Source organism: Vipera ursinii (assembly GCF_947247035.1).
Source record: "Vipera ursinii genome assembly, chromosome: 2".
Lineage (NCBI taxonomy): Eukaryota > Metazoa > Chordata > Lepidosauria > Squamata > Viperidae > Vipera > Vipera ursinii.
The window spans coordinates 2,955,328-3,098,908 of NC_139513.1; the positions used below are offsets into that span (position 1 = coordinate 2,955,328).

The 143,581-nt window shown below is 42.7% G+C and overlaps 6 protein-coding genes across 8 annotated transcripts; 3 read left to right on the forward strand and 3 right to left on the reverse strand.

Moving 5' to 3' along the window:
* Positions 1 to 1,331: 1,331 nt before the first annotated feature.
* Positions 1,332 to 12,840, reverse strand: LOC310633227 (uncharacterized protein; the record flags this gene model as incomplete). Its single annotated transcript, XM_083350914.1, has 5 exons — positions 1,332 to 4,317; positions 8,169 to 8,298; positions 9,764 to 9,831; positions 9,936 to 10,050; positions 12,433 to 12,840. 5 exons carry the CDS (start codon positions 12,838 to 12,840, stop codon positions 2,693 to 2,695), a joined length of 2,346 nt encoding a protein of 781 aa, XP_083207040.1. The 3' UTR covers positions 1,332 to 2,692.
* A 2,415-nt stretch (positions 12,841 to 15,255) lies between these two features.
* LOC310635878 (uncharacterized protein) lies at positions 15,256 to 32,089 on the forward strand. Of its 3 annotated transcripts, XM_083355227.1 has the most exons (6): positions 15,256 to 15,595; positions 18,017 to 18,182; positions 20,634 to 20,744; positions 24,687 to 24,760; positions 26,006 to 26,132; positions 29,105 to 32,089. In XM_083355227.1, the coding sequence occupies exons 4-6, from the start codon at positions 24,704 to 24,706 to the stop codon at positions 31,438 to 31,440; spliced, it is 2,520 nt and encodes an 839-aa protein (XP_083211353.1). In that variant the 5' UTR covers positions 15,256 to 15,595; positions 18,017 to 18,182; positions 20,634 to 20,744; positions 24,687 to 24,703; the 3' UTR covers positions 31,441 to 32,089. The 3 variants fall into 3 exon arrangements, with proteins under 3 accessions (XP_083211353.1, XP_083211351.1, XP_083211352.1); XM_083355225.1 differs by lacking the exons at positions 15,256 to 15,595; positions 18,017 to 18,182; positions 20,634 to 20,744 and having other exon boundaries at positions 24,169 to 24,760; positions 25,985 to 26,132; XM_083355226.1 differs by lacking the exons at positions 15,256 to 15,595; positions 18,017 to 18,182; positions 20,634 to 20,744 and having other exon boundaries at positions 24,169 to 24,760; positions 25,985 to 26,132; positions 29,108 to 32,089.
* A 4,421-nt stretch (positions 32,090 to 36,510) lies between these two features.
* Positions 36,511 to 46,942, reverse strand: LOC310633228 (vomeronasal type-2 receptor 26-like; the record flags this gene model as incomplete). The annotated part of the gene is made up of 4 exons (XM_083350915.1): positions 36,511 to 37,436; positions 41,265 to 41,391; positions 41,991 to 42,221; positions 46,748 to 46,942. The coding sequence occupies 4 exons, from the start codon at positions 46,940 to 46,942 to the stop codon at positions 36,511 to 36,513; spliced, it is 1,479 nt and encodes a 492-aa protein (XP_083207041.1).
* A 10,487-nt stretch (positions 46,943 to 57,429) lies between these two features.
* Positions 57,430 to 67,314, forward strand: LOC310633231 (vomeronasal type-2 receptor 26-like; the record flags this gene model as incomplete). The annotated part of the gene is made up of 6 exons (XM_083350921.1): positions 57,430 to 57,591; positions 59,079 to 59,346; positions 59,686 to 59,885; positions 60,657 to 60,887; positions 61,641 to 61,767; positions 66,383 to 67,314. The coding sequence occupies 6 exons, from the start codon at positions 57,430 to 57,432 to the stop codon at positions 67,312 to 67,314; spliced, it is 1,920 nt and encodes a 639-aa protein (XP_083207047.1).
* A 5,990-nt stretch (positions 67,315 to 73,304) lies between these two features.
* LOC310633234 (vomeronasal type-2 receptor 26-like) lies at positions 73,305 to 112,646 on the reverse strand (the record flags this gene model as incomplete). The annotated part of the gene is made up of 8 exons (XM_083350923.1): positions 73,305 to 74,230; positions 75,853 to 75,979; positions 79,887 to 80,111; positions 83,792 to 84,514; positions 93,314 to 93,553; positions 99,754 to 99,951; positions 103,854 to 104,078; positions 112,485 to 112,646. 8 exons carry the CDS (start codon positions 112,644 to 112,646, stop codon positions 73,305 to 73,307), a joined length of 2,826 nt encoding a protein of 941 aa, XP_083207049.1.
* An 18,068-nt stretch (positions 112,647 to 130,714) lies between these two features.
* On the forward strand, positions 130,715 to 141,224 carry LOC310635912 (uncharacterized protein). The gene is made up of 4 exons (XM_083355290.1): positions 130,715 to 130,973; positions 131,509 to 131,637; positions 134,192 to 134,318; positions 139,209 to 141,224. Exons 2-4 carry the CDS (start codon positions 131,521 to 131,523, stop codon positions 140,360 to 140,362), a joined length of 1,398 nt encoding a protein of 465 aa, XP_083211416.1. The 5' UTR covers positions 130,715 to 130,973; positions 131,509 to 131,520; the 3' UTR covers positions 140,363 to 141,224.
* The last annotated feature ends 2,357 nt before the right edge of the window (positions 141,225 to 143,581 follow it).

Sequence of the window (143,581 nt, forward strand, 5' to 3'; positions counted from 1 at the left end):
CAAAGAAAACCTAAGCTCATCCTAGGAATACAGGTCATCTGATTAGTTTGGCGTTTCCCGTTGGATCTTAATTCTTGAGTTCAAGCCATTCTAATTGTGATTCTTTTGCCCTGATAGAGTGCCAAAACTGTATAGCAGGACATTTCTTTCAAAAGGCATTTGAGTTAAATTTCAGCAGATAAGCAGAGTATCTAGGATAAGTCACTCCACCCACTGACACCCCACCCCCAAAATCCAGAGCTGACTTTAGGATGAAGGAATGACAAACATTTGGTCGGTTGATTTGAGTAGATGGAATTTTGTGATTAATTTCTTTTTCTAGTTCAGATTTTGTCCCTAGGGGAAGAGCTTGTTGTAAGAATGTTATAAGCCACCCAGAGTTACCTTTAGGTAAGGTGGGCAGCCTATATATTTTATGAATGAATGAATAACAAATGATCATGTGGTTTGGGTGCTGGATTAGGAACTGGCAGACCATGAGATCTAGTTTCCCTTAGGTAAGGGGCCTAACCTGTGGGCCGTGGACCAGTGCTGGGCTGCAGCCCAAAGACCACCAGGGCACTTGAGTGGCTAGATGGTGTGTGCATCTTCCTGCTCTTGCACAGGCCGTTGCGTGACGGTTGCTGTGTCATGGGTATTCATGGCCCCACTTGTATGAGCCTTGCCATGGGCATTTGTAGCCCCACTCATCTGAGCATCATCCTGGGCATTTGTGGCTGTATTTGTGTGAGACCATTGCTGCAAACATTGCAGGTGTTCATGCACAAACATAAAGCTAACCCCTCCCACAAAACTATCCCTTTTTTCTCCCCTCATTCCTGGCCAATGCCAAAAAGCTGGGAAACTCTGCCCTTAGGCATGGAAGCCAACTGGGTGACTTTTGGCCTGTCATTCTCTTTTGGTAAACCACTCACAGGCTGTTTGTTGTAGGAAAAATAGGATGTGTTATTCACCTCAAGTTCTGATGTCTTTTTAAAGACAGGGTTTCCCTTGGCACCCATGGCCAGCTTAGTCAAGTAATTAGCCAAAAGCCAGAAGGGGTTCAAACTCCCTTCTAAATCAGAGAATCTCTGCTTCGGATGGAATTCCTAAAGATCTATGGGGCTGGCTTTCAACCCAAACCACCAATTCAACCATAGTTTGGTCATCAGATGGGGAAAATTACTGGGGATCTAAAGAAGAAAACCTTTGATCTTGGACATTGTAACTCTGGAATATTGTCCAGATTCCTGTCCTGCGCTGTGTGAGTAAAAAGTGCATTTAAAAAAGGAAGAATGAAGCTACGATACTGAAACTTTATATAAAAACAATTCTGGAGATTAGTCCTTAAAAGAATGAAAACCAAGAGACCTTTATTCAAGAAATTGCATGATGACAGCAAAGCTGAGATTGCCCATCCTTGGCTTAAAGTTGGCATGGTGTTTTTTTTTTATCATCCCAAGAGTTGAGGAAGCCAGAAGACTAAATAAAAGAGAACTGAAAGTGAGGGTGAAGGCGAAGGTTGTTCTCTGAGCTTGTGGGTTAGTTTCCGAACATTTCATTACCAGGCTAGGTAACATCTTCAGCAGAGTTTAGAGGATGTCAGTGTTAAGTGTCCTTGTTTATAAGGGCTTCAAGTGTGGGTGTGTCAAGAGAGGGTCTTGTGACAGGTTTTGAGATGGGGAGGCTACATCAGGTCAGGGTCACTGGGAGTTGAACTTCTGGGGGACTTACATGGGTTGGTTGAGGGTCGGTGCTCTCTTTGGTTGGCTTTGTGGTTTATTTGGATTCTGAGTTCATAGGCTGGTTTTAGGTCAATGTGCCTGTTGATGGAACTGCTCCCCATCACAAGCCTCTCAATTCTGACTCACACCTGATCCATCACAAGAATAGAGTAGATTTTTCAAGATTGCTTCTCTCTTTGATCAGTTTCCAACTATTGTTTCTTGTCCTGTCCTCTGGTGCTTTGCAGAATAATTTGACCCTCTCTTTGTGGCAACCTCTGAAATATTGTTATCATGTCACTCCTATTTCTTCTTTAGACTAGCCAAAGCCTGCAGCTGTTCTTCATGTTTTAGTCTCCAGGCCTTTGATCATCTTAGTTGCTCTTCTCTGATCCTCTCTTGACACACCTACCCCTGAAGCCCTTATAAACACTTAACCCCGACATCCCGTAAACTCTGCTGAAGATGTTACCTAGCCTGGTAACAATACGTTCAGAAACCAATCCACAAGCTCGGAGAACCTTCACCCTCATCCTACACCCAAGCTATAGATAGTCGCCACTATTGCAGAAATGAAAGTGTTGACAGCCCTTGTGATTAATATTTAATGATGGTGATGTAAATTAAGCGGCCAGAAGAGCAAAATCAAAGGCCTGAGTCATTGTTATGTAATTATGTTAGATGATTCTAGTGGCCAATAAATTGAAAGATGGAAAAAGTGAAGGGTGCAAAGTGGGTCTTCCAAGAAAGATTATATTCGGGGCTCTGTATGGACAAATGCTCAATATTATTTTAAAAAAAACCATTGTAGTTATTTTTCTCCACTCTCTTCAGATTCATTGTCCTTCTTATCTTCCCTACATTCCCTAACATTTCATTTCTCCACAGTAATAAATAGCTCAAGAGTCACAAATTTCTGATAATTTGTTTATACGATTCTTTTCTGTGCTCATAAAGGGACTGATGTTGAGTACGCCGCTTTCCACACATCAGACAAATGTATGATTTTTCCCAGTGTGGCTCCTTTGATGGGAAGTGAGGGAACTTGACGTAGTGAAACATCTTCCACACTCTGAGCATTTATACGGTTTCTCCCCAGTGTGGATTCTGTTATGTACAACATATTGATATTTTCGTCTGAAGCTTTTTGCACAGTTCTTGCATTTGTAGGGTTTCTCCCCAGTATGGATCATTTTGTGAGCAGTAAGAGAACTTGAAACTGTGAAGCCCTTTCCACACTCTGGGCATTTATATGGTTTTTCCCCAGTGTGGATTCTTTTGTGAGAACTGAGGTGACTTGAATTAGTGAAGTGTTTTCCACACTTCGTACATTTATACGGTTTCTCTCCAGTGTGGATTCTGTTATGTACAATATATTGACATTTTTGTCTGAAGCTTTTTGCACAGTTCTTGCATTTGTAGGGTTTCTCCCCAGTGTGGATCCTTTTGTGAATAGTAAGATAATTTGAAGTTGTGAAGCTCTTTCCACACTCTGGGCATTTATATGGTTTCCCCCTAGTGTGGATTCTTTTATGGGAACTGAGGTAACTTGAATTAGTGAAGTGTTTTCCACACTTCATACATTTACACGGTTTCTCTTCAGTGTGGATTCTGTTATGTACAATATAGTCACCTTTTAGTCTGAAGCTTTTTGCACAGTTCTTGCATTTGTAGAATTTTCCCCTGGTATGGATCATTTTGTGAGCAGTAAGAATATTTGAAGCTCTGAAGCTCTTTCCACACTCCAGGCATTTATATGGTTTTTCCCCAGTGTGGATTCTTTTATGGACAGTGATGTAACTTGAACTAGTGAAGCATTTTCCACACTCCGTACATTTATATGGTTTCTTGCCTGTGTGACTCCTATTATGGGAAGCGAGGTTTTGTGGAAAACGGAAGTTCTTTCCGCATTCCTTGCATTCATATGGTTTTTCTCCTGTGTGGATCCTTTTATGGGAAGTAAGAGAACTTAAGAGTCTGAAGCTCTTTCCACACTCGGTACATTTAAATGTTTTCTCTCCAGTGTGTTTTTGGTTATGTACATTATACTGATATTTTTGACTGAAGGTCTTTCCACACTTGGGACATTCATATGGCTTCTCCCCTGTGTGAATCCTATTATGGGAAGTGAGGCTTTGTGGAAAACGGAAGCTCTTTCCGCATTGCTTGCATTTGTACATTTTTTCTCCTGTGTGGATCCTTTTATGGGAAGTAAGATAATTTGAGTCTCTAAAGCTTTTTCCGCAATCCAGATATTTATATGGTTTCTCTCTTTGTATTCTCTGAGGTAAAGTAACCGAGAAGGTCCTTTGGAAACGTTTTCCACGTTTGTTTGGTTTCTCTATCATGTGGCTTCCGCAACAGTCGGATAATCCTGATTCATCTCTGGTTATTTTTCCACACTCCGGCCAAGCCTCTTTTTCTGGCTGATCCTCTTTGCCCGAGAAGTCACTGACAGCTACGTGTGGTAAAGCAGAGTATTTCTCTAGCTCCCCCTTTAATTGTTTTTCCTCAGAACTTTGCTTTCTAAAAAATGTCTCTGCCTCTTTCATTCTGCCTTTTGGCAATGGTGCTGCTGCTTCTTGGCCAGAAACAATCATCTCCCATTCATCACCTGATTGGAGCAGAAAAAAAGAAAAAGAAAAGTTGATATAAAGTGAAGTGCAAACAGGATCAAGCCCCCCCACCATTGTTGCATCTCTTATTTGAACATTAACCAAAATTAAGTCTCCACCATCCCAAGTCATCTTCCTTTTAGCTCTTTGACTTTTCCCCCCTGTGTCTACCAGGGTATTTCAAAACATAGGGCTATGCCTGGTATCGGGTTGATATAAGATCTGACATTGGGGTCTCTTGTTTTTCATGCTGCAGAATGAAAAACCTGAGGCTTTTGTATAAGATCATTTAGAGGGGTTCTGCTCTCTGAGCTTGTTTACTTGCAGACATTTCATTACCCAAACTAGATAACATCATCAGTGCTAGTAAGGAACAGGGTTTGTTCTCAGTCCTTACTGGCACTGATGATGTTACCCAGATTGGGTAATAAAATGTCTGCAAGAAAACAACCAAGCTCAGAAAGCACCAAGGATCCCTCATTTCAACCATGATCTACAAATATTCTCCCTTATTAAGATCATTTAGGCTTCCGGTTTGCACACGCGATGCTGGCGGACGTTGCGGGAGAACCTCTCCCCCTGCTGTCCGGTCTTTCTTCCTCGGACGACTCTGCAAAGGAGGACCTAGTGGAAGTGGACATTTATTGACTTTTATTAAAATTGAGTTTTCTTTTCTTTTCTTCCCTCCATCCAGTGCACTCCCACAGAGAGGGCCTCCTCAGGGTGCCACCGGTCTCATCCCAAAATCACATGGTTGCAGAGAGAGGGGGGGAAGCACCATTGATAGATAGATAGATATTCATTATTTTTATGCACTGAAACGCTTGCTTAGTGCTTTACTTATTTATTAAATTTATATGCCTAACCCCATCTTCCCAATAGCGTGATTCTGGATGGCTTAAAAGAATGCTGAGGGAGATGGATGGCCGAGAAACATGAAAGATAAATGGATGGATGGATGGATGGATAGATAGATAGATAGACAGACAGACAGACAGACAGACAGACAGACAGATAGGATTACTCTAGGTCAGGAGTAGGCAACCTTGGCTCTTTTGTGACTCGTGAACTTCAACTCCCAGAATTCCTGAGCTGGGCATGCTGGCTCAGGAATTCTGGGAGTTGAAGTCCACGAGTCACAAAAGAGCCAAGGTTGCCTACCTCTGCTCTAGGTGATTTAAAGAATGCTGAGGGAGATTGGGAGCTTAGAAACATAAAAGATAAATAGATAGATAAATGGATGGATGGATAAGACAGATAAGATGGATATGATAGATAGATAGACAGACAGACAGACAAGACAAACTTCCTTCCTTGGAATAGAAAAAGGCTAGATCTCTTCCTGCTTCTTCCCAAGAGATGACATCTGTTTGAAGATCTTTTAATGAACTTCCGGTTGCGACGCGACGTCGAAAGACAGCCGTTTTCGGGCTGCCCGCTCCGCAGCTGTGTTTTTCCATCGTAAACAGCGCCAATCAGCTGTTTAGATGGATTTGAAGCCCCCTCCTCAGGAGAAGAGGAGGGGGTGAGGCCCCAGGTAGGGGTTGAGCTCTCTGGGGCCGCCTGAGCTGAGAGCTAGGGCGGCTGAAAGATGAGCCCCCCCGGAGCCTGGGTTGCTCCGAGCTGCGCAGCGCCTCTGCTCTGGGATTCTTGGAGCAGAGCCAGGCGTTAGCAACCACCCCTGCCAAAAGGAAATACTTTTGATTATCAAGATGCAGGCAGAGCGGTACAGGAGGTCAAGGTGAAGTGGACTCTTTATCTTTACTCTCTAGCTCAATGGATCTTATAGCTTTAAAGTGAAAGTGCGTAATAAGTGAAAGTGGGGGAAGATGGCGGCTAAAACTTCTAAAGCTTTTCGGAATGCGGGGTCTTCCCTGGTGCAAGAGACCTCACTGCAAGCTTTGCTTCCTCCTGCATCTCTCCCGGTATTGACGCTTAAGGATTTACAAGATGCTCTTGGAAAGCACGCACAATTGATGTCTGATATGATGGATGAAAAGTTGAAAAAGCTGGAGGAGAAAATGGAGAAGAAAATGGAGGAGAAAATGGAGAAATTGGAGAAGAAGATGGAAGAGAAGCTGAAAGCAATGAGGGTGGACATTTTGTCTATGGTTGAATCCGTAGCTGAATGTGTGCTACAGCTGGATATAAAAGTGGAGGATCTCAGTCAAAAGAACTTTATATTAGAAGCAAAGGTATTAGAAAATGAAAATATAAGGGATAAAATGGACGAAGAATTGAGCCTTGTTCAGTATAATCAGATGCAGAATGCTATTAGAATTAAGGGTTTAAAGGAGAATGGTAAAGAAGATCTAAAGCAGCTGATTTCTGAGGCTCTGGAAGGGGTACTGGGCCAGTCAGCATCTGAAATTGAGGGAAATATGGACAAAGTTTTTCGTGTAAATTCATGGATTGCAAGACAGAGGAAGTTACCCAGAGATGTGGTGGTCTATTTTACAAAGAGAGTAATTAGAGATGAAGTCATTCAAGCTGCTTATGATACTAATTTGGTAGTGGCTGAGCAAGAAGTTTTGGTTTTAAAAGAGATTCCTCCGAAGATCTTAAGGAGAAGGAAAGATTTCGCATTTCTAGTACAGGAACTTAAGACACGTGATATTAAGTTCAGATGGGAGATTCCAGTTGGGTTGGTGACAACGTACGAAGGTAAAAGACATCGTTTGGTTACTGTGGCTCAGGCACGTGATTTTTATAGTAATGTGTTAAAAGCAACCCCCCTATCATTTTTGGAAGCTGCAAAAGGATACGGTGTGGGAAAGTTTCAAGATGTTGCAGATAGACAGACAGTGGACAATGGTGTTGGAGGGGATCAAGCTACAGTCTCATCGGTTGCTGCAGGAGGCCAGAAGATGACGCGTGCCGCCCTAAGAAGAGCGAGACGAGAGCAAGAGCAAGACCAGCGGAAAGTTATGGAATCTTCAAAGTGTGCTTACAATGAAGATGTAGGAGGAGAGCGGTCTAAAGAAGTTTTGGGGGTCATGACAGAGGTGCTCCAAAGGTTTTGGGGCGTTAAGATTGCTGATTAAATTTTTAGATTAGAATGTCAATGGAGTAAAATTATTATAGAGGAGAAAGAAAGGTTTTTTTTTCTTTTTTCTTTTTTAATATTTTATACAATTTAAGATTGATGTTATTTGCTTGCTAGAAAAGTATATTAGGGTTATGGACTTAAAGTATGTGTTGAACTAAGAGTGGGTATGTAAACTCCTAATTAACAACAAGTTGTCTTAGAGATTGACTACTTTTTTTTTATATATACTCTTTTTATTTGAACTTTTATTTGAACTTAAGGATGATTTGGAACGGTGAGACATTTGGCGTGATATATGCAAGAACTATTTTTGACTATAGTTTAGTTTGGTTGGAGATTATTAAGATTAATAGAGATAAGCGCTTTTGGTGCGTAACTGAGAATTTGTTTGGAAATTAGAAAAAGGGAGAATGCAAATAGCAGGTGAAAGTTTTTTTTTTCTTTTCTCAATTTATTTTGAGTAAAGATCTTTTTCTGTTTTCCTCTTTTTCTTTTCTACTTTATTTGTAATATTAATATTGTTTGTACTCATTTTATATGAGCTAGAGAGAGATAGAATTTATAGTTTATTGTTGATAATATAGGGGTGTTAATGTTTGTTTTTTGATTTTATGCCCTGTATTTAGCTCTGGGAAGTCGGGGGGGGGAGTGGGGGAGAGGGATAGGGGTGGGGGAGGGGGGGATTAAAGTCAAAATGTATTGTAAAACTCTTTAAATAAAAAAAAAAGATCTTTTAATAAGAAACAGCGGATGGGATTTAATTACTAAACTCTCTGACGGGCGAGTAGCAAACCTGCTTACCCAGAGAGGCCACATTCCTATAATTTTCCAGCATGACTTCCCAATGGAGCGCTTTTTGGTCACAATCCAGCTGAGACCACTCCTCCTTGGAGAAATATACAGCCACCTCCTCGAAGGACACAAGACCCTCCTGAACAGGGAAACAAAGTACCGAACAGGGTCAAGGAGGATTTGTAAGGTCTATCCCATTATGTACAGATTCCCAAACCAAAGATATGCACTAAGTTGAATGGCTGTGCTTGGTATGATTACAAGGTTTAGGTGAAAAAAATAGTTCAGGCAAGTTTAATCGCTGATTGATGTGGCAAGACTTTCAGTGCCATTCAGTGAAAGTAATCCTAGTTTCCTTATGGATCTACCATCTCTCTCTCTCTTTATATCTATATCTATCCATCTTTCTATTTATCTACTCATATATCTTTATCTAGCTATTATTTATCATCTCTCTATATATAACATCTATGTCTTTATATCTATATCTATCATCCTCTATCTATCATCTATCATGTCTCACTCTAACATCTCTCTATCATCTATAACTATCATCTCTCTCTCTCTCTCTGTATGTCTCTGTCTCTCAGTCATTGGCTGAAGTGAGGATGAGAAAGGAGAAAAATTCCTGGGATTGAAGGAAATTTTACAAAGCAGGATAGTTTGGCCTCCAAATCCAGACATGAATCAGAGGATTAGAAATTATTTTGCAAGCCAAAAGTTCTTTGATTACATGCATGACAATTTTTACTTAGAGATTTTTTCTATTTGGTACCTTCATTGGATTTTAACCTTCTGCCTTATCTTTTTATCTTTTCACCGGTCACCCCAGTCCTCTTCTTTGCTAGACTAGACGTATCTAGTTTCCACAACCATCCATTGTACAGTGTAGCCTCCAAACCTCTAATCATCTTTGTCGCTCTTCTGTGCACTCTTTCTAGAGAATGCTCTGTATACCATTGTGACTTCCTGAAGGAAAGGGAGAATTTGAATCTAATAAGTAAGCCTTTAGTAAGACCACACCTCGAATACTGCATCCAGTATAGTATCCATACTATAAAAAAGATGTTGAGACTCTAGAAAAAGTGCAGAGAAGAGCAACAAAGATGATTAGGGGACTGGAGGCTCAAATGTATGAAGAATGGTTACAGGAACTGGGCATGGCTAGTCCAGTGAAGAGAAGAACCAGGGGTGACATGATAGCAGTGTTCCAATATTTGAGGGGCTGCCACAGAGAGGAGGGGGTCAACCTTTTTTCCAAAGCACTTGAGGGCCAGACAAGGAATAACGGATGGAAATTGATCAAGGAGAGATTCAACCTAGAAATAAGGAGAAATTTTCTGACAGTGAGAACAAACAACCAGGTTTGCCTTCAGAGGTTCTGGGAGCTTCATCACTGGAGGCTTTGAAGAAGAGACTGGACTGCCATCTGTCAGAAATTGTATAGGGTCTCTTACTTGGGCAGGGAGTTGGCCTAGACCAGGAGTAGGGAATCTTGGGTCTTTTATAACTTGTGGACCTTAATACCCAGAATTCCTGAACCAGCCATGCTGGTTCATTCCAACTCTGTTATTCTGTTTTATTTGTGAATTTTCTCCTCTTACTTGAGTTGCAGTTTCAACCACTGTCTCAGCTACACCATACAGAGTAGACAACTCCACTGGAATCTTCCCTGTGAGGAAAAACAGAATTTTAAAAAGCATAATTAATAACATAGGAAGAGACATTTTACAGAAGAGTTTGGGACTTTCTGGAGAATTGAGGACCTCTGATTACCTCCCAAGGTGTCCAGACTTGGATCTTCCAGAGAAATGTTCCTCAAAAACAACTGCTGAGGAGAATTTGATGGATTCCTTTTTTGCTCAGAATCTCTGATGTTGTTTGTGAAGGACTTGAAATAGGAGACAGGAGAAAAGAAGAATTAGTGGACATCACACAACACAAAGTGGATTCTTGAAAGTCTCCAATGTTCACCAGTGAGGCTGGAAAATAAGAAAGGAATGTCTGTCATCATTTTTTTATAACAGGTAATGAAACAATATCCTACAAGAATTAGTGAAACATCTAAACATATTATGAATTCCAGAAATCTGGTAGGGAGATGTCTATGGAGATTCTCAGTCATTCAGGTCATGGTTGTTCCAAAGATGCTTTTTCAAGAGGTAACTGGACTTTCTATTTTTTCTCTTTGAAGACATTTTGCTTCTCATCCAAGAAATGTCTTCAGCTGTGAGTGGATGGTGCAGAATGGAAGGATTTATATTCTTTACAGCAGCTGGTCATTTTCATTGTTTTAGAAATGTTGAGGCCACTTGGAAGTTTATCTGTGTTTCAGGGCCAGCTGAGTAGTTCAAATGAGTGTAGGAGAGATTAAACCTAGAAATAAGGAGAAATTTTCTGACAGTGAGAACAAACAACCAGGTTTGCCTTCAGAGGTTCTGGGAGCTTCATCACTGGAGGCTTTGAAGAAGAGACTGGACTGCCATCTGTCAGAAATTGTATAGGGTCTCCTACTTGGGCAGGGAGTTGGCCTAGACCAGGAGTAGGGAATCTTGGGTGTTTTATAACTTGTGGACTTTAATACCCAGAATTCCTTGGAACTGCTGAAAGGACTGTGTTGTAGACTGGAGATAAATGATGTTGTATCCCTCCTCCTCTATTTTTTTTATTGAAAAGTTTTACAATACATTTTTAACAAGAAAAACTCCCTCCCTCCCCCTAACCCTCCCCCCCGACTTCCCAGAGCTGAATACAGGGTATAAACTTTACAAACTTAAGCTAAAATATGCTAACAAGCAAAAATAAAACATTAAATTCTATCGCACTTTAACTCCCCTTAAACATAAATAACAAATAACTAATAATACATCATATAAAACCTATACTTATTCAAATACTAAATGAAACCTTTTAGTCCCATATTTATTCTGAATATATTCGATCCATCTTCTCCATTCCACAATATATCTCTGTTGCGATTGTTCTTTCAAATATGCTGAAATCTTTGCGATTTCTGCCAAGTTAGAAACTTTCAAAGTCCACTCTTCTTATCGTAGGCAGTTCCTCCTTCTTCCAATATTGCGCTACTAAAAGTCTTGCTGCCGTAATTAAATTCAACATCAATTTAGTATCTATAACAGTAAAATCTGTAATAATACCCAACAAAAACAACTGTGGAGAAAACCTTATCTTTTTCTTAAATATCTTCTGCATGTTCCAGCAAATTTTAATCCAAAAAGCTTTGACTTTTTTACAAGTCCACCATATATGATAGTACGTTGCATCGTCACAACCGCACCTCCAACATTTAGGTTGACAGTTCGGATACATACTTGCTAATTTTTTAGGGTCTAAATGCCACCTATAAAACATTTTATAAAAATTCTCTCTTAAATTTTGAGCCTGTGTAAATTTTAGGTTTCTGACCCAAATCTTTTCCCAAGTATCCATTGTTATAACCTCCTGAAAATTTTGGGCCCATTTTATAATACAATCTTTAACAAGTTCTGTTTCTGAATCAATTTCTATCAATGCATTATATATTCTTCTTATATGTGCTTGACCTTGATCTCTAATTTGTTTTACCAAATTTCCATCAGTTATCGAAAATACCAAGTTTCTGATCTTCTTTCCATCTTGCTTGTAACTGCCCATACTGAAACCAAGTTTGTACAATCTTTTCTTCTTTTAAAATATTATATGGCTTTAATTGCCATACATTCCTTTCTATCCTTAAAATTTCTTTGTATGTAATCTCATCATGTTTAAATCCAACATTTATATTTTCTATTGCATGTTTAGGTATTGCCCAAATTGGTATTTTGTAATTTAACTTATGTCTATATTTTTTTCATACTCACAACAGAGTATACCTTAATATATGTATCTTACCTTCCCCCTATGGAGAGAGGGCTATTCAACATCATCTATCTCCAGTCTACAACACAGAACTTTCAGCAGTTCCAAGAAGGCTTCACAACTATATGTCCTGTTCAAGTGACCCTGAGAACACAGATAAACCTCCAAGTGGCCTGAACAACTCTCTAGAAGAATGCAAATGACCAGCTGTCTGCAAGAAGTATAAATCCTTCCATTCCCCACCATCCCATTAGAGCTGAAAAAGCTTTTTGGATAAGAAGAGAAACATCTTCAGTGAAAAACAACAAAATCCAGTTGCCTCCTGAAAAAAGCACCTTTCGGACTCTGATAGGGAGTGGTGAAGAATTTTATTCCAGTCAACCTCTTCTGGGCTCCCAGAGTGAAGGTCACTCACCTGCTCCTTCTGCTCCCCTGCCTGGCTCAAGAGGAGGCCTTCCACCAGGGCCACCGCCTGGGAGCTGGTCTCTGCTCCACACTCTCGCACCCAGTTCTCCATCTTAATGGGCAGAAGGGCCAGAAACTGCTCCAGAACAACCAGGTCCAGCATCTGGGCTTTGGTGTGCTTTTCTGCTTTGAGCCATTGATTACAAAAGTCATGGAGTCGGCTGCAAAGTCCTCGGGGATCCTCAGAAGCCTGATATCGGACGCTCCTGAAGTTCCAGGACTGAACTTCTGAAGGGACGATGGTGTCTTCTTCCAGCATCTTCTGCCCACTTCTTGCCCAGGTCTCCTCACAGCGCCCAGGCCGAACAGCTGAAAGGCCTTTTCCAGTTCCCTCACTTGCTAAAGGTTGGGTCTCCATTCTTTCTCTGTCCTGTCACGCAACTCCAAATGGGTCCAGGGCCTCTTATGTGAATCTCCAAGCAACTTTTCATTCAAAGGACTGTTTCTCTTGCTGCAGCTGTGGTGAGAGTTAGACGGTCAGCCCTCTTTTTAGCTGAGAGATATTTATATCTATAAAATTATATGATGAGTACAAATGGCTTCCAGTTTGTGTCTCTAAGATAGAAAATAGAATAAATTCAGAACAAAACTAATAGAGGTAGAAGGGATCTTGGAGGCCTTCTAATCTAACCCAAATCAAGGAGAGAAGCAACGCAGAACTAAGGAGAAATTTCCTCACAGTTAAACATTTAATCAATCGAACAACTTGCCTCCAGAAGTTGTGAATGCTCAAACAATGGAAGTTTTTAAGAAGACCCTGGACAATTGTTTGAAATGGTATAGGGTTTCCTGCCTGAGCAGGGGGTTGGACTAGAAAACCTCCAAGGTCCCTTCCAACTATTCCATTCCACTCCACTCTACTCTATCCTCCCCCTCACTCAATCAGGAGATCATACCTGTTCAGTCTCTTCTTAAAATCCTCCATCGATGGAGCATCTACAACTTCTGAAGGCAAGCCGTTTCACTGGTTAATTGTTCTAATTGTCAGGAAATTTCTTAGTTCTAGGTTGGTTTTCTCCTTGATTAGTTTCCATCCACTGTTTCTTGTTCTGCCTTCTCATGCTTTGGAGAATAGGTTGATCCTCTTACTGTAATACTGGTAACATGTCACCCTTAGTCCTTCTTTTCATTAAACTAGACATACCCAATTCCTGCAACCGTTCTTCATATGTTTTAACCTCGTCTCCTTAATCATCTTTCTTCTCTTCTCTGCACTCTTTCTAGTGTCTCAACATCTGTTTTATATCATGGTGACCAAAACCTGATGCAATATTCCAAGTGTGGTCTTAGCAAGGCATTATAAACTGTTACTAAGACTTCATGTGATCTTGACTATCCCGAGATTTAGAAAGTGGTGGATTTAACCACGGAGCAATACTAATCCCCACAGAAGGAAATATTTTTCTGACCTGATTATAGAATTGCAAATGGCCTTGAGCAGATACATCATGTGTTTGCAATGTGTGATTGAAAAAATATGAGACTGACTTTCAACAAGGATTTGGAACTCTGAATAAATATATTCGGAGCATTTTCTATTTCTTTCCGCAAGAAAAAAAACCCTAAACCTACATTCACCTCCAAGCAGCGTTCACACAACATGTCAAACCCCAAACAGATTAGCAAACCATGAAACTTCAGTTCACATCTAATGAAAGGGAAAAAAACATGAGCTTGGCTTAGGATGCTCCATTACCCCTTTTTCAAGGTTGACCTTTGGAGACCCAAGCCAGACTCTTACAGGCAGGCATGTCCACACAACCTGCCCTCAGCCCAAACGGGCCTGTCAACAGTAGGAGCCAGGTTCACCCCCAAACAGGGTCGGGAGATACCGTCCTGCTTCACTCAGCCTCCCAAGACAGGTTTCATTGTGAAGGATTTGGCTCTTTTGAGCCTCATCCAGCAGCTAGTGCGAATTCGGACCCGATCTGGGGCGTCTCCTGTCTGGCAAGACTTTTCTTATCTCTTGCTTGAGATTTGCAAGGCAAATCCTCCTTCTTCTCCCCCCACTTCCCTCCCCCCAGCTGTTCCCAGAAAATCAGGTGGGAAGGACTTCCCCAGTCCCCACCTCTTTCCTGGGAATCCTGAGATTCGTCGGGGAGGGGGTAACAGGGCTGGTCTGGTCCTCTGCTTCCTCCTCCCCACCCCCGCATGTTGGGTGCATGGAAAGGGGCAGCTGGGGAGCATGGGATTTGGGCTCTCCCACTCTTGGGACTCAGAAGACTGGATGAGGACTTGGCATGTGTCCCTCCCTCCTCCAGGGCGAGGACCCTCCGCCTCCCTTTGCACGGGAAGAGAGACACCCCCCCACTCCTCCTCCCTTAGGGCCACATCTGGCTGTCTACCCTGCAAGACATCCCCGCCGCCTTTTTTTTTCCTTTTCACCTGCAGCAAAGCGCAAAGGGTGTTGGAGAGAGAGAAAGAGAGTGCAGCGTCCTAGGGAGGCCAAACTCTGGTCTGGTCTGGAAAGATCAAAGTCCATCTCCACCCTTTCCCCTCCAGCTCCTAAAGCCCAATTCCTCCCCGGACGATTCCCCTCGGACGCCCGCTCCCCTTTGGCTTCCCAGGATTAGAAGCGGGATGCGCCCGGGCGCGCCCTCTTGCAAAAGCCTCCGGCGTCCTCGAGGCAGCCGGAAGGAGCCCCCCCCCCAGCATCTCAAAGGAACCCGGACCGGGTAGACCGGAAGTACCCCTCTAGGGAGAGCCGCTCGGTTGTCTGCAAGTGTCACTCTCTCTCTCTCTCTTTCTCTCCCCCCTAAACCCTTTCGGGGAGGAAGGCGCATGCCCGCGGCTGGGCTGGGCTGAGCTCGGCAGGCGAAGGCGGCGGGCCAGGGAGGAAGGCGTTCTCCGCTGCGCGCCTCTCTCGGGGATTGGAGTCGGGGCGAATGCCGGGCAACAAGATCAGGGTCTTGGTCCTCAAGGGTCGGTCCGAGGGCTAGCCCAGCTCCGGAGAGCCCCGCTGCTCGCCAACCCCGCACCGCACCCCAATGCCCAAAATAATCTCTGACCGACCCGAAGGGAGTTAATCTTTGCCCTCGATGAGACGCTTCTTCCAAACGACCGCCGGCTTCTGAAGAAGCGTCTTTGGGGAAGAAAACCCTCCGGAATACAAGGTTAGGGTTTTGTGTGTGTGTGTGTGTGTGTGTGTGTGTGTGTAGGATAGGACAGGATGGGGTTACGATACGGATAGGATAAGGATAGGGATAGGATGATAGGGATAGGATAGGGATAGAATAAGGATAGGATTGGGATAGGGATAGGATAAGGATAGGATGATAGGGATAGGATAAGATAGGGATAGAATTGGGATAGGGGTAGAATAAGGATAGGGATAGGATTGAGATAGGGATAGGATTGGGATGGGATAGAATAGGGATGGGACGCAGTGGCTCAGTGGGTTAGGATGCTGAGTTTGTCGATCAGAAGGTCGGCAGTTTGGCGGGTCGAATCCCGAGTGCCGCGTAGCAGAGGGAGCGCCTGTTACTCGTCCCAGCTTCTGCCAACCTAGCAGTTCGAAAGCACGTAAAAATGCAAGTAGAAAAATGGGGACCACTACGGTGGGAAGGTAACAGCGTTCCGTGCGCCTTTGGCATCTAGTCATGCCGGCCACATGACCACGGAGACGTCCTCGGACAAGCGCTGGCTCTTCGGCTTTGAAACAGAGATGAGCACCGGCCCCTTTAGTCGGAAACAACTAGCACGCATGTGCGGGGGAACCTTTACCTTTTACCTAGGGATGGGATAGGGATAGGATTGGAATAGGATAGAATAAGGATAGGATAGGAATAGGATAGGACAGGGGTGTCAAACTCAATTTCATTGAGGGCCGCATCAGCATTGTGGTTGCCCTCAGGGGGCCGGCTGGGTGTGGCCTGAGTGGGCGTGGCCTACTGTGTGGGCATGGCTAGAGTGCGTATGGCCTACTGGGTGGGCGTGGCCAGCTCTACATCATTCGCATCGAGGGTGCCTATGGGGGCCTGGGCAGGAGTGGGGCAGATCTGAAGGTCTCTGGCAGGAGGAGGGTCTCTGGGCCACAGGGCCAAGGCAGTGGGGGCCGTTCCCTCACTCTTTCCAGGATGGCTTCGCGGGCCGCATGAAACCACTTCACGGGCCGGATCTGGCCCCCGGGCCTTGTGTTTGACATGTCTGGGATAGGATAAGATAGGATTAGGATAGGATAGGATAAGATAGAATAGGATAGGATAGGATTCTTTATTGGCCAAGTGTGATTGGACACACAAGGAATTTGTCTCCAGTGTATAAGCTCCCAGTGTACATACAAACAGTAAGTGATAAATCAGGATCATAATCATAAAATAAAATCCTCATAAATCATAAGATGTAACACACAGTGATAGTCATAGAATACTAAATAAAAGCAATCAACATAAGTCATAATGGGATACTAAATAAAAGCAACCAACATAAATCACAAGATACAAAGCACAGAGTGTTAAGATGCTAAATGAATAGGTAATAGGAAAGATGAGAAGGACAAAAGTAATACGGGCCTTCTATGTGGCTTGACATCCCAGGGTCTAAGAGAGTGTTGTGAGAATTAGTTGTTCAGTAGAGTGATGGCTTGGGGTGGGGGGAAACTGTCCTTGTGTCTTCTTGGTTTGGCGTGCAATCCATAGAGCAGGGCTTTTCAACCTTTTCACCCATTGTACCACTTTTAGGATATGGCAACATCCGAGTACCACGTCGCCTAGCAAGGTGTCAAAAACTTGATGATCCAAAAAAAAAGTAAAAAAAAGTGATGAAGTACAGGTAGTCCTCGACTTACAACAGTTCATTTAGTGACTGTTCAAAGTTACAATGACACTGAAAAAAGTGCCCCCCAAGCCACAGCCAAGCAAGACACCTGCCTGCCCGTCCAGCGGCGTTCTTCTGTCCAAGGTTTTCATTGTTGTGAGCATTACTGTTGAGGTTTGGCAGCGGGGGTGGGGTGGGGAGGTGTTTGGTTTTTATTTCTCCCCACTCTGCTGGGTGGTTGCAGCAGGTTTTGGTCACTTCACATGACCCTGGGACACTGTGACCATCATAAATATGAATCAGTTGCCAAGCATCTGAATGTAAATCACAAGACCCTGGAGTTGCTGCAACATTCCAGCTGATCGCCACTTCTTCTGGGCTCAGCAGAAGTGCTGGGATCAGCGCCAAGCTCCAGCTGGAGCCTGGCGCTGATCCTGGCACTTCCGCTGAGCCCTGACAGCCCTGCAGCTCCAGCCATCTCTCGCTCAAGCTTGTGTGGTGCTGCCATTCCCCTCCTCAGCTACCATTTTTTTAGGATGGTCGCGTGCCAGGTGCCAATGTACCACAGGTGGTACCCGTACCACTGGTTGAAAAGCCCTGCCCTAGAGCATCATCTTGAGGGAAGACGTTGAAACCGTTTATGTCCAGGAATGTGAGGGGTCTATAGATATTTTCACAGCCTTCTTTCTGGCTCGTGTAGTATACAGGTCCTCAGTGGAAATATGGAAGCAGAAGCATTAATAGGAACAATAATCATTTATTCCATTTCTATCCTGTAGAATTTGCAGGAACAAAGGTGCTGTTATTTTCTGGTGCTGTTACGGATCCGGAAGCCTTTGAGTTAAATGGCTGCTGAACGGCTCGGAGGAAAGCGGGGTGATCCCTCCTTAGAGAGGCTGTTTGGGGGAATCCCTCAGGAAGATCCAGCGCAGAAGAGACCATCAGGTAAAAAGTCTCCTTAGGATGCCCTTTAAGCCTCTGACTTGGCTTTGCTCAAATTACTTTCATTGGTGAATTCATGTTTTAAAATGTGTTCTGGTGATAACATCACTCAAGAAAGTCTTGTGGCAGCAGCATGCAGTTAAAAAACAATTGGTCTTTCTGCTGGGTTGGTGGTTCTCAGCATGTGGTTCACGGATACCTGGGGGGTTTGCGATGTTGTCACGGGAGGGGGTGTCCCACAAAGGATTGAAGAAATGTTATGATTTAAATTTGGAGTTAAGTCTTGGGGGTCCCTTCCTATGATCTTTGACCACAAAAAGGTATTTTAAAGGGGGTCTGTGGTGAAGAAGAATCAGAAGAATCAATTCTACTCCCCCTCTTTCGTGCCTTTCAGATTTTGCCACTAGGCTGATACAAGATGTTGAGTGAACCACAAACAACCTGCTAGTGTTGTGATTCATTGTCAGCCTGTGCTCCCAGCAGCTGAGTCTGATGAATCTGAGGAGGAGGAGGGGGGGTTTGGAGAGCCTTTGGTGTCAGAGGGAGGCTCTGATGCACTGCAGGACTCTCAGCCTGGCCCCTCCAGTCATGTTCCTCATGAGGCTCAGCTGTGTGAGTACGAGGTGTCGGACTCAGAAGAGTCACAGCTGAATCTGTTCAGAGACGCTAGAAGCAGAAGGCAATCCAGCAGAGCAGAGCGGAGCAGAGAAAATCAATGAGGCAACTCAGTGAGAGGAGGAGAAGGCAGTGAGAAGCCACGCCTTGGGACTGATAATAAAAGGGGAAGGTGTGGGCAGGGCTGGTTGCTGAAGGCAACCGTTTGGAGACATTCTAAGGCAGGGGTGTCAAACTCAATTTCATTGAGGGCTGCATCAGCATTACGGTTGCCCTCAGGGGGGCTGGGGGTGTGTGGCCAGGGTGTGCACAGCCTACTGGGTGGGTGTGGGTTGAGTGTGTGTGGCCTAATGGGTAGGCATGGCCAGCTCTACATCATCCACATCAAAGGTACCTATAGGCAGAAGGAGATGGGACCGGCGTAAGTGCCAAGGCATGGTCCACTGGAAGAGCTTCACTGTTCCTCTCAGGCCAGGGGGGGGCTGGACTGTGGCGTGGAGGTCAAATGCCCAGCCCAGCCCTCAAGCACCCACGGCACTAAGCCCAGCCCCACTTCCCCAAGGGGGAACCCAGCTGCACTTACCTCCTCAAGGCTGCTGCACTTGCTCTCCTTAGCCAGGTTGCTCATGATGGGTACGAGGGCAAAGTCAAGACAGAGGCCCACTCCATCTTCATGTGAGGAGACCTGGCTTTGTATCCAAAGCTTCCTTAGCAATAGGATGGGAGACACACACACCCCCCGCCAGGATACGCCAGGAGGAGGAGGCAAGGGGATGGTGAAAGGGTAGCAGGGAAGGACTAAGGCAGGACTTCCCTCACACCCTCCCTTTCCTTCCTTCCTTCCTTCCTTCCTTCCTTCCTTCCTTCCTTCCTTCCTTCCTTCCTTCCTTCCTTCCTTCGAATGGTGGGAAAATATTTGAAATGAGGGAGGAATTAAAACAGGCAAGAAACACAGCTGAGGAAGTGTCATCCTTCATGAGGAATGAAAAAATGCACCATCGCCTGGAAGTGGCCAGCACATGGCCCTCGCCTACTTCACATATCCGGCTTGGTGGGCTGTGGGGAAGGGGATGCCATGAGCAGCATGAGTCGATGTTACCTGCGCAATGCTGCCCAGCTCCTAGCCTTCCTGAAGTATGCAGGGCCATGTGCTGGCCACTTCCAGGCGATGGTGCATTTTTTCATTCCTCACAATGGGTGATACCTGCCCAGTGTGCACCCAGGGGGCAGGGTCGACACGGCAGGGGCTGGTCCCTCGCTGTTTCCAGACAGCCTTGTGGAGCTAAGACTGAATGCGTTTCAGCATAGATGGCCACCACGAAATTATACATTGGCTCTCGGCCGGCCTGGGCCAGGACCAAGGCAGCGGGGCCCGTTCCCTCACTGTTTTCCAGGATGGGTTTGCGGGCCACATGAAACCACTTCGTGGGCCGGATCCGGCCCCCGGGCCTTGTGTTTGACATGTCTGTTCTAAGGGAATCCTGGTCTGTTCTTGCTACTTCTGTTTAACTCTTCTTTGTTGACTCTTGTTTGATATTTTGACTCATTTATTGAAGGAAATAATTCTGTTGCTTTTTTGTTTGAACTGTAAATAAATTTGGGTTGGGTTTTTCCAGCCTATTGACTGTAAAGAGGAAAAAGGGGTTGTCCCTGACACACAAACAGGGCCGGTCGTAGGCTGGAACAGAACAGCTTGATGGAGGCAAAAGATTTGGGGTGGGGGGAAAAAGAGGACCAATGGGTGGGGATGTCTTTGCCATCTGATTCATTCCTTCGTAGTGCAGAACCGAGGAGCGATCACCTGATGTCTTCCTTTCCCTTTCTACTCTGCTGCTGTAGTATCCATTAAAGATAATGCTGGCTGGAGAATTCTGGGAGTTGAAGTCCAGCTGGAGATTTTGGGCTCAGTTGTCATTGGAAGTTGAGGATTTACCTGTATAAGGAAAGAAGGTTAGTGAGGGTGTGAGAGTTCAGACTAGAGGTAAACAAAAGTCATTACTAAAAGCCAACATGCGTTTGTCAAAAACAGATCATGCCAGACAAATCTTATTACATTCTTTGACCAAGTGACAAAACTAGTGGACCAGAGGAATGCTGTAGATATAATTTACTTGGACTTCAGTAAGGCATTTGATAAAGTAGATCACAACCTACTACTCGATAAGATAGAAAAATGTGGGTTAGACAGCATCCTCACCAGATGGATTTGTAGCTGGCTGACTGGCCATGCTCAGCATGGGGTCCTCAATGGAACCGCATCTACATGGAAGGAAGTGTGTAGTGGGGTGCCCCAGGGCTCTGTTCTGGGCCAGTGCTCTTTAACATCTTCATCAACGATTTGGACAAGGGGATAGATGGGGAACTCATCAAATTTGCAAACGACACCAAGCTGGCAGGAATAGCCAACACTCAGGAAGACAGGCTTAAGATACAGGAGGATCTGGACGGACTTGAACACTGGGCACTATCTAACAAAATGAAATTCAATGGTGAAAAAAGTAAGGTTCTACATTTAGGCAGGAAAACCAAATGTACAGGTATAGCATAGGGGGTACCTTGCTCAAAAGTAGTTTGAGTCCTAGTGGACAATCACTTCAATATGAGCCAGCAGTGTGCTGCAGCTGCTAAAAAAGCCAACACAGTGCTGGGCTGCATTAACAGAGGGATAGAATCAAGATCACATGAAGTATTAATACCACTTTACAATGCCTTGGTAAGGCCACAGTTGGAATACTGCATCCAGTTTTGGTCACCACGATGTAAAAAAGATGTCGAGACTCTAAGCAACAAAGATGATTAGGGGACTGAAGGCTAAAACATATAAGGAACAGTTGCTGGAATTGGCTGTGTCACGAAGAGAAGGATGAGGGGGGACATGATAGCAGTGTTCTGATATCTCAGGGGCTGCCACAAAGAGGACTCAAGCTATTCTCCAAAGCGTCCAAAGGCAGGACAAGAAGCAATGGATGGAAACTAATCAAGGAGAGAAACAACCTAGAACTAAGGAGAAACTTCCTGACAGTTAGAACAATTAACCAGTGGAACGGCTTGCCACCAGAAGCGGTGAATGCTCCAACGCTGGAAGTTTTTAAGAAGAGACTGGACAGCCATTTGTCTGAAATGGTATAGGGCTTCCTGCCTGAGCAGGGGGTTGAACTAGATGACCTCCAAGGTCCCTTCCAACTTTATTATTATTATTATTATTATTATTATTATTATTATTATTATTATTATTATTATTATTATTATTATTATTATATAGGTAGTCCTTGATTTACGACCATTGTGGAGTCTGCTCATCACCCTTGTAAGTCGTGATGGCCCGATCATGTGACCAACTCGATTTTATGATCTTCATTTGCAGTGGTCATTAGTGTTATGCCCCAAACTGGAAGTAACTTTTAAAATGTGGTCACATGACCCCGGGTTGTTGCAAACACCTGCACACCTGGCCCATTTGCCAAGTAGGAGGTGTCGTCCACCAGCCTAACTTTGAATCCAGGTCAACCTGAAGAAAAGGTTGAAAACCACTGTGCTAGGCTGTTCCAACTGAGAAAAAAATAAATATTTGTTGTTGATGGGAAGCAGGACTCTCAGCAAACTTCCAAACGATACAGGGAGGGATACTCATGAAGGTATCTTCAAGTCCTATGGTGCTTTATTGCATAAATTTACTGTTTGAGGATGCATCTTGACCCCTGTCTGGAATCACTGGAGAAGGTTGTTCACGTTACTAACAGAAAAGAGTTGAAAGGGACCTTGGAGGTCTTCTAGTCCAACCCCCTGCTCAGGCAGTAAACCTTATACCATTTTCTGTACATTACTGTACAGGAGACAACAAGGGCACAAATTGCCAAAGAAAATGGCTCCAGCCATCTTAAAGTGCAGCCATTTGAAGCCAAACATCACGTACTCATAAATAAGTCACAGATCTTGCCAAATGCTGAAGTGGCAGCTTAAGGTCTGGTTCCTAGAACTGGGGAAGTTGATCTCTTAGAACTGGGGAAGTTGATCTCTTAAATTTGCTCTAGGCATGCTGAATAACCGAAATCAAGGCCAATAAAAGGGAGTTTGGGTTCCTGGAGTGGGGACGTTGCTGCTAAGGGGTATTGCTTTTGTTTAGGAATCAGTATAGGCGCTTTTGCCTTGCTCCCAATTAACAGGCAGAACCTTGTATTTTTGTCCCCTCTGCAGTACTCGGCTCCAGCAGATTGGGTGATCTCCACTCCTAAATTGGGTTGGGGGAGAGATCTAAAAGTACAGAACTGCTTCCAGTTCTGGTGGAGACAAATGCAGGTTCTCTCCAGTAGTCCTGAATCCCAATTAAAACGGCTCCAGATGATTCTTGGTTATGCTTCGTTGTTGAGATATGGCCACCCTCTCTGATCTTTGTTAATACAGGACAGTGTTGTGATTCAGGGTCAGCCTGTGGGTTCGGCAGTTGGGTCGGACAATTCAGAGGAGGAGGAGGAGGGTATTGGAGAGCCTGCAGAGAACAGCCCTGAGGCTTCACAGAGCCCTCAGCCAGGCCCCTCCCATCTGGTTACAACGCAGACCCAGCTGTGTGAGCCTGACTGCGTGGATGAAGATGACCCACAGCTGGCCCTGTTCAAGGACGCCTGACGCAGGAGGCAGTCAATCAGGAGTAAACAGAGGAAGGCAATGGGGCACCTCGGGAGGCGGCAGAGAGAAGCCACGCCTTGAACTGTTTAAAAGGGGAATGTGTGGGAGGGCTGGTTTGCTGAAGGCAATGTTCTGAACCAGCCCTCTTCTGGCCTTGTAGTAAGGCAAACCCCTATTCAGAAAGAAGAGACTGGAGAGCGTCCAAGGCTAAAAGGCATCTGCCAAGATTTATTACGCAGTTAACAAAAACACTAGAGCTTGACTCCTCAAGCGGAAAAGTTGCTTTCAGCAACCAGCCCCTCCCCAAACACTCCTTTTATAGAGAGCTCAGGGCGTGGTCTCCCTGTGCCTCCTCCCGAGGAGTCCCACAGCCTTTCTTTGTTTGTTCCTGCTCGACTGCCTCCTGCGTCGGGCGTCCTTGAACAGGGCCAGCTGTGGGTCATCTTCCTCCGCACTCTCGGGCTCACGCAGCTGAGAAGAGGTCCCCGGCTGAGGGCTCTGCAAAGCCTCCAAACCATCATCAGCCGGTTCGTTACCCTCCTCCCCCTCATCTGAGTCATCCGATACATCGGACCCGGCTGTCGGACCCACAGGCTGGCCCTGAGTCACAACAGGCAACCGGTTGAATAGCTCCTGTTTCATGGTTCGTGTTTTTGTTTTGCTCTGTTTGCTCTGTTTTGTGTCAATAAATTTGGCAGGCTTAGTTCCAGCCTCTTGCCTTTTTGTAAAGGGGTTGTCCCTGCCTTTTCTGCAGGGCCAGTAGTAGGCTGGTACAGAACAGATAGATAGGAGCTGGAAAATAAGCATCTAAGTCTAGGGTGGTTTTCTTTCAAGACGACGTGTTCTTCTGGCTTCAAGAAGAACTCCTTTCTCACTTCTGATGCAGCCAGCTCCCCACTTCTCCCTTGGCCACCTCCAGCATGAGCAGAGCCTCTGTCATTTCCAAGCACCTGGGAGGGGTGGAGTTGGAGTTGAGTAACCACCATCTCTCATACCTCCACTGGATTTTTGTTGGTCTCCTGTGATTGACAGAATTACCACTCGGTACAATCCCTATCCCTAAGCTTCCGTTGCCTCCCACCATTCACACAACCTCATCCGTCTGAGTTAACCCAGATGGGATGTTCTCTGCCCACAAGGCACTCAGACCTCTCAGTCACCCAGTCAGCCTGCATAAAGCATGGAGTATCCAAAAATCAAAGTTCCAAAATAGGGGAAGAGTGTTTGCATAACAAGTAATTCCTGTTTCCCCCCCCCCCTCAATCTCAGAAACCAGACCAACATCGATGGTGGCTTCTGGCACATCTGTTGTCTGTGGTGGAGCACCTGTTTTTCCAAGAAAGGTAGGAAGATCTTTGCCTCCTCAAACTGCTAGTGTCATTCAACGTGATCCAGCCCCGTCCAAAATTGGGGGTGGGGGTGGGCGTTTTCATAAGCAGCTTCCTGATACTTTCTCCCTTGGATGCTGAATGGAATGTACTTGGTAATGTCATTATGGTTTGAAACTTTGCAATACATAAGCATGTGATATTGATCAGCAGTCTTAAAAGAATCACAGGTTAAAAATTATCTAAATACATTGCAGACTGATGTGGAGGTTAAAACTAGAAAGAAATTAGGATGATAAGTTGAGTGAGGCTACTGTAGTTTATTATCTGGCTTACTATATTAAAATTCTTAAATTGACTGTAGTTTTAAGACATTCCGCTTATGAAGATGCACACGCTTCCCCTTAAGCTTATATTTGTGCTATGTAGTTCATATCCATGTCTACTCATTCTAGTTGTCCTTCACGTTATTCAGATAATCCTCGAGTTACGGCCACAGTTGAGCCCAAACTTTCTGTGGCTAAGCAAGACATTTGTTAAGTGAATTCTGCTTCATTTTACAACTTGTCTTGCCACACTTGTTAAACGAATGACTGCAGCTGTTAACTTACTAACATGGTTGTTTAGTGAATCTGGATTCCTCCTTGACTTTGCTTGTCAGAAGGTCGCAAAGGGGGGATCACATGACCCTGGGATCCTGCCACTATTACAAATATGAACTCATTGCCAAGCATCCAAATTTTGATCACCTGACCTTGAGGATGCTGCAATGGTTGTAAGTGTGAAAAATGGTCATAAATTCACTTTTTTTCCAGTGCAGTTGTAACTTTGGTCACTAAACAAATGGTTGTAAGTTGAAGAGTACCTGTTTTTCCTTGAATCATGCTTTGATTCTTTTAAAAAATGTAACAAGGTCCGTTATTATGCTCAAGAAGCCATGCAAAGCATATTTAATTTTATTCTTAACCTCCACTATAACAAGGTGGTTTATTCATGTTTCACGTGAGTCTTTGGATATTATAGAAGGGTGCACATCAAAAATAGGGTTTAAAATTAGCCAGACTCATGAAAAGTGATCCTGGCTGTATTTTCATCAGAGGTTCAGAATTCTGTCCCATTTTTTTTTTCCAGGGCAATTGCTTTTTTAAAAAAATTGTAGTTGGAAATCAGGTTTGTTATTTAATTAAAAATAGTTTGCATATACATTATTCATCTGTATCTTAACAGAGACGTTTGTAGAATGTGTGGTTTCTGTTTCAGAACTCTGTTTCCTTTGAGGATGTAGCTGTGTTTTTCTCTGTGGAGGAGTGGTCCCTGCTGGATTGTGAGCAAAAGACTTTGTACGAAGAGGTCATGCTGGAAAATGCAAGGAACGTGGCCTCCTTAAGTAAGGAACTCTGTTTCTCTAGGCCAGGGCTGTCAAACTCAATTTCATTGAGGGCCGCATCAGCATTGCGGTTGCCCTCAGGGGGCCGGGTGGGTATGGCCTGGGTGGGTGTGGCCTACTGGGTGGGCGTGGCTAAAGTGCATATGGCCTACTGGGTGGGCATGGCCAGCTCTACATCGTTTGCATCAAGGGTGCCTATGGGGGCCTGGGCAGGAGTGGGACAGATCTGAGGGTCTCTGGTCCAGGGCCAAGGCAATGGGGGGCCGCTCCCTCACTGTTTCCAGGATGGCTTCGCGGGCCACATGGAACCACTTCGCGGGCCGGATCCGGCCCCCGGGCCTTGTGTTTGACATGTCTGCTCTAGGCTGAAATTGTGGTAGAAAGTATTTTTTAGCCAGATGTAGAGACTGTCTAGAAAGAGTACAGAGTAGAGCAACAAAGATGATTAGGGGACTAGAGGCTAAAACATATAAGGAACAGTTGCTGGAATTGGGTATGTCTAGTTTAATGAAGAGAAGGATGAGGGGGTGACATGATAGCAGTCTTCCCATATCTCAGGGGCTGTCACAAAAAGAGGGAGTCAAGCTATTTTCCAAAGTACCTGAGAGCAGGACAAGAAGCAATGGATGGAAACTAATGAAGGACAGAAGCAACCTAGAACTAAGGAGAAATTTCCTGACCGTTAGAATAATTAATCAGTGGAACAACTTGCTTCCAGAAGATGTGAAGTTCTTAAGAAGAGACTGGAGCACCATATATTGGAGGAGAGTGTCCTCATCTACATTTCTACTCCTACTTGGTCTGCTAAGAAGAGCTAAAACATTCATCCTGTCTCCAGATATAGGAGAGGGGATCCTCCATGCGATTCCCATCCCAGCCAATTTCCATTCCTGTTTGTCCCACTTAATAGATAACCTAGGGACGCGGTGGCTCAGTGGGTTAGGTTAGTGAGCTTGTTGATCAGAAGGTTGGCAGTTTGGCAGGTTGAATCCTGAGTGCCGCGTAGCAGAGTGAGCGCCTGTTACTCGTCCCAGCTTCTGCCAACCTAGCAGTTCAAAAGCACGTAAAAATGCAAGTAGAAAAATAGGGACCACTACAGTGGGAAGGTAACAGCGTTCTGTGCGCCTTTGGCGTCTAGTCATGCTGGCCACATGACCACGGAGACGTCCTCGGACAAGCGCTGGCTCTTCGGCTTTGAAACGGAGATGAGCACTGGCCCCTAGAGTCGGAAACGACTAGCGCACATGTGCAGGGGAACCTTTACCTTTTATAGATAACCTTCCTCTTCCTCTTTGTATTTTTCTGCCTATAATGAAGGCATGAGGAAGCCCTAATAAAGGTAGTCCTTGACTCACGGCTACTATTGAGCTCAACATTTCTGTTGTTAAAGCGAGACATTTGCTAAGTGAATTTTGCCCCTTACTACTTTTCTTATCGCAGTTGTTAAATGAATCACTGCAGTTGTTCAGTCAGTGACACAGTTGAACATGCCTTCCCCACTGGCTTTGCTTATCAGAAGGTTGCAAAAATAGGATCACATGCAATCATCATAAATACGAACCAGTTGCCAAGTATCTGAATTTGAATCACATGATCTCAGGGACAGTACAGTGGTCATAAGTGTGCAAAAACGATCATAGGTTACTTTTTTTCCAGTGTCGTTATAACTTTGAATGGTCACTAAATGAATTATTGTAAATCAAGGATCATCTGTAGTCCCACAGAGAGTGTCACTTAGAGAGAGTTGGGCTGTTCAACATATAGAGAACTAGGGTGGGCCAAGATCTCAAGAGATGGGACCTTCAACCTAAGCGGTTCTCCATCTCATTTTCTCCAAAGCTTTCTTAAATGCTGAGACAAGTAAGGATGAATGAACGCACCCAGATTGAGAACTAGTTTTTTTTCAAGGCAGAGCTCCCTCATGGAGAGGAAGCTGTAGCTCAGTTCTCAAGTCCAAGTCCATCAGCACTTTCCTCTTCTCAGTTTGAAATTAAACCAGTCGGTGCTTCATCATCAAGCCCATTATTGAATGGAGGCAGCTTTTGAAATTACCTTCTGCTTCCTTCTTTGTCTATGGAGATTCTCAGGCATCCAGGTAATAGTTATCCCAAAGGTGCTTTTTCATGAGCCAACTGGACTTTCTTGTTTTTCTTTGAAGATATTTCACTTCTCATTCAAGAAGCTGCTTCTTGCTCTGACTGGATGGTGGGGAATGGAAGGACTTATACTCCTTGCAGAGAGCTGGTTATTTGCATTCTTTTAGAGAGTCATTGAGGCCATTCTGGAGATTTATATGTTCTAAATGTTCTAAAGAGGTCATCTATGTCTAAACTGAATAGCCCTTGCTCAACAGAGGGGGAGGGATAGGATATCATCTGTCTCCAGTCTACAACACAGTTCTTTCAGTAGTTCCAAGAAGGCTCCACACCCATTTTCACTACTCAGGTGATCCTGAGGACCTGGATAAACCTCCAGGTGGCCTCAACAACTCTCTAAAAGAATGAAAATGACCAGCTGTCGGCAAGGAGTATAAATCCTTCCATTCCCCAGCATCCAGTTAGGGCTGAAGAAGTTTCTTTGATGAGAAGCAAAACTTCTTCAAAGAAAAACAAGAAAGTTCAGTTGCCTCGTGAAAAAGCACCTTTGGGATTCTTCTTTGGAACTGAATCTGAAGATGTAGTAGAGCTGATGGTGCCCAGGGACAGGATGGACAGGATTCAGGTTTTTCATTCTATATCATGGAGGATGATAGGGAAGCCTGTGGCAGATCTTACATCAACCTGATACCAAGCACAGCCCCATGTTATGAACATGCCCTGATAGAAGCAGGTAGAGGAATAATAAAAAGAGCTAAAAGGAAGCAGAGCTGGAGGGAAGTTTTAATAGTGTTTAGATAAGGGCTTGCAGCAATGATGCTTGATCCTGTTTGCATCTCCCTTTGTGTCAATTTTTTTTCTTTTTTCTATTTGAAGCAGATGATGGATGGGAGATGGAGAGTTCCGGCCAAGAGGCAGCAGCACCTTTGCCAAAAGATGAAAAGGAAGTTGCTGAAAAATTTCCTGGGAAGCAAAGTTCTGTAGAAAAACAGTTAAAGGGGGAGCTGGGGAGATGCTCTGCTTTACCATGTGCAGATATCTGTGTCTTCTTAGCCAAAGATGTTCACCAAAAAAGAAAAGTTTGTCTGAAGTGTGGAAAAATACCCACAGATGAATCAGGATTATGCAACGGTTGCAGAAGCCACATTGTAGAAAAACAGAATGAAAGTGGAAAACGCACCAGAAGGACTTTTCTCCTTACTTTATGTCAGAGAATGCAAGGAGAAAAACCATACAAATGTCTGGTCTGTGGAAAGTGCTTCAAAGATTTAAGTCATTTTACGTCTCATTATAGGGTCCACACAGGGGAAAGACCGTACAAATGCACGGTATGCGGAAAGTGTTTCAAAAATCCAAGTCATCTTATTTGCCATAATAGGATTCACACAGGAGAGAAACCATATAAGTGCACCGAGTGTGGAAAATGCTTCACCGAGTCTCGTTCCCTCACTTGCCATAAAAGAATCCACACTGGGGAAAAACCGTACGAATGTAAAGAATGTGGAAAGAGTTTCAATCAAAAACATAGTTATACAGTACATAACAGAATCCACACAGGGGAGAAACCATACATGTGCATGGAGTGTGGGAAATGCTTCACTGAATCCAGTTCCCTCACTTGCCATAAAAGAATCCACACGGGGGAAAAACCATACAAATGCACAGAGTGTGGAAAATGCTTCAGTGAGTCAGGTTCCCTTGCTTCTCATAAAACAATCCACACAGGAGTGAAACCATATGAATGCCAGGAGTGTGGGAAGAGCTTCAGAGCTTCAGTTTTACTTGCTTCCCATATAAGAATCCACACTGGGGAGAAACCATATAAATGCACGGAATGTACAAAGAGCTTCCGTTCTGCAAAACACCTTAGTTTCCATAAAAGAAAACATACAGGGGAGAAACCATATAAATGTGTGGAGTGTGGAAAATGCTTCACTGAATCAGGTTCCCTGACTTACCACAAAAGGATCCATACTGGGGAAAAGCCATATAAATGCATGGAATGTGGAAAGAGCTTCAGAGCTTCAAGTTTTCTGACTTCTCATAAAAGGATCCACACTGGGGAGAAACCGTACAAATGTAAGAACTGTGCAATGAGCTTCAGTCAAAACTATCAGTATGCTATACATAACAGAATCCACACCGAAGAGAAGCCATATAAATGCACAGAGTGTGGAAAGGGCTTTCACAAGAACAGTCATCTTACTTACCACAAAAGGATTCACACTGGGGAGAAACCGTATAAATGCAAAGAATGTGGAAAGAGCTTCATTCAGAAATATCAATACACTGAACATAACAGAATCCATACTGGGGAGAAACCATATAAATGCACGGAGTGTGGAAAGAGTTTTAGAGCTTCCAGTTTTCTTACTTCCCATAAAAAGTTCCATGCCGAGGAAAAACCATATAAATGCATGGAGTGTGGAAAGCCCTTCACAAATTCAGGTTCCCTTGCTATCCATAGGAGGATCCACACTGGGGAAAAACCATATCAATGTAAGGAATGTGGAAAGAGCTTTAGTCAAAAACATCATTATACTAGACATAGCAGAATCCACACTGGGGAGAAACCATATAAATGCATGGAATGTGGGAAATGCTTTACTGAGTCACGTTCCCTTACTTGCCATCAAAGGATCCACACTGGTGAGAAGCCATATGAATGTGCCGACTGTGGAAGACGGTTTACTGAATCCCGTTCCCTCACTTCCCATAGAAGGATCCACACTGGGGAAAAACCATATAAATGCCTGGAGTGTGGGAAGAGCTTTAGAGCTTCAAGTTCTCTCACCTCCCATAAAAGGATCCACACTGGGGAAAAACCCTATGAATGTAAGAACTGTGCAAAGAGCTTCAGACAAAAATATAATTATACCATACATAACAGAATCCACACTGGTGAGAAACCTTATAAATGCCTGGAGTGTGGAAAAAGCTTCCGTTCTCAAAAATATCTCCCTTCCCATAAACGGATCCATACAGGGGAGAAACCATATCAGTGCAAGAAATGTGACAAGAGCTTCAGTCAAAAACATCATTATACTGAACATAACACAATCCACACTGGGGAGAAACCATATCAATGCATGGAGTGTGGAAAATGTTTCGCCGAGTCAGGGTCCCTCATTTCCCATCAAAGAATCCACACACATGAAAAATCATATAATTGTATGGGGAATGGTATTTACTCGGCACCAGTCTCTTTATGAGCATAGAAAAACCCATTCAAGGGAAACCCATAAAAACAGACTAGAACTGCATAAGTGGATTGTGCAGTTTGCAGGCTACAGCCTTATGCGGTCCCCCCCTAAATGTAATGTTAGAAAGTGGAAGATAAGGAAGGATTCTGAGGAGAATGCAGAAGAATAACTGCAACTGATTACTTGAGTGATATTAAGCATTTGTTCTTACAGAACCCTGAATCTAATCTTTTTTGGAGGATCCACTTTGACACCCTTCACTGTTTATCTCTGTCAATTTATTGCCACTATCTGTGTTTTCCCCAAAATAAAACTGGGTCTTATATTAATTTTTGCTCCAAAAGATGCATTAGAGCTTATTTTCTGGTTAGATATTATTTTCGAGGAAATATGGTAGAAGCACCCAGAAGAGTGACAGTAGAGCAACTCTGGAATTTTCTCTCTTTGCAGCTAAAACCTTAGTTTGCATCTCTCTTGTTATCCCTCTGATTGATCAGATTTTTAATTATGAGGGTTGTCAACACTTTCTGTGTTTTAGTTACTCTTCTGGTGTCCTCACTGTAATGGGATAGAAAAACCCATGCTGGTTCTAAGGCACAGGTGGGTGATCTCTGCTTCATTGTGATGTAATTTCTTGAATAAAAATGTACCTTTTGGTTTTCTCTCTTTCAAAGGTTAGTTTGCAGAATCATTTTATAAGGCATCAGTCTCCTTGATTCTTTCTCTCTAGGAGTAGTTTTAACCTATACAGTAGGTTAGGACAGGAATCCTGGCAGTGTTCCACAGTTGCAAAGTGGAAGATGAAAGGTTTCATTCCCTGGTTCCCAAATAATATTTTCCACTTAATTATTAGAGTTGTGATTGCATGTAGAATTTGGGTTGAATTCCAGACCCATAGCTCCTTAGGGAATCCTATGCAATGCAGAAATACTTTGATTTTAGAAGGAGGTTTGAATCATCACTGATTGATCCAGTGTAAGTTTTTCTGAGAAGAGGATGAAAGATGGATGATTACTTGGCTCAGCTGGACATGGATGCCAAGGTAAACCCTCTCTTTAAAAAAAGATGTCAAAACTGGTTACCAGCTTGCTTCCAGGTGCAATTCAAGGTTTTGCTGATCCCCTTTAAAGCCCTTCTTGGCATGGATCCCAGTTATTTGAGGGATTGCCTCACCCCACTGGGATTCATCCGTCCGACTCAGATGAGGCATGCTATGGGTACCTTGGTGGAGCAGTGGGCTGATGCCTCCTTAAGTAACACCAGCTGCCTGCAATTAGTGCAGGTTCGCGTCCCACCAGGCTCAAGGTTGACTCAGCCTTCTATCCTTCCGAGGTAGGTAAAATGAGGACCCAGATTGTTGGGGGCAATTAAGCTGACTTTGTAATAATGCTGCTTGGGGTGTGTGTGAAAGCCCTAATAAGCAGGCATATACATAGAATGAAGGCTACTGCTAAGCTTGTAAGCCACCCTGAGTCTTCGGAGAAGGGCGGGATATAAATGGAATTAAAATAAAAAAAATTAGCCTGATTATTTCAACTGGCGGGGTTCAGGAGGAGTACCTTCTCTGGTGTTGCTCCTGCCCTTTGGAACATCTTAACCCCCCCCCCCCCATGTGAGATTGGCGTCAGCCCTCCTATCTTTTTATAAAGGCCTCAAGACCAGGTTTTACCGGTCAGCTTGGATTCCCAGTGGGGGAACAGAGCAGTGGAGGTGATTGATCCAGAATGGGGATCGTCTCCCCATTCTGTCCTGCCCTCCCCATGTATTCTTACCTTTTAAAGTCTGATTTTAATTATTTGTGTTTTAACTGTAATTGTAACTGTAAGCCACCCAGAGTTACCCTATGGAAAGATGGACAGCTGATAATTTGTATAAATAAATTGAATATCCCCTCTTATTTTTCCTGATAGCAACCACCTCGTGAGGTGTGTTGGCTGAGAAAATGACTGTCATAGCTGGCTTACATGCTTAAGGGGGACTAGAACTCACAGTTTCCCAGGTTTTACTCCCAACACCTTAACCACTTGTGATCATTATTACAAGCTCTTCCCAAAGAATGATGCAAACCAGAAAAAAAGTGGAAAAAACCCAATGGAAAAAGACAAGAGACAGCAACACAAATCAATAATTCTTACTTTAAGACTCAGAGGTTTATTTTGCTAATAATTTGGAACATAGCAAGCATAATAACACATCATGTATGTTAATAACCCATTGCAATGAGGACCATATGACAATAGCAGAATCCAATAGGACAGTTATAGGCCAATAGCAAATCAATCAGGTCCAGTCCCAATCTTTTATACCCTTTCTTGTTCTACAACTGTATGCAGATGGTCCACTGACTTTTGCTGACGTTTGCTGACCTCTTACTGACTCCCTGCTGACCTCTTTTCCACATATATTTTCTGCTGAACATAACTTTCCAAATATACCCGTGTACATTGGAACCCACATACATCAGCTACTTTGTTTCCTATTTCTCTCACGGTTATAATACTCATGTTCCAAATATACATAGACCTATCTACTTTGCAATTTCATATTGCACAGATTACAAATAGTACATTTGTATTGTCAAATGAGGGACATGGTGGCTCAGTGGGTTAGGACACTGAGCTTGTCGATTAGAAGGTCGGCAGTTTGGCGGGTCGAATCCCGAGTGCCGCGTAACAGAGTGAGCGCCTGTTACTCATCCCAGCTTCTGCCAACCTAGCAGTTCGAAAGCACGTAAAAATGCAAGTAGAAAAATAGGGAACACTACGGTGGGAAGGTAACAGCGTTCTGTGCTAGTCATGCCGGCCACATGACCACGGAGACGTTCTCGGACAAGTGCTGGCTCTTCGGCTTTGAAACAGAGATGAGCACCGGCCCCTAGAGTTGGAAACGACTAGCACGCATGTGCGGGGGAACCTTTACCTTTTATTGTGAAATAGTATAAAGTTCAAGACAAAGCTTTGTTTTAAAACACTACTGTGGGGCCTATCACAGGTTTGCTCCAGCCTCTTGTTATATGAGGAGGGGGCTATATTTTCATCTCCCACAACATGAATCATAACATTCCATTCAATCAAATCAGCCAGCTAAACATTTGTCAACCTTTCTTCCCAGTCTTGGTTCTCTGGTGCAATGACTCCTTTCCTTTTCTATGTATGTTGTTTCTCCTTAAAGATAGTTCAGAACATGATTCATTTTTCCCCGCTCTATATAAGGTTTTTTCATAAAATGTGAGCGTTCCTCCAGCACTGCCATCATGGATGCTGCCCTATCTTGTACTGTATTGAAGTCTCTGCCATCACATGACCAGCCACCAAATGGAACTACAGAGATCATTTTTTGACATCTTCAGTCTTCTTGAAGATCTCAACAGGAGGGACCTTGACATTTTCCATTTGGAAGACAGGGGCAATGAGACAAATGAGGAAACGACATAACATAGACTTCCTCAGCTTCTAATAGCTCCTTACCAGGGGTTGTCACTCAGCAGAGATTTTGCTCTCTATGCTGAATTACTACAAATATATATGTTCTGTATAGCCAGCTATCCCCAACCTGCTCCTTCAGGTCTTCCAGCAGTGTAATTATGGTCAATGTAATTGAGTCCATCTGCAATCAAAGGCAGTCATCAACTGTAGGGATCTCCAAGCCCCAGTCCGTGGATTAGTACTAGGCTGCTGAGAACTGGGCCACACAAAGGCTGGTGGATGAGCAAAGCTTCATCTGCACATGCACGGAAACTAGGTTGCATGTGCAAAACCATTCCCTCCTCCCCACTGCCCCTACTCCATGTGCTGCCCCACTCACACACACGTAACTGGTTTAGTGAGTTTATTAATGTTCCCCAGTAATTCTCTTTACCAATACTTAGTGCTGTCCCAATAAGTACCCAGCTACAAGCAAGCCAAGATTAGCCCATAAAGCAATTGGTCAATAGTCCATACACAAGTGAAAGTTGCTCAAATAGCTCCACCAATCAAACTTACAAACTTAGGCAAAAATTAAATATACACACAAAAGCTCACTTAGCAAGAAAAGCTCAGAGTTGCCAAGGCACAATTCCAAACACAGTGAAGCAGGAAGCACAATGAACAAACAGCCAACAAACCAACATGTTCCTAGCAATGCCTCCCTCTTGTCTGCTGTGATAAATATCCAGCTTCCTGGTGCAATCTATCAGGATGGGTGGAGTCTTCTCTTCCCAAGTAGTCTGGCTGACCTTTGTTGCTCCTGCCTTTTCTCTGTTCTGTGTGCTCTCAGATCAGATGCAGAAGGCAGTTCCTTCTCTTCGCTGGCCATCTGCCCCGGCAGGCTTTCCTCAGCTGAAGCCTCCTCTGATTCTCTTTTGGCCAACTGTTCAGAGTCATTAATTAATTGACATCCTGAATTGCCAGCAATGGGCTCATCCTCCCTTGACCTGATTTCTGAGGAAGAATCTGGGGAGTCATGCAAGGAAGACATCACACTCCATGGAAGACAGTTTTTCTTCCAAAATAGGTCCTGGAGTCAGAAAGGTTGGGGACTGTTGATCTACTGCACCTAGATCTCAGATTGATTGGCACCATTGCCCAGCTGCATTTTCTCTTAGAAATTTGTTTTTTCACATTTTCACAACTGGGATCTATCTTTTTGTGCTTGAAATCCAACATTCTGGATCAGGAAGCCCAGAAAGATGTAGACCCAGTCTGATTTCTATGTGAGGAGTGCAAAGTCAACAGTTAAGGCATACCATTCAATATTACATTTCATCTTTTAATACTAGACTAAAATTCCGAAACAAAAATCAACTGGAAACATTTCTCAATGAATTAATTTTGCTAAAGTGTTTTCATGTTTGAAGATTTTAACATTTTCTTGCTGTCATCAAGGTTTTTAATTCAAACAATCTTCAAGAGGAGGGTACAGAAATACTGCTCTCCCCATGGAACATTTTCCCCAAAGAGTCTAGACATATTGTATCATTATATGCATTTTCTCCCGTAGTGTAAAGTATAAAGCACTTCAAACAATCCACCAAATTCCCCTGGAATATCTAATCAAGGAATGATATAGTGGCACCTGAGAGGGTTATGACATTAAGGATTATTTTGCATTTACTTTCAAGTCATCTTTAGTTTTTGCCGTTAGTTGCTCCTTTGTATTCAGGTCAGGTCGTACCAAAATAATGTAGCATTTAGGGATGAAAATGCAGCCCAGCAGTCCAGCACTGGAGGCCAGGATGGAGAAGACCTGCACAGCCACCATGTACTTCCCTTTGGTACTCAGATAGGTGGGGACAAAAGATACCCAAACACTGCAGAAGACCAGCATGCTGAAGGTGATCAGCTTGGCTTCATTGAAGGCCCCAGGAAGGTTCCTGGCGAGGAAAGCCACCGTGAAGCAGATGGCAGCCAAGAAACCCATGTATGAGAGGGCACCATAAAACATGGTGACAGAGCCTTCATTGCACTTCAGAACAATCTCTTCTGGCTGGGAGTGCATGTCAGAATCAGGGAATGGGGGAGAAAGTTCCAGCCAGATGGTACAGATGACAATTTGGAGGCCAGAGCAAGAAAGAACAATGGAGTTGGCCAAGGTCTTTCCCAGCCATCTCCTCACAGCATTCCCAGGTCTTGTGGCCAGGAAAGCCAGCACTACTGTGATTGTTTTGGCTAAGATGGAAGACACTGCAATAGAGAAGATGATGCTGAAGGATGTTTGCCTGAGAATGCAGGTGGCTGCTCTTGGACGACCAATGAAGAGGAGGGAAGTCAAGAAGGACAGCAGGAGAGAGACCAAGAGGATGTAGGAGAGGTCCCGGTTGTTGGCCTTGACTATGGGAGTTTCTAAGAATTTGATGAAGATTGCTAAGATGAAGGCAGTGACCAAAGACAAGAAGAGGCTAAATGAAGCAAGGATTATCCCCAAGTCTTCTTTGTAAGACAGGAAAGTTACTTTCTTGGGAATGCATTTAGTTTGGTCTTTATTTGGGTGCTGATCATCTGGACATCTTGTGCACTTCTCTGCATCTGGGGAGAAGACAGGCAAGACCTCAAATATTAGTTTTACCTGACCATAATAAGACACTCTTTTTCAATATGCATATGTGTTATTGCTATGATACTGTCCTTTAAATCCAGGTTTTGTCAAAGGGAAAGTTTTGTTGAAATTTTTCTAGTGTGAACATGGAAGGAAAAGAACTAAGATCAATAAAATAATGTTGATTTGGTGATTCACCAAATAATGGTGAAGTTCCGGGTTGAAACAAGTTTGTTGGAGTGGACAAGAATGTTCCAAGGAGGGGAAGAGACTCCTAGGAGCTATGTCACCAGACATGTTACTTCCAAGATAATATATGAGCCCAGATGCTGATCAATCTGAACTCCATAGTTTTAATCTGTATTCTTTTCTCAGTGATTGGCTGGTATGCTACTGGGTTTCCTTTCTGGACCTGAACATGCAAGGAAGATAGTTGATATTATTTGTATTTGGCCAGTGGGATCACACAGATGGGATTTTTTGGGGAAAGGTGCAGTAAAATAGTCTGATGATACAGGGGACCCTTGGAAGACAGAGTGGTTGTTTAGGAAGACCTGAGTATTGTAGAACTCCCAGTGCCAAAGATCATAACATGTTTCTTCTACAATAAATCATAAGCAAAAAGTTGGCCTTTATTTACAAAATCCAGGCTGCAGATTTTTATTTCTCCCCTTCCTACTCCTACTTCAGAATTTTCTTTGAGGCCAGCTTCCCACTGTTGTCCAAAAGAATTTCTTAATGTCAAATTGGAGTACATAAAGTTTGCAAACAATAGAAGAGATGGGAAGAGAGCCAGTCCTCTCCTGTTATGAGTCTCAACTTTCAGTTCTCATCATAGTCCACAATAGGGCATTGTGAGATAAACCACATTGTGAGACAAACCACATATACATTGCTTTGGAACATCAAGACTCAAATACAAAAGGCCAGGATTGGAACTGTGACTTTGCAATGCATGGTTCATTAAATTGATACTGTGTGATTACTACCAGGTTCCTGTGCTCAGCCCCGAAGACATAGGAAGGTGATGAGATGGGCTGGTCTTCACCAGACAGGTTCCTGCAAAGAGACCTGGAAGTACAATGATGACTTAACAAAGTTTTCTCCCCAAAGGTGCCTATTTTTGAGTGAGGGGCCTGGGATGAAGATGGCATTGATTCTACTCTTAAGTGATGACTGGCCAGAGTAGCATGGAGGTAATGTGTCCATCCCAATTCTTCTTCACCTCTTAGCAGCTTTTTATTTATTATTTTAATTATTTATCAAGTTGACAGTTGCCTCATATCTCATAAGAAGTGACTTTGGATAGTGTACAGCAAAAAAAGTCAAAAGCAGTCAAATTAAAAAAAAACATAAAATAGGCCAGAGAACAGATCACTAAGAAGGCCATATCAGGATCTCACCAGTCCCCTCACACCCTCAGGTTTTGAGATACTTGGCTAGGTTTTGAGATACGTATGGAAAATAAGGATAGATGGAGATGACCTCATTTCAGGCGTGGGAAGAATGGACCTGTTGTTCTTCTTTCAGACTCTCACAGCTTCCAGATATCAAAGATTCAGACTCTTCTTGACCTCTCAGTGGCTTTTGATACCATCAATTGTGATACCTTCTTCGACTAGCTATGGGAGTTAGGGGTAGGTGGCACTGTACTGTGTTGGTTCTCCTCCTTCTTCCTGGGCAGGTTCCAGTCAATGTTCAAAAGAGCTCCTACATGTATAATCCTTCCTTCCTTCCTTCCTTCCTTCCTTCCTTCCTTCCTTCCTTCCTTCCTTCCTTCCTTCCTTCCTTCCTTCCTCTTTAACCTTTATACAAGGCTGCTGATGGTCAGCTAATGTTTTGGAGAGAGGTATTACCAGTATGCTGATGTTGCTCCATGCTACATCTCTATTCCACGCTACCTGAGTGATGTCTGGACATCCTATTCCAGGCTCTGAAGGGGGGAACCTCAGTGAGGGTGCAACTGTTTGGAACTTTAGATGCTGGGGACCTTCTATCCATGGTGTTGGATGAGGTGGCACTTCCTCAGACAGAAATGGTGCACAGTCTGGGATCTGCCTCACAGCATGAAGAGCAGATGGCAGCCATAATCTGGAGGGCCTTTGCACATGTTACAGAGTGTGACAGTTGTGCCTGTTCCTGGAGCAGGAGATCCTGCTCATTCTGACTCATGCCTGTGTGACGATCTATCTGGACTATTGTAGTCCACTCTACATGGCATTGTCCTTGAAGAGCATTTGGAAGCTTGAATGGTGTAGTTTCATGGATGCTACATATTTTTATTTTTGTATCACTACCATCATTTTTAATTTCTTTTGATTTGGTTGGCTAGAATTATTTGTTGAGATGAATGGTTATGCAAATTGAATTAATGAATAAATACATTTTATCTATATTACTCTGGGACTACATCTATAACAAATCTGAGATATAGAAATCTAGAGAACTACTTGATGGCAGCAAAGAGATGAAAACCAAACTCTTGGCTTCCACCTTGTAACAATCCAGTTGTTTGCAACTCATATTTGCTAACTTTCCTTTGAGAACGAATCCTGTGTGGAGGTCTGACCTTGCCCATTGCCCAGAAGATCCTGTCAGCCCCACCTTGTAGACCAGATGTGAGAATCAAATCCACAAGAAGGCAAGAACAGAGTTGGAAGTCTTCTAGTCCAACCATCTGTTCAAGCAGGTGTCCTTATAGCATTTCAGACAAATGGTTATCCTAGGTGTTCTCAATAGCCTCCAGAGATGGAGCATCAAATCCTTTTGAAGCAAAGCCATTCCACTGATTAATTGTTCTGTCAGAAAATTTATCCTTATTTCTGGGTTGGCCATCTCCTTCATTTGTTTCCATCCATTGCTTCTTGTTCTGCCTTCAGGGGCTTTGGAGAAGAGCTTGAATCCCTCTTCTTTGTGGCAACCACTGAGATATTGGCAAACAGCTCTTATATCATCCCTAGTCTTCTTTTCATTAAACTAGACATACTCAATTCCAGCAACCATTCTTCATATGTTTTAGTGTCCAGGCAACTAATCATCTTTGTTGCTCTTCTCTGCACTCTTTCTAGAGTCTCAACATCTTTTTTAATGCACAGTGACCAAAACTAGATACAACATTCCAAGTGTGGTTTCAACAGAGCATTATACAGTGGTACTAACACTTCATGTGATCTCGATTCTATCCCTCTGTTAATGAAACCAAGGGTCTGTTGGCTTTTTTGTGGCTACAGCACATAGTTAAGTGATTGTCCTCTAGGACTCCAAGATCCTTCTCACTTTTATTAAAGTTGGCACTAATAACTGAATCTCGCAAATTGAATTGCCTTGTACCCTCTGTACCTTCTTATAGCAATAGCACTTAGACATATACTGCTTCACTGTGCTTCACAGCCATCTCTAAGTGCTTCACAGAGTCAGATTATTCCCCCCAACAATCTGGGTCCTCATTTTCCCAACCTTGGAAGGATGGAAGGCTGAGGTAACCTTGAGCCGGTGAGACTTGAACTGCCAAACTGCTGATAGCTGGCAGTCAGCAGAAGTAGCCTGCAATACTGCATTCTAACCACTGCACCACACTGCAATAGTTCATCAAATGAGGGAAATGTCTCTGAGCTGTTTCCAAATGTTAAGTTCACATTCTAAAAAAAGGCTTTAGATTCTTTTGTCTTCATGCATGTCTCCTTTAAATTCCTTCTGCTGTAAAGACCCTTAACCGAGGTTTGCAAGTTTGCTCCTGAACATCCCTGAAGGGAAATGCTTCAGTGATTATTCTACTCAACCTTCAAGGTCTGTCTCTCTTTCTCCCTTGTGTCTCCTACCTTCCTGTGTGGAGATGGTGCCTTTTGCGCACATGATACACCTGTAGCAACAAAGAGGCCTTCCTTCCAGGACCACCTTGGCTTGGCCAAGATGACAGCTTTCGGTACACCTGGAGCGAGGCAGGGACTGAACAAGAAAGAGAAGGAGCATCAGTTATTGATGAACAGGTGTTGCCACAGTCATGGAACTATGAGGAAAACAAACTCTTGGAGGAATGGGAATGTGCTAGCAAAATAGAAACACAGGAGGATTAGAAAATAGAAATACAGAAGGAATAGAAAACCAATAATCAAGGCCCACTGCAATATTTATTTATTTAACAGTGCACATTTCTACATTTCAGGAAAATAGGAGAAAATCATACAGTCATACACAATTGTCAGTAGGATTCTCTAATCTATACTCTGACCTTTGAATTCATATAACTTAGTTTTATTGTTTTGGCTGGAAATCTACCAAGAAGAAGTTTTCTTCATTACCCAATAGACAGCAATCATCCAATCAAATTTGCTCTATACAGGGCAAAAATAAGGAAGAACGAGGTAGGATCTGAATCTGGCTAATCCACAATAGACCTCTGGAATCCCATTCAGCAATTTCATTGGAAACAACAGCTATTCCAAGCGATCCTTCAACCCAGCTTCACCCATTTTCCATCTATTTCCCAATTGGTTCAAAGAATGAAAGAGAGGTTGGAGAGCATTAAATAAAGACTCTCAGCTTACCTGGTTAAACCTCTGGAACCAGTTTGTGGCCTCCTGGTCAAGGATGAATTCAAGATTTTTGGACCCCCGTGGTCTATCTATCCTCCCAAACTTCACTGCCCCGAAGGACTTATTAGGAAAGGGCACCCAGTTGACGGTATCAAATTTGGCAGAAAGAGCCCCCTTCTCATCCAGAAAAAGTCCCTCCATGCAAGTATTGTAGAAGTGGGAATCTCCCAGGAAAGGATGAAGCTAGATAGAGAAAGGAAAAAACAATATGAGAAAAATGAAAACAAGCTCTATAAGTAGAGTTGACATCATCATCATCATCATCATCATCATCATCATCATCATCATCATAAGTTGGAAGAGACCTTGGAGGTCATCTAGTCCAACCCCCTGCTCAGGCAGGAAACCTTATACCATTTCAGGCAAATGCCTGTCCAGTCTCTTCTTAAAAACCTCCAGTGTTGGAGCATTCACCACCTCTGGAGGCAGGTTGTTCCACTGGTTAATTGTTCTAACTGTCAGGAAATTTCTCCTTAGTTCTAGGTTGCTTCTCTCCTTGACTAGTTTCCATCCGTTGCTTCTTGTCCTGCTTTCAGGTGCTTTGGAGAATAGCTTGACTCCCTCTTCTTTGTGGCAGCCCCTGAGATATTGGAACACTGCTATCATGTCACCCCTCACCCTTCTCTTCATTAAACTAGACATACCCAATTCCAGCAACCGTTCTCTATATGTTTTAGCCTCCAGTCCCCCAATCATCTTTGTTGCTCTTCTCTGTACTCTTTCTAGAGTCTCGACATCTTTTTTACATCGTGGTGACCAAAACTGGATGCAGTATTCCAGGTGTGGCCTTACCAAAGCATTGTAAAGTGGTATTAGTACTTCACTTGATCTTCTATCCCTCTGTTAATGCAGCCTAGCACTGTGTTGGCTTTTTTGGCAGCTGCAGCACACTGCTGGCTCATATTGAAGTGATTGTCTACTAAGACTCCGAGATCCCTCTCACAGTTACTACTATTGAGCAAGGTACCACCTATACTATACCTATGCATTTGATTTTTCCTGCCTAAATGTAGAACCTTACTTTTTTCACCATTGAATTTCATTTTGTTAGATAGTGCCCAGTGTTCGAGTCTGTCCACATCCTTCTGTATCTTAAACCTATCTTCTGGAGTATTGGTGTCATCTGCAAATTTGATGAGTTCCCCATCTATCCCCTCATCCAAATCGTTAATGAAGATATTGAAGAGCACTGGGCCCAGAACAGAGCCCTGGGGCACCCCACTACACACTTCCTTCCATTGAGGACCACACGCTGAGTACGGCCTGTCAGCCAGTTACGAATCCATCTGGTGGTAATGCTATCTAACCCACATTTTTCTACCTTATCAAGTAGTAGGTTGTGATCTACTTTATCAAATGCCTTACTGAAGTCCAAGTAAATTATATCTACAGCATTCCTCTGGTCCACTAGTTTTGTCACTTGGTCAAAGAATGTAATAAGATTTGTCTGGCATGATCTGTTTTTGACAAACCCATGTTGACTTTTAGTGATGACTTTGTTTGCATCAAGGTGTTCGCTGATTTGTTGTTTGATTATCTTTTCCAGAATCTTCCCAGGTATTGAGGTCAGGCTGATAGGTCTGTAGTTTCCTGGATCTATTTTTTCCCTCTTTTTGAAGATGGGAACTACATCAGCTCTTTTCCTCTGGTAGTTCCCCAGTGCTCCAGGATCTTTGAAAAATATAGTTCAGTGGTTCTGAGATCACATCTGCCAGTTCCTTGAGAACCTTGGGGTGTAATCCATCTGGTCCTGGTGATTTGAACTCGTCTAGGCTGGACAGGTGCTCACCATTTTCTTGCCTATCTTAACTTGCGTTTCTATTCTGTTTTTTATGGCACTGGTTTGGGTAGGTTGGACTGTTTTTTCCCTTTGTGTAAAGACAGATGCAAAAAACGAATTAAATAGTTCTGCTTTCTCCCTATTGCTTGTCACCTTCTTGCCACTTTCACCCACTAATGGACCAATCAATTCCTTAACTTTGAAAACTTCCGGTGGCTGTGCGGCGCCGGAGACAGCCCTCCCGGGCTGCCCGCGGCTCAGCTGAGTGATTTCCGCCCGAAACAGTGCCGATCAGCTGTTTGGGCGAATTTGAAGCCCCCTCCTCGGGAGAAGAGGAGGGGGTGAGGCCCCAGGTAGGGGTCGAGTTCTCCGGGGCCGCCTGAGCTTGTAGCTTGGGCGGCTGAAGGATCGAACTCCCCCGTAGCCTGGGTCGCTCCCAGCTGGCCAGCGCCTCTGCTCCTGATTTCTTGGAGCAGAGCCAGGCGTCTGCGACCACCCCTGCCTGAAGGAAGGACTATGGAATAAAAAGAGCAGGCAGAGCGGTACAAGAGGAAAAGGTGAAGAGGATTATTTTATTTTACTCTTGAGCTTGATGGACTTTTTAAACTTAAAGTGAAGGTGCGTCACAATTGAAAGTAAAAGATGGCGGCTAAACCTCCCCCTAAAACTCTTCGGAGTGCTGGAACTTCTCCGGTGCAACAATCATCATTGCAGGCATTGCATCCTCCTGATGTATTGACATCGAAGGATTTACAAGATGCTCTTGAAAAACATACCCAGGTAATTTTGGAATCAATGGGTGATAAATTTGCACAGATGGAGGAGAAATTGGAGAAGTTGGAGGAGAGAATGGAGGAGAGGATGGAACAGAAGTTCAGTGTGATGAAGGTAGACATTTTGTCTTCAGTGTATAAAGTGGCTGAATGTGTGGAAGATTTGACTCAAAAGAATGCCATATTAGAAGCAAAAGTATTGGAGAATGAAGATTTAAGAGACAAAATGGATAGAGACTTGAGTCTTGCTCAATATTTCCAGATGCAGTTTGCCATTAGAATCAGAGGTTTAAAGGAGAATATTAAGGAAGATCTAAAGCAGCTGGTTTCTGAGGCTCTCGAAGTGGTATTGAAACAGCCAGCATCTGAAATAAAAGGAGGCATGGATAAAGTGTTTCGTGTGAATTCATGGATTGCTAGACAGAGAAAGTTGCCTAGAGATGTGGTGGTTTATTTTGCAAAAAGGGAAATTAGAGATGAAGTTATACAAGCTGCCTATGATACTAAAGTTGTGATTGCTGATCAAGAAGTTCTGGTTCTAAAAGAAATTCCTCCAAAGATTTTAAGGAGAAGGAAGGATTTTACATTTCTTGTGCAAGAGCTCAAGCAACGAGATATAAGGTTCAGATGGGAGATCCCAGCTGGGTTGATGGTGATGCATGAAGGTAAAAGGTACCGTCTGGTTACTGTGATGCAAGCGCGTGATTTTTACAATAATGTTTTAAAAGCAACCCCATTAACACTTCTGGAAGCTGCAAAGGGATCTGGAGAAGGAGAACATCAAGAGGCTGAAGATGGACAGACAGAGGAGAATGGTGCTGGAGGAGATCAAGTTACAACTTCTTTGGATGATCCCAGAGAACAGAGGGTGACGCGTGCTGCTTTAAAACGATCAAAAAAGATAAAAGAACAAGATCAGCAGAAGTCTATGGAACTTTCACAACGTACTTACAGCCAAGCAGTGGGAGGTGGGAAAAGATTTGGGTGAGGAATGTAAAACTTACACAAGCTTGAAATCTAAGAGAGAATTTTTACAAAATGTTTTATAGATGGCATTTAGATCTTAAAAAGCTAAGTATGTATCTGAATTATTAGCCTAAATGTTGGAGGTGCGGTGATGAAGACGCAATATATTTTCATATATGGTGGACTTGTAAAAAGGTTAAGGCTTTTTGGATAAAAGTCTGGTGGAACATACAGAAGATTTTTAAATGGAGGTTAAAGTTTTGTCCGCAACCTTTTTTTTGGGGGGGGGGGAATAATTACAGATGCTACAGTTGTGGACACTAAGTTGATGTTGAATTTAATTATGGCAGCAAGACTTTTGATAGGTCAGTACTGGAAGAAAGAGGAACTGCCGACCATAGAAGAGTGGACTTTAAAGGTTTCCGACCTGGTTGAAATGGCGAAGATTTCGGCCTATTTGAAAGATTACTTGCAAGAACGCTATATTATGGAAGGGAGAAAATGGATTGAGTTTATCCAGAATAAGTATAGGGTTAAGAAGTTTTATGTAGTATTTGAATAAGTCTTCTTTCTTTTTTTCTTTTTCTATCTTAGTTTTTTTAATATATATTTAATATTACTAAGGTTTGTTTTATCCTATATAAGCTAGAGAGTGATAGATTTTAGAGTTTATGGTTGTTAGTATATGGTTGTTTATGATTGTTTTTTTATATATACCTTGTATTTAGCTCTGGGAAGTCGGGGGGGGAGGGGGGGAGGGGGGAGAGGAAGGGGGGGAGGGAGAAGGGAGGGGGAGGGGGGATTTTTAAGGGAAAAATTGTATGTTAAAACTTTTCAATAAAAAAAAATTCCTTAACTTTTTTCTTGTTTTTTATATGTTGAAAGAAGCATTTTTTGTTATTTTTTGACTTTGGTCGCAAGCCTTAGTTCATTTTGAGCCTTAGCTTTCCTCACTTCATCTTTGCAGGCACAGGCTATTTGCTGATATTCTGACTTAGTTATGTGCCCCTCTTTCCAATTCTTATACATCATGCATATAACTCCAATTCAGGAATTACCAGAAAGTGGGTGGATAACCAGCCCCAGCAACCTCACAAAATGGAAGAAAAAGATTGAAAGATTAACATTCCCACACCATATTTTTAATGCCGGAAGGTTCATCTTCAGGATGTTTGAAGGAAAGCAAATACCTGCCACATCTGAAGGACCAGCCTGTGACCTCTTTCCTTCATTGTTTTCTGCTTGGACCTGGATAAGTAGGCAGCATGTGATGCCCGAGCAACTGCCCAGGCAAGGTTGTAAATACCATAGCCATCCAGAGAGAGGGTTTTTTCCACCACCTCTTCCTGCAGGCTCTCCAGATCCTCGTTCTCCTGGCATCTCATCCTTCCTTTCACAGAAAAAAAGTGTTTGGAATACAAACAATTGAATGCCATTCTGCCAAAATCTTGCATAGGGATAAAAAATGTTTCATAAACGTATTGTGGTCTTCTTTGAGTCTGAATTAAGAAAGAGAAGAAACCTTGGAGATGCTGGGGAGACAGGATTTCAAGAGATAAATTCATGAAGAGGTCCCACATTGCTGTGGTAATCCAAACTTTCGGCAGGATAGGTTTCACAAGCTGTTCAATAAACTTTTGCAGTATTTTTATACAACTGTAGAAATAGCGATTTTCTCCATAGTATATGAACACATTGACTTGCTTCCACAAGTGAAGTGCTTCAGTGTATAGCAACCACAATTTCCAGGACAATGTTGGGATGCTCACAGAGAATGCTACACAAATTGTGTTCCTGGTTAATACGGAGTTCATAATCTGTAGAAATCTTTGTCCGTTCTCAGTGTCTGGTGCAAGGAGACCGACCCAATTCCACCGAAAATGTTGGAGCAATTTGGCAATTCCCCAATATAAGTAATCTTCTTTGGGGAACATCCGGTAGATGAATGGGAACTGAGTTTTATCATTCAGAGTTTCAGACACAAAACCATAACTGACCTTATAAGAAGGGTCAAAATTTACACGGTTTGATATTTTGATGGAAGATCATTAATGTGCACATACTCAAACACACTTTCATGGAGAAATAATAATAATAATAATAATAATAATAATAATAATAATAATAATAATAATAATAATAAGTGGGAAGGGACCTTGGAGGTCATCTAGTCCAACCCCCTGCTAAGGCAGGAAATCCTATACCATTTCAGACAAATGGCTGTCCAGTCTCTTCTTAAAAACTTCCAGTTTTTCAGCTACATCAATATAAGTATTGATGTAGCTGAAGATCCCTATAAGTGTTCCACCAAAACTTAAGTGCACAATATTTCTCAGATGCTGGAATAGTTGATTTCTGCCCTAGGTGAAGTGATGGTGCAGGTTGTCTCAGCTGTCCAATTCACCTGTTACAATGTATGAACTGGAAGAGTTTGGTAATTGTAAGAGGATTTCCACAATGGTTAGTTCCACAGTGGAACAGAATGCCTATTTTCACTTTGGCTAGATGGTAATATTTTGGGGATGCTGTTAAGAGTGGATTCCTGTACTGGGGAGAGGTTGGGCTATATGATCTCCAGTATCACTTCTATTCTGTTCTTCTAAAATGTGCAGAAATAGCCTATGAGTATTCTATACTTTTGAAGGGTAACCAAAGGCAGGGGAGAAATTCAGCTCCAGTGTCCTCTTGAAGTCAGTGCCCTAATGTTTGGATGGCTGAGAGGTCTTAAGTGCCAAGACAATTTCCTGGTGAGGACATCTGGATGGTCATGACATTTTTATTTATTTATTTTTATTTTTATTCCATTTATATCCCGCCCTTCTCCGAAGACTCAGGGTGGCTTACAAGCTTAGCAGTAGCCTTCATTCTATGTATATGCCTGCTTATTAGGGCTTTCACACACACCCCAAGCGGCATTATTACAAAGTCAGCTTATTGCCCCCAACAATCTGGGTCCTCATTTTACCTACCTCGGAAGGATGGAAGGCTGAGTCAACCTTGAGCCTGGTGGGACTCGAACCTGCACTAATTGCAGGCAGCTGGTGTTACTTAAGGAGGCATTAGCCCACTGCTCCACCAAGGCTCTTGGGCAAGACACATCCAGACTTGGCTTTTCTCCCCATCTCCATTCATACCTGTGGCATTTTGTAGAGGCTCGTCATGGTGGAAATCTGCATGGAAATGTCAGACTCGGCCCCTTCAATCACAGCCAGCAGCCTCTTCTCTCTTCCACAAATGTAGTTTGGAACATTTGCCTGTCCGGTGGAAAGCAGGTCTGCCAAGGCATCAGCAGTCATTCTTGCTTCATAATAGTTCTCGTAAATGTCATAACCCAGGGTGACATTTGGCAAAACCTGGGGATTCTGGTTGATCTCACGGATGGCAAAAAGAAAGGAGAGAAGGAACCAGTAGGCCGGAGAGCTCTTCCTGCACAAAGCAACAAAACAACAACACACCTTTAATATCCATTCAGCATTTTACCAGATCTTGCATATAAGTAGGATGTTAGACTAGACAACTTGGGAGATACAGTGTAACTCTATCCTTACTACTGCTACTTTTGTTGTTAGCTGCGAAGTCGTGTCCGACCCATCGCGACCCTATGGACAACGTTCCTCCAGGCCTTCCTGTCCTCTACCATCTTCTGGAGTCCATTTAAGCTCACGCCTACTGCTTCAGTGACTCCGTCCAGCCACCTCATTCTCTGTCGTCCCCTTCTTCTCTTGCCCTCCACCTTTCCCAGCATTAGGCTCTTCTCCAGTGAGTCCTTCCTTCTCATTAGGTGGCCAAAGGATTTGAGTTTCAACTTCAGGATCTGGCCTTCTAAAGAGCAGTCAGGGTTGATCTCTAGGACTGACTGGTTTGATCGCCTTGCAGTCCAAGGGACTCGCAGGAGTCTTCTCCAGCACCACAGTTCAAAGGCCTACTACTGCTACTACCAGTGCTTTTTTTGTAAAAGAAAAAGGTGCCGGAACTCACACATGTCATACAACCCGCCTTGCCTAACCTACAAGGTTCCATCCAAAAAAGGTGCCGGAACTCCGTTCTGAGCGTTCTATGAGAAAAAAAGCCCTGGCTACTACTATTAGTAATAATAATATGGTCTCAGGTTTAACTTTCCAAAAAGCAGGAGAGGCAAAGTAGATGAAAAAATTCCCCTGAGGATTGCTCATGGTGGAGAGGAACATTGTCTATGAAAGCTGATTCCATGCAAAAATAGTACAAAAACAACACCACAGTTCTACTTACAGAGTTGGCTGGTTAAAGAGAGGCTCAAGGAAAGTTTCTGGAAGACTGATACCTGGTCTTAGAGGCACAATCCCACCAAGCAAGAGCTCTCCTGGGCGATAATAATTGTACACTGTATCCCGATCCTTGGTGAAGTCAAGAGGGCATTTTCTCCCACTGACTCTGGTGGGCAGCAGCAGCAGAAGCAACAGCAAGAGGAACAGCTTTGGTTTGATGGCAAAATCTGGTAGCATTTCAGGAAACAGAGCTCTCTCCAAAAAAGATAAGAGTGCAACTGCAACCCATTATCTTACATCTGGATATCCTCTCCAAATCCCTGTCTGAATACACTAGCTCCAGAGGAAGCATTTATTTCAACATCAGGCAAGATTCAAGATGAATTTGCAGCGGGCTGTTCCCCACATTCAGAGATTCTGTGATGATGGTTGGGCAAAATCCCTTGAGATTTGGAGGAGAGAAGGAATATGATTTTCACAATTATTAGGCACCTGGTCTCTAGGAGCAGGTGCAGCATTGGAAGACAGCTGATCTGAAATAGTCAGATGTGGGTTACTGGTGTTTGTGAACTTTCCTTGAACTTTGACAACTTTTAGATCCAAAAAATTCAATTCCTATTCAATAGTCCCCAGAGAAGATTAACTGCACTGGTGTCTATGGAGATTCTCAGTCATCCAGGTCATGGTTGTCCCAAAGGTGCTTTTCCAGGAGGCAACTGGAGTTTCTGGTTTTAATTTAATTTCTTGGTGTCATTAATTTGAAGACATTTTGGTTCTCATCCCAGAAACTTCCCCACCATCCAGTCAGGGTTGAAGATGCTTCTTGGATAAAAAGCAAAAAGTCTTCAAAGAAAAACAAGAAAGTCCAGTTGCCTCTGATAAATAACCTTTGGGATAGGTACTGGTGATGGTTCCTGTATTTTGGATAGAATTGAGTTGGCCTCACTACTTTGGATACTAACGACAGAGGAATGTTCTTCAGGAAAATGACTCCAGTCCAAAACAGGAACGCAATTTGCACTGCCTTCTTGATGATCTCAGGACTGACTGTGGAGATTGAAATATTGCCCCATGAAATATTTAATATGTGGAACAATGACAGTGACTTAATTTACTCGCTAGCGCTGCCCTGTTCTTGTGTGGCGTGGCATCCCATTTTTGCACCCCAAGGTTCGGTGTCCAGTTTTTGCACTCCGGGGGCATCATCATCCCATTTTCATGACCCATGGGGCAGGAGCATCCTGTTTTTGCACCCCATGGGATGGTGGCATCCTATTTTTGCACCCTATGGCCATAGCACTAGCACAAGTGGGTGGGTGTGTACTGTCCAGCCAGCCTGTCCCACAGTAGACAGCAGGCCACAGCCCGGTAGTGGGCCATGGCCCACAGGTTGGGGACCTCTGATTTATATGGTTTCTTTCCTGTATGGATCTTTTTGTGGCTATTAAGGTAACTGCTGGTTCTGAATTTCTCTCAACATTCATGGTTTTTCCCCAATATGGATCTTTTAATGGGAAGTAAGATGTCTTGCAGAACAGAAGCTCTTACCATTCTTATAGCATTTATATGATTTCTCTCCACTGTAGATTCTGTTATGTACAATATATTGATCTCTTTGTCTGTCCACATCTTGGACATACTTCTTTTTCTTCTTCATATTTGGCCAAGAAGATACTGCTATCCATACACTGAAAAGGAGAGTATTTTGCCAATCCCCTGTTCGATCAGGAGACCCTACCATTTCAGACAAATGGTTGTTCAGTCTCTTTTTGAAAGCCTCTATTGATGGAACACCCACAAGTTCTGTAGGCAAGCTATTCCATTGGTTGATTGCTCTTACCATTTGGAAATTTCTCCATAGTTCCAGATTGGTTCTCTCCTTGGTTGGTTTCCATCCATTGCTTCTTGTCCTGCCTTCTGGTGCTTTGGAGAACAGAACAGTTCAAGTACCAGGTTTTATGATTTTAAAAATTAATTCATTATGGCTGTACAAATTGGAGCCCTAGTGGACAAGCACTTAAATAGGAGCCAGCCGTGTGCTGCAGCTGCCAAAAAAGCCAACACTGTCCTAGGCTGCATTAACAGAGGGATAGAATCAAGATCACATCAAGTGTTAATAACACTTTATAATGCTTTGGTAAGGCCACATTTGGAATACTGCATCCAGTTTTGGTCAACACTATGTAAAAAAGATAGGGACGTGGTGGCTCAGTGGGTTAGGACGCTGAGCTTGTCGATCAGAAGGTCGGCAGTTTGGCAGGTCGAATCCTGAGTGCCGCGTAGCAGAGTGAGCGCCTGTTACTCGTCCCAGCTTCTGCCAACCTAGCAGTTTGAAAGCACGTAAAAATGCAAGTAGAAAAATAGGGACCGCTCCGGTGGGAAGGTAACAGCGTTCCGTGTGCCTTTGGCATCTAGTCATGCCGGCCACATGACCACGGAGACGTCCTCGGACAAGCGCTGGCTCTTCGGCTTTGAAACGGAGATGAGCACCGGCCCCTAGAGTCGGAAACGACTAGCACGCATGTGTGGGGGAACCTTTACCTTTACCTTTACCTATGTAAAAAAGATAATAATAATAATAGTAATAATAATAATAATAATAATAATAATAATAATAACAACAACAACAACAACAACAACAACAACAACAACAACAACTTTGCAAAATACATCAAGAAATTTCAGCTTCCTGCAATAACTCCAGCAAGGCTACAAAAAATTGCGCTACTCGGAACATCTTACATTTTAAGGAGATACCTGGTTGATACCTAGGATGCTTGCAGCAACCCGTGTCAACCATTAGTGCCAGTCAATTTGAGTGTTCTGTTGACTGAGTTTCATGTTTCATGAATAAAAGTTTTATAATAATAAAAACATTGGAAGGGACCTTGGAGGTCATCTAGTCCAACCCCCTGCTCAGGCATGAAACCCTATACCATTTCGGACAAATGGCTGTCCAGTCTCTTCTTAAAAACTTCCAGTGTTGGAGCATTCACAGCTTCTGGAGGCAGGATGTTCCACTGGTTAATTGTTCTAACTGTCAGGAAGTTTCTCCTTAGTTCTAGGTTGCTTCTCTCCTTGATTAGTTTCCATCTGCTGCTTCTTGTCCTGCTTTCAGGTGCTTTGGAGAATAGCTTGACTCCCTCCTCTTTGCAGCAGCCCCTGAGATATTGGAACACTGCTATCATGTCCCTCCTCATCCTTCTCTTCATTGAACTAGACATACCCAATTCCAGCAGCCGTTCCTTATATGTTTAAGTCTCCAATCCCCTAATCATTGAATTTCACATTGAATTGAGACTCTTGAAAGAGTGCAGAGAAGAGCAACAAAGTTGATTAAAGGGCTGGAGGTTAAAACATATAAATTGAGTTGGATGGGACCTTGGAGGTCATCCAATTCAACCCCCTTCTCAGGCAGGAAACACTATACCATTTTGGATAAATGGTTGTCCAGTCTTTTCTTAAAAAGTTCCAGTGTTGGAGCATTCACAACTTCTGGAGGCAAGTCATTCCACTGATTAATTGTGCTAACTGTCTAACGTTTTAGTTCTAGGCTGCGTCTCTCCTTGATTAGTTTCCATACATTGCTTCTTGTCCTGCTCTCAGGTGCTTTGGAGAAGAGCTTGACTCCCTTTTCTTTATGGCAACCCCTGAGATATTGGAACACTGCTATCAGGTCACCCCTAGTCTTCCTTTTTATTAAACTAAACATACACAATTGCCACAACCATTCATTGTATGTTTTAGCCTCTAGTCCCCTAATCAACTTTGTTGCTCTTCTCTACACTCTTTCTAGAGTCTCAACATCTTTTCTACATCATGGCAACATCGTGGCAATGAAGAGCAGTTGTAGGAATTGGGTATGTCTAGTCTAGTGAAAAGAAGGACTTGGGGTGACGTGATAGCAGTGTTCCAGTATTTGAGGGGCTGCCTCAAAGAAGAGGGGGTCAAGCTGTTCTCCAAAGCACCTGAAGGCAGGACAAGAAGCTATGGATGGAAACTAAGCAAGTGGTTCTCAACCTTTTCTTCACTACAAACCCCCTTTAAAAAGCTTTTGTGGCCATGGACCACCATGACTTAACTTAAGATTTAAACCATAACATTTCTTCAAACCTTTACTCACCTCCTGTGATGATATTGCGACCACCCCCAGGGTCCGCAGACCACAGGTTGAGAACCACTGGACTAATATATTATTGTGATTCAGTGAGATGAGGGAAAACACTACTTTTACACCAGAACATTTTCTAGAGAATAACAATGATGAAATTGATAGAGATATGCAGTATATACTTCCTATGAAAAAGGAGCTGAAACATTTCTTAAGTCCAGAATGTCCAGAAACTGTTAGGATAGATATCAGGCAGACACTTCCCCCATTCACTGGATTATAAAAAGGGGGAATACATTCAGCAAATTGGATTTGCAAAGTTCTGTTATTAGGGACAATTTCCGTCAAAGTAATTAGCCTTCCTATGGAACTGATTTCCTGGCTTGATCAAATGTGTGGGGCTGATACCTTTTGACCAAATGTATGTTATCAACAAGATTGAGGCAATGCCATGGGGGTGTTTTCATGCAGGGGGAAAGGAAGAGACTGAAAAAACATCTCCTGATTTTAAATTTAAATTTAAGTTGTTTATTAATATAATAATAATATAAAGTTGGAAGGGACCTTGGAGGTCATCTAGTCCAACCCCCTGCTCAGGTAGGAAACCCTATACCATTTCAGGCAAATGGCTGTCCAGTCTCTTCTTAAAAACCTCCAGTGTTGGAGCATTCACAGCTTCTGGAGGCAGGTTGTTCCACTGGTTAATTGTTCTAACTGTCAGGAAGTTTCTCCTTAGTTCTAGGTTGCTTCTCTCCTTGACTAGTTTCCATCTGTTGCTTCTTGTCCTACTTTCAGGTGCTTTGGAGAATAGCTTGACTCCCTCTTCTTTGTGGTAGCCCCTGAGATATTGGAACACTGCTATCATGTCACCCCTCACCCTTCTCTTCATTAAACTACACATACCAAATTCCAGCAACCGTTCCCTATATGTTTTAGCCTCCAGCCCCCTAATCATTGTTGTATTGACTATGAGATTGGTCATGTTAGATAAGCTTAGCACTTTTTTTTTAACTTCCATTTATATCCTGCCCTTCTCCGAAGACTCAGGACGGCTTACAAGCTTAGCTTGGGAAATATAATTAGAGGGCAGAACAAAAATGAGTGCTCTACACTTAGCTAAAAGTGGTAAAAAACCACCCCAAATATCTGTCTCTGAAGCTCCTAACCTGGTACATCAGAGACAAAGAACTAACAACTTTCAGAAGGAAATGCAATTTATATTGCAATCAATTCAAGAGGCAACTGAGTCACATAAAGAAGATTCAAGAAGAAACCGTGATGAAACTAAAGAGAATTTGAATAAGATAAATGAGCAAGTTTTCAACTTACAACTAGGGAACCTTCAGAAAATGACTGTAAAGAATGAACAAAGAATTCAGAAAATAGAAGATAAACTAGAAGAAACTGATTGAAAGATGGAGGATATAAAAGAAGGAAATTACAGATTGGTGTAAACAAAGAAAAAAACTGAAGAATTAGTGATAATATGGGAAATGGAAAAGGCACGTCATCCCTCAAGATTTCAGAACATATCTGAAGATAAGGAAGAACACCATATAGAACAGATTACAGAGCTTCCAGGAGAAACATTAGAAATCGGGAAACAAGAAATGAAAAGAAAACCTGAGGGAGGAGGAAAGTTGGAGGTGTTTAATGAACACAAATGGGTTATACTCCTCTTCAGAAATATCTTACCTAAATGGCCTTTCCCGCTACAAAGTGTACTTATAAAAACGGAGAAATTTTTTTCCTGATGATTTAAATACACGGATTTGGAAACCTACCTGGCAAAGGAAGAAACCTAGACTTAGACTAAAGGAAATAGAGGACTTGATTTGCTGGATGGGGCCTGATATTACCAAGCTAAAAGAAATAGATAACGCTTAGATACTAAAAGATCATTATTATATTTAGAAATATATTACTTATAATTAGGAGGGTACACATTTCTATGAGATGGGAAACATGAAAATAACAGGACGATTTTTAATAAGGGAAGCTTTTACTCACCTTAATGTAATTAACTTGGAGAAAACTATAAACTATAAAGATATTTTGAATACTGAAGGGAAAACAAAATCGAAACAAGTTGTGAAAACAGGGTATGGGCTTAATAAAGTGATCTGAAAGTATAATAGATATGATCTGCATAGAAAAGATGTTATAAATTGGAACTATTTTTAGTTGATATAATATTAGAAAAACATGATGAAGAAGCATTAGTTAATGGTGTATGTATGTTGTACGTATCAATAGCACTAAAATTGCATTTGTTCAGTGTTTGAAAAGTGAAGTAACATCTGAAATAGAGGGGATTAGAGCAATAGTGAAGAACAAAGCAAAGGAAGATATAGATTAATTTTAATATGTATTTTTAAGTAAAAAATGAACCCAGACAATGCATTCTTTGCCAAGGACTTATGATGTGTAAAAATAGAAAACTAATAAAATTTTGTAAAAAAAAAAATCTCCAAAAGGTTTCAACATTACCAAATCCTTATTGTTTGGGTGAACATTTGTTCAGGGAAAGTTCACAAAGCATCAGAAAACCAAGACTGCCTTCTGTTGGTTTCAGATCAGCTTTTCTCCACCCCTGCACCTGCTCCTGGAGCCCAGGTGCCATATAATTGTGAAAATCATGCTTCCTTCTCCAAATCTTAAGGGAGTTTGTCCAACTATCACCGCTGAATCTCTAAACGTGGGGAGCAGCCTGCTGCCACATCTTGAATGTTGCCTGATATTCAGTGAGCCAATGTGGTTAGATAGAGATCTGGAGAGGCAACCAAGATGTAAGATCATGGCTTGCTTGTAAAGATGTGATTGCACTGTAACTTTTCTGGAGAGAGGTCTATTCCCTGAAATGTTACCAAGTTTTGCCATGAGAACAAAACTGCTCCTCTTGCTGTGGCTTCTGCTTCTGCTGCCCACCAGAGTCAATGGGAGAAAATGCCCTCTCGACTTCACCAAGGATCGGGATACAGTGTACAATTATTATCACCCAGGAGATCTCTTGCTTGGTGGGATTGTGCCTCTAAGACCAGGTCAGCTTCTCCAAGCAAACTTTCAGGAGCCTCTCTTTAACCAGCCAACTCTGTAAGTAGACTTCTAGAGTGCAATTTGTACTCTTTTGCATAGAAGAAGCTTTCAAGGACATCTAATGTTCCTCTTCATCAGGAATAATCCTCGGGGAAATATTTTCTATTTTGCCTCTTCTGCTTCCAGAAGGAAGAATCCGAGACTAAATTCTGAGTAGTAATAGTAGTAGCAGTAGTAGGGACAGAGTCAGAATGGATCACCAGTTATTAATTGAACATCCTGCTCAACTGCAAGATCTGATAAAATGCTGAATGAATATTAAAGTTGTGTTATATCTGTGGCTTTATGCAGGAAAGGCTATCCATCATACTGGTTCCTTCTCTCCTTTCTTTTTGCCATCCGTGAGATCAACCAGAATCCCCAGGTTTTGCCAAATGTCACCCTGGGTTATGAGATTTACGAGAACTATTATGAAGCAAGAATGACTGCTGATGCCTTGGCAGACCTGCTTTCCACCGGACAGGCAAATGTTCCAAACTACATTTGTGGAAGAGAGAAGAGGCTGCTGGCTGTGATTGAAGGGGCCGAGTCTGACATTTCCACGCAGATTTCCACCATGACGAGCCTCTACAAAATGCCACAGGTATGAATGGAGATGGGGAGAAAAGCTAAGTTTGGATGTGTCTTGCCCAGGAAAATGACATGGCACTTAAGACCTCTCGGCCATCCAAACATTAGGGCACTTACTCAGAGAGGGCAGTGGAACTGAATTTCTCCCCTGCCTTTGGTTACCCTTCAAAAGTATAGAATACTCATCTGCAAATCTTCATTTGAGATCCTCCAGGGAGGCTATTTCTGCACTTTTTAGAAGCACAGAATAGAAGTGATACTAGAGATCATATAGCCCAACCTCTCCCCAGTACAGGAACCCACTCTTAAAAGCATGCATAAAACATTACCATCTAGCCAAAGTGAAAATAGGCACTCTGTTTCACTGTGGGACTAACCATTGTGTAAGTCCTCTTATCATTACCGAACTCTTCCAGTTCATACATTCTAACAGATGAATTGGACAGCTGAGGCAACTTACTCCATCACTTCACCTAAGGCAGAAATCAACTATTCCAGCATCTGAGAAAGTTTGTCCTCTTAGATTTTGGTGGAACACCTATAATGATCTATAGCTACATCAATATTTACATTTATATCTCTGTGAAAGTGTGCTTGTGTATGTGCACATACGTGGATAGGGCTCGCAACTTGGGAGTCCTCCTAGACTCACGACTTACCCTGGAAGACCATATAGTAGCCGTGACTAGGGGGGCTTTCGCCCAGGTTCGCCTGGTGCGCCAGTTGCGGCCCTATCTGGACCGGGATGCCCTGTGTATGGTCACTCATGCGCTCGTGACCTCTCGCCTAGACTATTGTAATGCTCTCTACATGGGGCTTCCCTTGAAGACCACTCGGAGGCTCCAACTGGTACAGAATGCGGCCGCGAGAGTTGTCTTGGGAGTTTCCCGGTACTCCCATGTTACACCTTTGCTCCGCGAGCTGCATTGGTTACCAGTTGTCTTCCGGGTGAGGTTCAAGGTCTTGGTTATGATCTTTAAGTCCTTACATGGCATGGGTCCGGGATACCTCGAGGACCACCTGCTGCCGGAATCCACTCCCCTCCGCCCTGTGCGTGCCCACAGAGAAGGCCTCCTCAGTGTGCCTCCAGTCAGGGAATATCGACTGGTGGCCCCCAGGGGGAGGGCCTTCTCTGTGGGTGCCCCGGCACTATGGAACCAACTGCCGGTTGAGCTCCGGATGGCATCGGACCTCCGATCCTTCCGTCGCGGGTTGAAGACCCACTTGTTTGAGTTAGCTGGTCTGGCCTGAAGGGGAATATGGTTTTTTTTAATTGGTTTTATTATTTTACTATTGCTGTATTTTAATTGGGCATGGTTTAATTTTCTTTTAATTTTTGTATACTTATTTATACCTATTTATATATGCCCTGTGAACCGCCCTGAGTCCCTAGGGAGAAGGGCGGTATAGAAATCCAATAAATGAAATGAAATGAATGATCTTCCATCAAAAGATCAAATCTTGCAAATTTTGACTTCAAAATATTTCCATTCTTATAAGGTCAGCTATGGTTTTGTGTCTGAAACTCTAAATGACAAAACCCATTTCCCGTTCATCTACCCGATGGTCCCCAAAGAAGATTACTTATATTGGGGAATTGCCAGACTGCTCCACCATTTCAGATGGAACTGGGTTGGTCTCCTTGCACCAGACACTGAGAACGGAAAGAGATTCCTACGGACTTTGAGCCCCATATTAACAAGAAACATGATTTGTGTAGCCTTTTCTGTGAACATCCCAACATTGTACTGGAAAATGAGGCTATTGAGTAATGAACCATTTCACTTGTGGAACAAGGTCAGTGTTTTAATATATTATGGAGAAGCTCGCTATTTCTATAGTTTTATATGGATGATTCAAGACTATGTTCAAAGGCACATCAAGCCTCTCCAGGCGAAGGTTTGGATCACCACAACAATGTGGGACCTCTTTGTGAATTTATCTTATGAAATACTGTCTCCTCAACATCTCCAGGGTTTCTTCTCTTTCTTAATCCATGCTGTAAAAAGACCACAATATGTTCATGAAACATTTTTTGTCCCTATGCAAGATTTTGGCAGAAAGGCGTTCAGTTGTTCGTATTCCAAACACCTCTTTTCTGTGAAAGGAAGGATGAGATGCCAGGAGAATGAGGACCTGGAGACCATGCGGGAAGAAGTGGTGGACAAAACTCTTTCTCTGGATGGCTACGGTATTTACAAGCTCTCCTGGGCAGTTGCTCGGGCTTCACATGCTGCTTACTTATCCAGGTCCAAGCAGAAAGCAATGAAGGAAAGAGATCACCAGCTGGTCCTTCAGATGTGGCAGGTATTTTTTTTTTCCTTCAAAAATCCTGAAGGTGAGCTTTCAGGCTTCAAAGATATTTTCGATAGTGTGGTGAGTTTAAGATTACAGAATCAGAATAGAGCTGGAAGGGGCCTTGGAGATCTTCTAGTCCAGGCCCATCCCCAAGCAGCAGACCCAATACCATTTCAGACAAGTGGCTGTCCAATCTCTTCTTAAAAACCTCCAGTGATGTACCACCCATAACATCTGAAGGTAAGCTGTTCCACTGGTTAATTGTCCTCACTGTTGGGAAGTTTGTCCTTAATTCCAGGTTACTTCTCTCCTTGATTAGTTTCCATCCATTGTTTCTTGTTTTGCCTTCTGGTGCTTTGGAGAATAAATTGAGCCCCTCCTCCTCGAGGCAGCCTCTCAAACACTGGAATACTGTAATCATGTACGGCCCAGTCCTTCTTTTCTCTAGACTAGCCATACCAAGTTCCTGCAATGTTCTTCATATGTTTTAGTCTCCAGGCCTTTAATCATCTTAGTTGCCCTTCTTTGCACTTGTTCCAAAGTCTCAACATTTTTTTTTTGTTATGTGGTGACCAAAACCGGATGCAGTGCTGGATTTTAAATCCAGACAAAACTGGATTTCAATTGTCTTCCATTTTGTGACGTTTGTGAGGCAGGGAAGCTTCCCCCTCCTCTTCGTTTGTCGTGACTTCTGGACCAGAGTTATATGGATGTTTGCCAACTCTACTTGGAGAACCTGGTTTTTCTTTTCTCATGTTATTCTTTTGTTTGTCCTTGTAGCTTCATCCTTTCCTGAGAGATTTCCACTTCTACAATATTTGCATGGATGGAGTTTTTCTGGATGAAAAAGGGGACCTTTATGCCAAATTTGATACTGTGAACTGGGTGCCCTTTCCTAATAAGTCCTTTGGGGCAGTGAAGTTTGGGAGGATAGATAGACCACAGGGGTCCAAAGATCTGGAATTCATCCTTGACCAGGAGGCCATAAACTGGTCCCAGAGGTTCAACCAGGTGAGCTGAGAGTCTTCATGTAATGCTCTCCAACCTCTCTTTATTTTTCCAGCCAGGTGGGAAATGTTCGAGAAGTGGCTGGAGCTGGGATAAAGGATTGTTTGGGACCACTATTTCCAATCAAATTGCTGGGCTCCTTGGATCACTGAGTTGGACTCTATGGTCAAGAAGTCAACTGTGGATCAGCCAGATTCAGATGCTACTTGGCTCATGTTACATCTGGAAAAAGAGCAGCAATAGCAATAGCACTCAAACTTATATATCGCTTCACAGTACTTTACAGCTCTCTCTAAGTGGTTTACAAAGTCAGCATCTTGCCCCCACCAATCTGGGTCTTCATTTTACCAACCTCAGAAGGATGGAAGGCTGAGTCAACCTTGAGTCAGTCAGTATCAAACTGCTGGCAGTGGGCAGAGTTAGCCTGCAATACTCCATTCTAACCACTGTGTGTGCTGCCCCACTCACTCACACACCTGTAACTGTGCTTTAGTGAGTTTATTAATATTCCCCAGCAATTCCCTTCACTAAAACTCAGAACTGTCCCAATTAAGTCCAGCTGTGAGCAGACCAAGGTTAGTCCACAGAGCAACCTATCTTTTCCAAGTAGCTGGGGGAAAAATCCCACCTTTGACAAATACATTCTGCTCCTTCACAAAAAGAGAAATACACCAGGGAGAAGCAGGAAAAGATTAATGTCTTGTGATTATGGCACTATTTAATCTTCTATGATGACGTTCCTTCTCTTTGGGTCAGTGTCTGCCTCACTCCAGATGTACCGAAAGCTGTCATCCTGGCCAAGCCAAGGTGGTCCTGGAAGGAAAGCCTCTTTGCTGCTACGGGTGTACCATGTGTGCAAAACACACCATCTCCACTCAGGAAGGTAGGGAACACTATGGGGAAAGGAAGCTCTTTTTTATTGAAAAGTTTTATAAAAGTTACAATATTATCCCATCCCCAACCCACCCCTAAACCCCCCTCCCCCTCCCCCACTTCCCAAAGCTGATTACAGGGTTACAAATATAAAATAATCATAATCTAACTAACATTAACCAACTATATAAATAACCAAATACATAATGCACTTTAACCCGTCTATAACATAATTACAAACAATCTAAAAGTATCCAACTTATACTATTACAATAATAATACCGTATAATATATATATTATTATAACTAATAGGGAAAAGGCAGCTCTTGAAGAATGAGGAGATTTACTGAAGAATTCTATTCAGGGATACTTGGAAGCAAGCTTGTCAACCACGTGCAAGCAGTCTATAGAGAGGAACAAAGATGACCATGATGGAGATAGGAATGAAGATAAAAGTAACTAAAGCACTTTTTAAAAAGAATGTAGACAACTCCTGGAAGCAGCTCAGAGAGACATTTCCCCAATAAACTGAACTGTAAGAAGGTGGAGGAGGCACAAGGCAATTAAATTTACAAGATTCAGTTATTAGTGCCTATCTCAGTAAAATTATTTTTAGACTTTTGGTGGAGTTGATTTTCAGGTCTGATCTACAAGTTGGGGACAAGAGGAAAGGCAAGGCCAAAAGCCACATGGGATTGGTCAACAGAAGAGACGTACCAGCTCTGAGTTTCAAACAATTGGATTATTGCAAGATGGAAGCCAAGAATTAGTTTTCCTATCTTTGCTGCTGTTAAGTAGGTGTCTAGATTTCTGTATCCCTCATCTGATAAGAATAGAATAGATTCAACTGGACTGGAATGGACTGGAATGGAACAGAACAGAACAGAACAGAAAATATGGACTGGACTACAATAGACCAGACCAGACCAGACCAGACCAGACCAGAATACAATAGAATAGAATAGAATAGAATAGAATAGAATAGAATAGAATAGAATAGAATAGAATAGAATAGAATAGAATAGAATAGAATAGAATAGAATAGAATAATTTAATTTAATTTAATTTATTAATATTTCTATACCGCCCTTCTCCCTGAGGACTCAGGGCGGTGTACAGGGCAAGAATAATACACAGAAATGTACAAAAATTAAAAGATAATTAAATACATGCCCGATTAAAATACAGTTAATACATAATAAAAACCCAATAAAAATGATAAAAAACCCCACCAATCCCCCTCATGCCAGGCCGGCTTGCTCAAACAAGTATGTTTTCAGATCGCGGCGAAAGGAGCGCAGATCGGGCGCCGTCCGGAGCTCAACCGGTAACTGGTTCCATAGCTCCGGGGCGCCCACAGAGAAGGATCTCCCCCTGGGGGCCACAAGACGGCATTCTCTGACCGGTGGCACCCTGAGGAGGCCCTCTCTGTGGGAACGCACAGGGCGCAGGGAGCTTGATGCCGGCAGCAGATGTTCCCTGAGGTACTCCGGCCCCATGCCATGAAGGGCTTTAAACACCATTACTAGCACCTTGAATCTCACCCGGAAGACAACTGGCAACCAATGCAGCTCACGGAGCAGAGGTGTCACATGGGAGTATCGGGAGACTCCCAACACAACTCTCGCGGCTGCATTCTGTACCAGTTGGAGCCTCCGGGTGGTCCTCAAGGGAAGCCCCATGTAGAGAGCGTTGCAGTAGTCTAGACGAGAGGTCACGAGCGCGTGAGTGACCGTGCACAAATCATCCCGGCTTAGATAGGGCCGCAACTGGCGCACCAGGCGAACCTGGGCGAAAGCCCCCCTAGTCACGGCCACCATGTGATCTTCCAAGGTAAGCCGTGAATCTAGGAGGACTCCCAAGTTGCGAGCCCTATCTATGGGGGGTAATAATTCACCCCCCATCGAAAGAGATGGAATATCCGAATAGACCCGGGATGAAGGTATGCAAAGCCACTCGGTCTTGTCGGGGTTGAGTCGAAGTCTGTTCCTCCCCATCCAGACCCGAACCGCCTCCAGGCAACGGGACATCACGTTGAGGGCATCACTGGGGTGGTTTGGGGTAGAAAGAAAAAGCTGGGTATCATCAGCATACTGATGATACCCAACTCCAAAGCCACGAATGATCTCACCCAGCGGTTTCATATAGATGTTGAACAGGAGAGGCGAGAGGACCGACCCCTGAGGAACTCCACAAACGAGAGACCTCGCGGTCGACCTCTGCCCTCCTGTCAACACCGACTGCGAGCGTCCCTGGAGATAGGAGGAGAACCACTGTAATACCGTGCCTCCCACTCCCAATCCCCTGAGACGCTGCAGCAAGATACCATGGTCGATGGTATCGAAAGCCGCTGAGAGGTCTAATAGGACTAGAACAGAGGAATGACCCCTGTCCCGAGCCCTCCAGAGATCATTCACCAGCGCGACCAATGCCGTCTCCGTGCTGTGCCCGGGCCTGAAACCCGATTGGTACGGGTCTAGATAATCCGCTTCATCCAGGACCAAGGGGAGCTGATGCGCCACCACACTCTCAACAACCTTCGCAAGAAAGCGAAGGTTGGAGACCGGACGAAAGTTGTTCAATACATCTGGGTCCAAGGCAGGCTTCTTGAGGAGGGGCCTCACCACCGCCTCTTTCAAGACGGCAGGGAAGCTACCCTCACTCAAAGAAGCTGATATAACTGCCTGGAACCAGGTGCGTGTCCTCTCCCGGGCTGCATAAACCAGCCAGGAAGGGCACGGGTCCAATAAACATGTGGTGGAGCTCAGTCTCCCCATAATCCTGTCCACTTCCTCTGGAGTCACAGAATCAAACTCTTCCCAAATGATATCGACAAGACCACCCGCATCCTGATCGCCAGACTCTGCCCAGTCGGAGTCCAAACCGGTCCGAATCCGAGTGATTTTGTCTGACAGATAATTGTTAAACTCCTCGGCACGACCCTGCAAGGGTTCCTCCCTCACCTCCTGATTAAGGAGGGAGCGAGTCACCCTAAACAGAGTGGCCGGGCGATTATCTGCGGACGCGATAAGGGTAGCGAAGTGATTGGACCTCGCCACCCTTATCGCAGCGAGATAAGACCTAATATGGGTTCTTAGTCGCAATCGGTCGGATTCGGATCGGCTGGACCTCCAACCGCTCTCTAGGCCCCGTCTCCGGCGCTTCATCTCCCTGAGCTCCGCGGAGAACCATGGAGCTCGACGGGATCTGCATCGGGTCAGGGGCCGCAAGGGTACAACTCGGTCAAGAGCCTCAGTGGCCGCCCTTTCCCAAGCTTCCACTAAGGCATCTGCCGAGCTGTGAGTGGGGGAGGCAGGTGGGGACCCCAGCGCTGCCTGGAATCTCGCGGAATCCATTAAGCATCTGGGGCGGTACCATCTAACTGGTTCCACACACCCACGGCGGGGGGAGGCAAAACGGAAGACCAGCCGCAGGAGATGATGATCGGTCCATGACAGGGGCATAATAATTGGAGAGCCCCCACCAAGATCATCTAACCACCGACCAGATAAGAAAACTAGGTCAAGGGTGTGGCCTCCCTCATGAGTCGGTCCTGAAATTACTTGCGTCAGGTCCATGGCCGTCATGGAAGCCATGAACTCCCGAGCCAACTCAGATGATCCTCCCAGAGATGGTAGATTGAAGTCCCCCAAAACTATAAGTTTTGGAATGGAATGGAATAGAATAGAATGGAATGGAATGGAATGGAATAGAATAGAATAGAATATTTGGAATGGAATGGAATGGAATGGAATGCTTTATTTTGCCAAATGTGATTAGAGATACAAGGAATTTGTCTCCTTATGTGTCTACTAACACTAGTCACACTAGTTTGGTAGTTTCCAAAGTAAGATAAATAATAATGTATTATTATTTAGTGACTCTGGTAGCAAGCAAACTTAAAATCAGGTGAAAACAGAAGTTGTGGGTGTTCCATCACTGGAGGTTTTTAAGAAGAGATTGGATAGCCATTTTTCTGGAATGGTCTAGGGTCTTCTGCCTGAGCAGGGGGTTGGACTAGAAGACCTCCAAAGTTCCTTTAATTGCATTTGGCTTGAAGCTGCAAAGCAGTGCATAGGGAACATGTTTTGTCTTCCAGTGAAATGTTGTGGATTATGGTGAGTGTGAGAACTGGAAGCTGAAACGGGAGGGTCTCCTCTCCTCTCCTCTCCTCTCCTCTCCTCTCCTCTCCTCTCCTCTCCTCTCCTCTCCCCCTTCCTTCCCCTCCCCTGAAGCAGCAAATAAATTGAATAAATAATAACCCCAGTAGCAGACCGGCCAATCACTGAGAAATGTATAAATATTTAAACAATGGAGTCCCCATTGACCAGAATCTGAATTCCTATATTTGGAATTAATCTAGTTCCTAGGTGGCTCATCCCTTCATTAATACCATGCAGTCTACTCCAGCCAGTCTGTTTTTACTCCTTTTACATCCTTTTTGTTCCTCTTGGCTGTTTTCCTTCCTCATTCCTACTAGGAATTTTCAACCAAATTTTCTCCTGAGACAGATTTGGATTTTTAAACCCAATATTTTAGCCGTAACTTAGTATATGCCTATTCAAAAGGAGTGTTTTATTATGGCCATGTAAAATTAATATTTGAGGTCTTGTCTTCTCCCCAGATGCAGAGAAGTGCACAAGATGTCCAGAAGATCAGCATCCAAATAAAGACCAAACCAAATGCATCCCCAAGAAAGTAACCTTCTTGTCTTACAAAGAAGACTTGGGGATAATCCTCACTTCATTTAGCCTCTTCTTATCTTTGGTCACTGCTTTCGTCTTAGCAATCTTCATCAAATTCTTAGAAACTCCCATAGTCAAGGCCAACAACCGGGACCTCTCCTACTTCCTCCTGGTCTCTCTTCTGTTGTCCTTCTTGACTTCCCTCCTCTTCATTGGCCGTCCAAGAGCAGCCACCTGCTTTCTCAGGCAAACATCCTTCAGCATCATCTTCTCTATTGCAGTGTCTTCCATCTTAGCCAAAACAATCACAGTGGTGCTGGCTTTCCTGGCTACAAGACCTGGGAATGCTGTGAGGAGATGGCTGGGAAAGACCTTGGCCAACTCCATTGTTCTTTCTTGCTCTGTCCTCCAAATTGTCATCTGTACCATCTGGCTGGGACTTTCTCCCCCATTCCCTGATTCTGACATGCACTCCCAGCCAGAAGAGATTGTTCTGAAGTGCAATGAAGGCTCTGTCACCATGTTTTATGGTGCCCTCTCATACATGGGCTTCTTGGCTGCCATCTGCTTCACGGTGGCTTTCCTGGCCAGGAACCTCCCTGGGGCTTTCAATGAAGCCAAGCTGATCACCTTCAGCATGCTGATCTTCTGCAGTGTCTGGGTCTCCTTTGTGCCCACTTACCTGAGTACCAAAGGGAAATACATGGTGGCCGTGCAGGTCTTCTCTATCCTGGCCTCCAGTGCTGGACTGCTGGGCTGCATCTTCATCCCCAAATGCTACATTATTTTGATACGACCTGACTTGAATACAAAGGAGCAATTAACGGCAAAAACTAAAGATGACTTGACAGTGAACATAAAACAATCCTAATTGTCATAACCCTCCCAGGTGGTGCTACATCATAGCTTGATTAGGTATTCCAGGGGAATTTGGTTAATCTGTTTGAAAACTGTTGAAACGTTTCTAGATTTTTAGGGGAAAAGCCCCATAGCGAGAGCTATATCTTTTGGACTGTACTCTTGATGACATCATGGAAATGTTACAATTTATTTCAAGCATTATAACACTTTGGCAAAGTTAATTCATTGGACTCCCCAACGTTTGCTTAAAAATCTAGATACTCAATATTTTTATGCATTGAAATGTTTGCTTAGTAGTTATTTATTTATTAAATTTATACAGCTCCCATCTCCCCAACAGGGTGAATCTGGGTGGCTTAAAAATGCTGAGGGAGATGGGTGGCCTCAAAACATGAAATATAGATAGATTAGATAGAATGGATAGAAGAATAGAATAGAATAGAATAGAATAGAATAGAATAGAATAGAATAGAATAGAATAGAATAGAATAGAATAGAATAGAATAGAATAGAATAGAATAGAATAGAATGAATAGAATAGAATAGAATAGAATAGAATAGATAGAGATAGATAGATAGATAGATAGATAGATAGATAGATAGATAGATAGATAAGAGAGAGAGAGAGATGTATGTATGAATAGAATAGAATAGGAGTAGAATAGAACAGAACAGAACAGAACAGAATAGAGATAAATCGATGGATGGATAGAATAGAGATAGATACATAGAGATAGATAGATAGATAGATAGATAGATAGATAGATAGATAGACAGACAGACAGACAGACAGACAGACAGACAGAAAGACAGACAGATAAAAAGCAATTAAAAATTTAAAACTATGCACATTAAAATTTTAAACTATGTAGAAAATCAGAACCAAGGAGATGGATGGGACAGGGATTAGATCTTCTTACTCAATAAACAACCCCTTGTGGTGAGTGGTCCTTGCTCCCCCCCACCAGAATTCCTTAGCACATGGGTCCCCAACTCTCGGGTTGTGGACCATTACCAGGCTGTGGCCCCTTGGGAACTGGGCTACTGAAGTGGCAGGGGAGCATGCAAAGCTTCATTTGTACATGTGTGGGATTTATATTGGGTGTGTGTAACCATTTCCCCTTCACACACATTGCCAAAACCTCTGATGCTGCTGGTGCCAGTCCATGGAATCGAAAAGATTGTGGACCCCTGCCTTAGCAGATGCGAAGTGGGCTGGTTCCTCAGTGTAAATCCAACCCATACCATATAGGCAATTACAGGAATAGCGAACACCTTGAATTGGACCCCGAAGCAAACTGATAACCAATGCAGCTTACATCACAGCGGTGTTGTATGTGCCACCCTAGAGCCCCCTCAAAAACTGTGCCCACTGCTGCATTCTGCACCACCTATAGCTTCTGAATATCTTCAAGGGTAGCCCTGTGTAGAGTGTATTGCAGTAATCCAATTGAGAGATGATTGTGTGCAGGCCTCATGATTCCGATAAGGGTGTAACTGGCTCTTAACATGAATTTGTGTAAAGAACCTCCTGGCCATGATTGTCACCTGCTCTTCAAGCAGGAGTCATGAGTCCAGGAGAACCCCAAGTTTCCACACCAAGTCTGTCTGGGATATTGCAACTCTATCCAGAACTAAAGATGGAGATCCTGAGGTCCCCTGCACCCACAGCCATTCCATCTTGACAGAATTCGACTGAAGCCTGTTGTCCTCCATCCAGATCAGACAGATATCTCTCTAATTACAGATAGTCTTTGACTTACAACAGTTCATTTAGTGACTGTTTGAAGCTACAACAGCACTGAAAAAAATCAGAATCAGAATCAGAATCAGAATCAGAATCAGAATAGAAGCTGGAAGGGACCTTGGAAGACTTCTAGTTCAGCCCCCTGCTCAAGCATGAGATCCTATACCATTTCAGACAAGTGATTGTCCAGTCTCTTCTTAAAAACCTCCAGTGATGAAGCACTCACAACATCTGAATGCAACTTCTTTTTAAAAATAAAGTTGTTGTTTATTATTTATTATTATTATTATTATCGGTTCTTTATTATTATTATTATTATTATTATTATTATTATTATTATTATTATTATTATTATTATTATTATTATTATTATTATTATTATTATTATTATTGCTTTTTTTGTAAAAGAAAAAGGTGCCGGAACTCACACATGTCATACAACCCGCCTTGCCTACCCTACAATGTTCCATCCAAAAAAGGTGCCGGAACTCCGTTCTGAGCGTTCTATGAGAAAAAAAGCCCTGATGATGATGATGATGATGATGATGATGATGATGATGATGATGATTATTATTATTATTATTATTATTATTATTATTATTATTATTATTATTATTATTATTTAAACAGAGTTCAATAATAATTATTCAACAAAAAAGTGTTGCCTGAGTATCTTATTCACTAATGCAAATTAAATTCCTAATCCCTAAATCTTTTCTCTAACCATTGATAAAATAGGTCCCAAGTTTGAAAATATTCTGTTTCTTTTTTTTCTTTCAACCTTAAAGTAAGTCTGTCCATTTCCGCACAGTCTAATATTTTTTTGATTATTTCTTCTGCTGGTGGTATTTCTTCGTTCATCCAATATTGCGCAAATATAATTCTTGCCGCTGTTATCACACATAAAATCCAATATGTACTTTGCTTATCAAGGTTTTCTGGCATTATACCTAGTTAAAAAAAATCAGGTTTATAGTCTATGTGTTTCTCTAATATTTTTTCTAACCAAGTGTGGATTATTGTCCAATCTCTTTGCTTTAACACATGTCCACCACATATGATAATAAGTACCTGGTTTGTGTTTACAATTCCAACATTTCTCTGACATGTTTTTAAACATTTTTGCTAATCTTGTTGGTGGCAAATGAAATCTATAAAACAGTTTATATAAGTTTTCTTTGTATGAAGCTTACATTGTCAATTTATACAGTAGTTTCTTTCCCACAAACCTTGCCACTTTTCTAAGTCTATATTATATAAAAAATTCTTTGCCCATACTATCATTGTCTCTTTTACTTGTTCATCTTCCATTTTGAAATTTAATAAGAAATTGTCCATTTTTTAATTAACTTTTCATCAGAAGTTGATAATGTCTGATCAAACGTAGTCTATTCTTTGTAAAATCCATACTGTTTAATATCTCTATCATATCATATCTGACTGGATGGTGGGGACTGGAAGGATTTACTGTTCAGAAGGATGCATTACTTGGGTGACTCAGACAACATAGATAAGCCTCCAGGTGGCATCAATGACTCTCTAAAAGAATGCAAATGACCAGCTGTCTCCAAGGAGTACAAATCCTTCTATTCTCCACCATCCATTCAGACCTGAAGAAGCTTCTTGGATGAGAAGCAAAAGGTCTTCAAAGAAAAGGCTCCACACTTACCTGCACTGCTCAGGTGACCCTGAGGAGACAGGTAAACCTCCAAATGGCCTCAAAGACTCTCTAAAAGAATGCAAATGACCAGCTGTCTGTAATAAGTATAAATCCTGGTGGTGGGGGAGAGGTTATGGTTCTGTGCAAATGGTTTATGGACCAGTTTGCAAGCATAGGTGGATAGAAAAATGGACCACCTAAGCATTCTTGGGGATAGAACTGTTGGAATTGTAAACACAAACCAGGTACTTATTATCATATGTGGTGGACATGTGTTAAAGCAAAGAGATTGGACAATAATCCACACTTGGTTAGAAAAAATATTAGAGAAACACATAGACTATAAACCTGATTTTTTGTTTACTAGGTATAATGCCAGAAAACCTTGATAAGCAAAGTACATATTGGATTTTATGTGTGATAACAGCGGCAAGAATTATATTTGCGCAATATTGGAAGAACGAAGAAATACCACCAGAAGAAGAAATAATCAAAAAAATATTAGACTGTGCAGAAATGGACAGACTTACTTTAAGGTTGATGACTCCGGACACCAGGGTTCAGCATCCCAACTCTTTATTGATGTAGCACAGACTGGGCGAACAAAGGGGCAACTGCCCCACTTATATACCTAGCCAGGTATACTTGGAACCAATCACATTATCTGGATTTCCCGCCAAAGACTACCCTGCCAATCCGGACAGGGCACCCTGCCACCTGGTGGTGTCAGTGGCTTATATCTGTGTAACATCCCCTATGTACATAACAGAAAGTCTCTGTTTATTTGGCAGCCAGAAACTTCAGTGACAGCAGCATGTTTCTGGGGTGGCTGATCAAATGGGATGAGAGTTGGCGGGTTTTTATACATTCTTTGGAGCTTTGTATTTGAGATGCCTGTTCCTGTGTAAGAAAATGTCCTTTAATATTTTAATGGGTGTTGCCAGATTCCTATGGTGTCATGTAGGGGTCATGGCTGGGTCTTCAGGCAAGAGAGGAAATGCAAATCCTAGATGTTTTGTTTGACTGAGCTAATCTTGTCAGTTTGGTCTCCTTGTCTATTGTGTTGCTTACTTAGGGTTTCTGGCTGTTGTTTGTTTATGAATAGTGTGGCCCAGCTTTCTGAAGGAATGCAAAATTTCCATTCTTAAAGACTAGCCTCTTCAAGCTTCTGCTTGAGGCTGTTTTCCTATAGCAGGAAGACTGGGACTGCTTTCTGGCTTTGTTAAGATATTTCTTCTCCTCTCCTTTCAGGGAAATATTCCATCCTGCCTCTTTTAATATCCTGTGGAATAATTTTATTCTGGGAAGGAGGGGCCTTCCCACATTGTCTAATTTCCCAATTCCATGTCCTTAAGGCTTTATGAAAGGCCAAGAGGGTGAAGGCCTGCCAAACGTCAGAGAGCAATATATTCCATAGGGCAGGGTCTGTCACAAGAAAGTCCAGATGCCTCCTGAAAAAGCATCTTTGGGAGAGCTATGACCTGGATGACTGAGAATCTCCACGGACATTAAAAACTATGGTTGAAGTTACGATTGCTGCTCCCTCCCCATAGCCACATAATCACATTTCAGGTGCTTGGCAAGTGGCTTGAATCAGCTGCAGTGATTTACAATTTGCAACAGAAAACAGCAAAAATGCCCATTGGATATTGCTGGATTTTCCTAACAACATGTTGCCTTGTTTTATGGCCATCACAAAACTTATTGTAAAATTTAATCTGGGCCTGTGGTCCCTCAATTTATGACCACAATGACTTACAGCCAAAATTCTGATTGTAAGTAAAATACTACCGATAAATACTTTTTACAGATGTCAATGTACATATAAATACAGTAAATAACTGGATAAATGGAAATTTCTACTTTACACTCCCCATCTGGTGCATACGTCAGAGCAGTGTATGAATAGAAAAAAATGTAAACAGTGTTATGTTTCGGGTTTATATCTCAAGTCTATAAGAGCAGCAGATGATCAGAGAAGCAAAATTTGCATGGGGTTTCATTAATCAACTTTAATGTCATGGAATGAATAGCTACAATAAACAATCCTGGAAAGTGAATAAGCAAAATTCCTGCCCTTCCTGCAGAAATTCATAATGGCAAATTGAAAATGAGTTGTTTCAACCCTTTTCCAAAAATAAGGAAAATTGAAGAGTCTTTTTCTCAAATAAGTCAGTGCTGAAATATTGATCTGGTCTTCATGAGTGATGTTTTGAAACAAGCTCCTTTGTTTTCCAGCCTTGGTGATTTCCTCTATTCTTTTGGTTTCAGCTCCCATGAAATGGTCTGCAAAAACAGTCCTGTCTTTATTGCCCAATATCTTCTCCAAATGGAGTAGACTTTGCTGAGTTTGGGAAGAGCAACCCTTTCAAGTTTTCAGTCCACAAAGCTGGAATGGTAACTTCAGTATGGTCCCCCTGAAGCTTCAATGGGGAAAAAAGCAGCAGCTAAAATGGCTTGCTGAGGGTGAAGCAATTATTCCTTTTAGCACACTGTAAATTAAATCTACTTCTCCTCATTCACAACTATAATGACTATCTAGCAGAAATTAAATTATTAAATTAACACATAACAAGGAATAAGCCCACTGCAGTTATTTAATCTTTGCTTTCAAGCCAACATCAGTTTTTGCCGTTAGCTGCTCCTTTGTATTCAGGTCTGGCCTTAAAATGATAATGTAGCACTTGGGGATGAAAATGCAGCCCAATAGGCCAGCACTGGAGGACAAGATGGAGAAGACCTGCACAGCCACCATGTATTTCCCTTTGGTGCTCAGATAGGTGGGCACAAAGGAGATCCAGACGCTGCAGAAAACCAGCATGCTGAAGGTGATCAGCTTGGCTTCGTTGAAGGCTCCAGGGAGGTTCCTGGCTAGGAAAGCCACCACAAAGCAGACAGCAGCTTGGAAGCCCATGTAACTAAGGGCAGTGTAAAACATGGCAACAGAGCCTTCATTGCATTGCAGGATGATCTCTCCAGTCTGGGACTGCAAATCAGACTCAGGAAATGGAGGAGAGGTTCCCAGCCAGAATGTGCAGATGCCCATTTGGATGCCAGAACAAAAAATAATAATGGAGTTTGCCAAGCTCTTCCCCAGCCACCTCCTTGCCTTGCTCCCTGGCTTTGTTGCCAAGAAGGCCAGCACCACTGTGACTGTTTTGGCCAAAACAGAAGAGATGGCAACTGAGAAGATGATGCTAAAGATGGTTTGTCGAAGAAGGCAAGTGGTAGCCCTTGGCTGACCAATGAAAAAGAAAGAGGACAAAAAAGAAAACATGAGGGAAACGAGGAGGACAAAGGAGAGGTCCTGATTGTTGGCTTTGACCAAAGGAGTTTCCAGGAATTTAATGAAGATGATTAATACCAGGGCTGTGATTAAGCAGAAGAAGAGGGCAAGGGTTGTCAGGATGATCCCCAGATAGTCTTTGTAGGACAGGAAGGTTTGAATCTTGGGGAGACATTGATTTTGGGCCTTATTTGGATGCTGATCATCGGGACACTTGCTGCAATGATCTGCATCTGAAAGGAAAACATGAGTGTAGCATATAGCATGATGAATGCCTTCCTTCTGGAATGAATATTGTATTATGCTATTTTCCATCTGTGAGTTCTGATGATTGAAACCCAGACAGATCATCCACTAAGAATTCCTCCTTGTTTGAGAGGCAACTGGACTTTCTTGTTTTTCTTTGAAGATATTCCATTTCTTATCTAAGAAGCTTCTTCATCTCAGAGCTGAAGAAACTTCTTAGGTGAAAAGCAGAATGCCTTCAAAGAAAAACAAGAAAGTCCAGATGCCTAGTTGAAAAAGCATGTTTGGGACAACTATGACTTGGATGACTGAGAATCTCCATACACAGATTGCCCCATAGTTATGTTTCCCCCCCCACCCCATTCAATCATACTCAATTCTTGGAGACTACCTGAACAAGAATCTGAAATTTTCTTGGCAAGTCTTTTCAGAAGTAATTTTCCGTTGCGTGTCTCCTAGATCTGAGAGAGTGAATCTGGATCAAGATCACCCAGCTGGCTTTGTGTTTAAGGGGGAACTATAATTCATGGACACCCACTTTCTAGCTTGATGACTTAACTATTACATCAAACTGGGAACACCAAACTAGCATTCTGTCTCATAAAAACAGTTTATTTATTCATTTTTGAACTATGAAATATGAAGCCCTCTAAAATAAACTTTGATTATATAGAAAGTTGTGGAACTTTTGAAAAATTGCTGCTGTTCTTACAATTAACAATGTGGTTCAGAAAAGTCCAGAAAAGGTAAGGAAGAAGGGTGTATGTGCTTTCTGAACAGTCACTAGGGAGATTTTGCCCTGTAGCAAGGGAACCTTTTCCCTGTAGCTAGGGAACATTTGTTAACAAGCGCTCCGGATAGCTTGTGTATCCAGCCAATGGAAAACTAGAACAATGTTAAGTGCGGGGAAAAGGGGTATAAAAATCTGTTGCATGGTTTGATCTGGGTCCACCTCATGTGCACCTGTATTTGTGTCGGAAACGACTAGCATGCATGTGCGGGGGAACCTTTACCTTTACCTTTAATAAACTTTTGCTAATTTTTGTTACTGGATTGCCTTCATTGCTTTATTGCTTACCTATTTCTAACAGAAAAAAATCCAACAGTCTGGGAGTACAAGGTTTTTAGTTCTTCCTTCAGATCCCAGTCCAGTAATAGAGGTCCTACTGTTCTTATCTGGTAACTGGAGCAGGGTAGATGTGTAGTACAAATGGGCTTTCTGTAGAGTAGGATCTTTCTTGTGGACCTCCATCCTGTTACCAGTCACCCTGTCTATTTGCTTCCTCTCTCTCACACTGACATTTGGGTTCAAACTCTGCACTTTCAACTAGTTTAAAAGGACCTAAGGAAGTATTTCCAGACATTGTGGCCATATTGACTTTCTTATGTCAACTTCATGGTGAAATGTTTATTCTGATCATTGTAAATCCATTTCCTCTTGTCATATTTTTCAATGGAACAATAGGATAGAATTCTTTCATTGTAAATCTTTTGGAGCACATGTTTCAGATGTTAATTACTTATTGCAGCAATTCCGTGTTTCAGAATGCATCTTAATGGTTCCCGGCCCAGTTCAGAAAACCCAGCTCTTTCTTCAGCAGACACCTACCTTCCTGAGTTGAGATAGTCCCTTCTGCACACAAAGAACAGCCATAACAGCAAAGTGGCTTTCCCTCCAATACTATTTTGGCTTCTCCAGGATGACATCTTCCAGTACACCTGGAATGATGAAATCTCTAGCAACAACAAAAATGCATTACCACCACATGTCAGATGCTGTCCATGAAAATGAGCTCTTGAGAAGAGAACGATTCAGTAGTTTGGCAAGCTATTTTTCTTCTGGATTTTTTGTAGGATGGTTGTTGTAATTTCTCTGGCAGGACACTCAATATATTGTTAACTATCATCTTTGTACATAAAATAGTTCTTATTGCTTATCTATTCGATATGTAATCTGCATTTCCTCCAGAACCTCAGGATGGTGAACACAGCTTTCCCTCCCTACCCTTTAGTGATTTTTCATTGTTTTTGTTGTCATTTTCTCCAGTTCTTAGGTATTTTTCTTCTGTTTGTTCTTTTTAGGTCATTCAGTGGAGTGTTTTTCTTTCTTGTCTCTTACCTTTCCCTATGTAGCTCTGTATGAAGCTGTCCAGAATAGCATCACGGTGAGATAAGCAGCAAATAAATTTAACAAATAGATTTTTTCCCCTCTAACTATATCGAATACATACTATACACAATAGTAATATAGTCCAAGACGGACAGGTCATAGCCGAGAGTTCTGACAAAACGTGATCCACTGGAGAAGGAAATGGCAACCCACTCCAGTATCTTTGCCATGAAAACCCTATGGACAGTACCAAAAGGCAAAACGATATGACGCTGGAAGATGAGCCCCTCAGGTCGGAAGGTGTCCAATATGCTACTGGGGAAGAGCAGAGGGCTAGTACTAGTAGCGCCAGAAAGAATGAAGCGACTGGGCCAAAGCCGAAAGGACGCTCAGCTGTGGATGTGTCTGGTGGTGAAAGGAAAGTCTGATGCTGTAAAGATTTTTTCTCCATAGGAACCTGGAATGTAAGATCCATGAATCAAGGAAAGCTGGACGTGGTGAAACAAGAGATGACAAGACTGAACATTGACATCTTAGGTATCAGCGAACTAAAATGGACAGGAATGGGTGAATTTAATTCAGATGACCATCAGGTATACTACTGCGGACAAGAATCCCTCAGAAGAAATGGAGTAGCCTTCATAGTCAATAAAAGAGTAGGAAAAGCAATACTAGGATACAATCCTCAAAATGACAGAATGATCTCAGTTCGAATCCAAGGCAAACCATTCAATATCACAGTAGTCCAAGTCTATGCCCCAACCACCAGTGCTGAAGAGGATGAAATTGACCGGTTTTATGAAGCCCTACAGCACCTTATAGAACTAACACCCAAAAATGATGTCCTTATCATCATGGGGGATTGGAATGCTAAAGTAGGAAGCCAAAAGATAAGCGGAATAACAGGCAAGTTTGGCCTTGGAGTACAAAATGAAGCAGGGCACAGGCTGATAGAATTTTGTCAAGAGAATACGATGGTCATAGCAAACACTCTTTTCCAACAACCCAAGAGACGGCTCTACACATGGACATCACCAGACGGTCAACACAGAAATCAGATTGACTATATGCTCTGCAGCCAAAGATGGAGAAGCTCCATACAGTCAGTAAAAACAAGACCAGGAGCTGACTGTGGCTCAGACCATGAGCTTCTCCTTGCAAAGTTTAGGCTTAAACTGAAGAAAGTAGGGAAAAGCACTAGGCCACTCAGGTATGAATTAAATCATATCCCTGTTGAATATACAGTAGAGGTGACAAATAGATTTAAGGAATTAGATCTGATAGACAGAGTGCCTGAAGAACTATGGACAGAGGTTCGCGACATTGTACAACAGGTAGCAACCAAAACCATCCCAAAGAAAAAGAAATGCAAGAAAGCAAAATGGCTGTCTGAGGAAGCTTTGCAAATAGCTGAGGAAAGGAGGGAAGCGAAAGGCAAGGGAGAAAAACATAGATATGCCCAATTGAATGCAGAATTCCAGAGAATAGCTAGAAGAGGTAAGAATGCCTTCTTAAATGAACAGTGCAAAGAAATAGAAGAAAACAATAGAATAGGGAGGGCCAGAGATCTTTTCAAGAAAATTGGAGAGATGAAGGGAACGTTTAATGCAAAAATGGGCATGATAAAGGACCAAAATGGCAGGGACCTAACAGAGGCAGAAGAGATTAAGAAGAGGTGGCAAAATTACACAGAAGAACTATACAAGAATGAGCTTAACGTCCCAGATAATCACAATGAGGTGGTCACTGACCTCGAGCCAGACATCCTAGAATGTGAAGTGAAGTGGGCCTTAGAAAAGCTGAGCAACAACAAAGCTAGTGGAGGTGACAGTATTCCAGCTGAGCTGTTCAAAATCTTAAAAGACAGTGCAGTAAAAGTGCTACACTCAATCTGCCAGCAAATTTGGAAAACTCAACAGTGGCCACAGGATTGGAAAAGATCAGTTTACATCCCAATTCCAAAGAAGGGCAGTGCCAAAGAATGTTCAAACTATCGCACCATTGCACTCATTTCTCATGCTAGTAAAGTCATGCTTAAAATCCTACAAGCTAGACTTCAGCAGTATGTGGATCGAGAACTACCAGAAGTACAGGCAGGATTTCGAAGAGGCAGAGGAACTAGAGATCAAATTGCCAACATACGCTGGATCATGGAGAAAGCTAGGGAGTTCCAGAAAAACATCTACTTCTGCTTCATTGACTATGCTAAAGCCTTTGATTGTGTGGATCATAACAAACTGTGGCATGTTCCTAAAGAGATGGGAGTACCAGACCATCTTATTTGTCTCTTGAAAAACTTATATGCGGGTCAAGAAGCAACAGTGAGAACTGGACATGGAACCACTGATTGGTTCAAAATTGGGAAAGGAGTCCGGCAAGGCTGTATACTTTCGCCCTGCCTATTTAACTTATATGCAGAGCACATCATGAGGAAGGCAGGGCTAGATGATTCAAAAGTTGGAATTAAGATTGCCGGAAGAAATATCAACAACCTAAGATACGCAGATGATACCACTCTAATGGCAGAAAGTGAAGAAGAACTAAAGAGCCTCTTGTTGCGGGTGAAGCAGGAGAGTGCAAAACTTGGGTTGAAACTTAACATTAAGAAAACCAAGATCATGGCATCTGGCCCTCTCAATTCCTGGCAAATAGATGGGGAAGAAATGGAGGTAGTGACAGATTTTATTTTCCTGGGCTCCAAGATCACTGCAGATGGGGACTGTAGCCAAGAAATTAAAAGACGCTTGCTCCTCGGAAGGAAAGCCATGGCAAATCTAGACAGCACACTAAAAAGCAGAGACATCACCCTGTCAACAAAAGTGCGTATAGTCAAGGCTATGGTCTTCCCAGTTGCAATGTATGGCAGTGAAAGTTGGACCATAAGAAAGGCTGAGCGCCAAAGAATTGAGGCCTTTGAACTATGGTGCTGGAGAAGACTCCTGCGAGTCCCTTGGACTGCAAGGCGATCAAACCGGTCAGTCCTAGAGGAGATCAATCCTGACTGCTCTTTAGAAGGCCAGATCCTGAAGCTAAAACTCAAATACTTTGGCCACCTAATGAGAAGGAAGGACTCACTGGAGAAGAGCCTAATGCTGGGAAAGATTGAGGGCAATAGAAGAAGGGGACGACAGAGAATGAGGTGGCTGGATGGAGTCACTGAAGCAGTAGGCGTGAGCTTAAATGGACTCCAGAAGATGGTAGAGGACAGGAAGGCCTGGAGGAATGTTGTCCATAGGGTCGCGATGGGTTGGACACGACTTCGCAGCTAACAACAACAACAACAATATAGTTATATTGCTATTTGCTTTAAATATAATCCTGGGTAGATAGATAGATAGATAGATAGATAGATAGATAGATAGATAGATAGATAGATAGATAGATAGATAGATAGATAGATAGATATAGAGGTGATAGACAAATATAACATAGATATAGATATATATATATATGACCTTCTAGTATTTTTGAACTTTAACAAATTAAAAAAAAATTTGAATTTCACCCCAATGAGATGAATGGATTGTACCTACCTGATTAAAATGCCTGGACCATTTGTCCTGATCCAGGATAAAATCAGTCTCTGAGGAGCCCCAATGTCTCTGTATCTCTCCAAATTTTGTGGCATGGGTAGAGTCATTGGAGAAGGTCTCCCATTTCATAATATCAAAACTGGCACTCAACTCCCCTTTCTCATCCAAATACACTCCTACCAGAGAGGAGTTGTAGAACTGGCTGTTTCCCAGGAAAGAGTGAAGCTAACAAGAAGAAAAAACCCCCAACCATGTTCAGAGAACAGGAAACAGAGTCTAATAATTCCATCTGCTTATAAAATCTTCAGCCTAATAGAAAGCACAATCTTAGAATTGGTTTTTCTAATGGTTTTTATTATTACTTGTTTATTTTCAATTGTTTCTTATTCACAACTTTAATTGTGTGAACCACCCAGAGATAGGTGTGCAAGAACAGCTAAGGTGATTAAGTGCCTGGAGACTAAAACACATGAAGAATCATTGCAGGATGTGCGTTTGGTTAGTCTAGAGCAGGGGTGTCAAACTCAATTCCATTGAGGGCCACATCAGCATTTACCCATGGGGGGGCTGGGTGGGTGTGGCCAGGGTGGGCATGGTCTACTGGGTGGGCATGGCTGGAGTCTGTGTGGCCGACTGCGTGGGCATGGCCAGCTCTACATCGTTCACATCACGGATGTCTATGGGGGCCTGGGCAGGAGTGGGACAGATATGAGGGTCTTTGGCAGAAGGAGATGGGACTGGGGCAAGTGCCAAGGCATGGTCCATTGGAAGAGCCTCATTGTTCCTCTCAGGCCATGGGGGGGCTGGACGGTGGCATGGAGATCAAATGCCCAGCCCCACCCTCAAGCACTCGCAGCACTAAGCCCAGCCCCACTTCCCCAAGGGGGTGCCCAACTGCACTTACCTCTTCCTCAAGGCTGCTGCTGTTGTGCTGGCTCTCCTTAGCCAGGTTGCTCATGATGGGTTCGAGGGCAAAGTCAAGAGGGAGGCCCACTCCCTCTCCATGTGAAGAGACCTGGCTTTGTATCTAAAGCTTTCTTAGCAATAGGATGTGAGACCCCCCCCAGGATAGGCCAGGAGGAGGGGGCAAGGGGATGGTGAAAGGGCAGCAGGCAAGGACTAAGGCAGGACTTCCCTCAGACCCTCCCTCTCCTTCCTTCCTTCCTTCCTAACTTCCTTCCTTCGAGTGGTAGGAAAATATTTGAGATGAGGCAGGGAGAAAAACAGGCAAGAAATGCAGCTGGGGAAGTGTCACCCTTTATGAGGAATGAAGAAATGCACCATTGCCTGGAAGTGGCCAGCACATGCCCCTCACCTACTTCACTTATCTGGCTTGAAACTCTGGGGGAGGGGATGCCATGAGAACCATGAGTCGATGTTACCTGCTCAGTGCTACCCAGCCCCTAGCCTGCCTGATTTTGGCAGGCAGTGGGGCGGTCTCCTCACAGTGCCAAGAGGCTGAGGTGGGTGGCATGAATCTGAAGAGAAGCGCAACGCTGCCCAGCCCCTAGGCTGCCCGAAGTAGGGAGGGCCATGTGCTGGCCACTTCCAGGCAATGGTGCATTTCTTCATTCCTCACAAAGGGTGATACCTCCCCAGCATGCACCCAGGGGGCGGGGCCGACGCAGCAGGGGCTGGTCCCTTGCTGTTTCCAGATGGCCTTGTGGAGCTAAGACTGAATGCGTTTCAGCATAGATGGTCACCACAAAATTGTACATTGGCTCCCAGCTGGCCTGGACAAGGCAGTAGGGTCATTCCTTCACTGTTTCAAGGATGGCTTCGTGGGGCACATGAAACCATTTCGCGGGCCAGATCCGGCCCCCAGGCCTTGTGTTTGACATGTCTGGTCTAGAGAAAAGAAGGACTGAGGGGACATGATAGTAGTACTCCAGTGTTTGAGAGGTTGCCACTAAGAGGAGGGGGTCAATTTATTTGCCAAAGCACCAGAGGGCAAGATAAGAAACAATGGATAGAAACTAATCAAGGAGAGAAGCAACCTGGAATTAAGGAGCAACTTTCTAACAGCGAGGACAATTAACCAATGGAACAGCTTGCTTCCAGACATTGTAAGTGCTCCATCACTGGAGATTTTTAAGAAGAGACTGGACAGTCAGTTGTCTGAAATGGTATAGGGTCTCCTGTTTGAGTTGGGGGTTGGGCTAGAAGACCTCCAAGGTCCCTTCCAGCTCTGTTCTGATTCTTGATTCTAAAGTGTTCTGGGACTGTAGAATTCAAACAGACAAGCACCTGCCACATAACACCCCAGACTTAACAATTGCTATTTCCCCCAAATCCTTCTTTTCCATTGTTCTGGTATCCTCTTTTTTGTAAAACAGTTGGTTTTTTCTCTCCATGTTGTGCTCTTTCCTTTAAACCAGAGGTCCCCAACCTTTTGGGCATCAGGGACCAGTTCCGTGGAGGGAAGTTTTTCCATGGACTGGAGGGTGTGTGGTTTTGTGTGCTGCCTGCATCTCGCAGATGGCGCTTTGCTTGTTTGTGTGGCCCAGTTGCTGACATGCCATGACCTGGTACCAGTTCATGGAATGGGGGTTGGGGACTCCTACTTTAAATCTTTCCCTTGATATTGGAAGCTTCCCCACTTCCTTCAAGTGGAGACATAGTGGGCAATTCCTCTCTTTCGCATTCATTATTTGAGGAAGGGTAGAACTACAACACTTAATCTTACAACACAAAAGCAGTTCAGCAAATGCATTAGTGCAAAGGTGACATTCCTCCCAATTGTTTAGTCACAGAACTTTCTGTACATTGAACATTAGGCAGGACAAAAAGATTCTGGAGGGGAAGAAACATCGGTAGGATGGATCGGTCCAAATGTGGTCTTGAGGACAAGAAGACACATCCCAGAAACTGAACATTTTGCAAGAAATTACAAAATGGATTTGTTTGAAACCTCCTAAAACTTAATGTTTATGGAGATTCTCAAGGTTGTCCCCAAGGTGCTTTTTCATGAGGCATCTGGACTTTCTTGTTTTTCCTTTGAAGACATTATAAGTCTCATCCAAGATGCTTCTTCAGCTCTGACTGGATGGTGGGGAATGGAAGGATTTATATTCCTTGCTGGCAGCTGGTGATTTGCATTCTTTTAGAGCAGGGTTGTCAAACTTGCAACATCACGTGACATGTCACAATACTTTTTTTCCATTGCTGGCAATGGGCTGGGCATGGTTTCGCTATGACACATCTGGCCTGTAGGCCAGCAGTTTGACACCCCTGTTTTATAGAGTTGTTGAGGCCATCTGGAGATTTATCTCTGTCATCAGGGTCACCTGATTAGTGCAAAGGGGTCTGGAGCCTTCTTGGAACTATTGAAAGGACCATGTTGTTGACTGGAGATAGCTGATGTCATATTCCTCCCCATCTGTTGAGAGAGGGCTGTTCAGTTTTGACATGAATGGTCTCTTTGACCCCTCTTTCAAACCAGCAGTTCTCTGTGTCCAAAATGTGAACTGTGCTGCCTTTGAAAGAGTGGCCTTCATTTCCAAGAAGGCTCTTTGCACTCCTCAGCTGACCCTGACGATACAGATAAACCCCCAGATGGCCTCAACAATTCTCTAAAAGGATGCAAATGACCAGCTGTCTGCAAGGAGTATAAACCCTTCCATTCCCCACCATCCAGTCAAAGCTGAAGAAGCTTCTTGGATGACAAGAGAAATGTCTTCAAAGAAAAACAAGAAAGTCCAGTTGCCTCCTGAAAAAGCACTTAACCCACCACAACATGTCAACTGTTCTCAGCTCTTGGATGGCAGCTCAAGAAAGCAAGATGACCTCCCAGGAAAAAAAATCTCTACCTGCCATGCTGTGATACTATGGGATCTGAGCCCATCTTCACCTCCAGGTCTTATCCTTTGGGTTCTCCAAGACAGGGCCCTATCAATGGTCCTTGCCACAGCCTGCACAAGACTGGAAATGCGATAGCTGTCCATGGAAAAAATTTTGTCCACAAACTCTTCACTTGGGACTTCCAGCATCTCCTGCTTCTTGCACCTTCTCCTCCATTTTACTGACAAGGCGGGCTTTGAAAGCAAGCATTCAAAGGCTGCCAATCCAAACCTGTTCATGGTATCATAAAAAGTTTGATAATTGTCATTATTCACCATTTTCTTCTGATGACATATGAAAGAGAAAAAGCCATGGATCTGCTTGTCAGCGAAAATGTCATAAGCGAAATTCAAGGTGAGGTCCCACAAAGCTGTTGTGATCCAGATTTTCCCCACAATGGGGATTCTATAAAGCTTCGAGACCATGAGCTGCAAAGTTTTTATGATGGGGTAAAAGAAACGCACCTCTGCATAGTAAATGAAGACAGTGACATTGTTCCACATGAATAGCGTTTCAAGGGGTAATAATGGGATTGCCACCTGAAGTCCTTGGATCTTCAATGAGAAGGCAACACAAATCTCATTCCTGGTTAAGATTGGACTCATAGTCCTCATGAACCTTTCTCCACCATCTGTGTCTGGAGCAACAAGAGTGACCCAGTTCCACCCAAAGTGCTGGAGTAACTTGGCAATCATGTGATACAGATATTCCTCTTTGGGGACCATCCGATAGACAAATGGGAACTGAATTTTATCACTCAGAGCTTCAGAAACAAAACCGTAGCTGACCTAAGAAGGAGCAGAAAGAAAGGATTTCATAAACAAATGAGGATGCAGGTGAAAGAAAGAGACAAGAAGGCCCAAAGTGCGGAGATTCAAATATTGGCAGCTTGGGAGTCCCACAGTGAAAGCTGCCTCATTTTGGAGATAGAGAGAAGGAGATGCAACTGGAATGAAGGGATAGGTTGCAGTTTTCAAAAGAGAAAGAAAGAGAAAGAGAGAAAATAAGAGAAGGCCTGGTTCACAGACCAGACCAAAGCGAGCACACGAACAGTATTGTTTAGAACTTAGTCGTTTCTTCTTTCTCAGTTTAACAAATATTCTGTAGAAAAAAGAATGAAAGTATTGGATAGATGGGAAGATTGGGGTTCCAGAATACATCATGTTGAAAAAACTGAAGTTACAGAATGACGATGTTAAAAAAATGAAGAAGAATAGAATTATAGAATAGGAAAGTACAGGTCAGGACAGAATAGAATAGAATCAGAGTTGGAAGGGACATTGGAAGTCTTCTAGTCCAACCCCCTGCTCAGGCAGGGAACCGCATACCATTTCAGACAAATGGTTGTCCAAACAATTCTTATTTTTTTATAAAGGTTTTATTGATTTTTTTACAATAACAACCTTAGTGCCTAGAGTACAGCATGCTGTCTTGGTTCATAATTTTTTGGGGAAAAATCTACAATCAATAATAGTTAATTAACAGCCAATAATAATTTCTATATTTCCATAATTCGTATATCAATTAATAATATATTTCCTTGATCTTCTCTTCTCCCAATAGTATTCTCCTTCTTCCAAATTGAACAAATTTTTGATATTTGTTATTTTAATTATTTAATTATATTTTAATTATTTAATTATTATTTAATTTTTGATTTTTGATATTTTCCATATATAAATGATTTAGTATAAACATTTTCTTCTATTTATACCAACAATAATAGCATATATATATATATATATATATATATATATATATATATATATATATATATATAGCATTTTTTTCTTATTAACTTATGTTATTTTCATAAATCTTGTTTAAGATTTAATTTCTCCTTAATATTCAAATAATTCTTATCAGTCATAATTTTCTCAGTAATTGACATCTAAATATCTAAATTTTCCATTTAAATACATCATCCCAGTATTTTCATATTTCATATATTATAGAAATACTATACTACTTATCTATCATAACATCTACCTATAACATCTTTTCTAATCAATTTATATTTCACTTCTATTTGTAAAGGTTGATTTGTTAAATCACTATATATCCTTTTTTCAAAGTTCTTATTAAGCCTATTTACCCCTCAATATTTTAATCATTCCTTAATCCTAAATCTTTTCAAACTTAATTTATCTTTAAAATTCAAACTTTTCATTCACTTTCATCATCCCAGTATTTTTACATTTTGTATCTTATAAAAAATACCATATTCCTTATATCTCTTATTCCACATTATAAAGCCCCTTTATAGTTAATTGTTTATTTAGCCATATTCAAACAAGTGTCTGCTTGTGCAATATTCCATCGGTAGGGCAAGTCAAGTCTCCTGAACCCATCTCTGGCCTTCTTCCTTTGCCAAATAGTTTTCCAAATTAATATTTTTGACTTGTAAAGCAGTTCTTGTATTTTTGTAGTTGTTGGGAGTGGAGAATATATAATATGTAAGATGTATGCTATTTGTCTCCCAAACAATGATTCTTCTGGCAGTGTCCATTTTGTTAACTCTTCTTTCTTCTCAGGTTTATTTTGATGTTCTAATGCATAAAGTATCTTTTCCATGTTTATTGTTGTATCCAAATCTTGTAAGTTTTTTCTTGTTTGTATTAAGGTATAATTCCCTTCATTTGTGGCTTTGCCAACTAAATCATTTTTTCTAGTTTACGTTCTGTTATCTGATTTATTTGTTCATTCTTTACCATCATTCTCTGGATGTTTTTGATTGTAAATTTAAGTTAGAAGTGTATTCATTTATGTTATCAAAGTTGTGTTTAATCTCCTCGTGGTTTAAAGCTATTGTGATTTGTATCTGTCATAGCATTGCATAAATTTCCTCTTGGAAAGTATTTGTCTCATCTTGGAATGTTGCTTCTAGAGGTCTTTGATCTATCAGGTGAGTCTTTCAGGAGTAGGTATTAAGTGTGGTTTTCTATCATTTTTTGATGAATATGTCATATCCATGTTGTCTCCCACTTTCAAATAATGCGTCATAAGTGCCATAGTCTCTGTAATTAGCCTTGTCAAGCTGACCAAAACTCAAAATCCAAACAGTCCAATTTTGTATAGTTCTTGTCTTTATACATAATTCTTATAATCCACTGTATTTTCAATTGTCAAGGTTTCAGTAAAATCAATGTTTTATAACAATTTTTTTCTTTCAGGGATCAATTGTCAACCAGTCAGAATTGTAGTTCAATATATTTAACCACCTTAAATCCATCCTGTAGTTTCCCCTCTCAAAGATTAGCCATAGATCAAAGTTTTTCTTTTTCTGTAAACAATTTATAAATTTACACCACAATCAAAGTATTTCTTTTCCTCTGGACACTTTCCAATCTTATAGCTGGTCCAGTGTACAATCTCTTCTTTGTTCCCTAGCAACTATCTTCTTCTTTTTTTTTTATTGAAAAGTTTTAAAAAATACAATTTTCCTTTAAGTAACCCCCCTTCCCCCTCCCTCCTCCCCTCCCTACCTCCCCCCTATCTCCCCCCCTCCCCCTCTCCCTCCTCCCTCCCCTGCCTCCCCCCCTCTACTTCCCCTCCTCCCCCCCTCCCCCCCCTCCGACTTCCCAGAGCAAAATACAAGGTATATATCTAAAAAGCAATCATAAACAATCATTTACTAACAATTATAAACTCTAAAATCCATCACTCTCTAGCTTATATAAAGTAAACCAATCCTTAACAATACTAAATATATATAAAAAACTAAAATAAAAGAAAACTAGCATCATTCCCATCTATGTTCTTCCACATTTCCCTATTACCTAAACATATTCTCATTTACACATCACAAACACCTATCCCTATTAACCTCTCTAGCCAAAATAGACTATAATAGATAGTTCTTACACAAATTAACCCGCATTAACCCACAAAACTTTCTTCCTCTTCCTCTGTAATAAATTGTCCATTAATTCCAAATTAAAGATTCTGTTACCATACATATCATCCCAAAACTTTTAAAAACACAACTACCACTTGTCTATAAGTATATTGTGGAAGTTCCATAGATTTCTGCTGGTCTTATTTTTTTGTCTTTTTTGAGCGTTTTAAGGCAGCACGCGTCACCCTCTGTTCTCTAATATCATCCAAAAGAGTTGCAGCTTGAACTCCTCCTGTACCCTTCTCGTCTATCAGTCCATCTTCATCCTCTTGATGTTCTCCTTCTCCAGATCCCTCTGCAGCTTCCAGAAGTGTTGATGGGGTTACATTTAAAACATTGTTGTAAAAGTCATGCGCTTGCTTCACATTACCCAAACAGTACCTTTTGCCATCATACATGAAGCTCAGCCCAGCTGGGATCTCCCATCTGAACCTTATATCCCTTTGCTTGAGCTCTTGCACAAGAAAAATAAAATCCTTCCTTCTCTTTAAAATCTTTGGAGGAATTTCTTTTAAAACCAAAACTTCTTGACCAGCAATCACAACTTTGGTATCATAGGCAGCTTGTATAACTTCATCTCTAACTTCCCTTTTTACAAAATAAACCACCACATCTCTAGGCAACTTTCTCTGTTTAGCAATCCACGAATTCACACGAAACACTTTGTCCATACCTTGTTTTATTTCAGATGCTGGATGATTCAATACCCCCTCAAAAGCCTCAGAAACCAGCTGCTTTAAATCTTCCTTAATATTCTCTTTTAGGCCTCTAATTCTCACAGCAAACTGCATCTGGTAAAATTGGGCCAGACTCTGTTCACTATCCATTTTGTCTTTTAAATCTTCAATTTCCAAAACTTTTGCTTCTAATATAGCATTCTTTTGAGTCAAGTCTTGCACTTGGTCATCCAGCACCTCCACACATTTAGCAACTTTATGCACTGAGGACAAAATGTCTGCCTTCATCTCTCTAAGTTTCTGTTCCATCCTTTCTTCCATTCTCTGCTCCAATTTCTCCAATTTCTCCTCCATCTGTGCAAATTTAGCACCCATTGACTCCAGAATTAACTGGGTATGTTTTTCAAGATCCTTCGAAGTCAATACATCAGGAGAATGCAACGCCTGCAGTAATGATTGTTGTTGCACCGGAGAATTTCCAGCACTCCGAAAAGTTCTAGGGGGAGGTTTAGCCGCCATCTTTTACTTACAATTGTGACGCACTTTCACTTTAAGTTTTAAGCAAAGTCCATCAAGCTTGAGAGTAAAATAAAATAATCTTCTTCATCTCTTCATCTTTCCCTCTTGTACTGCTCTGCCTGCTCTTTTCCTTTCATAGTCTCTCCTTCAAGCAGGGATGGTCGCAGACGCCTGGCTCTGCTCCATAAAGTCCGGAGCAGAGACGCTAGCCAGCTGGGAGCAGCCCAGGCTACGGGGGAGTTCAATCCTTCAGCCGCCCAAGCTCCAAGCTCAGGAGGCCCCGGAGAACTCAACCCCCACCTGGGGGCTCACCCCCTCCTCTTCTCCCGAGGAGGGGGCTTCAAATTCGCCCGAACAGCTGATCGGCGCTGTTTCGGGCGAAAAATCACACAGCTGAGCTGCGGGCAGCCCGGGAAGGCTGTCTCCGGCGCCGCGGAGCCACCGGAAGCCCTAGCAACTATCTTCTTAAAGGTTATTAGAGTTCATGGGAACAGATTTTTCTTTGTTTCTGGGGGTTGTCTTTAATGTGTTATGTTCTAATTGTCCACTGTTGTTCTTGTTAGCAGCGAAGTCATGTCTGACCCATTGCAACCCCATGGACAATGTTTTTCCAGGCCTTCCTGTCCTCTACCATCTTCTGGAGTCCATTTAAGCTCATGCCTACTGCTTCAGTGACTCCATCCATCCACCTCATTCTCTGTCGTCCCCTTCTTCTATTGCCCTCAATCTTTCCCAGCATTAGGCTCTTCGCCAGTGAGTCCTTCCTTCTCATTAGGTGGCCAAAGTATTTGAGTTTCAACTTCAGGATGTGACCTTCTAAAGAGCAGTCAGGGTTGATCTCCTCTAGGACTGACCGGTTTGATCGCCTTGCAGTCCAAGGGACTTGCAGGAGTCTTCTCCAGCATCATAGTTCAAAGGCCTCAATTCTTTCGCGCTCAGCCTTTCTTATGGTCCAACTTTCACTGACATACTATGGGAAAACCATAGCCTTGATTGTACGCATTTTTGGTTACAAGGTGATGTCTCTGCTTTTTAGTGTGCTCTCTAGATTTGCCATGGCTTTCCTCCCCAGGAGCAAGTGTCTTTTTATTTCTTGGCTACAGTCCCCATCTGCAGTGATCTTGGAGCCCAGGAAAATAAAATCTGTCACTACCTCCATTTCTTCCCCATCTATTTGCCAGGAATTGAGAGGGCCGGATGCCATGATCTTGGTTTTGTTAATGTTAAGTTTCAACCCAGGTTTTGCACTCTCCTTCTTCACCCGCAACAAGAGGCTCTTTAGTTCTTCTTCACTTTCTGCCATTAGAGTGGTATCATCTGCATATCTTAGGTTGTTGATATTTCTCTTGGCAATCTTAATTCCAACTTTTGAATAGCTCAGCTGGAATACTGTCACCTCCACTAGCTTTGTTGTTGCTCAGCTTTTCTAAGGCCCACTTCACTTCACATTCTAGGATGTCTGGCTCAAGGTCAGTGACCACCTCATCATGGTTATCAGGGACGTTAAGCTCATTCTTGTATAGTTCTTTTGTGTAATTTTGCCACCTCTTCTTAATGTCTTCTGCCTCTGTTAGGTCCCTGCCATTTTGGTCCTTTATCATGCCCATTTTTGCATCAAACGTTCCCTTCATCTGTCCAATTTTCTTGAAAAGATCTCTGGTCCTACCTATTCTATTGTTTTCTTTTATTTCTTTGCACTGTTCATTTAAGAAGGCATTCTTATCTCTTCTAGGTATTCTCTGGAATTCTGCATTCAATTGGACATATCTTTCTTTTTCTCCCTTGCCTTTCGCTTCCCTCCTTTCCTCAGCTATTTGCAAAGCTTCCTCAGACAGCCATTTTGCTTTCTTGCATTTCTTTTTCTTTGGGATGGTTTTGGTTGCTACCTCTTGTACAATGTTGCATAGTTCTTCAGGCACTCTGTCTATCAGATCTAATTCCTTAAATCTATTTGTCACCTCTACTGTATATTCAACAGGGATATGATTTAATTCATACCTGAGTGGCCTAGTTCTTTTGCCTACTTTCTTCAGTTTAAGCCTAAACTTTGCAAGAGAAGCTCATGGTCTGAGCCATAGTCAGCTCCTGGTCTTGTTTTTACTGACTGTATAAAGCTTCTCCATCTTTGGCTGCAGAGCACATAGTCAATCTGATTTCTGTGTTGACCGTCTGGTGATGTCCATGTGTAGAGCCGTCTCTTGGGTTGTTGGAAAAGAGTGTTTGCTATGACCATCGTATTCTCTTGACAAAATTCTATCAGCCTGTGCCCTGCTTCATTTTGTACTCCAAGGCCAAACATGCCTGTTATTCCAGTTATCTTTTGGCTTCCTACTTTAGCATTCCAATCCCCCATGATGATAAGGACATCATTTTTTGGTGTTAGTTCTATAAGGTGCTATAGGGCTTCATAGAACCGGTCAATTTCATCCTCTTCAGCACTGGTGGTTAGGGCATAGACTTGGACTACTGTGATACTGAATGGTTTGCCTTGGATACGAACTGAGATCATTCTGTCATTTTGGGGATTGTATCCCAGTATTGCTTTTCCTACTGTTTTATTGACTATGAAGGCTACTCCATTTCTTCTGAGGGATTCTTTCCTGCAGTAGTATACCTGATGATCATCTGGATTAAATTCACCTATTCCTGTCCATTTTATTTTACCGATTCCTAAGATGTCGATGTTCAGTCTTGTCATCTCTTGTATGACCACATCCAGCTTTCCTTGATTCATGGATCTTACATTCCAGGTTCCTATGGAGAAAAAATCTTTACAGCATCAGACTTTCCTTTCACCACCAGATACATCCACAGCTGAGCGTCCTTTCGACTTTGGCCCAGTCGCTTCATTCTTTCTGGCGCTACTAGCACTAGCCCTCTGCTCTTCCCCAGTAGCATATTGGACATCTTCCGACCTGAGGGGCTCATCTTCCAGCGTCATGTTGTTTTGCCTTTTGGTACTGTCCATAGGGTTTTCATGGCAAAGATACTGGAGTGGGTTGCCATTTCCTTCTGCAGTGGATCACGTTTTGTCAGAACCCTCTGCTATGACCTTTCCGTCTTAGGTGGCCCTGCACAGCATAGCTCAAAGCTTCATTAAATTATGTAAGCCCCTTCACCATGACAGGGCAGTAATCCATGAAGGTGAATTGTCTACTAGATGTCAGCAAATATTTGTTTTCCAGCTCTTTCAGACAAGAAATTATTCTTATGATTTTTCTTCTTTTATAATATCATCAAAATCCTTTAAAATATAATCTTAGCAGTTTGTTTTAGTTTCTGAATTTGATCAGATTGCAGTATTTTAAATTTAATTTCAATATGTTTCTTTCCTCCTTAAGGGTTAATTTGCCACTTCCGTCTATGAGGGAATGAGAATATAGTCCCCTCCCCTTACTTTCCTTTTGGGACCGTTCCCAGGCACTTTGTTGCAAAATAAAGGAGAGAAAATGAAATACTCTCATCAGTTCCAAGCACACTGTTCACCATTGTTCTGGCTTGTGCTCTTGGACTTTGGCTGCAGGTTGCTGGGGCTAGACACTAGCATGCGGCTAGCCTTTCTCCTGTTGGGTCAGAGGGCTTCCTCCAGATTGAAATGGAATGACCACCACCATTTTGTGATCAACGGGGTGCCCCTCTTCCTTTGCTGCCTCTCTAGGGTGACTTCAGACCCATTTAGGGTCCCCTGGCAGGGTGAAAACAGCCACAGGATGCAGAGCTTCACAATCCCACGGCCATTCACTACGGTACAAAAACTGGAAGTCCAAACTCTTCTTAAAAACTTCCAGTGCTGGAGTATTCACAACTTCTGGAGGAAAGTTGTTTCAATAATTAATTGTTCTAAGTGTCAGGAAATTTCTCCTTAGTTCTAGGTTGCTTCTCTGGTTAGTTTCTGTTGCTTTTTGTCCTGCCTTCAGGTGCTTTAGAGAATAGCTTGAGTCACTCTTCTTTGTGGCAACCCCTGAGATATTGAAACACTGCTATCATGTCACCCCTAGTCCTTTTTTTCATTAAACTAGACATACACAATTCCAGCAACCGTGCTTCATATGTTTTAGCCTCCAGTCCCCTGACCATCTTTGGTCACATGGCTGGCTCATATTTAAGTAATTGACCACTAGGACTCCAAGATCCCTCTCACACTTGAAGGAACTGAAGTTACAGAATAACCATGTTAAAAAATAAAGAGATATGTTCAAATGAAGGCAGGACACCCTTCCTTTGGAAATCCTTCTTTCCACATTCAAACACTTAATCAGAGAGCACAATGAAACAGAGAGCTTCACTGGGACAATTTCAAGAAACAAAAATCAGTACAGGAACATACTAGGCTCCTCAAAGGGTAGAATATATAGGTAGCTCCCCAAGCATTCCTGTCCTTGTTTGGCCCCAACACTGTCCTTCTTTAAGTAGAAGGGGAAATCAACCATCTCCATGCACCCCTTGACTTCTCTTGACCAGAGAACCCAATTCCAACCTAACATGAGTCATACCTGTGGGATTTTGTAGATGCTTGACATGATTGAAATCTGACTGGAAGCCTCCGACTCCATTCCTTCAATCATCACCAACAGATTGCTTGCTCTTCCACAGCTGTAGTTGGGAACACTTGCTTCCCCAGTTGAGAGGAGGTCCGCCATGGCATCGTAGGTCATCCTAGCTTCATAATAATTATCATAGAAGTTGTAGCCCAGAGTGACATTGGGTAGGAGCTTGGGGTTTTGGTTGATCTCCTCGGTGGCAAAGAAGAAGGACAGAAGAAACCAGAAGATAAATGGTCCCACCCTAAAGTAAACACAGGTATCACCCAATCATTTTCATTGCAAACCAATTGATGACATCTGTAATAGCATCTCTTTTTAATGCAAAATCCTATGCATATCTACACATGCAAGAAGAGGGGGATAACACCAACACCGGAAGACCCCAAGACAGTCGCTTCTTAATAACAGAACAGAACAGAACAGAACAGAACAGGATAGAATAATAAGAGTTGGAAGGGACCTTGGAAGTCTTCTAGTCCAACCTCCTACTCAGCCAGGAAACCTATATCATTTCAGAGAAATGGTTGTCCAAACTCTTCTTATTTTTTATTTTTTATAAAAGTTTTATTGATTTTTCTTTTCTTAAAAACTTCCAGTGTTGGACAGGCAGGTTGTTCCACCAATTAATTGTTTTAAATGTCAGGAAACTTCTCCTTAGTTTTAAGTTGTTTGTGTCCATGGTTAGTTTCCATCCGTTGCTTTGGTTAATAACTTGACTCCCCTCTTCTTTGTGGCAACCCCTGAAATATTAGCACACTACCAAGACATGCGGTCTTGGGTTACTTTAGGAGCACAAGTGCTGCTTCTTTGTGGTTAAATGGAACCATAAAACCAAAACCTCCAGAATCCCCTCGACAGGCACTGGAGAAAATAGTCCTTGATGGACAGGGAGGTTTAAAGTGAAAAAAGAAGTGACAGAGGAACTTTTATAACATACCCAACAAGACTAGTGATGGGAGGTTTATAGAAAACAGCTGGCTTGAACTTAAGTGTTGTTGCAGAAATAATTCCGCCAATGTTGAGATCTCCTGATTGATAGTAAGTGTACATAGCATTCTTGTCCCTGATGAAATTAAGGAGACATTTTTGGCTACCAGTTGCACTGGATAGCAGACCCAGAAGCAATAGCAGCAGAAATTTCTGGGACTTGATTGCATCCACCAGAATCCCTTTCTTCATTTCAACACCTGAGGGCATTTCAGAAAGCACAACAAAGTTGAACAGCAGGGAGATCAAGTAGGAGGCAATGAAATTTCACACAAGCAAAGCACCACATGCCCATAGACAGGAGTATTTAAAAGCTGCTTCTGTCCTGTAGGGTGAAGCGTCAAGTAGCAATTTCAGCTTGCTTCCTGATGTTTGTCTTCTTGGATCCCAAGAGGATCAGCTTCAGAAAAAATCCCCCATGCTCCAGCAGGAAGCACAATGCAAATTATTTTTGATTATTGCAACAGGGATGTCTTCTGTGATTCAGTGAGTTTTGGTCTAGCTTAGTTTTAGAGACTTTTACGTAGGACTGGGATTTTTCAAAGAAATAAAAAGAGATATGAAGCCTACACCTGGAGTCCCCATGGAGACATAGCTAGGAGAGCTGTTCTACATACAACAAATATTCTTTTGCACATTTTGAAAGGAGCATCTCTTTTGTCCAAGCCACCCTATCACTTTCCAAGACACTGTCAACATCCAGTTTGAGAATCCAGACAAATCACCAGGATCATTTTGGTTTCAAAATTCTTACTGTTTATTCAATACACAGCATAGTACTCACAAAACAAAATCACTCTGAGGTTCCCAAACACTGTATCAAACAATTAAAAAACAGTCTTTTTGCCCAAGCCCCCACCCTCTCACACAGTGCCTGTAAACAATTTCTCTTTGTTATGGGAACCCTCTGCTTTTCTTCTGCACATGCTTTAGTGTCCTTCAAAATGGCTCAGGTTCTCACAGTCTTCAGTAGAATCAAGGTTTCATTTCTCCATCTAAACACTTTTTAAAGCAACACCTCCTCCCCTAACTCTTCTTGACAGACACATTTTAGAGGCAAATGTGTCCTGGGGAAACATGCTTAAATAAGAAGAGGGGCATCTAGCAGAGTGGCATCATGTCCACCTGGAATGTGCAGACTTCTGGATCTTATGCCTAGACGTTAAATGGATGACCCTTGTGTGATCATAGACCTTAATCGATGACTCAGTGTCAAATGCCGGAGAAATCAGGAGATGCAGCCAGTTCAAATGAGTATAAAATTTATTGCAAGCTTAGCTGTCTACAAGAATCTGGCCAAATGACTGTTAAGGGAAAATGCAAGGTAAAGTAGACCACAACCTACTGCTTAATAATTTAGAAAATTGTGGGTTAGGCAGCATCACCACCAAATTGATTCGTAACTAGCTGACCAGCCATACTCAGCGTGTAGTCCTCAATGGAACTGCATTTACATGGAGGGAAGTATGTCGTGGAGTACCCCAAGACTCTGTTTTAGGACAAGTACTCTTCAACATCTTCATCAATGATTTGGATGAGAGGACAGATGGGGAACTCATCAAATTTGCAGATGACACCAAGCTGGCAGGAATAGCCAGCACTCCAGAAGATAGGCTTAAGATACAGATGTTACAAAAAAGATATTGAGACTTTAGGGAAAAAGTGCAAAGAAGAGCAACTAAGATGATTAAGGGCACTTATCCGAAATGGTATAGGATTTCCTGCTTTAGCAGAGGGCTGGACTAGGAGACCTCCAAGGTTCTCTTCTCTTCTCTTCTCTTCTCTTCTCTTCTCTTCTCTTCTCTTCTCTTCTCTTCTCTTCTCTTCTCTTCTCTTCTCTTCCAAATAATAAGGGATCGAATGGGGGAGGGGGGGAAACCCTATTCTGCCAACTGTTGGAGTTCCGGATCTTGGGATTCAACTGGCAACTGCAGAGCCCTAAGATGATTAAAGACCTGGAAATTAAAACATATGAACAGCAGTTGCAGGAACTGGGTTTGGCTAGTATAGACAAAAGAAGGACTGGAGGAAGACATGATAGCAGTATTCCAGTATTTGAGGGCCTGCTGCAAAGAGGAGGGGGTCAACTTATTTTCCAAAGCACCAGAAGGCAAAAGAAGAAACAATGGATGGAAATTAATCAAGGAGAAAAGCAACTTGGAATTAAGGAGAAACTCTCCTAACAGCGAGGAGAATTAACCAGTGGAACAGAAGTTCCTTTCAGAAGTTGTAGGTGCTACATCACTGGATGTTTTTTAAGAAGAGACTGGACCGTCATTTATCTAAAATGGTATAGGATGTCCTGCTTGAGCAGGAGCTGGACTAGAAGACCTTCATGGTCTCTTCTAGCTCTATTCAGATTTTGATTCTGTTCTAGCTACACCATACTCGCTTCCCGCTTTTCCCGGCCTTTCTTGTCCAACCGTTTCCTTGCTTTTTCTGCAGGCAACTTTCGCTTTCCATCCAGAGGGAGCCATTCACTCTGGTTTCGTGCCTGGGAACGATCCTCCTGCAAACCGACAGATTTCTCTACATGCATGACTGGAGTTCTGAGCAGGAGGACAGGAAGTGTGTGTCTGGCCTCTCTAGGAAAAAAAATCCTCCACTGATACTTCCAGGAAGGAAAGACTAGCGAATGCCTTGCATGGACGGAGATTTGGCAAGGCTGGAAATGCGTTCTTGATAGTCTGGGTTGCTTCAGAAGAAATGGGTGTCCTGATGTGGTTGTACAGTACAGTACAATAAAAGGTAAAGGTTCCCCCGCACATGCATGCTAGTCGTTTCTGACTCTAGGGTCAGAAGAGCCAACGCTTGTCTGAGGACGTCTCCGTGGTCATGTGGCCGGCATGACTAGATGCCAAAGGTGCATGGAACGCTGTTACCTTCCCACCATAGTGGTCGCTATTTTTCTACTTTCATTTTTACGTGCTTTCGAACTGCTAGGTTGGCAGAAGCTGGGACAAGTAACAGGCACTCACTCTGTTACGCAGCACTCGGGATTCGACCTGCTAAACTGCTGATCTTCTGATCAACAAGCTCAGCATCCTAACCCGCTGAGCCACCGCGTCCCTACAGTACAATACTGTACTGTAAAAGATACAAAATTAACCAAGAAAAGCCCTTCAGTGGTCAGTATAGAGCCCAATTGAGAGAATAACAGAATAACAGAGTTGTAAGGAACCTTGGAAGTCTTCTAGTCAAATCCCCTCTCAAGCAAGAAACCCTATACTGTTTCAGACAAATGCTGTCCAATCTCTTCTGAAAAAAATGATCTTGTGCTTAAAACTCTCAAGGATTCTAATAGCAAAGATTTGTTCGCAATGAGCGAATTCCATTTAGGAGAAAGATAGAACCCCATCTCCCACATGAAAAACCCTTTGATTGCAGATGTTATCCCAAAACGTTGAATGTTATTATAATTTTTTTTAAAGAGGTCAGGGTTAGGGCAGTTCTCTCATATATTAATGCTATGTTTTCTTTTTGATTAAAGATATTTCATTGTTTTTTTTTATTTTTACAATCAAGTGCCTAATAGACAATGTGATGACTGAGTCCATTAGTGATTCCGTGGCACAAGTAAGCTTCTTCAAACTAAATCCTGTGGAATAATTTTATTCTGGGAAGGAGGGGCCTTCCCACATTGTCTAATCTCCCAATTCCATGTCTTTAAGGCTTTATGAAAGGCCAAGAGGGCAATATATTCCATAGGGCAGGGGCTGTCACAAGAAAGTCCAGCTGCCTCCTAAAAAAGCATGTTTGGGACAAGTATGACCTGGATGACTGAGAATCTCCATAGAGGTTATGAATTATTGAAGTTACAACTGCTGCTCCGTCTCCTAGCCACATAATTGCATTTCAGGTGCTTGGTAAGTGGCTTGAATCAGCTGCAGTGATTTACAATTTACAACCTTTTTGCTGTTTTCTAAAAGAAAAGAGCAAAAAAATGCCCATTGGATATGCTAGATTTACCTAATGACATGTTGCCTTGTTTTATGACCATCACAAAACCTATTGTAAAATTTAATCTGGGCATGTGGTCCCTCAGCTTATGACTACAATGACGTACAGCCAAAATTCTGATTGTAAGTCAAAGAGTACCAATAAATAATTTTTACAGATGTCAATGTACATATAAATACAGTAAATGACTGGATAAATGGAAATTTCTAGTTTACACTCCCCATTTGGTGAATGCTTCAGAGAAGTGTATGAATAGAAGAAAATGTAAACAGTGTTATGTTTCAGGTCTATATCTCAAGTTTGTAATAGCAGCAGATGACCAGAAAAGCAAGATTTGCATGGGGTTTCATTAATCAGCTTTAATGTCATGGAATGAATAGCTACAATAAACAATCTTGGAAAGTAAATAAGCAAAATTCTTGCCCTTTCTGAGGGAATTCATAATGGCAAATTGAAAATGAGTTGTTTCAACCTCTTTCCCAAAATAAGAAAAATTGAAGGGTCTTTTTCTCAAATAAGTCGGTGCTGAAATATTGATCTAATTTTCATGAGTGATGTTTTTAAACAAGCTCCTATGTTTTCCAGCCTTGGTGATTTCCCCTATTCTTTTGGTTTTAGCTCCTGTGGAATGGCCTGCAAAACCTTTCCTGTCTTTGCTGCCCAATATCTTCTCCAAATAGGATAGACTTTGCTGCATTTGGGAAGAGGGACTCTTTCAAATTTTCAGTCCACAAAGCTGGAGTGGTAACTTCGGTATGGTCCCCCTGAAGCCTCAATGGGGGGAAAAAGCAGCAGCTAAAATGGCTTGCTGAGGGTGAACCAATTATTCCTTTTAGCACGCTGTAAATTAAATCTACTTCTCCACATTCACAACTATAATAATGCCTATCTAGCAGAAATTAAATTATTAAATTAACACATAACAAGCCTTGGTGGAGCAGTGGGCTAATGCCTCCTTAAGTAACACCAGCTGCCTGCAATTAGTGCAGGTTCGCATCCCACCAGGCTCAAGGTTGACTCAGCCTTCCATCCTTCCGAGGTAGGTAAAATGAGGACCCAGATTGTTGGGGACAATAAGCTGACTTTGTAATAATGCCGCTTGGGGGGGGAAAGCCCTAATAAGCAGGCATATACATAGAATAAAGGCTATTGCTAAGCATATTGGTTTGTGCTTAAATTGTAAGCCGCCCTGAGTCTTTGGAGAAGGGCGGGATAGAAATGGGATTTTAAAAAAAAGCCCATTGCAGTTATTTAGCCTTTGCTTTCAAGCCAACATCAGTTCTTGCCGTTAGCTGCTCCTTTGTATTCAGGTCTGGCCTTAAAATGATAATGTAGCACTTGGGGATGAAGATACAGCCCAATAGGCCAGCACTGGAGGACAAGATGGAGAAGACCTGCACAGCCACCATGTATTTCCCTTTGGTGCTCAGATAGGTGGGCACAAAGGAGATCCAGACGCTGCAGAAGACCAGCATGCTGAAGGTGATCAGCTTGGCTTCGTTGAAGGCTCCAGGGAGGTTCCTGGCTAGGAAAGCCACCACAAAGCAGACAGCAGCTTGGAAGCCCATGTAACTAAGGGCACTGTAAAACATGGCAACAGAGCCTTCATTGCATTGCAGGGTGATCTCTCCAGTCTGGGACTGCAAATCAGACTCAGGAAATGGAGGAGAGGTTCCCAGCCAGAATGTGCAGATGCCCATTTGGATGCCAGAACAAAAAATAATAATGGAGTTTGCCAAGCTCTTCCCCAGCCATCTCCTTGCCTTGCTCCCTGGCTTTGTTGCCAAGAAGGCCAGCACCACTGTGACTGTTTTGGCCAAAACAGAAGAGATGGCAACTGAGAAGATGATGCTAAAGATGGTTTGTCGAAGAAGGCAAGTGGTAGTCCTTGGCTGACCAATGAAAAAGAAAGAGGACAAAAAAGAAAACATGAGGGAAACGAGGAGGACAAAGGAGAGGTCCTGATTGTTGGCTTTGACCAAAGGAGTTTCCAGGAATTTAATGAAGATGATTAATACCAGGGCTGTGATTAAGCAGAAGAAGAGGGCAAGGGTTGTCAGGATGATCCCCAGATAGTCTTTGTAGGACAGGAAGGTTTGAATCTTGGGGAGACATTGATTTTGGGCCTTATTTGGATGCTGATCATCGGGACACTTGCTGCAATGATCTGCATCTGAAAAGAAAACATGAGTGTATCATATAGCATGATCAATGCCTTCATTCTGGAATGAATATTGTATTAAGCTATTTTCCATCTGTGAGTTCTGATGATTGAAACCCAGACAGATCATCCACTAAGAATCGCTCCTTGTCTGAGAAAATACAGAGCTTGCTCAAATTACTCCAACAAACATATTTTTTCAGTAGCAATGCAATGGTAGATAATGAGAGCTCAGAAGTTGACTTAAGTGAGACAACTAGAAAATACGGACTTCTTAAAAGATGAACAAAGTTGTTCTTCAGCTTGAGTGTATTCCAAATGATCATATAATTTTTGAATCCTACAAAGAGTGCCTGCAAACTTCAGTTGGTTAATTTTGATTGTGTCCTTTAAGGATTGCCCAAAACTCCTTTTTTACGAGGCAACTGGACTTTGTTTTTCTTTGAAGATGTTCCATTTCTCATTTAAGAAGCTGCAGAAAAATAAGAAAGTCCAGTTGCTTCTTGAAAAAGCATCTTTGGTTCTTATAGTTAACAATGTGGTTCTGAAAAGTCCAGAAAAGATAAGGAAGGAGGATGTGTATGTTTTCTGAGCAGTTGCTAGGGAGATTTTGCCCTGTAGCTAGGGAACTTTTGTTAACAAGCGCTCTGGATAGGTTGTGAGCTTGTTAGTATCCAGCCAATGGAAAACCAGAACAGTGTTAAGCACAGGGAAAAGGGTATAAAAACCTGTTGCACGCTTTGATCTGGGTCCACCTCATGTGCACCCATATTTCCAAATATGTAATAAATTTTTACTAATTTTTGATACTGGATTGCCTTCATTGCTTTATTGCTTACCTATTTCTAACAAAACCAAATCTAGGAGTACAAGGTCTTTAGTTCTTCTTTCAGATCCCAACCCAAAAATAGAGATCCTACTGTTCTTATCTGGTAACTGGAGCAGGGTAGATGTGTACTACAAATGGGCTTTCTGTAGAGTAGGATCTTGCTTGTTCATCCTGTAAGCAGTCACCCTGTCTATTTGCTTTATGACTTTCTCACTGACATTTGGGTTCAAGCTCTGCACTTTCAACCAGTTTAAAAGGATCTAAGGAAGGATTTCCAGATATTGTGCCCATATTGACTTTCTTACATCAACATCCTGGTGAAATATTTATTCTGATCATTGAAAATCCATTTCTTCTTGTCACATTTTTCAATGGAACAATGAGGTAGAATTCTTTCAATGTAAACCCCTTGGAGCACACGTTTCACATGTTAATTAGTTACTGCAGCGATTCCGTTTTCAGAATGCATCTTAGTGATTTTTGGCCCAGTTCACAAAGCCCAACTCTTTCTTCAGCAGACACCTACCTTCCTGAGTCGAGATGGTCCCTTCTGCACACAAAGAACAGCCATAACAGCAAAGTGGCTTTCCCTCCAATACTATTTTGGCTTCTCCGGGATGACATCTTCTAGTACACCTGGAATGATGAAATCTCTAACAACAACAAAAATGCATTACCACCACATGTGAGATGCTGTCCATGAAAATGTTCTCTTGAGAAGAGTAGTTTGGTGAACTAATTTTCTTCTGGATTTTTTGTAGGATGCTTCTTGTAATCTCTCTGGAAGGACACTCAACATATTGTTAACTATCATCTTTGTACATAGATTAGTTCTTATTGCTTATCTATTTGACATATAATCTGCATTTCCTCCAGAACCTCAGGATGGTGAACTCAGCTTTCCCTCCCTATCTTTCCTCACAGCAACATTATAGCTTGCCTTCAGATGATGTGGGTGCACCATCACTGGAGCTTTCAAAAAGAGAACCATTTGTCTGAAATGATATAGAGTCTCCTGCTCGAGCAGGTGATTAGCTTTGAAAACCTGGGTAATGCTTTGGTAAGCCCACGCTTGGAATACTGCATCCAGTTTTGGTCACCACAATGTAAAAAGATGTTGAGACTGTAGAAAGAATGCAGAGAAGAGCAACAAAGATGATCAGGGGACTTGAGGGAAAAACATATGAAGAATGTTTGCTGGAATTGGATATGTCTAGTTTAATGAAAAGAAGGACTAGGGGTGACATGATAGCAGTGTTCCAATATCTCAGGGGTTGCCACAAAGAAGAGGGAGTCAACTTGTTCTCCAAAGCACTTGAAGGCAGAACAAGAAACAATGGATAGAATCAAGGAGAGAACCAGCTTAGAACTACAGAAAAATTTCCTGACAAAACAATTAGTTAGTGGAACAACTTGTCTCCAGAAGATGTGGATGCTCCAACACTGGACGTTTTTAAGAAGAGATTGGACAGCCATTTGTCTGAAATGGTATAGGGTTTCCTGCCTGAGCAGGGGTTTGGACTAGAAGACCTCCAAGGTCCCTTCCAAAACTGTTATTCTGCTACATCATCAGGAAGCTTGAAGAACTTTCTTCTTGAAGGTGGAAGAAGAGGATTCAAACCAGATGAGTTTAAAAGCCCAGAATATATTACTAGACAAAGCTAAGCCAATGCAAATTAACAGATAAGAAATTGAAGAAGCTATTTGATGATGCTTGACTTAAAAACCCACAGGATAAATGATAGCAGCTTAAAATAAAGAGATAACTGCTATTTGAGAGAGAAAATAATATGACATCTAGACATTTCTATACACATATGAAAGAATATGGGGTGGCTTTCTGAGTTTCCAACTTTTAGTTTTTCTAGGTTTTTTTTTAGTGATTTTTCATTGTTTCTGTTATCATTTTCTCCAATTCTTAGATATTTTTCTTTTGTTTGTTCTTTTTAGGTCATTCAGTGGAGAGTTTTTCTTTTTTTTCCCTCTTTCCTTTTCCCTATGTAGCTCTTTGTGTATGAACCCATTTAGAATAGCATCATAATGAGATAGACAGCAAATAAATTTAAGAAATAGATTTTTTTCTGAAATTATATTTATCAAATACATACTATACACAATAGTAATATAGTTATATAGTTATTTGCTTTAAATATAATCCTGGGTAGACAGACAGACAAACAGACAGACAGATAGATATAGAGATGATAGATAAATATTATATACATATATATATATATATATATATATATATATATATATATATATATATATATATATATATATATATATTCTGAGGCTTTCGTGGGTGTTTGTATGTGGAGCTTTGGTTATTCAGGTTTTTTCCCACGTAGAATTGAAGGTGTAAAAGCAACGTTTCGACGAAATCCCATCCGTCATCATCAGGCTGGTGGCTTCAGCTTCCTTCTTCTGGGAGAAGCATGTGGTAGTGACTGTTTGTTCCTCTTTTTTAATATATAGCCTTCTAGTGTTTTTGAACTTTAACAAATAAAAAAACAAATTTCACCCCAATGAGATGAATGGATTGTACCTACCTGATTAAAATGCCTGGACCATTCATCCTGATCAAGGATGAAATTGGTCTCTGAGGAGCCCCAATGTCTGTGTATCTCTCCAAATTTTGTGGCATGGGTAGAGTCATTGGAGAAGGTCTCCCATTTCACAATATCAAAACTGGCACTCAACTCCCCTTTCTCATCCAAATACACTCCTACCAGAGAGGAGTTGTAGAACTGGCTGTTTCCCAGGAAAGAGTGAAGCTAACAAGAAGAAAAAAACCCCAACCATGTTCAGAGAACAGGAAACAGAGTCTAGTAATTCCATCTGCCTATAAAATCTTCAGCCTAATAGAAAGCACAATCTTAGAATTGGTTTTTCTAATGATTTTTATTTTTAGTTGTTTATTTGCAATTGATTCTTATTCTCGTCTTTAATTGTGTGAACCACCTGGAGATAGGTGTGCAAGATGGGTTTTTATGAGGGTGAAGGTTCATTCTCTGAGCTTGTGGGTTGGTTGACTTACACCTCACCTATCACAAGACCCATCACAAGACCTTTACTTGACACACCCACACCTGAAGCCCTTATAAACAGAAGAACAACAACACTGACATCCCGTAAACTCTGCTGAAGTTCTTACCTAGCCTGGTAATGAAACGTTCGGAAACCAACCCACAAGCTCAGAGAACGAATACTCACCTCATCCTACACCCGAGCTGCAGATATTTTCCACTATGGGTATTTATGTCATTTTAATAAATAAAATAAATAAAATCAGCAGCAGCAGTAGCTAAGGAAATTAGGTGACCTTGGAATGTTGCAAGTATAGGTAGTCCTTGACTTATGACCACAATTGAGCCAAAAATTCCTATTGCTAAGCAAGACTTTTCTTAAGTGAGCTTTGCCCCATTCATGCCACAATTCTTATGTAAATCACTGAAGTTGTTAACTTTGTAACCCGGTTGATAAAGGAATCTGGCTTCACCATTGACTGTGCTTGTCAGAAGGTCACAAAACGGGACCACATTGCAACTGTCACAAATGTGATGTCAAGAATGAAACTTTGGCAGCTACATGACTCTTTGTTTCAACATCTATGATTCCACTGAAGACCATGAGAGTCTGAAACCTTTCAAGGACACTACAGCAGGTGTGGGGTGGAGGCAGATGCTTCCCATAACAAAGTGAAACTGTTTACATGGACTACATGAGAGGTTGGAGGTTTGGCTGGAGAAATTATTGTTTATTTCTATGAACTGGTGTCTGGGAGCCACAGAATTAGTTTTGCTTTGACATTACCATGCCATGTATTCAATAAGTGGTAAGATTTTCAGAAACAGAATGAACCTGGACTTTTATTTGGACTCTCAAGCTGGATGTTGACATGTGAGTCAGTTGCCAAGAATCCAAATTTTTATCATGTGACATGGGGGTGCTGCAATGGTCGTAAATGTGAAAAATGGTTACAAGTTACTTTTTCAGTGCCGTGGCAACTTCGAATGGTCACTGAAGGAACTATTGTCAGTCGAGGACTGCCTATACAGCAGAAAAAAGGGCATGGCAATAATATCTGAAGGATAATTAAGAAGATGCACTGAAGTTAGCAGGAAGCGTTACTGAATACTTGAAAGATCAAACTGGCCTATATAAAAGACCAAATGATGAATAGAAAAGAGACATGATCAGGCAAAGTATCACATGGTCTGTACATTAAAACAAATAGTAGGCAAAGCAGATAATAACAAGACCTGGTCATGGCTAAGAGAAGGAAAATCAAAGAAAGAGCCAGAGAGGTAATTCTGGCTGCACAAGACCAAGCCTTAAGAACAAATATATACAAAGCCAGAATTGAGAAGACAATAGCAATAGCAAATGCTACCTCTCTGCAAACAAGCTGAAGAAACAGTGGATAAGCTAGTTAGTTGCTGCAAGAGGATCACACAGACTGACCACAATTACATAATGAAGAAGCAACAGTGATGCATTAGAAGATCTGCACGAAATACCATTTGCATTTATTTTCCAAAGCACCAGAGGGCAAGATAAGAAACAACAGAGAGAAATTAATGAAGGAGAGAAGCAACCTGGAATTAAGGAGCAACTTTCTAACAGCGAGGACAATTAACCAGTGGAACAGCTTGCTTCCAGACGTTGTAAGTGCTCCATCACTGGAGATTTTTAAGAAAAAACTGGACAGTCAGTTGTCTGAAATGGTATAGCTGTTTAAGCTGCGGGTTCGACTAGAAGACCTCCCAAGTCCCTTCCAGCTCTATTCTGATTCTTGATTCTAAAGGGTCCTGGGACTGTAGATTTCAAACAGACAAGCACCTGCCACATAACACCCCAGACATAACAATTGCTGTTTCCCCCAAATCCTGCTTTCCCATTGTTCCGGTATGCTCTTTTTTGTAAAACAGTTGGTGTTTTCTCCATGTTGTGCTCTTTCCTTTAAACCAAAGGTCCCAAACTTTTGGGCACCAGGGACTGGTTCCGTGTAGAGAGGTTTTTCCACAGACTGGAGACATTTCGAGTCTCATCCAAGAAGCTTCTTCAGCTCTGACTGGATGGTGGGGAATGGAAGGATTTAAATTCCTTGCAGGCAGCTGGTCATTGGCATTCTCTTAGAGTAGGGGTGTCAAACTTGCAACGTCATGTGACATGTTGCAATACTTTTTTTCCATTTCCGGCAATGGGGTGGGCACAATTTTGCTCTGACGCATGCGGCCTGCAGACCAGCAGTTTGACACCCCTATTTTGGAGAGTCGTTGAGGTCACCTGGAGATTTACCTTTGCCGTCATGGTCACCTGATTAGTGCAAATGGGTCTGGAGCCTTCTTGGAACTATTGAAAGGACCATGTTGTAGACTGGAGATAGTTGATGTCATATTCCTCCCCCTCTGTTGAGAGAGGGCTGTTCAGTTTTGACATGAATGGTCTCTTTGACCCCTCTTTCAAACCAGCAGTTCTCTCTGTCCAAAATGTGAACTTTGCTACCTTTGAAAGAGTGGCCTTCAGTTCCAAAAAGGCTACTTACACATTTGCACTGCTCAGCTGACCCTGATGACACAGATAAACCTCCAGGTGGCCTCAGTGACTCACTAAAAGAATGCCAATGACCAGCTGTCTGCAAGGAGTATAAATCCTTCCATTCCCCACCATCCAGTCAGAGCTGAAGTAGCTTCTTAGATGAGAAGCAAAATGTCTTCAAAGAAAAAGAAGAAAGTCCAGTTGCCTCTAGAAAAAGAACCTTTGGGACTCCTAAAACGTAACCCACCACAACATGTCAACTGTTCTCAACCCTTGGATGGCACCTCAGGAAAGCAGATAGACTTCCCAGGAAAAAAAATCTCTACCTGCCATGCTGCAATACTATGGGATCTGAGCCCATCTTCACCTCCAGGTCTTATCCTTTGGGTTCTCCAAGTCAGGGCCCTATCAATGGTCCTTGCCACAGCTTGCACAAGACTGGAAATGTGATAGCTGTCCTTGGAAAAAATTTTGTCAACAAACTCTTCACTTGGGACCTCCAGCATCTCCTGCTTCTTGCATCTTCTCCTCCATTTTACTGACAAGGCAGGCTTTGAAAGCAAACATTCAAAGGCTGCCAATCCAAACCTGTTCATGGTGTCATAAAATTTTTCAAAATTGTCATTATTCACCATTTTCTTCTGATGACATATGAAAGAGAAAAAGCCATGGATCTGCTTGTCAGCAAAAATGTCATAAGCGAAATTCAAGGTGAGGTCCCACAAAGCTGTTGTGATCCAGATTTTCCCCACAATGGGGATTCTATAAAGCTTCGAGACCAGGAAATGCAACATTTTTATGACGGAGTAAAAGAAACGCACCTCTGCATAGTAAATGAAAACAGTGACATTGTTCCACATGAACAGCGTTTCAAGGGGTAATAATGGGATTTCCACCTGCAGTCCTGGGAACCTCAATGAGAAGGCAACACAAATCTCATTTCTGGTTAAGATTGGGCTCAAAGTCCTCATGAACCTTTCTCCACCATCTGTGTCTGGAGCAACAAGAGTGACCCAGTTCCATCCAAAGTGCTGGAGTAACTTGGCAATCATGTGGTACAGATGTTCTTCTTTGGGAACCATCCGATAGACAAATGGGAATTGAATTTTATCACTCAGAGCTTCAGAAACAAAACCATAGCTGACCTAAGAAGGAGTAGAAAGAAAGGATTTCCTAAAGAAATTTGGATGCAGGTGAAAGAAAGAGACAAGAAAGCCCAAAGTGAGGAGATTCAAATATTGGCAGCTTGGGAGGCTGACAGTGAAAGTGTCAGCGTCCTTACCAGCCCTGGTCCCCAAAGAAAGCAAATGATGGTTGACAAGACAGCTGGCAAATCAGGAATGGTCTGACCAGAGTTTAATGGCAAACAAAGTCAGCATTGGGAGTGATCTTCTCCCAGTGCCTTACATACAGTCAGTCTCCTCAGTTCCACCCCCATCCAGCTAGCCAGCATCCGGTTTGTATCTTCAAAAGCAGTAACACTTGCCCCTGGGTCCTTCCTCTGGCTTGCTATGCAGTCCCGTGTTCATTTCTGCGCCGATCAGCTGTTTGTCAGTGGCACGGCCACCCGGCTGTTCAGTGGCATAGCAGTGCAGGTAGGACCGCCCTTTCCTTTTCCCCAGGTGCCATTCCTTCTGTTCACTGCTGTTGGGGCTCCAGTGCTGGCCAGCTGCTCCACAGACAAGCCAGGGACTTCCTGGCTGTTCAGTGTTCTTGCCAGCCTAGTGCAGCGCCGAGGAGCCTCCTAGCTGTTCGTCGGTTGAGTCGAGGGATTCCCCGGGTATTCCACATTGTCATCAGCCCGGTGCCAAGCCGCAGAGCCTCATGGCAGTCTCCCTCCACCTCCCTCAAATGGCAAGCCCACGGGGCTTGACAGAAAGCTGTCTCATTTGGGGATTGAGAGAAGAAGATGCATCTGGAATGAAGGGATAGGTTGTAGTTCCCAAAGAGAGAGGATAGAAGAAAGAGACAAGAGAGAAAATAAGAGGACTGATACACAGACCAGACCAAAGCGAGCATGCCAACAGTATTATTTAGAACTTAATCATTTCTTCTTTCTCAATTTAACAAATATTCTGTAGAAAAAAATGAAGGTATTGGATAGATGGAAAGATAGGGGTTCCAGAATGCATCATGAGGTTGAAACAACTGAACTTACAGAATGACAATGTTAAAAAATGAAGAAGAGTAGAATTATTGAATAGGAAAGGACAGGACAGGATAGAATAGAATAGAATGAGAGTTGGAAGGGATCTTGGAAGTCTTCTAGTCCAACCCCCTGCTCAGGCAGGAAACCCTACCACTTCTCTAAGATGGTCGTATACCACCTGCCAGGTGCCAATGTACCACAGGTGGTACCTGTACCACTGGTTGAAAAGCCCTGTTCTAGTCCAACCCCCTCCTCAGGCAGGAAACCCTGTACCATTTCAGACAAATGGTTATCCAGATTCTTATTATTTTAAAAAAAATATTGATTTTTTACAATAACAACCTTAATGCCTGGTGTACAGCGTGTTGTCTTGTTTCATAAAGTTTTGGGGAGAAATATATAATCAATAATAGTTAATTAACAGTCAATAATAATTAATTTCTATATTGCCATAATTTGTATATCAATTAATAATGTATTTCCTTGATCTTCTCTTCTCCCAATAGTATTTTCCTTCTTCAACATTAAACAAATATAATTTTCCAGGTATAAATGAGTAAATATAAACATTCTATTTACAATAATAGCATCCATATATATATAGCATTTTTTCTTATCAACTTATGTTATGTTCATTTTTTCTAGTTTACACTCTATTATCTGATTTGCTTGTTCATTCTTTATCGTCATTCTCTAGATGTTTTTTATTGTAAATTTAAGTTAGAAGTGTATTCATTTATGTTATCAAAGTTGTATTTAATCTCCTCATGGTTTAAAGCTATTGTGATTTGTATCTGTCATAGCATTGGTAAATTTCCTCTTGGAAAGCATTTGTCTTATCTTGGAATGTTGCTTCTAGAGTTCTTTGATCTTTCAGGCTGAGTCCTTCAGGAGTAGGTATTAAGTGTGGTTTTCTATCATTTTTTGATGAATATGTCATATCAAAGGGATGTGGTGGCTCAGTGGGTTAGGACACTGAGCTTGTCGATCAGAAGGTCGGCAGTTCGGCGGGTCGAATCCCGAGTGCCGCATAACAGAGTGAGTGCCTGTTACTCCTCCCAGCTTCTACCAACCTAGCAGTTCGAAAGCATGTAAAAATGCAAGCAGAAAAATAGGGACTACTATGGTGGGCAGGTAACAGCTTTCCGTGCGCCTTTGGTGTCTAGTCATGCCGGCCACATGACCATGGAGACATCCTCGGACAACCGCTGGCTCTTCGGCTTTGAAACGGAGATGAGCACTGGTCCCTAGAGTTGGAAACAACTAACACGCATGTGCGGGGGAACCTTTACTTTTACCTTTTTATGTCATATCCATGTTGTGTCCCCCTTTCGAGTAATCTGTCATAAATGCCATAGTCTCTGTAATTAGTCTTGTCAAGCTGGCCAAAACTCAAAATCCAAACAGTCCAATTTTGTATAGTTCTTGTATAATTCTTATAATCCACTGTATGTTCAGTTGTCAAGGTTTCAGTAAAATCAATGTTTTATAACAATTCTTTCTTTCAGGGGTCAATTGTCAATCAGTCAGAATTGCAGTTCAATATATTTCGCCACCTTAAATCCTTCCTGTAACTTCCCCTCTCAAAGATTAGTTATAGATCAAAGTTTTTCTTTTTCTGTAAACAATTCATAAATTTAGATCACAATCAAAGTATTTCTTTTCCTTTAGACCAGACATGTCAAACTCGCGACGTCATGTAATGTTGTGCAACATATCAGGATGGTTTTGCCATTGCCAGCAATGGGATGGGCACGACTTCTGGATGACGCGTCTGGCCTGTGGGCCGGCAGTTTGGCACCCCTGCTTTATACACTTTACAATCTTATAGCTGGTCCAGTGTACAATCTCTTCTTGTTCCCTAGCAACTATCATCTTAAAGGTTACTAGAGTTCATGGGAACAGATTTTTCTTTGTTTCTGGCTGTTGTCTTTAATGTGTTATGTTCTAATTGTCCACTATGTCAGCAAATATTTGTTTTCCAGTTCTTTCAGACAAGAAATTATTCTTATTATTTTTCTTTTTTTATAATTTCATCAAAATCCTTTAGAATATAATCTTAGCAGTTTGTTTCAGTTTCTAAATTTGATCAGATTGTAGTACTTTAAATTTAATGTCAATATGTTTCTTTCCTCCTTAAGGGTTAATTTGCCACTTCTGTCTATGGGGGAATGGGAATGTAGTCCCCTCCACTCCCCTTCGGAGGTTTTCTTGCTTTGGGGATCTTTCCCAGGGACTTACTTTCAAAATAAAGGAGAGAAGATCAAATACTCTCACCAATTCCAGGCATGCTGTTCACCATTATTCTGGTTTGTGTTCTTAGACTTTGGCTGCAGGTAGCGGGGGCTAGATGCTGGCATGTAGCTAGCCTTTCTCCTGTTGGGTCAGAGGGCTTCCCCCAGATCAAAATGGAATGACCACCACTGTTCTGTGATCAACGGGGTGCCCCTCTTCCTTTGCTGTCTCTCTAGGGTGACTTCAGACCCATTTAGGGTCCCCTGGCAGGGTGAAAACAGCCGTGGGATGCAGAGGTTCACAATCCCATGGCCATTCACTACGGTACAAAAACCGGAAGTCCAGTCTCTTCTTAAAAACTTCCAGTGTTGGAACGTTCACCGCTTCTGGAGGCAGGTTGTTCCACTGGTTAATTGTTCTGACTGTCAGGAAATTTCTCCTTAGTTCTAGGTTGCTTCTCTCTTTGGTTAGTTTCCATCCATTCCTTCTTGTCCTGCCCTCAGGTGCTTTGGAGAATAGCTTGACTCCCTCTTCTTTGTGGCAACCGCTAAGATATTGGAACACTGCTTTCATTCACCCCACTCCTTCTTTTCATTAAACAAGACATACACAATTCCAGCAACTGTTCTTCAGATGTTTTAGCCTCCAGTCCCCTAGCCATCTTTGTTGCTCTTCTCTGCTCAAATTAACGTGGTGACCAAAACTGGATGTGGTATTCCAAGTGTGGCCTTACCAAGATGTTATAAAGTGGTATTAACATTTCACATGATCTTGATTCTATCCCTCCATTAATGCAGTCTAGAACTGTGTTGACTTTTTTTTGGCAGCTGCAGCACACGGCTGGCTCATATTTAAGTAATTGACCACTAGGACTCCAAGATCCCTCTCACACTTGAAGGAACTGAAGTTACAGAATAACCATGTTAAAAAATGAAGAGATATGTTCAAATGAAGGCAAGACACCCTTCTTCTGGAAATCCTTCTTTCCACATTTGAACACTTAAGCAGAGAGCACAATGAAACAGAGAGCTTCACTGGGACAATTTCAAGAAACAAAATTCAGTACAGGAACTTACTGGGCTCCTCAAAGGTCCACAAAGGTAGAATATATAGGTAGCTCCCTAAGCATTCCTGTCCTTGTTTGGCCCCAACACTGTCCTTCTTTAAGTAGAAGGGGAAATCAACCATCTCCATGCACCCCTTGACTTCTCTAGACCAATCAGAGAACCCAGTTCCAACCTACCTTGAGTCATACCTGTGGGATTTTGTAGATGCTTGACATGATTGAAATCTGACTGGAAGCCTCTGACTCCATTCCTTCAATCATCACCAAAAGATTGCTTGCTCTTCCACAGCTGTAGTTGGGAACACTTGCTTCCCCGGTTGAGAGGAGGTCTGCCATGGCATCGTAGGTCATCCTAGCTTCATAATAATTATCATAGAAGTTGTAGCCCAGAGTGACATTGGGTAGGAGCTTGGGGTTTCGGTTGATCTCCTCGGTGGCAAAGAAGAAGGACAGTAGAAACCAGAAGATAAATGGTCCCACCCTAAAGTAAACACAGGTATCATCCAATCATTTTCATTGCAAACCAATTGATGACATCTATAATAGAATCTCTTTTTAATGCACAATCCTATACATATCTACAGTGTATTTAAGTTATAAATTACAGTGAGCAAATGGTTATACACGCAAGAAGAGGGGGATAAAACCAACAGCAGAAGACACCAAGACAGTTGCTTCTTAGCAACAGAACATAACAGAATCGAATAGAATAACAGAGTTGGAAGTGACCTTGGAGGTCTTCTACTCTAACCCCCTGCTCAGCCAGGAAACCCTATACCATTTCAGACAAATGGCTGTCCAGTCTCTTCTTAAAAACTTTCAGTGTTGGGGCATTCACAGCTTCAGGCAGGTTGTTCCACTCATTAATTGTTCTGTCAGGAAATTTTTCTTAATTTAGGTACTTCTCTCCTTGCTTAATTTCCATCCACTGCTTCTTCTTCTGCCTTCAGCTGCTTTGGAGAATAGCTTGACTCCCCTCTTCTTTGTGGCAACCCCTGAAATATTGAAATACTACCAAGACATGTCATCTTGGGTTACTTTAGGAGCACCCTTCTAGTCTAACCCTCTGCTCAGCCAGGAAACCCTATACCATTTCAGACAAATGGCTGTCCAGTCTTTTCTTAAAAACTTCCAGTGTTGGACCATTCACAGCTTCAGGCAGGTTGTTCCACCAATTAATTGTTTTAAATGTCAGGATACTTCTCCTTAGTTCTAAGTTGTTTGTGTCCTTGGTTAGTTTCCATCCATTGCTTCTTGTCATGCCTTCAGGTGCTTTGGTGAATAGCTTGACTCCCTCTTCTTTGTGGCAACCCCTGAAATATTAGCACACTATCAAGACATGTGGTCTTGGGTTACTTTAGGAGCACAAGTGCTGCTTCTTTGTGGTTAAATGGAACCATAAAACCAAAACCTCCAGAATCCCCTCAGCAGGCACTGGAGAAAATAGTCCTTGATGGACAGGGAGGTTTAAAGTGAAAAAAGAAGTGACAGAGGAACTTTTATAACATACCCAACAAGACTAGTGATGGGAGGTTTATAGAAAACAGCTGGCTTGAACTTAAGTGTTGTTGCAGAAATAATTCCACCAATGTTGAGATCTCCTGATTGATAGTAAGTGTACAAAGCATTCTTGTCCCTGATGAAATTAAGGAGACATTTTTGACTACCGGTTGCACTGGACAGCAGACCCAGAAGCAATAGCAGCAGAAATTTCTGGGACTTGATTGCATCCACCAGAATCCTTTTCTTCATTGCAACACCTGATGGCATTTCAGAAAGCACAGTTTTCTCAGCAGAACAAAACAAAGTTGAACAGCAGGGAGATCAAGTAGGAGGCAATGAAATTTCACACAAGCAAAGCACCACATGCCCACAGACAGGAGTATTTAAGAACTGCTTCTGTCCTGTAGGGTGAAGCATCAAGTAGCAATTTCAGGTTGCTTCCTGATGTTTGCCTTCTTGGATCCCAAGAGGATCAACTTCAGAAAAAATCACTCATGCTCCAGCAGGAGCCACAATGGAAATTATTTTTGATCATTGCAACAGGGAAGCTGAATGTCTCCTGTGACATCCTGGTCTCTCTCTCTCTCCAGGGATGGAGGGAGAAGAAAGTTCACTGAGAGAGTTCAGTAAGTTTCAGTCCAGCTTAGTTTTAGAGACTTTCACATAGAACTGGGCTTTCTCAAAGAAATAACAAGATATATAAAGGCTACACCTGGAGTCCCCATGGAGACATAGCTAGGAGAGCTGTTCTACATATAACAAATATTGTTTTGCATGTTTTGAAAGGAGCATCTCTTTTGTCCAAGCCACCTGATCAACACTTTCCAAGACACTGTCAACATCCAGTCTGAGAATCCAAATAAATCACCAGGATCATTTCGGTTCCAAAATTCTTACTGTTTATTGAATATACGGCATAGTACTCACAAAACAAAATTCAATCTGATGTTCCCAGACACCAGATCAAACAATTAAAAAACAGTCTCTTTGACCAACCCCCACCCTTTCGCATAGTGCCTGTTTACAATTTGTTATGGGAACCCTCTGCTTTTCTTCTGCACCTGCTTCAGTGTCCTTGGAAATGGCTCTGGTACTCACAGTCTTCAACAGAATCAAAAAGATTTCATTTCTCCATCTAAACACTTTTTTAAAAATAAGAGGTTTGCAACATTGTACAAGAGGTAGCAACTAAAACCATCCCAAAGAAAAAGAAATGCAAGAAAGCAAAATGGCTGTCTGAGGAAGCTTTGCAAATAGCTGAGGAAAGGAGGGAAGTGAAAGGCAAGGGAGAAAAAGAAAGATACACCCAATTGAATGCAGAATTCCAGAGAATAGCTAGAAGAGATAAAAATGCCTTCTTAAATGAACAGTGGAAAGAAATAGAAGTAAACAATAGAATAGGGAGGACCAGAGATCTTTTCAAGAAAATTGGAGAGATGAAGGGAACGTTTAATGCAAAAATGGGCATGATAAAGGACCAAAATGGCAGGGACCTAACAGAGGCAGAAGACGGCAAAATTACACAGAAGAACTATACAAGAATGAGCTTAATGTCCCTGATAATCACAATGAGGTGGTCACTGACCTAGAGCCAGACATCCTAGAATGTGAAGTGAAGTGGGCCTTAGTAAAGCTGAGCAACAACAAAGCTAGTGGAGGTGACAGTATTCCAGCTGAGCTATTCAAAAGCTTAAAAGACGAGGCAGTAAAAGTGCTACACTCAATTTGCCAGTAAATTTGGAAAACTGAACAGTGGCCACAGGATTGGAAAAGATCAGTTTACATTCCAATTCCAAAGAAAGGCAGTGCCAAAGAATGTTCAAACTATCGCACCATTGCACTCATTTCACATGCTAGTAAAGTTATGCTTAAAATCCTACAAGCTAGACTCCAGCAGTATGTGGATCGAGAACTACCAGAAATACAGGCAGGATTTCGAAGAGGCAGAGGAACTAGAGATCAAATTGCCAACATATGCTGGATCATGGAGAAAGCTAGAGAGTTCCAGAAAAACATCTACTTCTGCTTCATTGACTATGCTAAAGCCTTTGATTGTGTGGATCATAACAAACTGTGGCAAGTTCTTAAAGAGATGGGCATACCAGATCATGTTATTTGTCTCTTGAGAAACCTATATGCGGGCCAAGAAGCAACAGTGAGAACTGGACACGGAACCACTGATTGGTTCAAAATTGGGAAAGGAGTCCGGCAAGGCTGTATACTGTCGCCCTGCCTATTTAACTTATATGCAGAGCACATCATGAGAAAGGCAGGGCTAGATGAATAAAAAATTGGAATTAAGATTGCCGGAAGAAATATCAACAACCTAAGATATGCAGATGATACCACTCTAATGGCAGAAAGTTAAGAAGAACTAAAGAGCCTCTTGTTACGGGTAAAGAAGGAGAGGGCAAAAGTTGGGTTGAAACTTAACATTAAGAAAACCAAGATCATGGCATCCGGCCCTCTCAATTCCTGGCAAATAGATGGGGAAGAAATGGAGGTAGTGACAGATTTTATTTTCCTGGGCTCCAAGATCACTGCAGATGGGGACTGTAGCTAAGAAATTAAAAGACACTTGCTCCTGGGGAGGAAAGCCATGGCAAATCTAGAGAGCACACTAAAAAGCAGAGACATCACCCTGTCAACAAAAGTGTGTATAATCAAGGCTATGGTCTTCCCAGTTGCAATGTATGGCAGTGAAAGTTGGACCATAAAAAAGGCTGAGTGCCAAAGAATTGAGGCCTTTGAACTCTGGTGCTGGAGAAGACTCCTGCGAGTCCCTTGGACTGCAAGGCGATCAAACCGGTCAGTCCTAGAGGAGATCAGCCCTGACTGCTCTTTAGAAGGCCAGATCCTGAAGCTAAAACTCAAATACTTTGGTCACCTAATGAGAAGGAAGGACTCACTGGAGAAGAGCCTAATGCTATAAAAGATTGAGGGCAACAGAAGAAGGGGACGACAGAGAATGAGGTGGCTGGATGGAGTCACTGAAGCAGTAGGAGTGACCTTAAATGGACTCCAGAAGATGGTAGAGGACAGGAAGGACTGGAGGAACGGTGTCGATAGCGTCGCGATGGGTCAGACACGACTTCGCAGCTAACAACAACAAATTTATAATTTCCAAGCTTTAGGTAACCAAAGTTTCCCTTATCTCAACTTCTTCCTTTTCCCCTTTTCATAACAAAATCTAATATTCTAAATACACATCTATTTGAATATAGTCTTCTTCTGTTTTCTAAAAGTTATCTATTTTCCACCATATTAAACCATCTAATTAATAATACACTATCCCCTCTAATAAATCAAAACTATTATATGTATTGTCTGGGTTAACCAATAAATCAGTAATATACATTTTTTTTAGTTTAGGTCTAATTTTTAAAAGCTCAAATACTGCTTCTCTTTTTCTGGTAATATCTATTATCTCATATTTGGTAAACAGAATTTTATTTTCAACTGATTTCCAAATATTTTATATTAGGTGACCAAAATTTCCCTTATCTCAACCTCTCCCTTTTTCCCTTTTCATACCAAATTCTATTAGTTTTGTTACACATCTTACCTATTCAATTATAATGTTACTTTATTTTCTAAAAATTATATATTTTCCACCATATTCAGCCCTCTAGTTAGTAATATGATATCCCCTCTAATAAATCAAAATCATTATTTTCTTCAGTGTTACTCTGGCTTTCTTCTTTTGCCAACTAATCTTCCGTGTCAGTGCTTTTGAATTATCAAATAGTTCTCCCTCTATTATTATATATATATTATTTGGAATAAGAAAGACCATTTGGTTAAAGTGTTTTTTGGAAGAACTACACCATTTGTATTCATTAGATTGCCTCCCTATTACTCCAATTTCCCACAATTGTCCTGATAGGTTTATCTTCCATTCAATCTATTCTTCTTCCTTTTCCTCAGATTTCTTGAGATTTTTGTATGAAGTCTTTTCCATTGTCAGTGCTGTCATTCCCTTTTCTGATTTTTCCATTGGCTGGATCTGTTGGTCAATTAGGTCCTCTGTCTTGGTGTTTAGTTGTTCCACTTTTCCTATTATTTTCTGCATTGTTAGTTCTTTGGTTGTAGTCAAGATCTGGTTTTGTATATTTAAGCTGGCATCTTGTTCCTTTATGTTGCATGGTTTTGTGTATTGATTTCAACATGGAAAGGATTTTTTCCTGATCTTCATCCGTATTCTCTTGATAGTACGTTAAGTTGAAGACTTTGTTTTTTATAGCTAGATATGGGACATTTATTTCATGTGTTATAGGTGGTCTTTATAGTAGAAATTGTTTGTCAAGTAAGAGTTTATAGTGCAAGGTATTCCATCATCTCGTATAATAACATATGCTTCTCATGTAAAGAAATAGGAAAGCAATTCCCCAAGTATAGCTCTGAAAGTCAATAGAAGTTTATATTCATAGTTCAAACGGGCCAGATATGCCGCCCATAAATTCCTTCTTTGCAGCTGAGTTTTTCATAGGTGGTAACTGTCAAGGTCAAGGAAACTTTTTCCTGTAGTCTGGGCTTCAAGCCAAGTCTCTTTTAGGCAATAACAAATTGTAATACCATACTTCACCACAGGATGTCACCACCACCATTCAAAGCATTTTAAGTCCAAAGTTTTTTAAGTCCAAAGTTTTTATGATAGTTTTTCAACTCTTATTTCTTTAGATAAAAACAAACATCTCCAGTAAGAATAGGAACACTTTTAGTCCCCAAGTTTCAAAAGCATATACATCCAGTTAGATTAAAATTATTCTTATACTTGCTCTATTTCCCCTGAGTAGTTAGTCACCACTTTTCTTGGAGGGTGGGGTAGAAATTCCCTTCCCTCTCTCCTTATACGGGGAAAAATACTTTTTATTTATTTATTTTTTATTTATTTTATTTTAATTCCATTTGTATCCCGCCCTTCTCCGAAGACTCAGGGCGGCTTACAAGCTTAGCAGTAGCCTTTGGGCAGCTTTTACAGGAAAAAAATACTTAAAGTCTTAAAGAGAGGATCAGATCTCACCCAGTTTCATCCGCATTGCTTTAAAAGTGTTTGGTGGTGATTTTGACTTTGGCTGTCAGCAACTTAGTGACGAGCCATATTGCTATGGCCAGTCTTTCCCCTGCTGGTTTGGAAAGCTTCCCCAGATCAAATGGAAGGGCTGCCACCCTCCCATGATCAAGCAGGGGTCCCCTCTTTGCTTGTCACCCCTACAAGGCAACTTTCAACCCTTTCCAGGGTCCCCCAGCGGGATGAATTTGAATGCGAAAGACAAAGCTCATCTTCCAGCATCCGAGGCACCACAATGGCAAACCGGAAGTCCATCTAAGCACTTTTTAAAGCAACACCTCCCCCCCCTCCCCTAATTCTAATGGCAAGAAGAAACAAAAAGGCACATAGCTACCAAAGTTTCATACTTGACAGACACATTTTAGAGACCAAGGAGTTACAAATGTGTCCTGGGCAAACATGCTTAAACAAGAAGAGGGGCAAGCTAGCAGAGTGGCATCATGTCCACCTGGAACATGCAGACTTCTGGATCTTAGGTCAAGACCTAAATGGATGACCCTTCTGTAATCTTAGACCTTACTGGATGACTCAGTGTCAAATGCTGGAGAAATCAAGAGATACAGGCAGTTCAAGTGGGCATAAAGGTTTATTGCAAGCTTAGCTCTCTACAAGAATCTGGCCATGTGACTGTTAAGGGAAAGTGAGAGAGTTAAGAAAGGAATTCAAGGTGGGCTGGACTTAGATCTCTTGAGGGCATGCAGGCACTCATGACTTATTGCATTCTTTTAAAAAGTGACAAAATTAGTGGGCCAGAGGAATACTGGTATATGTAATATACTTGGACTTCAGTAAGTCATTTGATAAAAATAGACCACATTCTACTACTTGATAAGATAGAAAAATGTGGCCCTCAGATATTATTTTAACAGATTTTCAGAACGCTCACTTTAAAGTTAAGGGTGAAGCCACATTATTGGTAAAATTTAAAGGGTTTTTGGGGCACCTGGATGTCATAGTAGTAGAGGGCCAAAGAACGAGTCTTATTGGACTTGATTGGTTTGATGCTTTAGGCATTCAAATTACAGGCATTAATCATACACAAACTGCAGACCTCATGACTGTTTGCAAGGAATATGCAGATGTTTTTGAGTCAACCTTGGGGACGTACACTGGCCCGCCAATTTCTTTTAAGTTAGATCCTAACATTGTGCAAATTAGGATTAAGCCTCACAGGGTCCCCTTTGCCCTAAAGCACAAAATCGATTCTGAAATCGATAAGTTAGTAGAACAGGGTGTATTACAGCCTGTTGATGGGGGAGAGTGGGAAACTCCTATTGTCACCCCCCTGAAGTCCAACGGGGAAGTTTGCATTTGCGCAGATTATAAATGCACATTAAATAAGGCCCTTAATCAACATGCTTACCCGGTTCCTGTAGTCAGCCATATTTTAGCCTCTTTGCAAGGGGGAACCATTTTTGCCAAACTTGATTTAGCGCAGGCGTATCAGCAATTGCCGGTTGATGAGGCCACAGCTGCGGCTCAAACAATAGTAACTCACAGAGGGTCGCTTACAGTTTGGAGTCAGTGTTGCACTGGGTATTTTCCAAGGGATTATGGAACACACACTTAAGGGTATTCAGGGTGTCTGCCCCTATTTTGATGATGTTCTCATTGCCGGGGAATCCCCAGAAGTGTTGGCCAATAGGCTCAGGGCTGTTTTTCAGAGGTTCTGCAATGCGGGCCTCAGATTGAAGAAAAACAAATGTAGTATTGGGGTCTCATCAATGGAATTCTTGGGGTTCCGTATCAATGCTAATGGAATTCACGCCGCTGAGTCAAAAATGAAGGCCATCAAAATGGCTCCAAGGCCAAAATCAAAGGGGGAGCTGCAAGCATTTTTGGGCCTCCTAAATTTTTATCACACATTCCTACCTCATAAGGCTGCGACAGCAGAGCCCCTCCACAGGCTGCTTGATAAAAAAAAGTCCCTTGGAAATGGACTAACTTACACGAAAAATGTTTCCAGGATCTGAAAGCCCTTCTATCAGAAAAGTCCACTGTAACTCATTACATAGAGTCTAAACCTGTATGTCTTGCATGTGATGCATCTCCCTATGGGGTGGGGGCAGTCTTAAGCCACATAGAGAAAAATGGGAAACAGATTCCTATTGCGTTTTATTCTAGGACCTTATCTTCTGCTGAGCGCAATTATGCACAGATTGATAAAGAAGCCTTGGCCATGGTGGCTGGAGTTAAGAAATTTCATGATTATTTATATGGCAGGGATTTCACTGTCTACACTGAGCACAAACCTCTTTTGGGGTTGTTCACAACAGACAAACAAACTCCCCATATACTATCTCCAAGAATGCTGAGATGCTAAAATATTGTCCATTCAGGACTTACCTGAGTTTCCCCTCCACGCAGGGGATATTGCTGCTGAAACTGCCACAGATAAAATTCTGAGCAGAGTGCTGTCATGGGTATACATGGGCTGGTTGGAAAAAAGTCCAAGCTCTGAATTTCAAAGATATTTTGTCAGGAGACATGAGGTGGCTGCACACAAGGGCTGCATTTTATGGGGCAACAGAGTCATTATACCCACTTCATTGAGGGACAGAGTCTTACACTCTTTACATGAAAGCCATCCAGGCATTGTAAGAATGAAAGCCTTAGCTAGAAGCTACCTTTGGTGGCCTGGCCTGGATAAGGCTGTAGAGGATCAAGTTCATGGTTGCTATTCTTGCCAGCAATCTAGGCCTGAAATGCCTCAGGCCTCAGTTCACAGGTGGGAAGAAACGCATACCCCCTGGTCCAAGGTTCACATAGAGTACGCTGGGTCTTTTCAAGGACAGCTTTTCCTGATAGTAGTGGATAGCCACTCAAAATGGCTGGAAGTAGTTCCAGTCCCTAATATGACTACTGCTAGGACCATCCAGGGGCTGAGAATGCTCTTTGCAACACATGGGTTGCCTGACGTTTTAGTTTCTGATAATGGGGCTCAGTTCACTGCTGCTGAGTTTCAGGCTTTTCTTAGAGCTAAACTCATTAGACATGCTACGTCTGCACCATTTCATCCTTCTTCGAATGGACAAGCTGAACGCATGGTGAGGACAACAAAGGAGGCACACAAGCGTATTATCACAGATGACTGGCATCACAGATTGGCAGATTTTTTGCTCTGCCAGCATTCTATGCCCTGCACTGCTACAGGTAAAAGTCCTGCTGAGCTTCGTTGGGGAAGGCGTTTAATTACTAAACTGAACAGGTTGCATCCAGACAGAGTGGCATCAGAAGTCTCTAGACCAAAACCCCCAAGGGGGCTGCAAATGGGTGACTGGGTTTGGGCCAGAAACTATGGGCCAGGAAATTTATGGGTTCCTGGTAAGGTGACAAGGCATCTGGACCCCTATCTTACGAAGTGCGTTTGGAGGGAGGGCGACTGGTCAGAAGACACATTGACCGGCTTAGAAAGAGGTTTCCAGAATGGCCACTAAGTGAGGACTGTGGCATAAGTCCCTCCCGAGGTCCTCAAACTGGCACCCAAGCCAGCCCACACCAGAACCACCAGGGTTTCCCCTTCTCAGCAGAAGTTGATTCCGAGGAAGAACCAGGCAGCTCAGAAGTGCAACTTGGAACCCCTGACCAGGCAAACCAGCCGAATCTCAGCAACTGCTGTGCCTACTCTGCAGAACACACTGACTCTGGGGTGGGCCAACATGGTGAGGCCAGCCAGAGCATTTCAATTCTCCTGGATGATGGAGCACAAGGGGACATGGATCTACCCAGCCCATCGGGTAAGCTGGTAGACCACAAAGTGAGAGGAACTCCAAGATGTTCCTCCAGGCCACACAAACCTCCGGCATATCTTGCAGACTATATTGTAAAATAAAGTGATGTATAGTGTTGTGACAATTGTACCACTACCTACAGAAATTGGGGCATTTTTTAAACTGCCTGTAAGCATGTTCATTGAGACGTTGTTTAATCTCTTTGTAGTCCTTACTGCATTGGCAAGCCATTTAGCCGTTGTTTAATCTTATTGTAGTCCCTACTGCAATGGCACATCTGTAAAGGTTGCGTAATGTTATTCTAGACACCTTGAATTCATAAGCATTATTTTTTCTTATTTTGTTATTATGTATTTTGGTTGTGGGAGTGATTCATAAATCTTGACTGTTGTCATGTTTATTAAGGGGATTGTAGCCTGATCTTAGGAGAGAGGGGTGTTATGTACTGGGCTTTTGGGTACCACACCATGTGCGTTGCTGGAGAGCTAACAGCTCTCCAGCAACCTAGACAGGCAGTCTCCGGTCCTGCAATTGGTCAGCCTCAGGCGGCAAGCGTGGGTTCAATCCTATTGGCTGCAACCATAGGGCTTGGCTAAATATTGGGGCTGGGAACGGCCCAAGCTCAAGTACAGTTCCAGCAAGAACAAAAGAATGAGTTTCTCTGTACTCAGCCTTGTGTCTTCATTCCTGCTCACCAGAGCCCATGACATAACAAAAAGAAGAAGAAGGAGGAGGAGGAGGAGGAGGAGGAGGAGGAGGAGGAGGAGGAAGAAGAAGGAGGAGGAGGAGGAGGAGGAGGAGGAGGAGGAGGAGGAGGAAGGGACCTTGGAGGTCATCTAGTCCAACCCCCTGCTCAGGCAGCAAATCCTATACCATTTCAGACAAATGGCTGTCCAGTCTCTTCTTAAAAACTTCCAGTGTTGGAGCATTCACAGCTTCTGCAGGCAGGTTGTTCCACTGGTTAATTGTTCTAACTGTCAGGAAGTTTCTCCTTAGTTCTAGGTTGCTTCTCTCCTTGATTAGTTTCCAACTGTTCCTTCTTGTCCTGCCTTCAGGTGTTTGGGAAAATAGTTTGACTCCCTCTTCTTTGTGGCAGCCCCTGAGATATTGGAACACTGCTATCTTGTTCCCCCTCATCCTTCTCTTCATTAAACTAGACATACCCAACTCCAGCAACCTTGTTGCTCTTCTCTGTACTCTTTCTAGAGTCTCAACATCTTTTTTACATTGTGGTGAACAAAAGTGGATGCAGTATTCCAAGTGTGGCCTTACCAAGGCATTTGTTTTGCACGGTAACAAAAGTCGCAACTGAGGGAGAGAAGCCACAGCTGTTTTTCTTCAGTCCTTCTGAAAACAGCTGCAGCAGTCTAACCAGATCTTCAGGGTGTATGTCTCTGTGTGTGCAGGGTTCCAATATCTCAGGGGTTGCTACAAAGAAGAGGGAGTCAAGCTATTCTCCAAAGCACCTGAAGGCAGGACAAGATGCAATGGATGGAAACAGATCAAGGAGAGAAGCAACCTGGAAATAAGGAGAAATTTCCTGACAGAACAATTAATCCCTGGAACAATTTGCCTCCAGAAGTTGTGAATGCTCCAACACTGGAAATTTTTAAGAAGAGGTTGGACAACCATTTGTCTGAAATGGTTTCCTGCCTGACCAGGGGTTTGGACCAGAAGACCTCACAAGGTCCCTTCCAACTCTTATTCTGTTCTGTTACATTCTGACGTATGATGCTTTTGAGCCCTCCCTCAGGCTCAGCCTGGTCATCTCCTACACCTAGACCTTACTGGATGGCAGAAATGGTGAATTTAACTGGATGAACCCTAAAATCAAGGTTTTACTAAGCAGGTGTTCGGCCCAACCCAAGGTCAATATAGAACAATCCGGCCAAAGTTCAGTTCTTTATTTGCTCACACCTAATAAACAGATTCTTGCCAGACTAAACTCATACTCTCACCTTAACAAATATACCTTGAGAGCTTCTAGGGAGTGGCTATCCTAACTCCCTTCCTCCATCTCCTTACCGGCTCTGGGCTATGCTGCCTCTTGTCTCATCCCCTCCTTACAATGTGCTCCCTCCTTTCTGGAAAACTGCTGCTTCATTATGGTAGTTGGGTGGAAACATTGTGTGATTGACTCAAAATCACTCTGCTATTTCCAGGATCAAATCAGAACTTGAACCTGGATCTCTGAGCATTATAGGCAGTCCTCCACGTACAACCACAATTGAGCCCACATTTCAGTTGTTGAGTGAGACATTTGTTAAGTGGGTTTGGCCCCGTCTTATGACCTCTCATGCCACAGTTGCTAAGTGCATCCCCGCAGTTGTTAAAGTCAGTAAGATGGTTGTTAACTGAATCTGGCTTGCCCACTGACTTTGCTTGTCAAATGGTCGGGAAAGGGAATGACATGACACACACATCCAGGACACAGCAACATCATGAGTCAGTTGCCCAGCATCTCAATTCTGATCACATGATCATGGGGATGCTAGAATGGTTGTAAGTGTGAAAAAGTGTCATAAGTCGCTTTTTTCAGTGCCGTTGTAACTTTGAACAGTCACTAAATGAACTGTTGTAAATCAAGGACTATTTATACACCACTTTTGGGAGCCATCTTTGTAAAAGCAAGATACAAAAATGTTTCATCAGGAAAAAAAAGATTGAGCAGAAAACATATTATTTAGAGAAAATATCCAGTAAAATCAAGCATATTAGAAGAGAATAGAGCTGGAAGGGACCTTGGAGATCTTCTAGTCCAGCCCCCCACTCAAGCAGGAGAACTTATACTATCTCAGACAAGTGACTGTCTAGTCCAGGGGTTGGCAACCTTGGCTCTTTGATAACTTGTGAATTTCAATACACAGAATTCTTGAATTAGCTATGCTGGAATTCTGGGAATTGAAGTCCACAGGTCATCAAAGAGCCAAGGTTGCCTACCCCTGGTCTACTTTCGTCTTAAAAATCTCCAGTGAGGGAGCGCCCATGATTTCTGGAGGCAAGCTGCTCCACTGGCTAATTGTCCTCACTGTCAGGAAGTTTCTCCTTAATTCCAGGTTGCTTCTCTCTTTGGTCAGTTTCCAACCATTGTTTCTTGTCCTGCTCTCTGGTGCTTTGGAGAATGTGACACCCTCTTCTTTGTGGAAGCCCCTCAGAAACTGGAACACTGCTATCATGTCTCCCCTATTTCTTCTTTTCTTTAGACTAGCCAAACCCAATCCCGTAGCCGTTCTTTGTATGTTTTAGTATCCAGGCCTTGAGTCATCTTAGTTGCTCTTCTCTGAATTTTTCCCAAACTCTCAACATATTTTTTGTGATATGGTGACCAAAATTGGCTGCAGTATTCGAGGTGTGGTCTTCAGTTAACAAGATCACGTGAAGTACTAATACCACTTTACAATGCCTTGGTAAGGCCACACCTGGAATAGTGCATCCAGTTTTGGTCACCACGATGTAAAAAAGATGTCGAGACTCTAGAAAGAGTACAGAGAAGAGCAACAAAGATGATTGGGGGACTGGAGGCTAAAACATACAGGGAACGGTTGCTGGAATTGGGTATGTGTAGTTTAATGAATCGGCAGTTTGGCGGGTCGAATCCCAAGTGCCGCGGAACAGAGTGAGCGCCTGTTACTCGTCCCAGCTTCTGCCAACCTAGCAGTTCGAAAGCACGTAAAAATGCAAGTAGAAAAATAGGGACCACTGCAGTGGGAAGGTAACAGTGTTCCGTACGCCTTTGGCGTCTAGTCATGCCGGCCACATGACCACGGAAGACATCCAAGGACAAACGCTGGCTCTTCGGCTTTGAAACGGAGATTAGCACCGGCCCCTAGAGTCGGAAACGACTAGCACGCATGTTCGGGGGAACCTTTACCTTTACCTTTAGTTTAATGAAGAGAAGGGTGAGGGGTGACATGATAGCAGTGTTCCAATATCTCAGGGGCTGCCACAAAGAAGAGGGAGTCAAGCTATTCTCCAAAGCACCTGAAAGCAGGACAAGAAGCAATGGATGGAAACTAGTCAAGGAGAGAAGCAACCTAGAACTAAGGAGAAACTTCCTGACAGTTAGAACAACTAACCAGTGGAACAACCTGCCTCCAGAAGTGGTGAATGCTCCAACACTGGAAGTTTTTAAGAAGAGACTGGCCAGCCATCTGTCTGAAATGGTATAGGGTTTCCTGCCTGAGCAGGGGGTTGGACTAGATGACCTCCAAGGTCCCTTCCAACATCATCATCATCATCATAATCATTATTATTATTATTATTATTATTATTATTATTATTATTATTATTATTATTATTATTATTATTATTCTAGGGTTTTATAAAGCGGTAATAATACTTTGTGTGATTTTGATTCTATGCCTCTTTTTATACAACCCAGGATTCTATTAGCTTTTTGGGCTGCTACTGCACATTGCTGGCTCATGATTAAGTGATCGTCCACTAGGACTCCAAGGTCCCTCTCACAGTTACGGTTTTTAAGCCAGATCTCGCCCAATCTGTATTTGTTCCTTTGTTTTTTCCTGCCTAAGTGTAACACTTTGCTCTTTTGCACATTGAAACTAATTTTGTTGGATAGGGCCCATTGTTCAAGTTTGTCAAGATTTTTTTGGATGATGAGTTTGTCTTCTGGAACAAAAGAGGCTCTCAAAGTCAAGGGAGAATCCCTCTTCTCTTCTCTTTTCTTTTCTTCTCTCCTCTTCTCTTCTCTTCTCTTCCTCTTCTCTTCTCCTCTCCTCTCATCCTATCATCTTGTCTTGACATCTTATCTTCATCCTATCCTGTTATCTTATCTTGTCTCATCCCATCTCACCCCAACCCATCTCTTCCCTTCTCTTCTCTTCCTCTTCTCTTCGCCTTACCTTAACCATCTTCTCTTCTCCTCTCCTCTTGACATCTTATCTTCATACTATCCTGTTGTTTCTTCTTCTCATCCCATCCCATTTCTTCCTTTCTCTCTTCTCTTCCTCTTTTCTTCTCCTTACCTTAACCATCTTCTCCTCTTCTCCTCTCATCCTCTCATCTTGTCTTGACTTATCTTATCTTCATCCTATCCTGTTGTCTCATCTTGTCTCATCCCATCTCACCCCATCCCATCTCTTCTCTTCTCCTCTCCTCTTCTCCTCTTCTCTTCCTCTTCTCTTCTCCTTACCTTAACCATCCTCTTTTCTTCTCTCCTCTCATCCTCTCATCTTGTCTTGACATCTTATCTTCATCCTATCCTGTTGTCTCATCTTGTCTCATCCCATCCCATCTCTTCCCTTCTCTTCTCTTCCTCTTCTCTTCTCCTTACCTTAACCATCTTCTCTTCTCTTCGCCTCTCCTCTCATCCTCTCATCTTGTCTTGACATCTTATCTTCATCCTATCCTGTTGTCTCATCTTGTCTCATCCCATCCCATCTCTTCCCTTCTCTCTTCTGTTCCTCTTCTCTTCTCCTTACTTTAATCATCTTCTCTTCTCTTCTCCTCTCATCCTCTCATCTTGACATCTTATCTTCATCCTATCCTGTTGTCTCCTCGTCTCATCCCATCCCATCCCATCTCTTCCCTTCTCTCTTCTCTTCCTCTTTTCTTCTCCTTACCTTAACCATCTTCTCTTCTCTTCTCCTCTCCTCTCCTCTCCTCCTCTCATCTTGTCTTGACTTATCTTATCTTCATCCTATCCTATTGTCTCATCCCATCTCATCCCATCCCATCCCCGCTCCTAGATCAGGTCTTTGGACATGCCTGGTCCTGCTTCTTCTGTATAGTTTCCCAGGATTCGTGGCTTTTAACCACAGAATCTCTCTCCAGGAGCGTCTTCTGGAGTTGAGAAGCAACTGTTTCCTACCTGAGATGTACCTGCCAAAATGAGTAAGTTCTTTGATTTGGGAACAACAAATGCAAAGTTTTGGGAAAAAAGGAAAAGCTGTGGAAATGTAGTTATAAACAGCTCGTCATGAAGTGAACTCACTCCATTTATCACTGATGGGGGTTGGATGGGATAACTTCTTCACAACTTCTGGGAGAAGAAGGAAGAAGGAAGCTAAAGCCTGATGATGACGGATGGGATTCCGTTGAAATGTTGCGCCTACACCTCTAGTTCTACGCGGGGAAAAACCCGAAAAACCATGGATCCATATATATATATATATATATATATATATATATATATATATATATATATATATATATATATATATATATGTTTTCGTAGATTCTCGCGGGTGTCTGTATGTGTAGATCTAGAGTCTCGGGTTTCTTCCCGCGTTCCTTTCATCTTCAGAAAGTTGTGGCGACATTTCGACGAAATCCCATCCGTCATCATCAGGCCGGAGTGTTCCTCCTGCTGCTTCCAGGAGCAATGCGTGGTCTGGCTGTTCCTTTATTTCCAACTGCCGGTGGGGCTGTGTTCTGACTGGGAGGAGGCGTGGCTGCTTTCTGATTGGGTGGGGGTGTCCTCCGACTGGGTGGAAGCGTGGTTGCCTTCTGATTGAGTGGAGGCGTGGCTGTCTTCTGATTGGGTGGATGCGTGGATGTCTTCTGATTGGTTGGAGGCGTGGCTGTCTTCTGTTTGGGTGGGGTGTGTTCTGAATGGGTGGGGTTTTCTGTTGTGTTGTGATATCCTGAGTGTTGTGATTTGGTGTCCTGAGGAGTGGGCTGTGTAGTGGCCTCCAGAGCTTTGGTTTGGCTCCGAGTTCGAGGACCTGCTACGTATCTCTGGTATGGGTCAGTCAGGTTCGTGTGTGCATTCTTCTGCTTGGGTGATGGCACTTTTGCTTGACTTGTTCTGTCTTCTTTGTGGGAGAGTTTTTGTTCTGGGTGTGGATGAGTCTTGCTGGGGCTGGTGGCATTTGGGGTTGTTTGTTGGTTTTTTAAATCCTTGTGAAACGAATTTCAGGCAGTGTTTTAACCTCCTGAGCCACGGGTTCCTTCTCTCTTATATTAGCTGGAAGGCAAGGCAAATGTATGTTTAAGTATTTGTCAAGGCTTTTTGAGGTTAAAACACTGCCTGATATATAATCAGCCCGGGTTCGAATCTCAGATAAAGGCTATGACTAACTGATGAGAACATAAAGAGTTCGAAATGATCATCTCAGCCTCCCAAAATTCTTTATTAGCAATTTGAATAATTTGCACAAATAATGAGCTGTCATAAGTTGACTATATCCTGTGGATAAGCCTTGAGTCAGGCCAAAACAGGAACGAAAGAGTTAATTAGCAAGGTGCATTCAAAAAACCTTGACAAATACTTAACACACATTTGCCTTGCCTTCTAGCTAATAAAAGAGAGAAAGAACCTGTGGCTCAGGAAGTTAAAACAACTGCCCAATATATAATCAGCCCAGGTTCGAATCTCAGATAAAGGGTATGACTGACTGATGAGAACAGAAAGAGTTCGAAATGATCATCTCAGCCTCCCAAGATTCTTTATTAGCAATTTGAATAATTTGCATATATATATATATATATATATATATATATATATATATATATATATATATATACATATATATATATACACATACATACATACACACACACACACACACACACACACACACACACACACAAAGCCAAATGATCATCTCAGCCTCCCAAGATTCTTTATTAGCAATTTGAATAATTTGTTTGTATATATATATATATATATATATATATATATATATATATATATATATATATATATATATATACACACACACACATATATATATATATATGAGAGAGAGAGAGAAGAGACAGATGATAGAGAGATAGGGAGAGATAGAGATAGATGATAGGTAGAATAGGTAGGTAGATAGATAGATAGATAGATAGATAGATAGATAGATAGATAGATAGATAGATAGATAGAGAGGAAAGGAGGGAGGGAGAAAGGGAAAGAGGGAGAGGGAGGGAGGTAAATTTATCCTTCCCCCCCCCTCCATCTCACCCTCCTTTTTCCTGCCCTCTTGGACCTGCTTATCGTCCTGCGTCGGTGGAACAATCCACCTCTCCGCCGGTCCCGCAACCGTTGCTGCGGCGACACTTCGGGTTCCCCAGCGACCACGGCGCTCCGCCCGCCTCGAAGGCGAGCCGGAAGTCTCTTCCTCCTGCAGCCTGGCGCGGCCTCTGCTCCGCGGCCTCTCGCTGGCGTCGTAAGTCGAAGGTGGGCGCCGCGGCGAGAGCATCTCAAACTGCCGCCTTCCCCGCCCCTTCCTCCGCTTTGCAAAAGCATCGCTGACCCTCCGGAGGCAGGGGAGCACGGGCAGCCCCCTCAGTCAGCCCTCCCTTGCAAGGTGGGGTGGGGTGGGGGCTCCCTTTCCGGAGGTGAACTACAACCCCCATCGTCCCCCCCCCCCCAGCCTGCGCGATGTGAATCCGGGAAGCGGAGGACCCTACAGGAATGGGGTGAATGGGGAGAGAAAAGACATTCGGGGAATGGGAGCCTCGGACGTGCCGAATATCCTCCCTGCAAGCAAAAAAAAAAAAAAAAAAAAAGCATCTCAAGGCCAAGTACCCCGGGGCATGTGCAGAGTGCCTTTTCTCCTCTCCGAAGTGGAGCGCCTCTAAAACCTCTTGCTTGGTCTTGGGGTATCCTTTGGGGGGGGTGCAGGGCTGGGAGTCCTTCCGAGGTTAGAGAAGGGGGGGGCAGAGGAGGTCCCACTCCCCCATGTCCTAATCCATGTGCATCCATTCCCCCCCACCCCACCCCCCCAATGCCCTAATCAATATTAGTCTGGTTAGACCCGCCGCTAGAGGCTGTGCCCAGAAAGTGGGCTAGTTCCAAACCCAGGTCACCAGGGTTGTGTGAATGCAGGCTTTCTCTCCCAAGGCCTGGCTGGGTGATGTCTCCTTCACCTGGAAGCCACCTTTCTCAGGGCTGGATTCAGAAGCGTGAATCCCTCAAGAGGCTGTGGTTGAACTTCTCTCCTCTCCTTTGCAGGCGACGGACGCCATGGCTTTGGGGCCGCGGTCTGGACTGCCTTTTCTGTGGCCTGCCGCGGAAAGTTGGGGGGTGCCCTGGCCCAAGGAAGGTTACGGGGCAGGAAGGAAAAAGGAGATGCAAGCACAGGTAGGTCCTTGAGTTACGACCGCGATGGAGCCCAAAGCTTCGGTTGCCAAGTGAGACAGTATTTAATTTTGCCCCATTTTACCACTTTTCTTGCCACAGTTGTTAAGTGAATCACTGTGTTGTTTCTCTGGGCCATATCTCTGTGTGTATGTGGGAATATGCATTTTATTTTATTTATTTGTTTTTGTTATGTTTATGCAGTGTATATTGGAGGTGGTTACCCTCTGAAAGCTGTATGCCACAAAATCTCAGCTTAATGTATGCTGATTAGTGTACATTTAAAGTGACAATAAAGTTATTATCCTATCCTATCCCTATCCTTTTTTTTTATTGAAAAGTTTTAAAATACAGTTTCCCTTTAAAAAGCCCCCCTTCCCCCTCCCTCCTCCCCCCCCTACCTCCGCCCTGCCTCCCCCCCTCCCCCCTCCCTCCTCCCCCCCCTCCCTCCCCCCCTCCCCCCCCCCAACTTCCCAGAGCTAAATACAAGGTATATATATATAAAAAAGCAATCATAAACAACCATATACTAACAACTATAAATTCTAAAATCCATCACTCTCTAGCTTATATAGGATAAAACAAACCTTAGCAATCTTAAATATAAATAAAAAACTAAAATAGAAAAAGAAAAAAAAGCGAAAGAAGACTTATTCGAATGCTACATAAAACTTCTTAACCCTATACTTGTTCTGGATAAACTCAATCCATTTTCTCCATTCCATAATATAACGTTCTTGCGAGTGATCTTTCAAATAGGCCGAAATCTTCGCCATCTCTGCCAGGTCGGAAACCTTTAAAGTCCACTCTTCTATGGTCGGCAGTTCCTCATTCTTCCAATATTGACCTATCAAAAGTCTTGCTGCCGTAACTAAGTTCAACATCAACTTGGAGTCCACAACTGTAGCGTCAACAATTATTCCCAACAAAAAAAATTGCGGACAAAACTTTATCCTCCGTTTAAAAATCTTCTGCATATTCCACCAGACTTTTATCCAAAAAACCTTAACCTTCTTATATGTCCACCATATGTGAAAATATGTTGCATCCCTATCCTAAAAAGGTAAAGGTTCCCCCGCACATGCGTGCTAGTCGTTTCCGACTCTAGGGGCCGGTGCTCATCTCCGTTTCAAAGCCAAAGAGCCAGCGCTTGTCCGAGGACGTCTCCGTGGTCATGTGGCCGGCATGACTAGACGCCAAAGGCGCACGGAACGCTGTTACCTTCCCACTGTAGTGGTCCCTGTTTTTTTTACTTGCATTTTTACATGCTTTCAAACTGCTAGGTTGGCAGAAGCTGGGACAGGTAACAGGCACTCACTCTGTTCCGCGGCACTCGGGATTCGACCCGCCAAAGTGCCGACCTTCTGATCGACTAGCTCAGTGTCTTAACCCACTGAGTCACCGCGTTTCTATTCTATTCTATTCTATTCTATTCTATTCTATTCTATTCTATTCTATTCTATTCTATTCTATTCTATTCTATTCTATTCTATTCTACGGTATTCTATTCTACGGTATTCTATCCTATTTTGTTATCTATATCTTCTGTTGTGTTCTGAGGTGCCCAAACATTGCCCAGTTCTTGTATTTTCAACTTTTTTTCTTTTTTTTCCTGCAAAAAAGCAACCTATTCTGTCCTTGAGTCTCTGAGTTGCATTGTGGTCTCCTGAGGGGGAACTGATTCTTTAAAAAAAAATAGAAACATTACGTAGCTTTGATTTAAGTTTCTGTAGCTTTTATTTAGGTTTTTGTTAGGCTCTGTATTCCTCCTTTCCTGAGGAGTACAAAGAAGTTCAAGGGGCACTCCATTTCCCCTCACCACAAATTGGAAGGGACCTTGGAGGTCTTCTAGTCCAGGGGTGTCAAACTCAATTTCATTGAGGGCCGCATCAGCATTGCGGTTGCCCTCAGGGGGCCGGGTGGGTATGGCCAGGGTGGGCGTGGCCTACTGGGTGGGTGTGGCTAGAGTGCGTATAGCCTACTGGGTGGGCGTGGCCAGCTCTACATCATTTGCATCAAGGGTGCCTATGGGGGCCTGGGCTGGAGTGGGACAGATCTGAGGGTCTCTGGCAGAAGGAGGGTCTCTGGGCCAGGGCCAAGGCAGTGGGGGCCGTTCCCTCACTGTTTCCAGGATGGCTTCATGGGCCACATGAAACCACTTTGCGGGCTGGATCCGGCCCCCGGGCCTTGTGTTTGACATGTCTGTTCTAGTCCAACCCTCTGCTCGAGCAGGAATTCCTATACCATTTCAGACAAGTACTTGTCCAATCTTTTCGTGAAAACCTGCAATGATGGAGCACCCACAACTTCTAAAGGCAAGCCATTCCACTGGTTAATTGTTCAAAGAAGAGGAACTAAGATGATTAAACGCCTAGACATTAAATATATGAAGAACGGTGGCAGGATTTGGGTTTGGCTAGTCTAGAGCAGGGGTCCCCAACCCCAGGTCTGTGGACCGGTACCGGGCCACGGCATGCCAGCAACCAGTCCACACAAATAATGCTGTGGGTCCCACCTGACTTTCCTTCCAGATTGTGACTTGGACTTTCTCTTTCAGGCGGTCGTGTCCTTTGAAGAAGTGGCTGTGTATTTCACAGAGGAGGAATGGGCCCTGCTAGATCAGGGCCAAAGGACCTTCTACAGGGAAGTCATGCTGGAGATGTACAGGATGGTGGCCTCATTCAGTGAGTCTCTTTTAATCTGCTCTTGATTCCCATCTCTCCTCTGTGTGACCGTGGTGGATTCCAAGTGAAGTCATTGTGAAAAGTGGAAAGTCTTCCCAGAATATTTCTGGATGGAGATACAGTACCTCCTTTTTTGGCCCACTTGGGGTTGAAGGATCCCATGATCTGAAGCATGGCATGGCCGCCATTTCAGCTCCTCCTTTTGTCTATGGAGATTCTCAAGTCATCCAGGTCACAGTTGTCTCAAAGATGCTTTTTCATGAAGCAGCTGGACTTCCTTGTTTGTCTTTGAAGATGTTTCACTTCACCCAAGAAGCTTCTTCAGCTCTGACTGGATGGTGAGGAATGGAAGGATTTATACTGCTCACAGACAGCTGGTCATTTGCATTCTTTTAGAGAGTCGTTGAGGCCACCTAGAGGTTTATTTGTGTCTTTGGGTCACCTGAGTACTGCAAATGGGTGTGGAGCTTTCTTGGAAGCGCTGAAAGGACTGTGCTGTAGACTGGAAATAGATGGTGTCGTATCCCTCCCCCTCTGTTGAAAGAGGGCTGTTCAATTTTGGCATAGATGGCCTCTTGGACCCCTTTTTCAAACCAGCGGTCCTTCATCTATCTCCAGTCTACAACACAGTCCTTTGAACACTTCCAAGAAGGCTCCACAGCCATTTGCACTACTTAGGTGACCAGGGGGACAGAGATAAATCCGCAAGTGGCCTCAGCGACTCTCTAAAAGGAGGCAAATGACCAGCTGACTGCAAGGAGTATAAATCCTTCCATTCCCCACCATCCAGGCAGAGCTCAAGAAGCTTCTTGGGTGATCGTCCTTGATTCTCACAGTTTGCATTCCATTCACCCATCCTCCCTCCAAGTCAAACTAAGAAGCAATAATTGTTGCACCAGCGAAGCAAGCTTCAAGCTTGACAAAATGTGTGTATGTGTATGGATAGATGTATACTTTCTTTTGAGAGCAGGCAACAGAATTTCATTTTTAATGTGGGCCAGGTTATCCTATCTCATCTCTTCTTATCTATCTCATATCTTATATCTTATCTTACCTTACCTTAGAACTTCTCTTGCTTCTTGGGTGCAAAATGGCCGTTTGGGGAACTCTAAATATTTTGTAGGGACACGGTGGCTCAGAAGGGACGCGGTGGCTCAGTGGGTTAGGACACTGAGCTAGTCGATCAGAAGGTCGGCAGTTTGGCGGGTCGAATCCCGAGTGCCGCGTAACAGAGTGAGCGCCTGTTACTCGTCCCAGCTTCTGCCAACCTAGCAGTTCGAAAGCACGTAAAAATGCAAGTAGAAAAATAGGGACCACTATGGTGGGAAGGTAACAGTGTTCCGTGCACCTTTGGCGTCTAGTCATGCCGGCCACATGACCACGGAGACGTCTTCGGACAAGCGCTGGCTCTTCGGCTTTGAAACGGAGATGAGCACCGGCCCCTAGAGTTGGAAACAACTAGCACGCGTGTGCGGGGGAACCTTTACCTTTGCCTAAATATTTTGTATTTAGAAGTTAACAGCTTGTTCGTTTCCTCCAAAGAATTTCCCAAGCCTGAGATCAAATCCTGGATAGAAGAAGGTGAAGATCTACTTGTCCAACTGGATGAGGCAGGAGAAAGACTAGCAGGAATCTGTTCAGGTGAGTGATAGGGAAACTTGGTAAGGATAGATAAGGGGTTTAATTTTTTATCTCCTAAGAGAGATTTGTCTGAGTTGAGTTGCCAGTTCATTCTCATTTGGATGACCCATCCCTCATTCCTTCTTTTAACATTTTGTATTAATTTATTTAATTGGGCTACTGTATTTAATATTTCTTTTAATTTTTATATATTGTATTTTATTGCATTGCCCTGTACACCGCCCTGAGTCCTTCGGGAGAAGGGCGTTATAAAAATTAAATAATAATAATAATAATAATAATAATAATAATAATAATAATAATAATAATAATTATTATTATTATTATTATTATTATTATTATTATTATTATTATTATTATTATTATTATTATTATTATTATTATTATTATTATTGCCTGCATGGAATGTTTTAAAAAAGTGATTCTATCACTACAAGCTTGTGGAGAACTCAACAATGTCCTTTGGGAAACGTCCCACTTTGCAGGAGACCTTGAGAACTGACCCCAGATGTTTGAAGCCACAACAATAATTCATAGGAGGAAAAAATGAAATGATTTTTTTTTACTGTGGGCACACTTTGTTGTTGTTAGCTGCGAAGTCGTGTCCGACCCATCGCGACCCTATGGACAAGGTTCCTCCAGGCCTTCCTGCCCTCTACCATCTTCTGGAGTCCATTTAAGCTCACGCCTCCTGCTTCAGTGACTCCATCCAGCCACCTCATTTTCTGTCGTCCCCTTCTTCTCTTGCCCTCAACCTTTCCCAGCATTAGGCTCTTCTCCAGTGAGTCCTTCCTTCTCCTTAGGTGGCCAAAGTATTTGAGTTTTAGTTTCAGGATCTGGGCTTCTAAAGAGCAGTCAGTGTTGACCTCCTCTAGGACTGACCAGTTTGATTGCCTTGAATGTCAGAAAGGCCTGGGCAAGGTTTTATCCTGCCTGAGCAGGGATTGGACTAGAAGACTTCCAAGGTCCCTTCCAACTCTGTTATTCTGTTCTGTCTTCTTCAAAACATCCCCACAGAAGATATTTGAAGAGGTGGGCAAGTTCCAATATGAAACCGGGAGTTTGTGACATTTTGGAAGGAGATAATCCAGCAGATTCCAGCTTAAGGACAAATTTTGGTGGAATGTTACAGAAATGTAAAAGTAAAGCTGATTGTCTCCGGAACCAGTAACTCAGAGAGGTGGTTAGCTCCCTTTCATTGTCTGTGTTCAAGAAGAGACTGGAGGCCCTTCCTTCAGGGATGCCTTAATTATGGATTTCTGCCTTGAAGGGGTTGGACCTCATGGCTTCAGGAATCCCTTCCAACCCTAGGATTTTACAGACTCACAGAATGTCTGTCTAAATAATTTTATTTCAGATAACAGAATAACGTGAGTGGGAAGGGACCTTGGAAGTATTCTAGTCCAACCCTCTGCTCAGGCAGGGGACCCTATGCCAATCCAAACAAATGGCTATCCAATTTCTTCTTCAAAACCTCAGGAAATTCCTCCTTAGTTGCTTCTCTCCTTGGTTAGTTTCCATGCCTTGCTTCTTGTCCTGCCTTCAGGTGCTTTGGAGAACAGCTTGACTCCCTCTTCTTTGGGACAACCCCTGAGGTATTGGAAGACTGCTACCATGTCACCCCTCGTACCAGAACCGTGGTCAGAATGCAGTATTGTAGGTTAATTCTGTCCACTTCCAGGAGTTTGATCCTGACTGGCTCAAGGTTGACTCAGCCTTCCATCCTTCTGAAATCAGTAAAATGAGGACCCAGATGGTTGGGGGCAAGATGCTAACCCTGTAAACCAGGGGTGTCAAACTCAATTTCATTGAGGGCCGCATCACCATTGCGGTTGCCCTCAGGGGGCTGGGTGGGTGTGGCCAGGGTGGGCGTGGCCTACTGGGTAGGCATGGCTAGAGTGCGTATGGCCTACTGGGTGGGCGTGGCCAGCTATACATCATTCGCATCAAGGGTGCCTATGGGGGCCTGGGCAGGAGTGGGACAGATCTGAGGGTCTCTGGCAGAAGGAAGGTCTCTGGGCCAGGGCCAAGGCAGTGGGGGCCATTCCCTCACTGTTTCCAGGATGGTTTCGCGGGCCACATGAAACCACTTCGCGGGCTGGATCCGGCCCCCGGGCCTTGTGTTTGACATGTCTGCTGTAAACCGATAAGAGAGGGCTGTAAAGTGGTAAAGGCAGGGCTTTTTTTCTCATAGAACGCTCAGAACGAAGTTCCGGCACCTTTTTTGGATGGAACCTTATAGGGCAGGCAAGGCGGGTTGTATGACATGTGTGAGTTCCGGCACCTTTTTCTTTTACAAAAAAAAAGCACTGGGTAAAGGTAAAGATAAAGGTTCCCCAGCACATGTGTGCTAGTCGTTTCCGACTCTAGGGGCCTGTGCTCATCTCCGTTTCAAAGCCGAAGAGCCAGTGCTTGTCCGAGGACGACTCCGTGGTCATGTGGCTGGCATGACTAGACGCCAAAGGCACACGGAACGCTGTTACCTTCCCACCGTAGTGGTCCCTATTTTTCTACTTGCATTTTTTACGTGCTTTCGAACTGCTAGGTTGGTAGAAGCTGGGACGAGTAACAGGCGCTCACTCTGTTACGCAGCACTCGGGATTCGACCCGCCAAACTGCCGACCTACTGATCGACAAGCTCAGCGTCCTAACCCACTGAGCCACCGCGTCCCTAAAAGCGGTATATAAGTCTAAGTCTAAGTGCTACATTGTGGCCCACAAGGCTTCTCAAACCTTCACCGTAGCAGAAGCCAGAAAAAAATGGGGCAGAGATTCATGTTTACATTATTAAATAAATATATTTATATAATAAATTAATGTATTTATTTATGTTAAATATTTAAATTTAGTATTTGGTGCAGTGGGGTTGTGCAGCGAGCCAGAACATGTAGTGGGGGATGATTGGTTGGAGAGGGCTGGCTCTCTCCTGCCTGAGGCAATCTGTACTATGATTGGTTGTGTGGGTGGAGGGAGAGTTTCCCTTTTTTCTCGCCTTTTTCTTCCGTGATTTACCTCATGATGTAGTGATGCTCCTGTTTGCCTGACAATCTAGTTTGCTGTATATATTGATGTTAAGTATATTATTTATAAAGTATAAAACTACAAGTTTGTGTTAAGTTTCTGACTCTGTTTGGACACCTGTTGCACAATTTCCTGACAATTTACAAGAATGACTAATGGAGTACATTTGTTCCACTTTTCCATTTGATTTGTAATCTAGTCTTTTCTCTTGTCTTTCTGTCTGAGCAGGTTTGGTGATGGAAGATTCCTCTGCTCAAGAGCTGTGCTGTATCTCATCAAGAATTTCCAAAAATGAAGAGGAGGAAGAGATTGCTGGTGATCTCAAGGGATCAGTGACACATGAAGGGCAAAAGGCAGAGACTAGGAGGAATCTGTCTGACTTCCAGGCAGAAGATCCTTGTCAAAACCTAATCCAGAAACAGGAGGAAAAGAACAGAAATCGTTCAGGTAGAAGGACATTAATTTCTAAATTCAATCTCGACTTGCACCACAGAATTTATACAGAGGAGAAACTCTATCAATGTTCAGCATGGACCAAGAGCTCAAACTTTCTTTCATGTCAAGAAATTCATCCAAGTGAGAAGTCAGATAATTGCTTGGAGCATGGAAAGAATTTTCTTCAGACGGGTGATCTTTTGCCTTACCAAAGAATTTACGGAGAAGAGAAATCATTTAAATGTTCAGAGGGCGGAAGGCAGTTCAGTCAGAGTGTCTCTCTGGCCCGACATCAGCAATTACACACGGAAGAAAGAGCATACCGATGCTTGGAGTGTGGAAAGAGTTTCGGTAGGAACACTTCCCTTATTTCACATAGGAGAATTCACACTCGGGGAAAACGGTACAAATGCTCAGAGTGCGGAAAGAGCTTTAGCCACACTGCGCTCTTAAGTCGGCATAAAAAAATCCACTCAGGGGAGAAGCCATACTTGTGCTCGGAATGTCCCAAGATGTTCAAGACGAGCGCCGGTCTTGCTTCTCATAAGAGAATTCACACAGGGGAAAAACCGTACCTGTGTTTTGAGTGCGGAAAATGCTTTCGGCAGAGGACGCACCTTACGACCCATCGAAGGACCCACACTGGGGAGAAGCCATACAAATGCTTTGAGTGTGGAAGGAGCTTCAGTCAGAGTTCGCACCTTACTTTGCACCAACGTACTCACACAGGAGAGAAACCTTACCAGTGCTTTATGTGCGAGAAGACTTTCAGCAATAGAACCTACCTTAATTGCCACGAAAGGACCCACACAGGGGAGAAACCCTACAAATGCCTGGAGTGTGGGAAGAGCTTCAGCCAGAGCACAAGTCTTAGCACCCATAAAAAGATTCACCAGGGGGGTGAAACCCTACACTTGTTTTGTCTGCCGAAAGAGCTATTTGTGTAAGAAAAACCTCACTTCTCATCAGAGAATCCATAGAGAGAGAAATCATCTCAGTCCTTGGGGCGCAAGAGAGCTTTTGAAGAAATACACCTTTTGAATCCCATCGGTGGAAAACGACTTGGACATCACAAAATTCAAAAGAGTTCAGAAAACTGAAATGAAAAAGGGTTCTTTGAGCTGGGACATCAGGGCAGGACGTCAAAAAAGGTCAAGATGGGGATTGCAGACATGCTGAAAGCCCTGTCGCTTGGCCTGTGCATCGAATGTACCATAGAATAACAAAGTTGAAAGGGAGCTTGGAAGTTTTCTAGTGCAACCCCCTGCTGAGGCAGGAAACTATACCACTTCAGATAAATCATTGTCTAATCTCTTTTTAAAAACCTCCAGAACCCAAGTTGTTCCACTGATTAATTGTTCTGTCAGAAAATTTCTTCTTAGTTCTAGGTTGCTTCTCTCCTTGATGAGTTTCCATCCGCTGCTTCTTGTCCAGCCCTCAGATGCTTTGGAGAATAGATTGACCCTTTCTTCTTTGGGCAACCCCTGAGATATTGGAAGACTGCTGTCATGTCACCCGTAGTCCTTCTTTTCATTAAACTAGACATACCCAATTCCTGCAATCGTTCTTCATATGTTTTGGCCTCCAGTCCCCTAATCATCTTTTTTGCTCTTCTCTGTGCTCTTTTTGTCATAGGCACAGCTGCCACCTTGGATTTTTTTTAACCCTTCTGGAAACACTCCTATTTTGAGATTCACCTTTTAGTGATCAAAGACTGTTCCACTGGTAGCTTTATGAAGCCTTGCAATAATTCACATGTTAATAGCAATGAAACACAAAATTTTAGACTTCCCAAGTGTGTGAAGAGTTTTTGTTGGAAGAATAAACTTAATAAAATAACTCATGTGCCTCATGAATGTTCCCAGGGGGAGGTGGGGAGGGATGGTTACATTGTGATGTAGACTTTACAATATTTAAGAAATACAAGAAGTATGGAAGCAATATTTGATGGATGTAAAGCATGTGTGAGAATAAAGGAAGCGTTTCAACACTAAACAGCAAGTAAAGTATAAAGTCTTCTGTTCAAGACCTTTATGAACAAAGGATGCTTGTGATGAATATTCCTTCCTTCCTTCCATTATTTTATCCATTTGTTTTATAGCAGCCCAAAGTACTTAGTTAAGGTGGGTACCTACAAAGGATGAATAGATGAAAGGATGGACATGATAGATAGTCATCCGAAAGATGCTTTTCATGAGGCAACTGAACTTTCTTGTTCTTCTTTGAAGACGTTTCGCTTCTCATCCAAGAAGCTTCTTCAGCTCTGACTGGATGGTGGGGAACGGAAGGATTTATATTCCTTGCAGACAGCTGGTCATTTGCATTCTTTTAGAGAGTCGTTGAGGACACTTGGAGGTTTATCTGTGTCCTCAGATTCACCCAGTGATGCAAATGGCTGTGGAGCCTTCTTGGAACTGATGTGTGTGTGTGTGTGTGTGTGTATGGGACACGGTGGGTTAGGACGCTGAGCTTGTCGATCAGAAGGTCGGCAGTTTGGCGGGTCGAATTCCAAGTGCCGCGTAACAGAGTGAGCACCTGTTACTCGTCCCAGCTTCTGCCAACCTAGCAGTTCGAAAGCACGTAAAAATGCAAGTAGAAAAATAGGGACCACTACGGTGGGAAGGTAACAGCGTTCTGTACGCCTTTGGCGTCTAGTCATGCCGGCCACATGACCACGGAGACGTCCTCGGACAAGCGCTGGCTCTTCGGCTTTGAAATGGAGATGAGCACCGGCCCCTAGAGTTGGAAAAAAACTAGCACGCATATGAGGGGGAACCTTTACCTTTACCTTTGATAGATAGATAGATAGATAGATAGATAGATAGATGATAGATAGATAGATAGATAGATAGATAGATAGATAGATAGATAGATAGATAGATAGATAGATGAGAACAAATGAGTTTGAAATGGCCATATCAGTCTCCCTTTAATTCTTTGTTAGCAATCCAAAAAATTTACAGAGAGAGAGAGAGAGAGATAATAGAGAAAGAGATGTAGTCGTCACAACTGGTCCCTTAATGACTGAAGTTACAACAGACCTTCCCCAAAGGCTAATTAGGACCCATTTTCAATGTTAAATGGCAGCCCCTACCCCCAAAGCTGTGTGATTTCATTATGAGCACATGGATTTATGGAGTGTGGAAAGAGCTTCAGGAAGAACAGCTGAAAAGTCTTCCAATCCCTCCTCTAATTTATACATGTGGCAGAATATATAACATTGTACTTTTATATACAACCAGAAGTAGCAACAAAAAGGAGAAAGCAAAGGAAGTCCAGGGCAATATATGTATGTGTTTTTATACAAGTAGTCCTTGACTTACAACAGTTTATTTAGTGACTTCAAAGTTACAACAGCACTGAAAGAAGTGACTTATAACCAAGGGTGTAGTATATAAGGGTGTAGTATATACATATGTATGTATATAGCACGTCTATATGTGTGTTATGTATGCGTACACTTCTGACAGCAGGCAACAGAATTTCCTTTTTAATGCTACTGCTAAGCTTGTAAGCTGCCCTGAGTCTTCGGAGAAGGGCGGGATATAAATGGAATTAAAATAAATAAATAAATAAATGTGTGCCAGTGTGCCCACGGTAAAAAAAAACAAAACAAAATGACAATAAAGGTTTTTATCTTATCCAGGCAACGCACACAGATTCCACCAGGGGGCAGCGTGGGAAGCTTCAGCATTGCAGTACTGGCAGTTCCGTAGCTTCAGAATGAAACTGAGCATGCCCTTAACGTCTCGCCAGGGCTCGTTGCATTCAGACAGAGAAATTCTTCAGAAGGGGTCCCGGAAGTGGAGTCACCAACTGGAGATCTGAGTTGTCTATAACGTGAGACCCTCCCTAAGGCCAAAGGGGCCGTGGGAAGTTTTGGGAGATCGGGTGGGAGGGTGCACTGAAGTAGCAACAGCAGCAGCTGCTTTGTTGCAAGGAAACAACGGCCCCAATTCTCCCCCCAAATACTTTGGAAAGCTACAATTATTTAGCAGGAAGAAGCACAATATCTGTTTAGACAACCATTTGCCTGAAATGGTAGAGGGTTTCCTGCCTGAGCAGGGACTCGGACTAGGAGACTTCCAAGGTCTTCCCTTCCAACTCGGGTTATTCTGTTTTATTCTATTTTGCCGCTTAGACCTGTTATTTAAGACGTATGGACT

Coding starts and splice junctions, on each gene's coding strand:
- LOC310635878 (XM_083355225.1), top strand. CDS start 24,704: ATGGTGGCTTCTGGCACATCTGTTGTCTGTGGTGGAGCACCTGTTTTT. Junction 24,761..25,984: donor CACCTGTTTTTCCAAGAAAG/GTAGGAAGATCT, acceptor AGACGTTTGTAG/AATGTGTGGTTTCTGTTTCA. Junction 26,133..29,104: donor AAGGAACGTGGCCTCCTTAA/GTAAGGAACTCT, acceptor TTCTATTTGAAG/CAGATGATGGATGGGAGATG.
- LOC310635912 (XM_083355290.1), top strand. CDS start 131,521: ATGGCTTTGGGGCCGCGGTCTGGACTGCCTTTTCTGTGGCCTGCCGCG. Junction 131,638..134,191: donor AAAAGGAGATGCAAGCACAG/GTAGGTCCTTGA, acceptor TTTCTCTTTCAG/GCGGTCGTGTCCTTTGAAGA. Junction 134,319..139,208: donor CAGGATGGTGGCCTCATTCA/GTGAGTCTCTTT, acceptor CTGTCTGAGCAG/GTTTGGTGATGGAAGATTCC.